Raw genomic sequence first — 123,763 nt, 5'->3', positions numbered from 1 at the left:
GTTTTTCTATTAATAGAAGTTTTCTATTTCTTAATGCTTTCAACTATGCTTTTCTGTTTTTTCCATATTTTCCTCCTATTTGATAGATTGATTGACTTTTTGTTGTACCACAATTTTTCCTCTAGTGGTTTGAAAGTTGTAAGACATTTTTCAGTACTTTTCACTGTTACTGTTAAATTTTTAATGTGTATACTTAGTTATGTATGTTTATATACATATGTTATCTCCATAATATGTATTTTAGTCCTTTAGAAATATTTTCCCCAAAACACACACACACACACACATTTTCAATACTCCTTATTTTATCCCTACCCTTGCCCCCATTGCTTCCACTGATAATATTTTGAAACTTTAGTGCCAAAATGTTATGAAAATAAATTTTTTACCAACTCCCTAGAGGACATTTCTGTATTGTTTTACTTTAACTGCTACAAAGCAATATTTCCTTCTTAATTTGGTGGTAAGGGTATGATAAGGCAGAACAGAGGTAGTTCTTAACTATGGGCATCTTACTCCCTAACTTCTTTCCCTTTTTAAAACTAAACATTCTTTACCTTGTGCTATAAATGTAATATAAGCTCAACACTTCACAATTAAAAAATTATGAAATATAAGTAAAAAAAATTAACACCTAAAGTCTGACCACATGGAGACATTTTAATTCATTGATCTCATCTTTTTCCTACTAAATCTCTTAAATTCATAACTCTGAATATACTAGATATACTTCTACATTCCATGTTTTTATTTAAAAATTACAACGTATTATTCTATTCCACACTTCATAGTTAATTTTTATTGGCTGCAAATATTCTTTCCAGTGATTCAAACATAATTAACCATTTCCCTATCATTGTTTTTTAGATTGCCTTTATTTACTCTTTCTGATATCATAAACAACAACCATGCCATTAATATCTTCATGTTGTAGGGGAAACGAAACTTCACTTCTACCCTGTTTGGGTGTCCAGCTGGGCATGACAGTTAAAATGACAGAAGACAGATTAATAGGAGGAAAGTAATGGGATTTTCACACAAACAAGGGAGCTCCATAGGAAAACGAAGACCCACAGGAGTGGCAAAATCTTAATGCTTATTTATATACTAGAGCAAATGAAGAGAGGCAATTGTGGGAAAGTAACTAAAATATATAAGGAGACCAAAGGAAGATGTTGTTTTAATAAGGTCTGTTTGTACGTTATTCTCTCTCCCTTGACTTCCCCCCATCTCCAGGAATTAGAACGCTTCTTTCCTCCAGGTATAGAAAGGGCAGTTTTCACAACAGATCTTCATCTCCTGCTTTTAGTAAAAAAAGGGAGGTCAGAATGCCCTTCCTGCACCTGGTGTTCTTCAACTGCCTGTAGCGCAAAATAATCCTAATGCTACAGTACCATGTTTTAGGATGGCATATTCTGCCACCCTTCAGTGCCTATGTAATTTTATTTCTTAGGATAGATTCCTAAGTGTCAAAGGACAAGTTATTTTTGAAAGACTTTGATACAATAAAAAGCAATATTTAAATTCAAAGAATGTGCTATTTAACAACTTCATTATTTGAGAAGGTCCATTATTTGACGTTGTGCCTTTTGCTGCCTTCTTATAATTAGAGGATGAAGGCACTTTCACTCCTCCCCATTGGGAACCAGGAGGGTTCAAAATTAGGTTTTACTGGTTTTCTAGAGAGCCCTGAGAACACATTTCCATTTCCTTTGGTAACTGGGATTTCTCTCACATGAATAATTTAGTGTGTATGTGACCAATAACAACACCTCATATTCGGTCATTACTTTCTACCTCTCTTCTCCCCAGATGCTGAAAAGGAATTAAAACGCTTGCAGTTTGTCCTGGACTGTGATGAAAGTCCTAATAAACAGTGCAATAGGTATTGGGCTTTGGGGATTTAGGAACGGAGTCATTCTTAAACCAAGGCCATCCCCTAATCTGCAGGACTGCCCAGGGTACCACCTCACTCTTTCAGCTTCGGTCAGGCGCCAGAGGCCCTGGGAGGGTAGAGGGCGGGACTTCACGCATCCTAGCAACGACCTGCTGTCCTCTGATCGGTTGGACCCTTCGTGGCCGCCATTTTCAAACCCCGGAAAATGCCGCGGCGGCACGCTCCTGACCGGAACTACTGCGGGGGTAGAAGCCGCCGCGCGCGGTCCCCTTCCCTGTGGGTCTCCTCGGCACGCGTCCACTGCCTCCCACCACCCACCTCCGCGCCATGGGGCCAGAGCCGGCGACCCAGAAACAGCCCCCGCCGCGGAGGCGAAGTCGCCGGGCCTCCGGTCTCAGCGCTGGCGGCGCCGCGGGGTCTTTGGCCGACACCCCCGACCCCAGGCCGGAAGGCAGGTGAGAGCAGCGGCGGCAGCGACTGGGAACCCGGGCGTCCGGTCCGTAGCTCCGGGTGGGGGGAAGCGGGGACGGGAGGGACGGGCTGCTCACTCCCTGTCTCCTCCCGCTCCTCCTCGACCCCAGTCCTTCCCCCGCCGGGGGCTCCTGCTCCATGGGCTGGGCGGGGACGGTGGAAGGGGTCAGCCCTGCCCACCCCGCGCCTCTGTGCTGGGATGTGGGCGGTCCCTGCATGCAAAACCAGAGCCCGAAACGGTCAGAAATGGGAGAACCAAAAAAGGCTAGTGAAGAGAGAAGGAAAACATGTCAAAAATAATGAAGAGAGGCAGTGTTAAATTGTACACTAATTCAGTAATACTGTGCACCTCTTGCGTAATGTGAGATATTAGAGATACTGGGAGTTCTGGTGTGCAGAACAGGTAACGTTCCTGCTCTGATGAAGCTTAAATTCTGGTTGGGGAGAAAGACAGTAATCAAATACCTGCTGTGAAAAAAGTTAAGGCATTGTAAGGGGGTTAGAGATAAGGAGGGGATGGTGTTGCTATTTTTAAAAGCTCACAAGGAACAGATTCTTTGATGAAGATGGCGTTGGAGCAGAGATCCGAAGAAATTAAAACTAAATCACGGGACTGGAGAGAGGCACAGCAAGTGCAAAGGCTTTGCGGTAGAATCATCTTTGGTGCATTTAAGGAACTGCAAAGAGGCCATGGTGATTGGAGTGGAATGAAACAGAGAGGATGGTAGATGAGATCATAGAAATGGCTGGACCGAGACCATCCAGAGGACTTTGAATTAGTGAGCTGGAAAGCAAAAGGAAACGATGTGATCTATATTTTAAAAGGGTCACTCTGATTGCTATGTGGCAAGGATAGAACAGGGACACCAATTATGTTATTTTAGTTGAGACATCATATGAGATGTGGAAAATACTCATTTTGGGGATATATTTTGAAAGTAGAGCTAACAAGATTTGTAGATGGATTAAATGTAGTATTAAGAGAAAAGGAAGAAAGAAGGTTTTGTCTGAGGGTTTTGGCCTGAGCGCTACTAGAAGAGTCAGTTTCCATGGTGTCAGAAATGAAAGACTACAGAAAAGGTTTGCTTTGGGATATAAGACTTCTGTTAAGAGCTCATCACAATAGTTATTTTTCTTTTCTCTTTTTTTAACCATTTATTGAAGTATAACACTCAAATGAAAGAGTGTATGGATCATAACTGTTTAGCTCAGTGAAATTTCATAAAGTGAACGCACCACATATAAATTTGGGAGTTATCAGCAAATACATTTGAAATCATGGTACTGGGAAGTCATCTAGCTAGTGAATATCAATAAAGAGTTTGAGGAATAAACCTGGAGGCACTCCCAACATTTAAAAGCTCAGGGTAATGAGAGTGTTCTGGAGAATCAAGTGAGAGCAGTATCCAGGAGGCTAAATGAGGAAAGGATTTCAAGAAAGAGGACATGATAACTGTGTCAAATGTTACTTATAAGGAAGGACTGGAAAGTTTAAATTTGATAAGGAATGAAGAGATCATTAAGTCTGGTAAGGGGAAGAGCATATTCATCTTAACTAGTTTCCATAGAGTATTAAAAATATTGTATTTACAGTGTTTGCAGTGAGTTGACAAGGGAATAAGGTATGATTTATCTGGGAAATACATGAATGCCATACACTAGTAACATGGAGATGGAAAATACTGTCCTTAACTCTACAAGAACTTGTCATCTTACAGGGAAGAAAGGTAAGTTAATAATTATAATAATGTATGATAAAAGTTACTATATAAGTATACACAGGATGCCATAAATGCACATAAAAAGGATACTTAATCCTGATGGAGAACAGGAAATTATTCCCTTTATGTTACCAGGCAGCTGTGTCTGGGGAGGCCTTTCCCTGTGCACTAGGTGAAACCTCACCCAGACTAGGGAAGTCTCCTGAGGATGAGTGTAGGTAAGGAAGGAGTTCATAAAGCAAGAGGATTAGTGGATGTTAGCAGCTGTGCAGACAGTAGAGCACAGGAAAGAGCAGAGGAAGAAAAGGGAAGTTCACTGAACTGCTAAAAACTCCCTTGGCAATTCCTAAAGCCAGGTTCACCTGGCATCTAGTGGCTACTTGATCTGCAGAGTGTGGGAACTAAGTAAGCCCCTACCACGCCAGAATTTGAGGTGCACTGGATGGAGTGAGATTTTGTTCTGAGAACTTCCCAAATCAAAGAAAGATTTTTCAGGCAGGCTACAAAGAGCATGATCATGCAGCCACAGTTCTGTCAGTCACCCAGGTGACAGAAACTTGCAAGCCCATATCAGAGATTTCAGTAGCCCTTTCCTACTTGTTTGCAGCAGAATAGAGAGAAGACTTGGGTTTAAGACTAGAAAATTGAATGAAAAAGCAAAGTGACAAATACATTTACCTCCAGAGGAGGTCAGCAAGTTCTTGTCTTTAAAATGAAAAGAGTTCAGAGAAGGGCAACAGGCTTCTGCACTAAGAAAGTTTGTTAAGACAGTGCACACTCAGGCGGCTGTGCAGGTGATCTCAGAGAGGAGGTGCACTTAAGTTTTAGGGTTTGGGTCTTTAAGGATTTCAAGAATAGGGCCAGGGGAGCATAGGCTGATGTGTGGTGTCATGATGTTTGTCTCCAGTGAGAGACATTACATCACCGTCCATCATCAGCCCTCTGAATATTCTGTAAACTTAACACAAGGAATTTTTTAATTCTGTTCTTTTCCAAGATAATGGTTACCCTCAAGCAGTGAAAACACATCACTGAGAACTGCTTATCTTGCCTTAGGATGGGGTCTTTTGTTGGCGAATCATGATATAATATGTTAGGAATCTTACCTCCTAACTCTCTGGTTTTTAGAATAGAATCTTAGCCTTAAGATGGAGTCCCTCCTGTTCTTACTATACTAACCATTATATCTTGGCATTTCTCATCATAGGCAAGAAAAATTAATCATGTTACATGTCCCATGTTGCTGTCCTACCTCACTTTTGTAATCCCAGTTTAGAGAATAGGTTGGAATGGGTGATTTCATGTAGAGGAGGAGAATCATGCTAAAAGGCCCTAAAGCAAATGAGAGTTATGAATTCTAGGTATGCTAATAATTCGCTGTAACTAGATGCTAGTAGTGTAGGGGAGAGGACTGAAATAGGGATGTAGAGGAGGTAGGTAGTGATGAAGTACTGTGCTAAAGAGGTAAGATCCACATCATGGAGGGGTTTGGGTTTTATTTTCAGGTGATGGAGAAATACTAAAAGACAAGCCAATGACATGATCATTTTTGCATTCTTAAAGTCGCTCTGTTTTACATAAGAAAAATAGGTAACATTTTGGCATCCTAGCACTATTTACATTTTATGAAAAAAAACGACTCCTGAAAAAAGTGCTCATATATGTAAACTTTCAAATTTGTGAACCCTTGCACCCACCTGTGCATACCAAATTAAAAATCTCAAGTATAGGTGATAAGTTTGTGGCAAGTCAATCTGCAGTAGCCTAGATGAAAAATGATGCGTGTTTAATCTGATAGCTTGTAGTGACATTGGAGAACAAGAAAGTTTGTGGATTACACTTTCAAGAGGTTTCACTGCAACAGGAAAGCAAGAAATAATACAGGGAGACCACACAGGTTTGTGGGCAGACTTTGCATAAGGGACAAAGTTGATATGCTGGGAGAAATAAGTAAGTAGAGGAGAGGTTGAGGAGATAGGAAAGGGCAAGTGATTAAACAAGCAACTGAGAAGGCAGAGAAGGACCAAGATTCTCTCCAAATTAAGGGTAGAGAATTTAACCTGGGTAAGAGCTATGGATGGTATAGTTTTAGTAAGTTTGGGGAGTCAGGTAAGTTGTGAGCAGTAATTGGAGGGTTTTCCCACCAGGTTTCTACTTTTTGTGTGAGGTTGGAAATTATGTCCATCGGAAAAAGGGTGTTGACATAAGCAGCATGAGAGTAATGACTTGAATTACCAAGTCTTCTGTCTTTTTATCTTGGTCAGTGTGCCTGAGGGTTTATCAATCATGTTGGTCTTTACAAAGAACCAGCTTTGGACTTTATTGATTTTTTTTCCTACTGGTTTTTCTATTCTCTATTTCATTTATTTCTATTTTAACCTTTGTACTGTCTGTTATGCTTGGTTGAGGTTTAGCTTGCCCCATTTTTCCCAGTGTCCTAAGGTGGAAGGTTATTTACTTATTTGAAATTTTTTTCTTTCATAATGTAGACATTTATAGCTATTAATTTCCCCATAAGCACTGCTTTAGCTGCATTCTAGAAATGTTTATATTTTATATCTTCACTATCGTTCATCTTAAATTATTTTCTATTTCCCTTTTATTTCTTTTTTGACCCATTGATTGTTTAGGTGTGTTGTTTAATGTCCACATATTTGTGAGTTTCCCAATTTTTTTCCTCATGTTGATTTACAATTTCATTGCATTGTAGTTGGAGAAAATAGTTTGTATTATTTATATTCCTTTAAATATATTAAGGTTAATGCTCTAGAGTGTGGTCTATCAAGGAGAATGTTCCATGCATTTGAAAAGAGCATATATTCTGTTGGATGTCATACTCTATAGTGTCTATTAGATCTAGTTGGTTTATAAGATTGTTAAAGTCTTGTTTGTATTACCTTGTTGGTCTTCTGTCTAGTTATTCTACCATTAGTGAAAGCAGATATTGAAGCTATTACTGTCGAAATGTTTATTTTTACCTTCCTTTATGTCAGTTTTTGCCTCATGTATTTTATTATTAGGTACATACGTATTTGTAATTATTAAACTTTACTGATGAATCAATCCTTTTATCATTATCAGATGTCCCCCTTTATGTTTGATAAGTTTTTTATTGTTGTTTTAAACTCTGTTTTGTCTGATGTTAATGTAGCCAATCTAGTTTCTTGTGGTTTGCTGTTTATGTGATACCTTTCTCTGTCCTTTTTTCAAGCTGTTCATATCTCTGAAAGTAATCTCTATAGACAATATATAGTTAGATCATCTTTCTCCCTCCCCTCCCCTCCCCTCCCCTCCTCTCCCCTCCTCTCCCCTCCTCTCGCCTCCCCTCCCTCCCCTCCCTCCCCTCCCCTCCCCTCTTCTCTCGGTCTTTCTTTCTGTCTTTTTTTTGGGTTGCTTACCCTATTTACATTTTATGTTATTATTGATGTAGTTTGATTCATGCGTGCTATTTTACTTTTGTTTTATGTCTTTTGTTTATCTATTTCTCCTATATTGCTTTTTTTTGCCTGAAGTGAATGTTTTCTTATTTATAAAATTTTATTTTGTTTGCTGACCTTTTCATATAAATTGATTTTATTGGTGCTCTTTTTTGTGTGGATTCAGATTACATCTGGGCTGACTTGCTTTTAGCATAAATACTGCCTTTCATACTTCTCTTAAGACAGGCTTACTGGCAACAGATTTTCTCAATTTTTGTTTATCTAGAAATGAATTTATTACACCTTCATATTTGAAAGATAGTTTTCCTGCATATAGGGTTATTGGTTGATAGTTTTTCTCTTTGAACACTTTGGGTTATCCCACTGCTTTCTGGTTTCCATTGTTTCTTGATGAGTCAGCTATTGATCTTCTTGGAATTCCATTTTAAGCAGCAAGCATTAAAGGTTTTTCTCCTGTTATTGACCATTTTTACTGTTTAAGTCTGTGCATCTCTTTTTTATGGTACTTGGAGTTCGTTGAGCTTTCTGTATGTGTAGGTTATTGTTTTTCTATAAATTTGAGAAGTTTCCAGCCATTATTTCTTCACATTATTTTTTCTGTTCCTCTCCTCTTCTTCTAGTAAGTACTTGTGTTACATACATGTTGCAGGGAAATCTGGTAAATAAAACACATTTTTAATTATGTACTTAAAACCAAGCAATTTCTCTTAAGGTAATTGCGCCAGCAAATATGGGTGTAGGTACATGAAAGTAATCATATTTTTTACTAAGGTATAATTGATATATACTCTTATGAAGGTTTCACATGAAAACATTGTGCTTACTATATTCACCCATATTAACAAGTCCCCCCAACACCCCATTGCAGTCACTGTCCATCAGCCTAGTAAGATGCCACAGAGTCACTACTTGTCTTCTCTGTGCTGCACTGATTTCCCCATGACCCCACACACCCCATGTATGCCCATGTATCCTCAATCCTCTTTCCCCTCCCTCCCCACCCAACCTCCCCTTTGGTAACCACTGGTCCCTTTTTTGGAGTCTGTGAGTCTGCTGCTGTTTTGTTCCTTCAGTTTTGCTTCATTGTTACACTCCACAAATGAGGGAAATCATTTGGTACTTGTCTTTCTCTGCCTGGCTTATTTCACTGAGCATACTACCCTCTAGCTCCATCCATGTTGTTGCAAATGGTAGGATTTGTTTCTTTCTTATGGCCGAATAGTAGTCCATTGTGTATATGTACCACATCTTTATCCATTCATCTACTAATGGACACTTAGGTTGCTTCCATGTCTTAGGTATTGCAAATAGTGCTTCAGTAAACATATAGGTGCATATGTCTTTTTGAATCTGAGATCTTCTTTCCTTTGGGTAAATTCCTAGGATTGGAATTCCTAGATCCAATGGTGTATCTATTTTTAGTTTTTTGAGGAACCTCCATATTGCTTTCCGCAATGGTTAAACTAATTTACATTCCTACCAATTGTGTAGGACGGTTCCCCTTTCTCCACATCCTCACCGGCATTTCTTGTTCCTTGTCTTTTTGATGTTGGCCATCCCAACTGGTGTGAGGTGATATCTCATTGTGGTTTTAATTTGAATTTCCATGATGATTAGTGATGTGGAGCATCTTTTCATGTGCCTGTTGGCCATCTGAATTTCTTCTTTGGAGAAGTGTCTTTTCAGATCCTCTGCCCATTTTTTCATCAGGTTGTTTGCTTTTTGGGTGTTGAAGCATGTGAGCTCTTTACATATTTTGGATGTCAATCCCTTATTGGATATGTCATTTATGAATATATTTTCCTTTACTGTAGGATGCCTTTTTGTTCTGCTGATGGTGTCTTTTGCTGTACAGAAGCTTTTTAGTTTGATGTACTCTCATTTGTTCATTTTTGCTTCTGTTTCCTTTGCCCAAAGAAATGTGTTCAGGAAAAAGTTGCTCATGTTTGTATGCAAGAGATTTTTGCCTATGTTTTCTTCTAAGAGTTTTATGGTTTCATGACTTATGTTCACGTCTTTGATACATTTTGAGTTTACTTTTGTGTATGGAGTTAGACAGTAATCCAGTTTCATTCCCTTACATGTAGCTGTCCAGTTTTGCCAACAGCAGTTGTTGGAGAGTTTGTCATTTCCCCATTGTATATTCATGCCTCCTCTATCATATATTAATTGACCATATATGCTTGGGTTTATATGTGTGCTCTCTAATTCTGTTCCATTGATCTATGGATCTGTTGTAGTGCCAATACCGAATTGTCTGGATTACCATGGCTTTGTCGTAGAGCTTGAAGTTTGGGAGCATAAAGCCCCCAGATTTATTCTTTCTTCTCAGGATTGTTTTGGCTATTCAGGGTCTTTTGTGGTTACATGTGAATTTTGGAACAGTTTATTCTAGTTCGTTGAAGAATGCTGTCAGTATTTTGATAGGGATTGCATTGAATCTGTAGATTGCTTTAGGCTGGATGGCCATTTTGACAATATTAATTCTTCCTATTCAGGAGCATGGGATGCATTTCCATTTATTAATGTCTTCTTTAATTTCTCTCATGAGTGGCTTGTAGTTTTCACGGTATAGATCTTTCACCTCCTTGGTTAGGTGTATTCCTAGGTGTTTTATTCCTTTTGATGCAATTGTGAATGGAATTGTTTTCCTGATTTTTCTTTCTGCTAGTTCATTGTTAGTTATATAGGAATGCCACCAATTTCAGTGTATTAATTTTGTATCCTGCAACATTGCTGAGTTCAGTTATTCCAGTAGTTTGTTGGTGCATTCTTTAGTGTTTCTTATGTTCAATACCATGCCGTCTGCAAACAGTGACAGTTTAACTTCTTCCTTACCAACCTGGATGGCTTTTATTTCTTTGTATTGTCTGATTGCTGTGACTAGGACATCCAGAACTATGTTGAATAAAAGTATGTAGAGTGTCTTGTTCCCGATCTTAGAGGAAAAGCTTTCAGCTTCTTGCTGTTAAGTATGATATTGGATGTGGGTTTGTCATATATGGCCTTTATTATGTTGAGGTACTTGCCCTTTATACTCAGTTTGTTGAGAGTTTTTTATCGTGACTGAATACTGATTTGGTCAAATGCTTTTTCAGCATCTATGGAGATGATCGTATGATTTTTGCCCTTCTGTTTGTTGATTTGGTCTGATGTTGATGGGATTTTCTCATATTTACCATCCTTGCATCCCCAAAATATATACCACTTGATCATGATGGATGATCTTTTTGATGTATTTTTAAATTTAGTTTCTAATATTTTGTTGAGGATATTTGCATCTTTGTTCATCAGGGACATTGGTCTGTAATTTTCTTTTTTTATCGTGTCTTTGCCTGGTTTTGGCATTAGAGTGTTGCTGGCCTCATAGAATGAGTTAGCAAGTATTCCCTACCTTCTACTTTTTGGAAAACTTTAAGGAAGATGGGTGTTAGGTCTTCTCTAAATGATAAAATTCAGTGGTCCATCTGGACCAGGGCTTTTGTTTTTAGGTGGTTTTTTGATTAGCAGCTCAATTTCACTGCTGGTAATTGGTCTCTTCAGATTTTCTGTTTCTTCCTGGGTCCGTCTTGGAAGGTTGTATTTTTCTAGAAAGTTGTCCATTTCTTCTAGGTCATCCAATTTGTTAGCATATAATTTTTCATAGTATTCTCTAATAATTCTTTATATTTCTGTGGTGTCTGTAGTGATTTTTCCTTTCTCATTTCTGATTCTGTTTATGTGTATAGACTTTCTTTATTTTCTTGATAAGTCTGGCTAGGGGTTTATCTATTTTGTTTATTTTCTCAAAGAAGCAGCTCCTGGTTTCATTAATTCTTTCTCTTGTTTTATTCTTCTCAATTTTATGTATTTCTGCTCTGATCTTTATTATGTCCCTCCTTCTACTCACTTTGGGCCTCATATGTTCTTCTTTTCCTAGTTTCATTAATTGTGAGTTTAGACTGATCATATGGGATTCTTCTTGTTTCCTGAAAGCCCTGTATTGCAATATACTTCCCTCTTCGCATGGCCTTTGCTGCAACCCATAGATTTTGCAGTGTTGAGTTATTGTTGTTATTTGCCTCCGTATATTGCTAGACCTCTGTTTTTATTTTGTCATTGATCCATTAACTATTTAGGAGCATGTTGTTAAGCCTCTGTGTTTGTGGGCTTTTTTGTTTTCTTTGCATAATTTATTTCTAGTTTTATATCTTGTTAAGGTGGTTGGTACAATTTCAATCTTTCTGAATTCACTGAGGCTCTTCTTGTGGCCTAATATATGATCTGTTCTTGAAAATGTTCCCTATGCACTTAAGAAGAATGTGTATCTGCTGCATTTGGGTGGAGTGTTCTGTAGATGTCTGTTAGCTCCATCTGCTCCAATGTTGTTCAGTGCCTCTTTCTCCTTACTTATTTCCTGTCTGGTTGATTTGTCCATTGGGAGGAGTAGTGTGTTGAAGTCTCCTAAAATGAATGAATTGCATTCTATTTCCCCCTTTAATTCTGTTAGTATTTGTTTCACATATGTAGGTGCTCCTGTGTTGGGTGCATAGGTATTTATAATGTTTATATCCTCCTGTTGGACTGACCCCTTTATCATTATGTAATGTCCTTCTTTGTTATTTTCTTTGTTTTGAAGTCTATTTTGTCTGATACAAGTACTGGAACCACTGCTTTTTTCTCCCTATTATTTGCATGAAATATCTTTTTCCATCCCTTTATTTTTAGTCTGTGTATGTCTTTGGGTTTGAAGTGAGTCTCTTGTAGGCAGCATATAGATAGGTCTTGCTTTTTTATCCATTCTATAACTTTGTGTCATTTGATTGGTACATTCATGCCATTTACATTTAGAGCGATTATCGATAGATACTTGTATTGCCATTGCAGGCTTTGGATTCATGGTTACCAAAGTTTCAAGGGCAGCTTCTATACTATCTAACATTCTAACATAACTCGTTAGGCTATTTCAAACACAATCTAAAGCGGTTTTCTTTCCTCTCTTCTTTTTCTTCTTCTGCTACTCTTTATATATTAGGTGTCATATTCTGTAGTCTTTGTATATCCCTTGACTGACTTTGGGAATAGTTGATTTAATTTTGCATTTCCTTAGTTATTTATTGGTCTAGTTCCTTTACTGTGGTTTTATTTTCTCTGGTGACAGCTATTTTGCCCTGGGAGGACTTCCTTCTAGAGCAGTCCCTTTAAAATATACTGTAGAAACGGTTTTTGGGAGGTAAATTTCCTCAACTGTTGCTTATCTGGAAATTGTTTAATCCCTACTTCAAATTTCAATGATAGTCTTGCTGGATAAAGTATTCTTGGTTCGAGGCCCTTCTGTTTCATTGCATTAAATATATCATGCCACTCCCTTCTGGCCTATAAGGTTTCTGTTGAGAAGTCTGATGATAGCCTGATGGGTTTTCCTTTGTATGTTATCATTTTTCTCTGTCTGGCTGCTTTTAATATTCTGTCCTTGTCTTTGATCTTTGCCATTTTAATTATTATATGTCTTGGTGTTGTCTTCCTTGGATCCTTTGGTCACAAGATCTGTGCATTTCCATTTCCTGAGAGACTATTTCGTTCCCCAGATTGGCGAAGTTTTTGTCAATTATTTCCTCCAAGAGACTTTCTTCCCCTTTTTTTTCTCTTCTTCTGGTACCTCTGTAATATGAATATTGTTTCATTTGTAGTTTCATTTTTAGAGATCCTTTTTTTCTTTCTGTGCCTCAGCTTCTTTGTATTCCTGTTCTCTAATTTCTATTTCATTTACCATCTCCTTCACCTCATCTAATCTGCTTTTAAATCCCTCCATTGTATGTTTCATTTCAGATACTGCATTTTTCAAAGTTTCTATCTCTTTCTTGAAATCCTCACTGAGAACTTGAATATTTTTCTCCAGTTCCATTAGCATGTTTATGATTTTTATTTTGAAATCTTTATCAAGAAGATTGGTGATTTCAGTTGCACTTAGCTCTCTTTCTAGTGTTTGAGGGATTTTGGTTTGTACAAGATTCTTTTGCAATTTCATATTTCTAGTGATTCCTGTGGAATAATAACTTTGTGTAGGTCGCGGTGCCCTCTTTTGCCCAGAAGCTCTACTCTCTGGACCTGCCCAGCACCTGGAGCGGTGGCAGGTGCACAGGTGAGCGTCGCTGGTGCCTACTGGGAAGAAAGAGCTCTTTTCTGCTCACCAGCTGCAGTGCCTGCCTTCATTCCCAGGGCCACTTGGCTGAGCACGCATGACTGAGCCTCTGCGTTACGCCCTTGTAGCTGCTGTAGGCGGGACTGCCCTCTGGCTGGCCTGGCGCTGTGGTGGTGGCAGCAGTTTTGCAAACTGGTACCAGCCGGGAGGAAGGAGCATCATGCTGCATGTCACATTAGGGGGACTCAGCGCTTCGCCTACCAGGGGGAGAGAGCACCTGAAGCTCCTGAGAGTTCCCAGTCTGCTGGGCTGAGTGTGCCAGGACAATTTAGTCCACCTGTCCTTTCTCCTGAGCAGTAAGCTCTGGGTAATCCTTGCCCCTTTAGCTGTCCACTCACTACTGGGGTGTCTTTCAAAGTGCCCACCTTTCTTTTGTCCCAGAGAATCTAGTTGTGGGTACCTGTTCTTCACAAGCGGCTGGAATCTCAGTCTCTCCATGTATTTTGCCTGTCTTTGCTTTCCAACCCCACTAATCTTCAGAACACTATGTAATGTGGGTTCGTGTTGCCAGAGCAGCTCTCCAGGGGTGGTTGTTTAGCAGTCCTGGCCTTCTACTCCCTGCCCACTCTGTTTCTCTTCCTTTTGCCGGTGAGTTTGCAAATGAGGAGGGCTTGGGTACCACTGAATTGCAGCTTTCCTACCTACCCTTTACTGTAAGGTCTTCTCTTTTCCCCAGTTGTAGGCTGTCTGTTGCAGTCTTCTTTCTAGTCGCTCTTTCAGGATTATTTATATTTGCTGTATTTTCATGTTATTTGTGGTTTTGGGAGAAGGTTTCTGCCTCACTTCTTACGCTGCCATCTGCCGTGATAGATTTTTAGTTCAAAAAAGCATGAGATCTTTAAAAGTCTTTTCAGACAATTGTGGATATTTCTCTTTTGTAATACGCTAGGACTGACAAGTGGTAGTTTCTTAATAGTTGGCTGCAGTTTGGAATCTGAAACTGTATTAATGAAGTTTTCTTTTTCTGTTACAGTAAAATCCATTGGTCTTTTAAATTTTAAATTAATCTTTTTTACCAATGCATATTTTTGTGACATTATGCATTGATCATTTGGAAAATATTGGTGCACTGCATTATGCAGGTCTTCCAAAGGTAAATACATACTGTTGCATGCCAGCAAAAAATCACAATTATTAATATCACCACCAATCTCATGTGAAAAACTTTTTAGTGTTGAGAAGATATCACGCTTACAGAGATGGGTACAATTTTCAAAAATTCTGATTTTCATTTGAAAGCTCAAATTTTATCACTGGCAGCAATGCTCCATTGTACCATTATAGAGTAAATGTCTGCAAAATACAAGTCCAAATAATGATGACAGTTTATCTGTTGACCACCCTCTCACGTAAAAATATTTTACTATGGAAATGAACACCTAATATAGCTCACAATTCAATCACACAACTGCTTTTCCTCAAGATGACCTGATTACACTAACTTATTCAGAAAGGATTTCCCCCTTCCTGGCAATTTGTATCTTTAAATTGATACATATGATCCATTTACATTTAATGTTCAATTCTTGTTCCTTTGAAGTTAATGTGTTTTGTCTTCGGCTGCTTTTAAGAGTAGGGAAGAGAAGTTATGACCAACTGTAAAATAGAGTTTTTGGCTTTAGATAATACATTATTAAAGAGAAAAGAAAAAGTTCATGGTATGTTGGCAGATTGGACAGTACAAGCATGTGGCATATAATACAATAAGATTCATAAGCTGCAAATGAGGTGGGGATGAGGAAGGAGTATTGAAAGAGTAAAGAGAGTAAGATTTGAAATAGTTATTTCAGAGGGTAGGGGAGGAAATGACAAGGGAAATATAATAACTTTCTGGGCAGAACTCAAGACCCATCTGAAATTTGTAGTCAGGAGTTTAAAGTGAACCTTGTCAGCTTTTGTTGGGGGTGTATATACGTACATGTGCATGCATAACTACTTTTTACAGAGCCGGCCCTTTAATCAACCTGGCCCAAGTGGTTGGAGCTCATTGCTAACTACACCCATTGCTAATTGTCAATCCTCCCATCCTAGCAAGAAATTGGCTAGACTAGAGAAGGAGCTAGGGAATAGAAATGGCTAGGATGTGCAGAACTTAAAAGAAATGACTTAGTTTTAAATCTGTACCAAGTTAAATAAAGAGTTGTTAAGCTGATTCGCCTCTGCTGAATTTTCATACTTGGAACTACTTCATGCTGAGGTAAAGAAAAAAATTTTTGGACATAATGTGTGTGTGCTGACTGCTATAGAATTATAGCAAGGGAAAGATAATTAGGGGGAGAAAAGAGCAGAAACAACCAGAATCCAATGAGGTGTAAGTTTTCTATGTTAGGCTTTTTATGTCAGGCTTCTGAACTGCATTCCCCTCTTAACTTCCTCCTCTGTCTGTTCTGGGTAGTAGGAAGGAGTGTGTCCACTGACAGCCCTGAGCCGTACCACGTGGTTCAGAGCTCAGGAGAAGGCCTGCTTTTCTGGCCTAGTTTTCCTGACAGTTTGTTCTGGCCCCAGGTTTGAGTCAACTCTTTTCTCTGGGAATGTACATTCTTTTAGAGTGAGACCCACAGCCAAATAAAACATCAGTGTTTAAATAGTTTAGGCTTTACAATCACATTTCCTGGGTTCAAACTCTGGCTTTCAAGGACTTAATCTCTTTACGTCTCACTTCATAGTATCTGTCTCATAAGGTTGTGAAAATTATGTGAGATAATTGATGTAAAGCACTAGAATAGTACCTAAGCATGCAAATAAATACTAGATATCATTTTCATTTTCTACAGGAAAACACTTGAGGTATCACCTATGTACCCTTTATCAAAGAATATTTAGCAATTAGCTCTACAATCAACTTTTTTGTAGAGTTGGTATATATAATAAATAACACAATATGCTAGAGCGAAATGAACTGGATATGAATCCTGATTCTCTACTTTGAGGCCTTGACCAGGTTAATTAATGCATGTCCCCAAGCTTCTTCATTTATAAAGTAGAAATAGTAATAGTTCCTGCTTTATAGAGTTGCTATGAGGATTGTAAGTTAATGCATATAACTCATATCAGCACCTAAAATGCTTAGAATAGTACATGGTACATAATAAACATTCAATAAATTTTTTGCAGCTGTTACTGGTTATTCATTTAAAATATAAAAAACACTGGTTTGTTGATTTCAGTACTGAAAGAGAGGGCCTTACAAAATAGTACAACTTCTTTTATATATGAGGCATTTGAAGCTTAGTGAAATTCAGTGAGACGCTGGAAAAATTTTGTCCTGTGTTTTCTAACTCTTAATTTAATGTTCTGTTTGCCATGCTTCCTCCACTGAATGTCTGTAAAGAGATGCATCAGTAAAATTAGTGGAACAATTACTATCACTCAACCACATTTAAGGAGCTCTTCACAAGTATTAAAATACTGCATATAAATAGCATTTAAATAATTCTGTTCCTGCCCTTTGGGATCTTAGGAGAATCCATTGACTATTAGGCATCACCTGTACGGCAGGAATCTAAAAACTGACCTTTATAAGGATTTTATATTTTCCTTTTTAATCGATTAGAAGTAATGCTATATATTGGTAGAAAAATAATATGTCTGTGTCCAATCACCAGTAGTGATTGGACTTACTCTTTCAATTTTGTTTTTCCAGTAAAATTGGTGAATTTGTAGAGTGGATATCCAGGGTTATGGCAGTCTTAAGCCAGGATAGCTGCTGTAGAAACTCAGATCGAGGATTCTCTTCCCTTTTGGGGAGTTTAACTTTTGGGATGGGCTATTTTTCACAGTATACTTCAACCTAAATCAGTGCATATAGGCACAAATAGTCGAGTCAGTTCTTGATAACCCAGGATTGTCATTATTATTACTATTTATACTAATACTTGCTAAAAGTAAAAGGATGCCCACATTAGTTCCTGCTGCTGTTTGTTCCCACATCAAATGACTGTACTTTTGATCAGTTTTATTAACATATAACTTGAATATCATAGCACCCATTATAAGTGTGCAATTCAATGATTATTAGTAAATGTTTTGAGATGTGCTTCCATCACCACAGTCCACTATTAAAAGATTTTATCACCCCCAATACTCCCTCACTAGTTGTCATTCCTTATTCTCACTCCCATGCCTAGGCAGTCACTGATCTACTTTTTGTCTTTATAATTTTCTGTTTCTTGATATCTCATATAAATGGAATCATACAGCATATAGTCTTTTGCATCTGTTTTTGCAGTTCATCCATATTATGGCATGTGGGAATATTTCATTCCTTTTTATTGCTAAATAGTATTCTGTTATATGAAATGAATATATCACATTTTGTTACTCTTTTAACCAGTTGTTAGAGATTTAAATTGTTTCCAGTTTTGGCTACTATGGATAATGTTGCTATGAACATTTACATTCAAGTCTTTGTATGAATGGTATGTTTTCATTTCTCTCCAGTAGTTTCCTAGGAGTGGAATTGCTAGGTCTTAAGTTCAACTTTTTAAGGAGTGGCCAAAGTGTTTTCAAAGTCTAGTAGACTTTTAATGATGTATGCTTTTAGATAATTTTCTCTTGCCTCACAGTTAACTTTCTGTATCCCCTCTCCTGAATTTGATGCTATGGCAAGGCATCCTGATGAATGTATTAAGTTTGCATAATACAAAGGCAGTGATAGTGTGGGTATGAGTATAAAGGACATTGTGATGTCTGGAATGTGTGTGTGTGGTTTCTAGATAGTCAGCTGTGTTCTAGACTAGAGATGTTCCAAGATGTATCTATTATTTGGGAACTTCAGATACAGAAAGCCCCCAGTGTGGCAGGGGATATAGTCTACATGATTATCCACTCCTTTAGAGTTTTTATGAGGCAGGAGAAGAGACTTAGTAGCAAAGATGAGGGGCAATCAAAACAGATGCTTTCAGATATTTGACCCAAAGAAATGAGTTGTGTCTGCAATAATTGTCATTATTTTTTGCCTGAATTGCAAAGAAATCAAGAACCTGAGCAACCCAAATATCAACAAATGTTAACTATGTTATTTTATACCGTTTTCTCTATACTTATGGTGCCCTTGGCTTTTACAGATTAAAATTTTTATTTCAGCTATTTGTGAGTTTTGCATAGAAGTTTGTAATTGGGCTGAGGCATTTATTTGGGTTGCACTGCTGATGTGTGGAGACAATTTACTTAGCCCAGCAACTATGTTTCTGTACTACTGTATTCTTTTCTTGTTTTCACATAGGAAGTAATTCTTAACAAACCTGGAGGCATCTGACACAATTTTCAATTATATTTTGTCATATTTTGAGTGTCCCTATGCTTCAAGTCGTCTTTCTTGCCACTATCAGTGACCTACTCTGCTATATTCCTCTAGTCCTTCTATTTTGCTTGCTTTTTAAAAACATTACTTTGCTAGGTCATTTTGGTTCTCATTATAAACCCCTAACTAACCTACCTAGTAATAAGCCAGTGTCTTTGTATTTTTGTGGATTGTTTTCCTTTTTCATTGGAAGACTTATCTCACATTGTCTGCTATATTTTATGAAAATGTTCATTGACCTACCTTTCTGCCATTTATATTCCAGTTCAGGTCTTAATTATCTGCCATGATAGAGAAGGGCAGAGACACAAATATAATCTCTGAAAATATAATTTGGTTTAAAAATGAATCAAATTCTCTTTTTGAACATCAGCTTTACCATTGTAATTATGCTCTGTTTAGACTAAAACTAGTTTAGTGTAAAAATAATTTACATTATTCAAAAACACACGAAATGATACAAAAGGAAGTATGTTAGAGGCCAAGAAAAGTCACGGTGGGGATAATAAGAAACACAATTTAACACACCAAGCTGGTTACTTCATTTATTTTATGCCTTAAATGTTAAAATTATTTATTAGATATATGAAAAAAGGGAATTGGACAAAAGTTCTTGAATTCTTAAACCTCTCTTTAAATGGACTATACTGGGTATCTTCTAGAAAGCTACTTAAAATCTTAATGTTTTGGGAAATCAGTTTTTTTCCCACAAGGATTTAAAATAGCTATTATATTTTGAGTCAGACCTCTGAAAAATGACTGTATGTCTTTCCAAGATTTTTGAAAATTGGCACTGTCTTGCATGGTTTCTGTTCACAGTTTGTTTTTTGGGTTCGTTTTTTTCATGGGTGTTCAAAATAAATAGAAACTTGTTATTGAAATGGGAAAAAGTAGCATTACTGTAAAGCTGATTACAGCTAGTGCTGGAAAGAATCTTGCCTTCTGATTGGAAATATTTTTCCAGTTTGTTGACCTGCTTAAAATTCCTAAGAACTATTTTTCTTTCCAACTTTCAGACATAAACCCATTCTGAGGTCAGTATGGTCGATTCTAGAGAATAAAGAAATGAATAAGTTTGGTTTTGTGTGTTCTCCTTAACATTTGTCTTATACCTGAAAGGAAGTATCTACTGAATATTTTAAGCACCACCATGATTACCATCTTGAAATGAATATTTGTACTAGATTAAAAATAATCTTCTGAGAAATCATTATTGCTGCTTCTCAACCCATTCCCCCACTGATGGCTCTTTCTAACCATGTAGGATATGATAGCACTTCACTTACCTTGAGCAGTGTTTTTTAATAATGCTCTGAGAACTCATGTGATATGAAGGTCCTGTTGTCCCTATAATCTTTTATTATTTGTTTATGATACATATGTTTATTGTTTAGTTGTGTGAATTATAATTTATTTCAGATGCCTTCTTTGTTTAACTTATACCTTACTCCATGTTTTCTCAAAAATCATACTCTTTTCTTCATTTTTGCTTGATTTTCCTGCAGTGGCTAAAAAGTCAGTTCCTGAAGTTACTTTGCTCCACTGAGAGGCCCTCAAAAAAAATCTGAACTCCAAGAGTAATGAAAAGCTTACTGTATTTTAATCTTTCTCAAATAACTCTTTAGGAAATGTTTACTTTAAATATATTAAAGTCTTTCTGCCTCTATTTCTAATTACTATTAGTAGCATTATATTTCACTATGCCAAAAGCCTTGGTAGTAACTGAACAAGCAGAGAGGAAAAAAGAAAATCTCCTACCAATTTTGTTGTTGACCCCTCTTTCTAATCTACTTTTCTCTGACCTTGCTTGCTGTTGCCTCAGCCCCTTATCATCTATTGTAAGAAATATTGGATCTGTCTCCTAATAGGCCTTTCTCATCAGTCGTGCCTTCTTCCAATCTGTCCTTATTGTTGCTTAGAAATCAATAGCTGATAACTACCATACATATTCAGAATCAAGCCCCAGACTCTTTAAGGGTTCTACGTAAGGTCTTTGCTCATGATTTAGCCCTTCCTTATTTCTTTGGATGCTCAAATCAGAGGAACTACTTGCAGTTTCCTGAATATATTTCATTAATTAAAAAAATTTTTTTTTATACTGAGAAAAAAAACTTTAAAAAGAATTTTATCAAATATATATCACTGTGGTTCAACAGTTCCACCCACCTCCACCCACACCCCTCCCCCTTGGTAACTAGTAGTTACTTCTCAGTATCTGTGAGTCTAATGCTGTTTTGTGTTTTTTCTGTTCTGCTTTGTTTTTATATTCCACAAATAAGTGAAATCATATATTTGTCTTTTTCCACTTGGCTCATTTCACTGAGCATAATACTCTCTAGATCCATCTATGTTGTTACAAATGGCAAGATTTCTTTTCTTTTTATCGCTGAATAATAATCCACTGTGTATATGTACTACATCTTTATCCATGTATCTACTGATGGACACTTAGGTTACTTCCATACCTTAGCTATTACAAACAGTGCAGTAGTAAACATAGTGTATATCTTTTTGAGTCAGAGATTTTTTCTTCAGGTAAATTCCCAAGAGTAGAATTACTGGGTCAACTGGTATTTCTATTTTGAGTTTTTTGAGGAACCTCCATACTGCTTTACACAACAGGTGCACCAATTTGCAGTCCCACCAAATGTGTATTTGCATTTCTCTGCACCCTCACCAGCATTTGTTATTTCTTGTCTTTTGGATAGTGACCATCCTAACTGGTGTGAGGTGATATCTCATTGTGGTTTTAATTTGCATTTCCCTGATGATTAGCAACTTGGAGCATCTTTTCACATACCTGTTGGTCATTTGTATTTCTTCTTCAGAGAAGTGTCTGTTCAGGTCCTCTGCCCATTTTTTGACTGGGTTATTTGTTTCCTGGGTTTGAGGTGTATGAGTTCTTTATATATTTTGGATGTTAAACCCTTATCAGATGAGTCATTTACAAATATATTCTTCCATACTGTAGGATACCTTTTTGTTCTGCTGATGGTGTCCTTTACTGTATGGAAGCTTTTTAATTTGATGTAGTCCCACTTGTTCATTTTTTATTTTGTTTCCCTTGCCTGAGGAGGTGTGTTCAGGAAAAAATTGCTCATGTTTATATTCAAGAGGATTCTGCCTATGTTTCTTTTAAGAGTTTTATGGCTTCATGACTTACATTCAGGTCTTTGATCCATTTCAAGTTTACTTTTGTGTACCGAGTTAGACAGTAATCCAGTTTCATTCTCTTACATGTAGCTGTCCAGTTTTGCCAACACCAGTTGTTGAAGAGGCTGTCTTTTCCCCATTGTATGTCCATGGCTCCTTTATCATATATTAATTGACCATATATGCTTTTGTTTATATCTGGGCTCTCTATTCTGCTCCATTGATCTGTGGGTCTGTTCTTGTTCCAGTACCAAATTGTTCTGATAACTGCAGCTTTGTAGTAGGACTTGAAGTTAGAAAGCATAATCCCCCCAGCTTTTTTCTTCTTTGTTAGGATTGCTTTGGCTATTCAGGGTCTTTTTTGGTTCTATATGAATTTTAGAACTCTTTGTTCTGGTTTATTGAATAATTCTGTTGGTATTTTGATAGGGATTGTACTGAATCTGTAAATTGCTTTGAGGGCGGTATGGCCATTTTGACTATTAATTTGACTATTAATCCTATCTATGAGCACAGGACAGGTTCCCATTTTTGGTGTTTTCTTTAATTTCTTTCATGAGTGTCTTGTTGTTTTCAGAATATAGGTCTTTCACCTCTTTGGTTAGGTTTATTCCTAGGTATTTTATTCTTTTTGATGCACTTATAAATGGAGCTGTTTTACTCATTTTCTGCTAGTTTACTGTTGTATATAGGAATACAGTAGATTTCTGTGTATTAATTTTGTATCCTGCAACTTTGCTGAATTCAATTATTAGTTTTAGTAGTTTTTTGGTGGATTCTTTAGGGTTTTCTGTGCACCATACCATGCCATCTGCAAACAGTTACAGTTTAACTTCTTCCTTCCCAATCTGGATGTCTTTTATTTCTTTGTGTTGTCTGATTGCCATGGCTAGGACCTCCGGTACTATGTTGAATAAAAGTGGTGAGAGTGGGCATTCTTGTCTTTTTCCCAATCTTAGAGGAAAAGCTTTCAGCTTTTTGCTATTAAGTACAATGTTGGCTGTCGGTTTGTCGTATTTGCCCTTTATTATGTTGAGGTACTTGCCTGTATACCCATTTTGTAAGAGTTTTTATTGTGAATGGATGTTGAATTTTGTCAAATGCTTTTTCAGCATCTATTGAGATGATTATTTGATTTTTATCCTTCTTTTTGTTAATGTGGTGTGTGATACTGATGGATATACTAATATTGTACCATCCTTGCATTCCTGGAATAAATCCCACTTGGTCATGATGGATGATCTTTTTTATGTATTTTCAAATTCAGTTTGCTAATATTTTGTTCAGTATATTAGCATCTGTTTTCATCAGGGATGTTGGTCTGTAATTTTCTTTTTTTATGGTTTCTTTGTCTGCCTTTGGTATTAGAGTGATGGTGTCCTCATAGGAAGAGTTAAGTATTCCCTTTACTTCTACTTTTGGAATGCTTTAAGAAGGATGGATACTAGGTCTTCTTTAAATGTTTTTTTTTTTTTTGTACATTTTTTGTAGGCATAACAGCCATCTGTGGTGTTTGTGTAACTTATGGAGAACACAGCCCGTGTGGATTAAGGATGAGAGGCAGAATATACCAATGGACAATATGCCTGGCAATCCAGAAAGCTAAACAATAACAATTGACCCAAAAGGATTAGGACTTGATTGATAATTGCCAGCTTCCTTAACTTTTGTTCTTGCTTCCAATTTAGAACCCACCAGAGCAAGCCAAATAACACACATGATGCCTGCTACTAGTTAGCCTGCCTACAGCTTCCGCACCCAGCAGGCTCTAATCGGGGCACACTTGAAGCCTTCTCTTTTTTCCACTATAAAGCTTTTCCCCCTCTCAGCCTGCCTTTGAGTCTGCCTAAACGAAGTGATGGTGGCTGACTCCCTTGCTATATATAGTAAGCTCAGAATAAATAGTCTTTGCCTTTCTTTTTTGTTGGTCTTAATTTCCACAATGGCAGAAAAAACCTATTATTTTATTTGTATCTGAAGTGATTAACAATAAGTATAGTTTCAAAACTGTTTTTAATTCCTGTGCTGGCTATGTTTTATGATTTTCTCCATGTTTTGTAAACATAGAGGCTTATATTTTATAAAGGTGAAGACAGGTTTTGTCATAAGGATTCTCTTACTTTATTTCTTTAATTAAAAGATGACACAAGAAAAATCTGTCACTGAATAGTAGAAACAAAATTGTAGTCAAATTTTAATCTTGAGGTCTTTGTCTTAGATATAGTTATTCAAAGCTTTTCACTTGGTGTATTAAAGCATACTTTTAAAAGAAATCAGTGTATGGTAGAGATTTAAACAAATGATAATTAAATGCATTTTAGGTTTTATTTCTTATGGTAAGAATATCCTTTCATTCTTTTAAAATATTAGTTATGAATGTTGAATTTTATCAAATTATTTCTTGCATTATTTACTGTTTTTATTTAACCCATTGGTGATATATATATATATATCAAAGGAAAGTGCAGAATTGCATTAAAAGCAGGATATTCTTGCTATGAACGTTTTATTGACAATTTGTGTATGTAATTGGTAGAAGTAAAGATACATTGTACAGTTCTCTGAATATGTTTTTTCTATGTTTTTTCTATATGTAGATTTCATATAATTGAACCATGTATATGATCCAAAATAAACTGTTTGGTTTAGTGAATTATTATTTTTGTTTAAATAATCTTAACTTTATAAAGGGTCTCTCCCTTTTGTAAAGGTTCTGAAAGCGACCAGAACCTATACCTTCATTTTTGTATACCCTCCCTCTTGTTTCTACAATTGAATGACTATTTTGTAAAGATTCTGAAAGTGACCAGAACCTATAACTTGATGTTTGTATACCCTCCCTCTTGTTTCTACAATTGAATGAGTATGAGGCTACTTTAACTCTAAAACTATGGAAAGAATAGTTTTTTATCTATCTAGTGTTTTATTTTACTGTTTACTCTCTATTTATTGTTTGAATAGTCTATTAACAGATATTCCCTTCAGAGAGGTAGCTCCTTCACATTTTTAACACCTGGCCCCCATTGGGACTTCACTTTGGTGAGTAGATAATGGGTTTTTATTTCAAGTCATTAGAGAGAATTCACTCATGGGCTGTCTTTCAGCCTGGCATACAGCTCAGTTTTCTGTAGTTCTCGGAATATGTTGAGGTACAGAGTTTCTTTTGCCATCTCTAGCAGCCTAATTTAATTTTTTCTGCAAACAAGCTGAACTTTTTCTTTCAGTTAAATATGAAACAGATTTTGAAAAGTTCCAGATCTATTCATCTTCAGCTCAATGCAATCCTTTCTCTTATTCCTACCAGTGTTAAAATTAGGAGACTATAACATGAAATATGAAGCTTTTTTTTTGTACATACTCTAATGGCTTTTTTCTTGTTTGAAAATGTAAAACTCATTGCAGATAATAAATATATTGAATGGATTTTCTCTTATTAATCATCTTAGTATAGAAGGAGTGAATTATTTTTAGAATGAGACTGTACAGAGGCATCAACTTTGTGCAAAGGAACACTGGAGAATTGATTCTTTTTATAATTAAAAACTCATTACCTATTCTTACTACTCATATAAATAATGTACAAATAAAGCATGAGTCTTCTGCTTTTCTTATTTGGGGAACATAGCAAAAAATGACTGTTTCTAGTTTGCCAAACTATACTTGTCTACATGTATTGATGTGCTAATGGATTCATCAATGCATATTTAATTTGTATCCTGTTCTTTTGTGTTTAATTTATATATCTGTCAGGGAGTTCTGTACAATATTTCTTTACTCTTATACCAATTATATACACTAGTTGGTTAGTAAAACATTCACAGCAAGAATATCCTGCCTTCAATTCTGCATTTTCCTTTGAAACTTTCATCTTGGTCCCTTTCCTTTACTGGTTTACGAACCTAAACTTAAAATCTTTAGTGGAGAATTGTCTCCAAACATATCAGCAAACATATTTTGATCAAGTACCCCTGATATATTTATTTGTAATTTTTATGTATGTAGCACCATTATTAGCTAATATCTCAAAGCACAGTACTCATTTACAGTAAGGTTAATGATAGTGGCCATAAATATTTATTTCAAATAGCCATGATAAATTAACAGTTTGAGGCTGACTTTTTATTGGATCTGATTAGATTGCTATTGTCTTTAACCTTATATTATGAGTGGTGATGAACTCATCTGTATATTAAACACTATACAGCTTCTTTTTAGGATTAAGAAATGCATAAAAATAGAAGTTCTAACATTTTCCTCCTACATTTCAGGGAAGTTATCTCGGAAAAACACTTTTGTAGAGGTCTCCCATGACAAAGGATGGTTCATGTATTAAAACCTTGGAATGCAGTTAAGAAGTACTTAAAGGAAGATGTGTAACTTTTAAATACATAGTTTAAGAAAGAAAAAGCAAAAATTAAGTATATAACTCAAGAGATTAAAAAACCAACAATGGAGTAAACCAAAGAAAACAGAAAAAGCAAGAGTAGAAAATTATAAAATCAACACCAATCATGATAAAATTCTTGACAAACCAAGAATGGAAAAGAACTTCCTTAGCCTGAGACCTGCCACAAACAGCATACATAATGGTAAAATGATGACTGCTGTCAGCATATCATTTAGAATTGTACTAGTGCTCCTAGCCAACACAGTAAGACAGGAAAACAAGTGGTAGCAAATTAAAAGAGATAGTATGATTCCATTACTTAGAGACAATATGATTGTCTACATAGAATATCCAAAGAATAGCAGTAGCAGCTATTAGAACTAACAGGAATTCAAGCAAGGTTACTGGCTATAAAAGCTATAAAAAGAAAAAAATAGAATGTATATAGCCTAGCAGTAAACAGTTAAATTTTATTTAAAACAGTAATTTTAAAGATGCTTTTATTGAAATAAAAACAGTTTTAAAAACTAGGAATAAACCTAATAAAAGATCTGTGAGACTTTTATGGGAAAAATTGGAAAGCATTAGTAAAGAACAAAGGACACCTAATTAAATGATTATACCATAGTCATTCAAGAAAAGACTTAATAGCATAAAAATGTCAATTCTCCCCAAATTAATTAATAAATCCAGTGCAGTTCTGATAAATCACGTTAGAATATAATAGATCTCATTTTACACTTCATGTTGAAAAGTAGAAAGCCCTGAACAGTGAAAGTAGGATACCAGTCAGGAAACATATGATGTACTGTATTTGCTATTAAGACAACACCAAGGGTACAATAATTACACAGCATAATGTGGGTGCAGGTATAGACAAATAACTGATGGAACAAAGTAGAGAACCCAGACACTGATCTACATATATATGAGAACTTACTGTGTCATAAGCACTATGAAGGAATGGTGCTGTCAGTAAGTGGTATTGGGATGGGGGCAATTGGCTGTGTTACCCCATAGCACATACATACAAAAGTAAATTCTAGATGGATTGAATATATAAATATGAAAAGCAAAACCTTAAAAAATTTGAAAGAAAACATAGGATGTTTTAAAATCTGTTAAATTTCTTCATACATATGTCCATGCACATGTATGATTTTATGTAAATGTATAAATATTATCATATATGTGCTTTTTCCCTCAGTGCACTCTTCTTTTTGTCTCGAGGTGTCCTCCTTTCCTCTTGTCTCCTCTAAGTCTTTCCATCCCCCCAACCTCTACTTTAATCCATGTCAGCAACATTATATGTACCCTTCTCTGTTTTGCTTAGAGAATTATTTACATAGCCTCACAAATAAGAGATGCGGGGTTTTTGCTTAGTTTGCTTTCAAAATTAGGATCAAATTATTCATACTTTTCTGCATCTTCTGAACATGACCTTAAGATCAGTAAAGATTTCCTCATTTTTTTAGTTTTTTCCAATCAGCTTGTATTGTTTTTTCCCATCTTATCATTTTCTTAATGTCTTTTAGTTAAATTCGAAATTGTATGTTATAATTTTGCTTTGCAGCCTTGAGCATTTCCTTCTGAGGTGCTTTCCCTGTGTATTTCATGTGTATTTCAAGCAAAACTGAAGGAGCAAAATAGCAGCAGACTATCACAGACTCCAAAAAAGGGACTAGCAGTTACCGAAGGGGAGGGGAGGGATGGAGGGAGGGAGGGAGAAGGGGATTTTGGGGTATCATGATGGGATATTATTCTGCCTTTATTCTCTTTTTTCTTAGGGTGATTTTGTATTGGATTTGACTTGGAGAATTTTCTGCTCATTCTAATGTGAATTTAGTTTTCCTGGACTTTTACAAAGGAACTTGGTTCAGATAGCTTCTCTAACTTCATAGATCTCTCTCTCTTCTTTTCATGGTGGCTTGTTTCTGAGATGCCATCTTCATGTATTTTCCCCACTTCCATCTCGGCTTTATCTTCCCTTTTTCCTCCATTGTTCTGATCCTGTTCAATTTTGATTGCACTCCCACCAGTTTCTCCTCAGGGTGAGCCAGGACTTGGAAGGGAGCCCTGGCTCATCAGTTTTGAGAGTTCATTAAGAACTAGGCTGTACCACAAGTAATCTGAAGAGTTATTTTGAGATGTGAGAGAAAGAAGTGTTACTTAAGGACTCTTCTTCAATATTGGTTAAAGACCAGAAGTTAAAGCTATATATGCAGTTTTTGCTTCTACTAGCACCAGTATTGCTGAATGAAGGGATAAATGGTTCCTGGAAGGTATGCCAGGGATGTGTGTATTCATCTTCCAGCTGATAAATCCTGCTTCAAACAACAAATCTTACTTTGGGCCATGAGAAAAGTTGTATGGTAAAGATAACTGTCCCCATGGGAAAAATAAATATGTTCCTTTAAAAAAAAAACTTGTTTCCCATTATGTGTAAAACATATTTTACTTTTTTTCTAACAATCCTTGACTTAAGTAAGAGTTGTGTTCTTACAAACTTTACATAAGTAAATTATTTAATAGGGTGGAATCACTTCACAAACACATGATTTGGTCAGGGGGCTCTTCAGACAGTATGTATGCTAAAGATAATTTATGAGCATCCCAAATAATTTTCTTATGAATACAGGCAAAGGCTATTTTTTTAAAAGTAATTTTACTAGTTGTATGCAGTCTAATGGGTAACATGCATTCCCTTCTATGTAAAAATGAAACCATTTTTTTCTTATAGAAAAGAAAATGAAGAGAGAAAGCTGATGATGTTGTAAGCCTTAGCAGCCTTGATCTGAAGGTAAGCCTTATACTACTCTGTCAAAGAAAAGCAATTTTATTTCTGTGCTGTAAGAATATGAATGCTGATTTCTTTTGCATTTTTAAAGTGCAAAACTGAGTAATATTGGCTCTCATAGATAAATTGTTTTTTCTGCTCTAGTACTTTGTTAAAAATTAAGAGAAAACCTCCCATGAATGATTTTAGGTCATATCTAGTAATCACAAACTCAAATGCCTAAGAAGACCAGACATGTAGCTGCAAAGAAGGGAGGTATGGATATGAAATACTATGGAATACTATTCAGCCATAAGAAGAAAACAAATCCTACCATTTGCAGCATCATGGATGGAGCTAGAGGGTACTATGCTTAGTGAAATAAGTCACAGAGAAAGACAAATACCAAATGATTTTCCTCATTTCTGGAAAATTTTCTGCTCATTCTAATGTGAATTTAGTTTTCCTGAACTTCTACAAAGGAGCTTGGTTCAGATAGCTTCTCTAACTTCATAGATCTCTCTCTCTTCTTTTCATGGTGGCTTGTTTCTGAGATGCTATCTTCATGTGTATTTCAAGCAAAACTGAAGGAGCAAAATAGCAGCAGACTATCACAGACTCCAAAAAAGGGACTAGCAGTTACCGAAGGGGAGGGGAGGGATGGAGGGAGGGAGGGAGAAGGGGATTTTGGGGTATCATGATTGGTGCACATGGTGTGTATGGGGTTACGGGGAAGACAGTGTAGCTCAGAGAAAACAAATTGGGACTCTGTGGCATCTTATCACACTGTTGGACAGTGACTGCAACGGGGTATGTGGGGACTCGATGATAAGAGTGACTGTAATAACCACATTGTTTTTCTTGTGAAACCTTCATAAGTGTGTATCAATGATACCTTCATAAATAAATAAATTAAATAAATAAATAAAAAGCAGGTATGGTGAAAGTAGAGTGCCATGTCCTCCCTAGAAGAGGTAGCTGCTGCTGTGCTCCAGCTATTGCTGTGTGTGGCACTGTCAAAATAAAGGTTATTTTTATGTGAAATCTCCTGATTTTTAACTGTTGAACCATGCAAGCCAGACAACTTGCCTGCAAGTCAGTTATAGCCCGTGGGTTGACAGTTTGTGACCTACGATAAACTAAAACTCAGTGCACACTTAAAAATGATTATGTATCCTTTTGTGTAAAATTGTAGTTAAGTCCAAACACCTGGTATCTTTGAAATTGCTTATTCAATTTTTGTGATTTGGCAAATTTTATAGAGCCATCTTGGTTTTAAGGAATCTTTTTTAAACATTGTTATGAAGAAGTTACGTAGTTTTAAATAAGTTTTTTGAAATGTTTGACATGTTTAAGGATGACAGCTGCTACTGCTTTGAAGCTAAGTTATTTTCTAAAAATTAAATTTTTATAGGTGTGTCATCAACATTTTAGCAAATACAGGAGGCCGGATTGTATGCATGCATGTGTGTGTGGTTACAACATCTTTATAGAAGAATTATGTATTTCAAGTGTTGGGTTTTTTTCAAAACAGTTTTAGTTGCATTTTTAAAATTTGTATTTAAAGGAAGAAAATAGTGTGAAAGGACGACCTGGGTATTAAGATATGCTTCAAATCAAATACAAAAATAAGACAGTATTTGCAGTTTACCACAATAAAATCCATGGTCAAATGTACTTAAAGATCATCCTCCTTTTCTTCACCCCAGCTCCAGCAATTATCAGTGTACCATCAGATCCATCTCACATCATCTATCCACTCACCTACCCTACCCTAGATTAGTTTTAAGCAAATCCTAGACATTCTGTCATTTCATCTGTATCATCCAATTCAGTATTCACACATTTGGTTTTGTTCTTGTTCATCTTGTAAGTTTGATTGGAATTCATATAGGATCTATACACAGTGGCTGATTATATCTCTTAAGTATCTTTTAATCTATAGGTTTTCTCTCTAGCTCTTTGTCTTCTTGCAGTTTTTTTGTTGTTAAAGAAATCATGTCTTTTTTCCTATAGAGCTTTCAACAGCCTGGATATTCATGAATGTATCCCCCTGGTATCATTTTCTATGTTCCTCTATCCCTATATTTCAACTGATTGGTGGCTAGGTGTGGAGATTCTTTATATTGACTGTGTGCTTCACACGGGGTGGTATATGTCTTTTTGTGCTATTTTCAAAATTAGTTATCATTTCCTAGATGCATTTTTTCATTGGAGGTGGCAAAGCGGTGGTACTGTACTTTGTCAGCCCTTCTGTTTACTAACTGAAACATTTCAGTAAAAAGAAAATTCCTCTCATAACCATTTGGTTACTACGAAGTACTAACTTATACTAAAGGCAGAACAAGTGCTTGATTCATTCCTTTACCAGTTTTTAAAATCATGAATTTTATTTATTAACATTCTCTAATGAATTTCAGTAGGGCACAGGAAGTCAACATGTGACATACCTTAAATTTATACCATGTGAATTATGCCTAGTAAAGCAGGGGGGAAAAGGACATAGGAGCCACCCTGAAGTAGCACCCAGTGGCCAAAGATGTGATGATTTGATCATAGTAAGAATAATAATTGAAGTGGATCATGATACAACAAGTGTGTTGATACCCATGAGTTTATAAAATACTACGAATGAAAAAACCATATCTACTTTCTGGGGCTTGAAACCCATTGCAAGACACAGTGTGACCAAAGAAGATGACAGCAAACGTTCTTTTGGGGTGAAAAGGTTTATTACCCAGCTTCTGGGCCGAGCTTTCTATATAGTGCAATAATAGCTTATTCCATAAAGGTAGCCTAGCAACAGGCCAGTTACATCATCAGGTGGTTTAAGTTCCATGAGAATCCTGGCCATAAGAACCCCAACTGGCCCACACAGCGAACTTGCCAGGGGCTGAAAGCCTTTGACAAGACAAGTGGTGAAGTCCACAGTGTTCATTGACTACTAAGGAGAAAGAAAGGCTTCCCTTATGGGAGGGGTGCTTCAGCGGATTGCCCCTAGGAGGGGGCAGACAGTGGATTATCTGAGGGAAGCACAGGAGGAGGTGGCACAAGAACGCCAGATGTGGAGAACTAAGGTGAAGGTAAGAGCTTCTGAAGACTGAGCTAGCATTGCTGTGAGGCGCGGTAGAAAAGCTAAAGGTTGCAGCAGAGGAGGCACTCGGGGCAGGGGAGAGAAAGGTGCCATCAGCCCCGGAAACAGTGGAGCTGGGGAAGGATGAAGGGGTGGTGCCAGAGGCACTGACCCCTCCCGTATTGAAAGCACGCCTAGTAGTTGTAAGGAAAATCCCCAGCAGTTGAAAGTTCCTCTAGGAGAGGAGCAGTCCCCTCATGGAGCACTCTGTGCTCCACCCCTATAGTCAGGCGGAGCTGTTGGATTTGGGCTCCCGGTTTAGGCAGAAGCCCTGAGAGTCAATATCAGCTTGGCTCCTGCGTCTGTGGGACTTAGGGGTGGATGAAATTGTTCTGTTGGGATCAGAGATGGGAAAGCTAGCAGCGATTATGAAATGCACATCAGACCCCAGAGAATCACTCCCTCCTCGATTGGCTTATAGCTGCACTTCGTGCTGTGTGGCCCAATCAGGGTGATCTACCATCCTCTCCTGTTAGATGGCAGATGTATGCTGTGCTCCAACAGGTGTTATGAGAGCTAAGCATAAGAAATGCCATGTATAGTCCAGAGAATTATGGCCCATATGAAGAGATTTTCACTACTGGGTTGAGAAATACTGTGCTTCAAACACCTCCCACATCTGTCTTTGGGTCTCTAGTGGCCATTCTTTCCTCTCACTATGGCCAGCCATTAGCAAGGTAACGTGTACAGTAGCCGACTGAGGAGAGGTTGAAGCAATGAAAAAACGGAGAGAAATAAGGTCTTCTACTCACAAGAAGAACTTAAAGGATCTCATGAAGGTTACGAGGACCCAGATGTGGGTTGATTTAATACCGGCAGGAGCAGATGAAAGGAAATTAGATGGAAAGTCAAATTAGATCTTACTAGACCTATGGCAACATCTGAAAACAGAGCAGCAGTTCCAGCTATTAAGACCAAAGAGGCAGAGGTCAAAGCCAGAGCTACAAGTCTGAACTGTGTGTTTGCAAGACTTCCTGCTGGAGAGTGAGACAACCTCACTCAAGCCCACACAGGAAGACGATTGGGGAACATGGTTTGACTGAGGGGAAGGTCGACATATCTACCCTGAGGGACCAGGGGGAACAGGAGGCCACATGTTGAAATAGCTATCCATTGGTCCCCAGTGAAGTGAACAGACAATGTGTCCTGGCTCTGGCGGACACAGGGGCTGAATGTGCACTGATTCATGATAACCTTGAGCAGTTTTCCCGGGACCCCAGTATCATAGCCGGATATAGGGATAAGGCTGAGTGAAACAAGCCCAAATCCCTTTGGGAATAGGGTGTCTACCCCCAAAAGAGTATACTAGGTATATATCTCCTATCCCTGAGTATATTTTGGGGATTGATATCCTGCATTGTGTATGGTTGCAGACCACTGCAGGTGAGTTCAGACTGCTAGTATGTGTGGGGAAGGCAGTTCTGAGGGGACATGGTAGGCACCTTTCCATAGCTCTGCCTGTGCCTTGGCGGGTGACTAATACCAAACAATATAAACTGCCTGGAGGACATAAAAAGATTGGAGACACTATCCAGGAGCTGGAAAAGGTGGGTATTATAAAGCCCACCCATAGTCCTTTCAATTCCCCAGTGTGGCCAGTAAAAAAGCCAGATGGCTCCTGGCATGTGATTGTGGATTACAGAGAATTGAATAAAGTCATACCCCCTATGCATGCTGCTGTCCCCTCTATTGCAGGCCTGATGGATACCCTCAGCCATGAACTAGGAACATACCATTATGTGGTAGATCTTGCTAATGCCTTCTTTTCCATTGACATTGAGCAGGAAAGTCAGGAACAGTTTGCCTTCATGTAGGAAGGATGGCAATGGACTTTCACCATGCTTCCACAGGGATACCTCCAGAGCCCCACCATCTGTCACGGACTTGCAGCCCAAGACGTGACTACATGGGAGAAAGCGCCAGTGGTGCGGCTGTATCATTATATTGATGATGTCATGTTCACATCCAATTCTCTTTCAGATCTAGAAGGTGTAGCAGGTAAACTGCTGCAACATCTACAAGAGAAAGGATGGGCTGTGAACAGTACCAAGGTTCAGGGACCTGGTTTGTCTGTCAAATTCTTGGGCGTCATCTAGTTGGGTGAGACCCAAGTTATACCAGAAGCAGTTATAGATGAAGTACAGGGTTTTCCTACCCGCACAACTGTAGCATTGCTGCAGAAGTTTCTGGATCTTCTAGGCTACTGGAGAGTTTGTCCCGCACTTGGCACAAATTCTGAAGCCCTTATACCAGTTGGTATGAAAGGGCATCAGGTGGGACTAGGATGAGACTTGTGCATCTGCCTTTACTACAGCCAAATGGGCAGTCAAGGCTGTTCAGGCCTTGAGTGTGATAGACCCATCAAGGCTCTGTGAGCTGGGTGCACATGTGACTGAAGACGGTTAAAGCTGGGGTCTCTGGCAGCAGCTTTAAGGAACTCGCCAACCTATTGGATTCTGGTCACAACTCTGGAATGGGGAAGAGGTATGATACACTTTGATACAAAAAGAACTGGCTGCCATATATCATGCCTTGCTGGATGCAGAACCCATCACTGGAATGGCCCCAATAAAGTTAATTACCAACTATCCCATCTTGGCGTGGGTGTGAGACTAGACCCAAAAGCCAAGGAGTGGTTTGGCACAAACGCCCACACTGGCCAAATGGGGTGCTTACCTACAGCAATGTAGTGCCCTCTCTAATAGCCCCTTGAGTGAAGATTTCCCAATGGTTATTGAGGCCGGTTACATATACTAGTGAAAAGCAGGAAGAACTTCCTTTTGAATCCTTAGTAGCCAAAAGTCCTTATCGGGAGGGAAGGGCCCCTATACTCCAAGATGCATGGTACACAGACAGCTCCAGCCATGGGCAGCCCCCAAAATAGAGGGCCATAACTTTCCATCCTAAGACTGAGACAATATGGATGGAAGATGGTGAAGGGAAGAGCAGCCAGTAGGCAGAGCTGTGGGCTGCGTGGCTTGTGATCACCCAGGAGCCCTCCCTTATAGTTGTCTGCACTGACAGCTGGGATGCCTATCAGGGCTTGACCCTGTGGCTACCAACCTGGTATCATGCCACCTGTCTGGCTGTTCACCGACCCCTTTGGGGACAAGAATTGTGGCAAGACCTATGGGCCTGTGGTCAAACTAAAATAATTACAGTTTACCATGTGACAGGTCATTTGCCACTCGTGTCCCCAGGAAATGATGAAGCAGATAAATTGGCCCAGATACATTGGTTAGAAGGAAAGCCTGCCTCTGATGTAGCCCAGTGGTTACATCAATGTTTGTTGCATGCGGGGTAAAAGACAATGTGGCCTGTAGCCCGTCGGTGGGGCTTGTCTTTGACCTTTGAAGAAGTTAGTAGAGCCCGGCAGGAGTGTGCCGTATGCTCCAAAAGGACTTACACCAAGTTCCACAGCAACATTGGAAAATAACTAAGAGGGGTATACCCCTCGTCAGGTGGCAGATAGACTATATTGGGCCTCTGCCTGTGTCAGAAGGATATCAGTATGCCATGACTTGTGTGGACACGGCTACTGGACTTCTGGTTGCTTTTCCTACCCATTGTGCACACCAGCAGACAACCAAAAGAGGCCTGGAGTGACTCTCTGCCGCCTATGGCTGACCACAGGTAACTGAGCATAATCAGGACACCCATTTTACTGGACATACACTGCAAGAATGGGTGCCACAGCTGGGAATCAAATGCAAGTTTCATGTGCCATACAATGCTACCACAGGAGGCATGATAGAGAGGCACAGTGGCTTGTCAAAATCTGGACTAAAGTCAGATACCAATGGTCTGTGGGGATGGTCAGTCTGCTCATGTACCGTGCCATGGTGTTTGAACGAGAGACCCCTGAAAGGGAGACCTGAGTCCTGTAGACATGTTAACACATATGGCTGCCTCCCCTATACACCTGGAAGTACAAACCAAGGAAGAATCACAAAAGCTGAGGTTTGGCCACCAGAAAAATATCTTGCTGCCAGCACCAACTGCACTGAACCCTGGAGACTCCATTGAGTAGACCTGGCCTTGGACCTTTCGACACATGGACCAATGATGGCTGGCTCTCCTGGCATCTTGGGGACAAGGCCTGGAAGTTGGCCTCCTGTCTATTCCTGGAATAACCGCAGAGTGGCCCCAAAGGTTACAGTAGTATATCCTGAAAGGCCAGAAGGTAGGAGATTCTTACTGGGCAGTTTGTTTTATCATTATGGCCAGTGCGTGAACCTCCAGTAGCACTATATATAGACCCTTCAGTAACCCCCACAGGGAGAGGAGGAAAAGTATGGTACACTAGACCTGGATGGGATCCCCCTCCTGCTACAGTCCTATCACAGAATCACTCTCTTGCATGCATCCTACCTGATGGACAAGATTTGCCTATGTTGTTTTCATTAAAGCATGTGTCTTATCGCCCCTAAGGTCTTTGTGGATTGGGAACTTCCTCTTGCTTGATGATTATTATAATTTTTGTTATTAGGAACCTCCTCTGGCTTGAGGATTATTATAATTTTTGTAATCTGTGTCAAAATCTTGTTGTCTCTTAATTTTTGTTAACCTCTAAGTTGTTTTTATCCTCTGTTACTGTTGTGGAATCTGGTTACAGTGCCCCAGCTTTCTCGCACAGGGACCATTGCGGAAGATTGAGAGCATGTGGTTTGTAAGGCGAGAATCCTTGAGGGGGTGGTGTCTTGCCAATGGGTTTCTGCCCCGGGCAAGTTTGTTATGGATTCAGTGTGACCAAAGAAAATGACAGCAAAATGTTCTTTGGGGTGAAAGGGTTATGCCCGACTTTATTTCCAGGTGGCTGGTCAATCACTAGAATCTCATTTACTCAGAGCAAGTCTGTATGCAGCAAGCCAGTCTCTGCCTCTGGGCCTCTTTGTCCACACAGACGACCTCTAGGCCCCTCTGTCCTCAAAGCCATCCCTCTCAGCCATCCTCTGGGCCTCTCTGCACAGTTGTCCCACACAGCCATCCTGTGGGCCTCTGTCCTCAGTGCCACCACTCCAATCTCTGCTCTGTTCTCCTGCAGCCTTGCAGCCCTGCCACCGTGTTGCACGCAGACCACTGGGCGGAGCTCTTTATATAGAGTCAACAGCCATGTATTGCCCACAGGTGTGCAGTGAGCTAGTCAACCAGGGCCAGGTGAGAATCCTGGCCACAGGAACTCTCATTTTATCCACAGATGGAGTGTGGGGAAGTTGGGGTTCCTATGGCCAGGATCCTCACTGAACTTAAACCATCTGATGATGTAACTGGCCTGTTGTAAGGCTACCGCTTCCACACCTTTAGGCAATGAGCTTTTATTACACTATAGAGAGAGAGAGCTCCACCCAGTGCTCTGGGCGGAGACAGAAATGCTAGTGGTCGACCTCTGTGATAAACACTTTCCCCCCAAAGCATGTTACTACTGTCATTTCTTTGGTCACATTGAATCCATAGTGAACTTGCCAGGGTCTGAAACCCATTGGCAAGACAGACCCTCACCTCATATCTTAGAGGTTTGATAGACCTTCTTTTCTTCCAGGATAACAAGTTGCTCCAGGCTCACTTACACGTTTTTTTTCTGCTCCACACCTGAAACCAGTCATTTCTAAAAGCCCTGGTTTCCTTAGGAAATGGTAGAGGCTAAAATGGGCATTTTTATGTACACTCCTTGGATTGATCATTGTTTCTCATCCTGTTTTATGAGCAGAGCTAGGAAACATATGTAATTTTTTAAGATATAATAAATCATGAATTTATACTCTTTCAAATTCAAGGCTAAGGGTTTTTCACATAATCTTGTCAGTCTTATTATCTAGATCTCTTTCAACTGCACCAAAAATCTGGGTTCCTGGAGATACTGACTTAATTATTCACTTGATTTCCCCATGGGTCAAAGACAGCAGTCTACATTATTAGGAACCTCCTCTGGCTTGAGGATTATTATACTTTTTGTTATCTGTATCAAAATCTTGTTGTCTCTTAATTTTTGTTATTATCTTTAAGTTGTTGTTACTCTCTGTTGCTGTTTTGGAATCTGGTGACAGTGCTCCAGGTTTCTCGCACAGGGACCACTGTGGAAGATTGAGAGCATGTAGACTGTAAGGCGAGAATCGTGGAGTGGTGGAGTGTGGGGGAGTTCGGGTTCCTATGGCTAGGATCCTCACTGAACTTAAACCACCTGATTATGTAATTGGCCTGCTGCTTGTCTGCCACTTCCAGGCCTTCAGGCAATGAGCTATTATTGCACCATATAGAGAGCTCAGCCCAGTAATCTGGGCGGAGGCAGAAATGCTAGTGGTTGACCCACCTCCACGATAACAAGCCAGGTAATAAACACTTTCATCCTAAAGAATCATTCTACTGTCATTTCTTTGGTCTCACTGCATCCATAGCGAACTCGCTGGGGTCTGAAACCATTGGCCAGACAGATCTTAGAGGTTTGATAGACCTTCTTTACTTCCAAGATAACAATATACTCCAGGACCGCTTGCACTTTTTTTTTCTGCTCCACACCTGAAACCAGTCATTTCTAAAAGCCCTGGTTTCCTTAGGAAATGGTAGAGGCTAAAATCTGGGCATTTTTTATGCACACTCCTTGGATTGATCATTGTTTCTCATCCTGTTTTATGAGCAGAGCTAGGAAATACATGTAATTTTTTAAGATATAATAAATCATGAATTTATACTCTTTCAAATTCAAGGCTAAGGGTTTTCACATAAGTTTGTCACTCTTATTATCTAGATCTCTTTCAGCTACACCAAAAATCTGGGTTCCTGGAGATACTGACTAAATTATATACTTGATTTCCCCATGGGTCAAAGACAGCAGTCTACATTTCTATAAATTACTACTGCATTACTATAAATGTTACACTTACTGAAAACATTTTATGTGTTACTTGTCATTTTCTTTTGCTTTTTTACATATAGGTTATAGTAAGGATGTACAAATTACCATGTTTTCAAATTACTGAACGATTTCTTTTCTGTGTGTAATTATGACAACTCACTTAATTGCTTTTATGCTATAGAGACATTATTCTACTCCACATTTTCTGTTTGTTATAGTTTTCAATGGGGCACGTGACTTTTTTCTGTTACTTTTTAAGTGCAGTAAGTGTTTCTGTAATTTTAGGTAAGAGGAGTGAGTCAAATAGCCTGTTTTTCAGCTTTGTAACTCTGGAGTTCTCTCTTCTATTGTTTTCACAAAGTGATGTTTTAAAATACAACCCTCAGGCTGTCTGAGAGCTTTCCTTTTTTGACCCACCTCTCTTTTATCTGAACTTTTCCTTGTCTTTGTTTCTGTTATTCTGTTCTGCTCAATTTGGATCCTTTTCCTTAAAGTTTTTCTCAGAGCAATGTTAGTTTTGAGAGTTTATAGGGCCCAGACTGCTTCAGCACCAGAAGACCTTACTGCGTGGTGGTGTTCTTACTCTCAGCCTGAGAACTCAATCCTTGGAGTCCTTCCCAGGCTAGTCTCCTGTTTTCATGCCACTGAAGGGCCCTATGCTCAGGGCCACCAGAGAAGTCCAGTTGTCTTCTGTCTGCATCTTTGGGCACAAATGCTGACACCATGTAGGTCTCAGATCTGTCTGGTTTGTTGCTATTTGTTTAAAGATTTTGGGGGAAACACTGTCTCTTCATTTTGTTGTAGCTTGGCTTTTCTGTTTTGCTATGCTTTTTTAAAATTTTCTTTGAAGAGTACAGACCTGTTAAAGATTTAATTTACGTAATAATGAGTGAGCCAGCAGAATGATGAAGCTGGTCAAAGTGCTGTGGAAACACAGGAGTATTCTAGTCACTGAAGAGTGATGAAATAAGGTTGCTAAATTAGGTGCCAAGCAGAATAATGGCTTTATCTGCATATCTATCTGCAAAATGTATTTGCTGTGCTATCAGTTTTCTACAGAGTTAACATCTTGCATATGTAACCCTTACAGTTGTAAAAAAAACCCTAATAAATAACAGACAGTGAATGAAATAGAAGGTACATGGCCCTAGAAAATGAGGTAATCCTTTGAAAAGCATTCAGCCGTCCTTTTTGTCTGATTTCAGTTCTGGATATTTCTAATTCTTTCCTTTATCGCCCTTCTGACGTATGCTCTTTCACAGCTAATTTTGAAACACACAGTTTTTTTGTGAACATGTTTTTCTATTCTTTTTCTTTGTAGGTATGTTATTTTTTTCCCTATACCTTTCTTCTTATGAAAACTTTGTAGATTTCACTGTTCTTCTTTTCTATTGGTCATTGTTTTGTAAAATTAATTTGAGAAAGGACTGATTTGCTATATAAATCTTAAGGTAGTTATTATATTATAAACTAAGACTCATCAAATTGCCAAAGAGCGGGTTCTATTGTCCTTGAGAACTTCGGGACAGTAGTCATACATTAGCATATGCTATTGTTAACTTCTTAATTGGAGTATTATAGTCAGGAAGGAAATTCTTATAAAATTATGGTTGTATTCAACACAAGCCAAACTGCCAAGAGAATAATGCTATGATATATAATCTGCATTTCTTCCAAAATGAAGGAATGATGTACAGCGATTTTCAACAATGAACTTGAAATAATTATTTGATATCATCTTTGTATACTCACAACTTCACTAGGCTCTGGTGTAAATTCTTCTTTTATTCTTCTTTTTCTTAATTTCATGAATATTTATGGAGTACCCACAATTTTCCAGGTACTATATTTGACCTTAGAGATAAGACTATATAGAAACAGGAAACAATGACCCTCTAACAAATTCATACCTGCATAGCTTATAATACACTGTGCTGAAGTACCAATTGGTATTACAAGGACGAATGAGAGTGGCAGAAGACTTTTTGGAGGTCTTGATTTGGAGTTGGGTTTTTATGAAAGCAAACATGAACTGGAGAAAACCAACCCACCTACAAATACCAGGAGTTAAAATCAGTTACATGTGAGGAATGATAAACATATTATTGGAAAGAGTCAAAGAAATATATGAGGAAGAACTAAGGAATGAAGTTGTCAAAGGGTTAATTGGCCACTTACTTGAAAGCTATAAATGAGAGATTGAAGAATTTATTGGTCTCCTGTGAAAATCAACAGAAATTACATTCTGTATTCTTGAATTCACTTTCTGTAGTCCTGCTTTATTTACCTCCATATTTCAGTCACCTAACATGACATACACATAGTAGGTAGTCAGTAAATATTTGATGAATAAACAAATGAAGAAATATAGGTCAAATGAATGAAATGAGATTTTGGTCTTAGGGAAGCATGTAACAGTAATTGTCATGTAATGGATCATTAGTTCATGGAATGGATCATTGTTTTAAAGCTGTGATTGCTTGTCAAATTTGTCTCTAAGATTTTAGCACTCTTTTATCATGTTGCCTTGCCTAAAATTTATGCCTAAAATTATTCATTTTAGAAATGATCACAGTATATACTTTCCAAAGGTATGTCTCAGCTCTTCTGTTACCAACCATAACCTTGTATTTTTCTTGTGATGGGATGGGTCAGAAGTCACTGTTTAACTTTATTAATGTGAAATAATACTGGGATGAGTAATACTGAGTCATATTTGTATGACTTAACTTTTTTAACTCTTATAAGCATTGATCAAAAAGCAAACTAGAATTCTTTAAAAGAAATGTTTTTTTAATATTTTATTCATTTTATTATCATTAATCTACAATTACATGAAGAACATTATGCTTACTAGACTCCCCCCTTCACCAAGTCCCCCCCCCACATCTCATTACAGTCACTGTACATCGGCATAGTAAGATGCTGTAGAATCACTACTTGTCTTCTCTGTGTTGCACATCCCTCCCCATGCCCACCCCCCACATTGTACATCCTAATCATAAGGACCCCTTTCTTTTTCCCCACCCTTATCCCTCCCTTCCCACCCATCCTCCCCAGTCCCTTTCCCTTTTGTAACTGTTAGTCCATTCTTGGGTTCTGTGATTCTGCTGCTGTTTTGTTCCTTCAGTTTTTCTTTGTTCTTATAGCCCTTCAGTTTTTCTTTGTTCTTATAGTCCACATATGAGTGAAATCATTTGGTACTTGTCTTTCTCCGCCTAGCTTATTTCACTGAGCATAATATCCTCTAGCTCCATCCATGTTGTTGCAAATGGTAGGATTTGTTTTCTTCTTATGGCTGAATAATATTCCATTGTGTATATGTGCCACATCTTTATCCATTCATCTACTGAGGGACACTTAGGTTGCTTCCATTTCTTGGCTATTGTAAATAGTGTTGTGATAAACATAGGGGTGCATCTGTCTTTTTCAAACTGGGCTGCTCATTCTTACGGTAAATTCCTAGAAGTGGAATTCCTGGGTGAAATGGTACTTCTATTTTGAGCTTTTTGAGGAACCTCCATACTACTTTCTACAATGATTGAACTAATTTACATTCCCACCAGCAGTGTAGGAGGGTTCCCCTTTCTCCACAACTTCTCCAACATTTGTTGTTGTTTATCTTTTGGATGGCAGCCATCCTTACTGGTGTGAGGTGATATCTCATTGTGGTTTTAATTTGCATTTCTCTGATGACTAGTGATGTGGAGCATCTTTTCATGTGCCTGTTGGCCATCTGCATTTCTTCTTTGGAGTACTGTCTGTTCAGCTCCTCTGCCCATTTTTTAATTGGATTATTTGCTTTTTGTTTGTTGAGGGTGTGTGAGCACTTTATGTATTTTGGATGTCAACCCTTTATCGGATTTGTCATTTATGAGTATATTCTCCCATACTGTAGGGTATGTTTTTGTTCTATTGATGGTGTCCTTTGCTGTACAGAAGCTTTTCAGCTTTGTATAGTCCCACTTGTTCATTCTTGCTTTTGTTTCCCTTGCCCAGGAAGATATGTTCATGAAGAAGTCGCTCATGTCTATGTGTAAGAGATTTTTGCCTATGTCTTTTTCTAAGAGTTTTATCATTTCATGACTTACATTCAGGTCTTTGATCCATTTCGAGTTTATGTTTGTGTATGGGGTTAGACAGTGATCCAGTTTCATTCTCTTACATGTTCCTGTCCAGTTTTACCAGCACCGTCTGTTGAAGAGACTGTCATTTCCCCATTGTATGTCCATGGCTCCTTTATCATATATTAATTTACCATATATGTTTGGGTTAAAGTCTGGAGTCTCTATTCTGTTCCACTGGTCTGTGGCTCTGTTTTTGTGCCAGTACCAAACTGTCTTGATTAATGTGGCTTTGTAGTAGAGCTTGAAGTTGGGGAACGAGATCCCCTCCCCCCCCCACTTTATTCTTCCTTCTCAGGATTGCTTTGGCTATTCAGGGTTCTTTGGTGTTATATGAATTTTTGAACTTTTTGTTCCAGTTCATTGAAGAATGCTGTTGGTAATTTGATAGGGATTGCATCAAATCTGTATATTGCGGGACAAAGGAAATGTTTCTAAATATTTGAATAGTTGGTATTTTTTCTGCATGTCTAGATTTGGGGACCTCATTTTCTTATAAGGTAAATAGCGCATTGAAGGGTTATATGTTGAGTATTGGTATACTCTGCAATTTTAGATTAAACATAGTAACAAATTGTATATTTAATTCCTAATAAAATTAACGATTTTAAGAGCACTTGTGTTTGTTTACAATTACAATAGTCTTTTGAGTGTTCCTGATTTATCATATCACTTTTGAAAAATTAGCTTTTAGAGCCATGGTAGGTAATTGGTTATTTTCCTGAGGTTCAGATTTATATAGTTTGAAGCTACCTGGCATGCTAAAGCTAGTAACTTATGAGTAAGGCTAGTTTAGTGCCTTCTGTCTTGCATTTTGGTGAAATTTATGATCTCTACTGGTTGCCCTGTAAAATAATAAAACTTTGTTTCTCTGTGACAAAGTTCTAAAAAATAAAGCCAGTTGCTGGCACAGGTGATGAAAGGGGAAACAGAAGCTAGATCTAAGAAGTGGTTCTTCTTACCCAAAATATACAAATTAATTATAAAACAGTTATTCCTGATAATGCTCTGAGAAGCCATAAATAGTATCCAGAACTGTTTATCCTTAAACATAATCATTCCTAGACTGCTATATGTATTTAACTACTTGTGTCTGCTTTTTAATTGTAAAAGTAACACACAATATATTGTCCCTGTGCTAAATTAAAACAATTTTTTTAAGTTCCCTTTTACTACCTCCATCCTCCAATAATAAGTAAGCAGTTATTATTTGGTGTATTCCAGGTGTTTTTATGTTTATTTATATGGTTTCACACACTGTGTACAATGTTGACTTATACATGATCATACTGTACATAGCTTGCTTTTTTTTCTCTTTATCTCTTAACAATACATAGAGATCTACCACATACATTGGAATATTATTCAACCTTAAAAAGGAATGAGATTCTGATACAAGCAACAACATAGATGAACCTTGAAAACATTTCACTAAGTGCAGTAAGCCGGACACGAAGGGAAAAACCTATGATTCCTCTTATATGACGTACTTAGAATAGTCAAATCCATAGCAACAGAAAGTAGAATAGTGGTTACCAGGGACTGAGGGGTGGGGAAGATGAGGAGTAGTGGGTACAAAGTTTCAGTTTTGAGATGTCGTCAAAAATTCTGGAGAAGAGTAGTGGATATAGTTGTACAACAATGTGCATATACTTGGTACCTCTGAACCCTACAGTACTGTACCCTTTAAAATTGTCAATTATATGTTACATGTGTTTCCTCAATTTTTAAATGAAATAAATGGGGGGAAAGTACTTTGAGTTCTTCATGTAGTATGGATATTAACCTGTGGTCTATTATGCATGTTGCAGAGTTTTTTCCCAGTCTTTTGACTTTGTCTCTCTGGGATTGTTTATCTAATATTCGTATAGTCAGACCTTTTTGTTAAATTGTTCATCCTGGTAGGCATTCTTTGGACTGTCTTAATCTAAAGAGCCGTATTTATTTCAACCTTATGAAATCTTCTCATTTGGTAGATTATTTTCACCCTCTTACTATCTAATCTTTATTTCTAAAACTTGTATTAGCAAGATTTTGGAGCATGTGGAATTATTTTATATGTTAACTCTTTTATTCCTTCCACCTCTTTAGTCTTTTATGCTATTCTCTGGGAGAATTCCTCAACTTCATCTTCTACCTTGGTAATTTCTCATTAATATCTATTCTACTATTTAGCCTAACTATTGACATTTTCATTTTGACAATTACATTTTAATGTATTATCTCAATAGTTCCTTTCTGGTGATACTATATTTCTTTTAACATCTCCTTCTATTTGTTCTGTTAACTACTGTAAAATAAGCCATAAAACAAATGAAATTATGCTAGCACCATTAAAGATTGTTTAGAGGTTACAAACTCACTTCTGGACTTCTTTAGTTAGTTGTGTGACTTCGTGTAGATTATATAACCATTCTAAGCTTTTGTTTTCTGTATTTACTCTGTGTCTTTTGATTGGTGCGTTCAGTCCATTTATATTTAGGTTGATTATTGAAAGATATGTACTTATTGCCATTGCAAGCTTTAGATTCGTGGTTACCAAAGGTTCAAGGGCAGCTTCTTTACTATGTAACCGTCTAACTTAACTCTCTTATTATGCTATTATGAACACAGTCTGGTGATTCTTTATTTCTCTCCCTTCTTATTCCTCCTCATCCATTTATATGTTAGGTGTCTTATTCTGTGTTTCCTTTGACTGCTTTTGTGAATAGTTGATTTTATTTTTTGCCTTTAGTATTTGGTTGGTCTGCTTTCTTTGTTGTGATTTTATTTTCTCCGGTGACATCTATTTAGCCTTAGGAGTGCTTCCATCTAGAGCAGTCCCTTTAAAATATCCTGTAGAGGTGGTTTGTGGGAGGCAAATTCCCTCCACTTTTGCTTGTCTGGGAATTGTTTAATCCCTCCTTCATATTTAAATGATAATCGTGCTGGATACAGTATTCTTGGTTCAAGGCCCTTCTGTTTCATTGCATTAAGTATATCATGCCATTCTCTTCTGGCCTGTAAGGTTTCTGTTGAGAAGTCTGTTGATAGCCTGATGGGTTTTCCTTTGGAGGTGACCTTTTTTCTCGCTCTGGCTGCCTTTAATACTCTGTCCTTGTCTTTGATCTTTGCCATTTTAATTATTATATATCTTGGTGTTGTCTTCCTTAAATCCCTTGTGTTGGGAGATCTGTGGGCTTCCATGGTCTGAGAGACTATTTCCTCCCCTAGTTTGGGGAAGTTTTCAGCAATTAAAGACACTTTCTATCCCTTCTTCTCTTCTTCTTCTGGTACTCCTATAATGTGAATATTGTTCCATTTGGGTTGGTCACACAGTTCTCTTAATATTCTTTCATTCCTGGAGATCCTTTTATCTCTCTCTGCCTCAGCTTCTCTGTATTCCTGTTTCTCTGATTTCTATTCCATTAACAGTTTCTTGCACCTCATGCAGTCTGCTCTTAGGTCTTTCCAGAGATTGTTTTATTTTTGTATTCTCCCTCCTGACTTCATCCCTTAGCTCTTACATACTTCTCTGCAGGTCCATCAGCATGGTTATGACCTTTATTTTGAATTCTTTTTCAGGAAGGTTGGTTGAATCTATCTCCCCACGCCCTCTTTCGGCGGTTGTCTGGGTAATTCGGGACTAGACCAAATTTTTCTGCCTTTTCATGGCGATAGAGGTAGTTGTAGGCAGGTAGCGAAAGTGTCAGCTGGGAGAACAAAGTCCCTTCCTGGTTGCTGGTCACCTTGCCCTTCTCCGCTGCCTGTGTCGGTTACCTGGTAGGGACTCATGGATTATCTTTTCCAGTAAGACTTAAACCGCAAGAAATGGTCTCCAATGTCTGCAGAGTAGATTCTGATTAGATGTGAAGAATTTCATAATAGCACAACTTTTGCAATGTCTGCAGAGGAGACCCAATTGGAGAGAATGTAGCCCAAACAGTGTCCCTCTCCTTGGGCTGGCCCCGTAAGTGCCCCAGCTTATGTGTGAAAACTGATAGCTCTCCCAGAGACACCTGCAGCATGCCTGAGAACCAGGCTGTCCCAGTAAAATCCCCTGGCCAAAGTCCTCTGCCTCATTTTGCGAGTAGAATTTTGGTTCTTGAATCTAGACTCTTGCGGCCTTATGCAAGTCCCAGATATAGCACAGTCATAACTTACAAACTAAAAGTGTTCCCTAAGGAGAGCCCCGAGGATGGAGCAAGACTGTATCTGTATCCCAAAACCTGTGGGGAAATGTTCGTCTGTTCCCAAACAGAGGTTTCTACTAACGGCACAAAACAGGCAAAGAGGTTTTGCAACAAGCAAGCCTTCAGTTTCAAAGCTGTGGGGCATCCAGGACTCCAAAGAGCTAACCCATTCTTTAACCCAGAACGCAGGACAGTGCACAGGCAAAGGAAGGGCATGTGGCATCTGACCCCATCCACAACCTCACCTTTCACCAGCAGCCTGCTGTAAGGGAGGGCCCTAGTGGGAAGAGAGGACAGCTCCCTCCTGTGGAGCTAAAGCTTTATTGTGATCGGAGCTCTTTTACAGCAAAAACAAAGCCATAGCGATGGCTTCTGGAGAATGAACAGCCAAGTATTTCTTTCAATGTGTACTTCATTCATCCATCCATTTACAATTATTTGTTGAAAGTCTGCTCTGTGCCTGATAGTGTGCTGTTTCCAAGAGACTGAGAAACTCCTGCCCTCGGGCAGCTAGGTGAGCAAGCCACACCTACAGGTGCACTGCAGACGCCTCAGAACTCAAACCTCTCTGGTACTGGTGGTGTCATCCAAGTGAGAAAAAGGGGCAAGGCCGGTAGGTAGCCTAGCAACAGGCCAGGTACATCATCAGGTGGTTAACATTCCGTGAGAATCCTGGCCATAAGAACCCCAACTGACCCACACAGCGAACTTGCCAGGGGCTGAAAGCCTTTGGCAAGACAAGTGGCGAAGTCCACAGTATTCATTGATTACTAAGGAGAAAGAAAGGCGGCCCTTATGGGTGGGGTGCTTCAGCGGGCTTCCCCTAGGAGAGGGCAGACAGTGGATTGTCTAAGGGAAGCACAGGAGGAGGTGGCACGAGAACGCCAGATGTGGAGAATTAAGGTGAAGGTAAGAGCTGCTGAAGACTGAGCTAGCATTGCTGTGAGGCGCGGTAGAAAAGCTAAAGGTTGTGGCAGTGGAGGCACTCGGGGCAGGGGAGAGAAAGGTGCCATCAGCCCTGGAAACAGAGGAGCTGGGGAAGGATGAAGGGGTGGTGCCAGAGGCCCTGACCCCTCCCGTACTGAAAGCACTGTGGCTGTAAAGAAAATAAAGACCCAGCAACTGAAAGTTCCCCTAGGAGAGGAGTAGTCCCCTCCCCAGGTCTCTGTGGACCACCCCTATAGTCAGGCTGAGCTGGTGGATTTGGCAGTTTGAGCTGCCCAGTTTAGTCAGAAGCCCTCAGAGTCAATATCAGCTTGGCTCCTGCATCTCTGGTACTTAGTTACAGCCATTAAGACCAAAGAGGCCACAAGCCACAAGTCCGACCTGTGTGTTTGTAAGACTTCCTTCTGGAGAGCGGACCAGTGCCACTCGAACCCACACAGGAAGACAATTGGGGAACACGGTTTGACTGAGGGGAAGGTCAAGGTATCTCCCCTGAGAGACCAGGGAGAAACAGTAGGCCACATGTTTAAATAGCTATCCATTGGTCCCCAGTGAACATACAATGTATCCTGGCTCTGGTGGACACAGGGGCTGAATGTTCACTGATTCATGGTGGAATTGTCTGGTTGGGTAAGACCAAAGCTATACCAGAAGCAGTTATAGGTAAAGTCCAGGCCTTTCCTACCCCTACAATTACAGCATTCCTTCAGGAGTTTCTGGGTCTGCTAGGCTACTGGAGAGAGTTTATCTCACACTTGGCACAAATTCTGAAGCCCTTATACCGGTTGATATGAAAAGGCGTCAGGTGGGAGTGGGATGAAACTTGTGCATCTGCCTTCACTACAGCCAAACAGGCAGTGAAGGCCGTTCAGGCCTTGAGTGTGATAGACCAATTAAGGCCCTGTGAGCTGCATGTACATGTGACTGAAGACGGTTATAGCTGCGGTCTCTGGCGGCGGCTTGAATGAACTTGCCACCGTATTGGATTCTGGTCACAACTTTGGAAATGGGCAGAGGTATGATACACTTTGATAGAAAAACAACTGAATGCCATGTATCACTCCTTGCTGGCTACAGAACCCATCACTGGAATGGCCCCGATAAGGGAAATACCCACCAATCCCATCTTGGGGTCGGTACAAGAATGGATGCAAAAGCCAAAGAGTGGTGTGGTACAAATGCCCACAATGGCCAAGTGGGGTTCTTATCCTCAGCAGCATAGTGCCCTCTCCAGTAGCCCCTTGAGTGAAGAACTCCAACGCTTATTGGGCCGGTGACATATACTAGTGAAAAGCAGGAAGAATTTGCTTTTGAACCATTAGTAGCAGAAAGACCCTATTGGGAGGGAAGAGCCCCTATACCCGAAGATGCATGGTACACAGACGGCCCCAGCCATGGGCAGTCCACAAAATGGAGGGCCATAGCTTTCCATCCTAAGACTGAGACAATATGGATGGAAGATGGTGGGGGGAAGTGCAGCCAATGGGCAGAGTAGCAGGCTGTGTGGCTTGTGATCAGCCAGGAGCCCTCCCCTATAGTTGTCTGCACTAACAGCAGGTCTCTCTATCGGGGCTTGACCCTGTGGCTACCAGCCTGGTACAATGCCAAGTGGCTGGTTGGTCACCGACCCCTTTGGGGACAGGAATTGTGGCAAGACTTATGAGCCTGTGGTCAGAGTAAAATGATTACAGTATACCATGTGACAGGTCATTTGTCACTGGCTCCCCAGGAAATGATGAAGCAGATAAATTGGCCCAGATACATTGGTTAGAAGGAAAGCCTGCCTCTGATGTAGCCCAGTGGTTACATCAATGTTTGTTGCATGCGGGGTAAAAGACAATGTGGCCTGTAGCCCGTCGGTGGGGCTTGTCTTTGACCTTTGAAGAAGTTAGTAGAGCCTGGCAGGAGTGTGCCGTATTCTCCAAAGGGACTTACACCAAGTTCCACATCAATATTGGACAATAACCAAGGGGCCTATACCCCTCATCAGGTGGCAGAGAGACTCTGTTGGGCCTCTGCCTGTGTCAGAAGGATATCAGTATGCCATGACTTGTGTGGACACGGCCACTGGACTTCTGGTTGCATTTCCTACCCGTTGTGCACACCAGCAGACAACCAAAAGAGGCCTGGAGCAACTCTGCCGCCTATGGCTGACCACAGGTAACTGAGCGTAATCAGGACACCCATTTTACTGGACATACACTGCAAGAATGGGTGCCACAGCTGGGAATCAAATGCAAGTTCCATGTGCCATACAATGCTACCACAGCAGGCATGATAGAGAGGCACAGTGGCTTGTCAAAATCCAGACTAAAGTCAGTTACTAATAGTCTGTGGGGTCAGTCAGTCTGTTTATGGACCATGCTATGGTGTTTGAATGAGAGACACCAAAAGGGAGCCCTGAGCCCCATAGACATGCTAACACATATGGCTGCCTCCCCTCTACAACTGCAAGGACAAACCAAGGAAGAATCACTGAAGCTGAGGTTCCACCACAAGAATAAAATCTTGCTGCCAGCACCAACTGCACTGAACCCTGGAGACTCCATTGAGTGAACATGGCCTTGGACCTTTCGACACCTGGACCAACGATGGCTGGCTCTCCTGGCCCCTTGGAAACAAGGCCTAGAAGCTGGCCTCCTGTCTATTCCTGGAATAACCTCAAGAGTGGCCCCCAACGGTTACAGTAGTATATCCTGAATGGCCAGAAGGCAGGAGAATCCTACCGGGCAGTTTTGTTTTATTGTTATGGCCAGTGCATGCACCTCCAGTAGCACTATGTAACCCCCATAGGGAAAGGAGTAAAAGTATGGTATACTAGACCTGAATGGGACCCCCTTCCTGCTACATTCCTGTCTTAGGACTACTCTCTTGCATGCATCCTACCTGATGGACAAGATTTACCTATGTTGTTGTCATTTAAACATGTGTCTTATCACCCCTAAGGTCTTTGTGGATTGGGAACTTCCTCTGGCTTGAGGATTATTATAATTTTTGTTATTAGGAACCTCCTCTGGCTTGAGGATTATTATACTTTTTGTTATCTGTATCAAAATCTTGTTGTCTCTTAATTTTTGTTATTATCTTTAAGTTGTTGTTACTCTCTGTTGCTGTTTTGGAATCTGGTGACAGTGCTCCAGGTTTCTCGCACAGGGACCACTGTGGAAGATTGAGAGCATGTAGATTGTAAGGCAAGAATCGTGGAGTGGTGGAGTGTGGGGGAGTTCGGGTTCCTATGGCTAGGATCCTCACTGAACTTAAACCACCTGATTATGTAATTGGCCTGCTGCTTGTCTGCCACTTCCAGGCCTTCAGGCAATGAGCTATTATTGCACCATATAGAGAGCTCAGCCCAGTAATCTGGGCGGAGGCAGAAATGCTAGTGGTTGACCCACCTCCACGATAACAAGCCAGATAATAAACACTTTCATCCTAAAGAATCATTCTACTGTCATTTCTTTGGTCTCACTGCATCCATAGCGAACTCGCTGGGGTCTGAAACCATTGGCCAGACAGATCTTAGAGGTTTGATAGACCTTCTTTACTTCCAAGATAACAATATACTCCAGGACTGCTTGCACTTTTTTTTTCTGCTCCACACCTGAAACCAGTCATTTCTAAAAGCCCTGGTTTCCTTAGGAAATGGTAGAGGCTAAAATCTGGGCATTTTTTATGCACACTCCTTGGATTGATCATTGTTTCTCATCCTGTTTTATGAGCAGAGCTAGGAAATACATGTAATTTTTTAAGATATAATAAATCATGAATTTATACTCTTTCAAATTCAAGGCTAAGGGTTTTCACATAAGTTTGTCACTCTTATTATCTAGATCTCTTTCAGCTACACCAAAAATCTGGGTTCCTGGAGATACTGACTAAATTATATACTTGATTTCTCCATGGGTCAAAGACAGCAGTCTACATTTCTATAAATTACTACTGCATTACTATAAATGTTACACTTACTGAAAACATTTTATGTGTTACTTGTCATTTTCTTTTGCTTTTTTACATATAGGTTATAGTAAGGATGTACAAATTACCATGTTTTCAAATTACTGAACGATTTCTTTTCTGTGTGTAATTATGACAACTCACTTAATTGCTTTTATGCTATAGAGACATTATTCTACTCCACATTTTCTATTTCTTATCATAGTTTTCAATGGGATGCATGATTTTCTCTGTTACTTTTTAAGTGCAGTAAGTTTTCCTGTAATTTTAGGTAAGAGGAGTGGGTCAAATAGCCTGTTTTTCATCTTTGTGACTGGAGTTCTCTCTTCTATTGTTTTCACAAAGTGATTTTAAAAAATACAACCCTCAGGCTATCTGAGGGCTTTCCTTTTTTTGACCCACCTCTCTTTTATCTGAACTTTTTCTTGTCTTTGTTTCTCTTATTCTGTTCTGCTCAATTTGGATCCTACTCCTTAAAGTTTTTCTCAGAGCAATGTTAGTTTTGAGAGCTTATAGGGCTCAGACTGCTTCAACACCAATAGACTTTGTTCTTACTCTCAGCCTGAGAATTCAATCCTTGGAGTCCTTCCCAGGCTAGTCTCCTGTTTTCATGCCACTGAAGGGCCCTATGCTCAGGGCCACCAGAGAAGTCCAGTTGTCTTCTGTCTGCATCTTTGGGCACAAATGCTGACACCATGTAGGTCTCAGAGTTGTCTGACAAACTAAAGGTTTTGGGGGAAGCACTGTCTCTTCATTTTGTTGTAGCTTGGCTTTTCTGTTTTGCTATGTGTTTTTTTTTTTTCTTTGAAGAGTGAAGACCTGTTAAATATTTAATTTTCGTAGTACTGAGTGAGCCAGCAGAATGATGAAGCTGGTCAGAGTGCTATGGAAACACTGAAGTATTCTAGTCACTGAAGAGTGATGGAATAAGATTGCTAAATTAGGTGCCAAGCAGAATAATGACCTCTGCATCTCTACCTGCAAAGTATTTGCAGTGCTATCAGTTTTCTACAGTAAACATCTTACAGATGTAACCGTTATGGTTGTAAAAAAAAACCTAATCAATAACAGTGAATCAAATAAAAGGTACATGGCCCTAGGAAATGAGGTAATCCATTGAAAAGCATTCCAGCATCCTTTTTGTCTGATTTCAGATTCTGGATATTTCTAATTCTTTCCTTAACTTTATCACCTTTCTCACATATGCTCTTTCATAGCTAATTTTAGAACACAGGTTTTTTTGTGAACATGTTTTTCTATTATGCTTTATTTTTCTTTGTAGGTATGTTATTTTTTTCCCTATACCTTTCTTCTTATGAAAACCTTGTAGATTTCACTGAATCTTCTTTTCTATTGCTCATTATTTTGTAAAATTAGTTTTAGAAAGGAGAACTGACTTGATATATAAATCTTAGGACAGGTGTTATATTGTATTATATTATAAACTAATATCAAAAGACTCAAATTGCTAAAATCAGAAATGCAAATGGACATATTAATACCAATTTACAGAAATAAAAAGTATTATAAGAGAGTACTATGAACAGTTTTATACTAGCAGGTTAGATAATAGCTGAAGTGAACAAATTCCTAGAAATGCACAACCTGCCAAAACTGAATCATGGAGAAAATCTGAATGTACCTAGAACTAGTAAAGGGATTGGATACATAATCAAAACCATTCGCAAAACAACAAAAAGACCTTAAGCAGATGGTTTCACTGGTGAAGTCTACCAAATACTTAAAGAAGAATTAACACCACTCCTCAGATTCTCCCAAAAACTTGAAGAGGAAGAGCATTTCTTAACTCATTCTATGAGGCCAACATTACCCAGACACCAAAGCCAGACAAAGATACTACAAGAAAAGAAAACTATAAGCCAATATCTCTTCTGAACATATATACAAAAGTTTTCAACAAAATACTGGTAAAATAGTTACAGCAACATATTAAGCAGGAGCATATACAGTGACCAAGTAAGGTTTATTCCTGGCATGCAAAGATGGCTCAACAAATGAAATCCAGTTAATGTAATAACACCATATTAACAATTAAGGAAGGAAGGGGGAAAATGGTTATCTCAATTGATGCAGAAAAAGCAATAAACAAAAATCAAAATATCCTTTCATGATTAAAAAAATCTAACAAACTTGGAACAGAGAGAAAATTCCTCATGGATGGATAAACAAGAGGTGGTATATACATACATTGGAATATTATTCAGCCTTAAAAAGAAATAAGATTCTGATACAAGTAACAACATGGATGATCCTTGAAAACATTACACTAAGTGCAGTAAGCCGGACACAAAAGGAAAAACATGATTCATCTTATATGAAGTTCTTAGGATAGTCAAATCCATAGAGACAGAAAGTAGAATGGTGGTTACAAGGGAGTGAGGGGTGGGGAAGACGGGGAGTAATGGGCACAGAGTTTCAGTTTTGAGAAGATGTCAAAAATTCTGGAGAACAGTAGTGGATATACTTGGATGACAATGTGCACATACTTAATACCTCTGATCCCTACAGTACTGTACCCTTTAAAATGGTCACTTATATGTTACATGTGTTTCCTCACAATTTTATTTTTATTTTTATTTTTATTTTGGTATCATTAATCTACAATTACATGAAGAACATTACGTTCTCTAGGCTCCTCACTTCACCAAGTTGCCCCGACATACCCCTTCACAGTCACTGTCCATTCGCGTAGCAAGATGCTGTAAACTCACTACTTGTCTTCTCTGTGTTGTAGAGCCCCCCATGTACCCATGCCACATTACATGCTAATTGTAAGGCCCCCTTTTTCTCCACCCTTATCCCTCCCTTCCCACCCATCCTCCCCAGTCCCTTTCCCTTTTGTAACTGTTAGTCCATTCGTGGGTTCTGTGATTCTGCTGCTATTTTGTTCCTTCAGTTTTTCTTTGATCTTATACTCCACAAATGAGTGAAATCATTTGGTACTTGTCTTTCTCCACCTGGCTTATTTCACTGAGCATAATACCCGCTAGCTCCATCCATGTTGTTGCAAATGGTAGGATTCGTTTTCTTCTTATGGCTAAATAATATTCCATTGTGTATATGTACCACATCTTCTTTATCCATTCATCTACTGATGGACACTTAAGGTTGCTTCCATTTCTTGGCTGTTGTAAATAGTGCTGCGATAAACATAGGGGTGCATCTTTTTCAAACTAGGCTGCTGCACTTTTAGGGTAAATTCCTAGAAGTGGAATTCCTGGGTCAAATGGTATTTCTATTTTGAGCTTTTTGAGGAACCTCCGTACTGCTTTCCACAATGGTTGAACTAACTTACATTCCCACCAGCAGTGTAGGAGGGTTCCCCTTTTTCCACAACCTCGCCAACATGTGTTGTTGTTTATCTTTTGAATGATGGCGATCCTTACTGGTGTGAGCTGATATCTTATTGTGGTTTCAGTTTGCATTTCTCTGATGACTAGCGATGTGGAGCATCTTTTCATAACTGTTGGCCATCTGAATTTCTTCTTTGGAGAAGTGTCTGTTCAGCTCCTCTGCCCATTTTTTAATTGGATTACTTGCTTTTTGTTTGTTGAGGTGCATGAGCTTTTTATATATTTTGGATGTCAACCCTTTATCGGATCTGTCATTTATGAATATATTCTCCCATACTGTAGGATACCTTTTGTTCTGTTGATGATGTCCCTTGCTGTACAGAAGCTTTTCAGCTTGATATAGTCCCACTTGTTCATTTTTACTTTTGTTTCCCTTGCCCAGGGAGATATGTTCATGAAGAAGTCACTCATGTCTATGTGTAAGAGATTTTTCCTATGTCTTTTTCTGAGAGTATTATGGTTTCATGACTTACATTCAGATCTTTGTTCCATTTCGAATTTACTTTTGTGTATGGGTTAGACAGTGATCCAGTTTCATTCTCTTACATGTTTTGCCTGTCCAGTTTTGCCAGCACCATCTGTTGAAGAGACTGTCATTTCCCCATTGTATGTCCATGGCTCCTTTATCATATATTAATTGGCCATATATGTTTCGGTTAATGTTTGGTGTCTATATTCTGTTCCACTGGTCTGTGGCTCTGTTCTTGAGCCAGTACCAAATTGTCTTGATTACTGTGGCTTTGTAGTAGAGCTTGAAGGTGGGGAGTGAGATCTGCCCCACTTTATTCTTCTTTTTCAGGATTGCTTTGGCTATTCGGGGTCTTTTGTGGTTCCATATGAATTTTTGAACTGTTTGTTCCAGTTCGTTAAAGAATGCTGTTGGTAATTTGATAGGGATTGCATCCAATCTGTATATTGCTTTGGGCAGGATGGCCATTTTGACGATACCAATTCTTCCTAGCCAAGAGCATGGGATGAGTTTCCGTTTGCTCGTGTCCTCTTTAATTTCTCTTAAGAGTGTCTTAATAGTTTTCAGGGTATAGGTCTTTCACTTCCTTGGTTAGGTTTATTCCTAGGTATTTTATTCTTTTTGTTGCAATTGTGAATGGAATTGTTTTACTGATTTCTCTTATTATTACTTCATTGTTAGTGTACAGGAGAGCCACAGATTTCTGTGTGTTAATTTTGTATCCTGCAACTTTGCTGTATTCCGATATCAGTTCTAGTAGTTTTGGACTGGAGTCTTTAGGGTTTTTTATGTACAGTATAATGTAATCTGCAAATACTTTAACTTCTTCTTTACCAATCTGGATTCCTTGTATTTCTTTATTTTGTCTGATTGCCGTGGCTAGGACCTCCAGTACTATGTTAAATAACTGTGGGGAGAGTGGGCATCCCTGTCTTGTTCCCGATCTCAGAGGAAAAGCTTTCAGCTTCTTGCTGTTCAGTATGATGTTGGCTGTGAGCTTATCATATATGGCCTTTTTTAGGTTGAGGAACTTGCCCTGTAGACCCATTATGCTGAGAGTTTTTATCATGAATGGATGTTGAATTTTGTCGAATGCTTTTTCAGCATCTATGGAGATGATCTTGTGGTTTTTGTCTTTCTTTTTGTCTATGTGGTGGATGAGGTTGATGAATTTTCGAATGTTGTACCATCCTTGCATCCCTGGGATGAATCCCTCTTGGTCATGGTGTATGATCCTTTTGATGTATTTTTTAATTCGGTTTCCTAATATTTTGTTGAGTATTTTTCATCTATGTTCATCAGGGATATTGGTCTGTAATTTTCTCTTTTGGTGGGGTCTTTGCCTGATTTTGGTATTAGAGTGATGCTGGCTTCATAGAATGAGTTTGGGAGTATTCCCTCCTCTTTTATTTTTTGGAAAACTTTAAGGAGAATGGGTATTATGTCTTCTCTGTATGTCTGATAAAATTCTGAAGTAAATCCATCTGACCAGGGGATTTTGTTCCTGGGTAATTTTTTGATTACTGCTTCAACTTTGTTGCTGGTAATTTGTTTGTTTAGGTTTTGTGTTTCTTCCTTGGTCAGTCTTAGAAGGTTGTATTTTTCTAAGAATTCCATTTCTTTTAGGTTTTTCAGCTTGTTAGCAGATAGGTTTTCTTAGTATTCCCTACTAATTCTTTGTATTTCTATGGGGTCCGTAGTGATTTTTCCTTTCTCATTTCTGATTCTGTTGATGTGTGTTGATTCTCTTTTTCTCTTAATAAGTCTGGCTAGAGGCTTATCTGTTTTGTTTATTTTCTCAAAGAACCAGCTCTTGGTTTCATTGGTTTTTTTCTGTTGTTTTATTCTTCTCAATTTTATTTCTTCTCTGATCTTTATTATGTCCCTCCTTCTGCTGATTTTAGGCCTCATTTGTTCTTCTTTTTCCAATTTTGATAATTGTGGCGTTTGACTATTCATTTCGGATTGTTCTTCCTTCCTTAAATATTCCTGGGTTACTATATACTTTCCTCTTTAGACTGCTTTCACTGCGTCCCACAGAAGTTGGGGCTTTGTGTTGTTGTTGTCATTTGTTTCCTTATATTGCTTTAATCTCTTTTAATTTCGTTGTTGATCCATTGATTATTTAGGAGCATATTGTTAAGCCTCCATGTGTTTGTGAGCGTTTTTGCTTTCTTTGCACTATTTAGTTCTAGTTTTATACCTTTGTGGTCTGAAAAGTTGGTTGGTAGGATTTCAGTCTTTTTAAATTTACTGAGGCTCTTTTTGTGGCCTAGTATGTTGTCTATTCTGGAGAATGTTCCATGTGTACTTGAGAAGAATGTGTATCCTGTTGCATTTGGATGTAGAATTCTATAGATGTCTGTTAGGTCTATCTGTTCTAGTGTGTTGTTCAGTGCCTCTGTGTCCTTACTTATTTTCTGTCTGGTGGATCTATCCTTTGGAGTGAGTGGTGTGTTGAAGTCTCCTGAAATGAACGCATTGCATTCTATTTCCTCCTTTAATTCTGTTAGTACTTGTTTCACATATGCTAGTGCTCCTGTGTTAGGTTCATATATATTTATAATGGTTATTTCCTTTTGTTGGACTGAGCCCTTTATCATTATGTAATGTCCTTCTTTATCTCTCGTTACTTTCTTTGTTTTGAAGTCTATTTTGTCTGATACTAGTATTGCAACACCTGCTTTTTTCTGCCTGTTCGCATGAAATATCTTTTTCCATCCCTTGACTTAAACTGTGCATGTCTTTGGGTTTGAGGTGAGTCTCTTGTAAGCAGCATATAGATGTGTCTTGCTTTTTTATCCAGTGTATTACTCTGTGTCTTTTGATTGGTGCATTCAGTCCATTTACATTTAGGGTGATTATTGAAAGATATGTACTTATTGCCATTGCAGACTTTAAGTTTGTGGTTACTAAAGGTTCAAGGTTAGCTTCTTTACTATCTTACTGTCTAACTTAACTTGCTTATTGAGTTATTATATATACTGTCTGATGATTCTTTATCTCTCTCCCTTCTTATTCCTCCTCCTCCATTCTTCATATGTTGGGTGTTTTGTTCTGTGCTCTTTTTAGGAGTGTTCCCATCTAGAGCAGTCCCTCTAAGATACCCTGTAGAGGTGGTTTGTGGGAGGCAAATTCCCTCCACTTTTGCTTGTCTGGGAATTGTTTAATCCCTCCTTCATATTTAAAGGATAATCGTGCTGCATACAGTATCCTTGGTTCAAGGCCCTTCTGTTTCATTGCATTAAATATATCATGCCATTTTCTTCTGGCCTGTAAGGTTTCTGTTGAGAAGTCTGATGATAGCCTGATGGGTTTTCCTTTGTAGGTGACCCTTTTTTTCTCTCTGGCTCCTTTATTACTCTGTCCTTGTCTTTGATCTTTGTCATTTTAATTATTATGTGTCTTGGTCTTGCCCTTCTTGGGTCCCTTGTCATGGGAGTTCTGTGTGCTTCTGTGGTCTGAGAGGCCATTTCCTCCCCTAGTTTGGGGAAGTTTTCAGCAATTATTTCTTCAAAGACACTTTCTGTCCCTTTTTCTCTCTTTTATTCTGGTACTCCTATGATGCAAATATTGTTCTGTTTTGATTGTTCACACAGTTCTCTTAATATTCTTTCATTCCTTGAGATCCTTTTATCTGTCTCTGCGTCAGCTTGTCTACGTTCCTGTTCTCTGATTTCTAGTCCATTAATGGTCTCTTGCATCTCGTCCACTCTGCTTTGAAGTGCTTCCAGAGATTGTTTTATTTCTGTATTCTCCCTCCTTAGCTCTTTCATATTTCTCTGCAAGTCCATCAGCATGGTTATGACTTTTATTTTTCAGGAAGATTGGTTAAATATATCTCCCCAGATTCCTTCTCTGGAGAGGATGTGGAAGATGTCTGGGTTAGCCTGGTCTGGATCAAATTTTTTTGCCTTTTCATGTTGATAGATGCAGTGGTATGCTTTTGACTAGTCTGTCAGGGGGGAGGGCCAAGACCCTTTCCACTTGCTCCTGTTCTTTCTTTACTGGGACAACGGCGACCCCTAGCGGCTTGTGTTGGGCAGTTGCGCATAGACTGGGTCTCTGTTTCTTGCCTGGCTGCTATGGAGGGAGCTCCCTTTCTGTGGGCGTGGCCAGCCTCAGGGCGCTGCTCTGCTATGGCAGGGCCGCTCCGGAGGGGGAATGGGTGGGGGACTGTTTATCGCCGTGAGGGGTCTCAGAGCTGCTGCCCAGGGGGTTAGGGCGCCTGGAGTTCCCTGGGATTCCCAGCTTCTGGGCTAAGTATCCCAGGATGCTTCCGTCCAGCAGTGGGTTCCCTGTCCCTTTAAGACTTTCAAAAAGCACTCGCTTTTCTTTGTCCCAGGGGTGTCGGCAGCGGGGACCTGCTCACAGGTCTTACTGTCCTGTTTCCCTAGTGTCCAGCACTCCATGCACTGTGTGTCTGCACTCTGGGTGCGGATGGCTAGGGCTGGGTGTTTAGCTGTCCTGGGCTCCCTCTCCCTCACAGCTCTGACTCCTCTCCTCCCGCCGGGAGCTGGGGTGAGGGGCGCTTGGGTCCCACCGGGCCAGGGCTTGTATCTTACCCCCTTCATGAGGCGCTGGGTTCTCGCGGGTGTGGATGTGGTCTGGCTGTTGTCCTGTATCTTGTGGTCTCTCTTTTAGGGATAGTTGTATTTGTTTTGTTTTCAAAAATATATATTTTTGGGGGAGGAAATTCCCACTGTCCTACTCATGCCGCAGTCTTGGCTCTGCCTCTATCTTGTCTATTTTTTTTTACGAAAAAAAAGAATAATTACCGTGTCCTCCAAAGCTTTTCTCTTTTGTTCACTTCTAAGCCATTTACTCGTCATGGTGACAGCAGATCCCCAGCTTCTGCCCAAAAGTCATCACGCAGATCAACAGTCCCAACACCTGCCAAAAGGAGAAGTAGCGTCCTGTGGTCAGAGACGTTAGGCGTCAACATTAGAGAGTCTTTAACTGCGAAAGAAATCAAACGTCAGGAGGTAAGCTGCCATTCAGTAGCGAGAGCATATATATTGGCTTATACTAAAAAAAAAGTACCTGTTTTTTAAATAGGTGTTTTGCCAGAAGATTAGCAAACTAATGCCTAAGGCAAAATCAACTTGCAGTTTTGTATTTGACAGTAATTCTTAATACACGCTAAGCAACACTTTGTGATTGGTGGGGGTCATCGGATTGAACTCTTTGATGGGGTAAAGTTATAATACATAGGGCACTATATAAAACATTGAGACTCCATTCTGAATTTTAGTTTTCAGATTGAGACACTTTAAAAAGGACTGTTTGAAACATCAGTTAAATAATGGTGAATATCAATTGTACATAATTTTCCTTTCTCAGAGGAAGGGATGGTGACTTATGATGTTTGCTTCATTTTTTTTAGGCAATATATGAAATGTCCCGAGGTGAACAGGATTTAATTGAAGATCTCAAACTTGCAAGAAAGGTCAGTGTATAACTTTTTATCATACACTCTGGTTTTTAGAAATTATATTTAACAAATTCTAACATAGTTTTCTTTTTAGAAGCAGAATATAATCTACTAGTGAATACTTTTTTTTACATGAGCTTTATTAGACACATCTTCAAATATGAATGTCAGTGAGAGAGTCTTTTAGGGGGATTAGCAAACATATACTTTAATTTCTTCTATGTTTTACAGTAGAATCCACAGTAGCTTTTGTACAGTTACTCAAACTTGCATTCAAGTACAGATCTCTCATAATGTCTTCTTTGCTTGATCTCTCTGTGTGACGCATTTCTCCCCCTCTGGTAGGCCTACCACGACCCCATGTTAAAGTTGTCTATCATGTCAGAAGAGGAACTCACACATATATTTGGTGACTTGGATGCTTATATACCTTTGCATGAAGGTGAGATATGCTACTTAATTTTCTTTAGAATCTTGAACAGCAGGAATACAAGGAAGTTTAAATCTAAACTTCTAATTTAGTGCTGCATTATTTCTAAAATAAACCAATTCTTGGTATTTCTGCTTTTTTATGCTTCAGATTTTTTGGCAAGAATAGGAGAAGCAACCAAGCCTGATGGGACAGTGGAGCAGATCGGTCACATTCTTGTGAACTGGGTATGTAGTATTTTAATCCAGATAGTTTTTCACAAGTACATGCCACACTTGTCATTGTAATGAATATCAGAAGCACTTGATCCAGGAACTAGATTATAAAAACAGATAATGCATTAAACTTGAACAAACTTTTGTAGCTGTGAGAACTTACAGTCTCTGTTTAAAAACCTACTTGATGAATGATACAGTTTTCTTTTAAAAATATGTTCCTCCTTGCACAGAGTTTTCACATTATATGCAGTTAATTTTCTGTTTCATTCTTTCAGTTAATTTTTGAGTGCCTGCCGGATGCTTGGCACTGTTGTGGGAGGGATCACTGGGAATTGAGAGATAAAAGGCAGTCTCTCCATGAATAATATAGTGAGGGATAGTCAAGTAAAGAAACAATCTGAAGGTTGGTGATGAAGGTGATACAGCAAGGCTACGGTGTCCTGGGACTAGAGAAGACTAGCATCTAACTAGTTGGCTAAAGTAAAAGTCATGAGTGTTTGGTTGAATTTAGCTACATTAGGGAAATTAGAAAAGGGTGTTTGGTGTTGGCCCAGAATACACTACTCCCCCCTAATATCACCTGCAGGACAATGCTCACAGCTTGTCAGAGCTTTCCAGAACAGGTGTGAGCTCTATGTTTCATGTTCAAAAGCTTACTAGTGGACTGACCATAGCAGGAACTTACCGTACTTTGTTTTCTGGTGTCACTCTTCAGTTGCCAGGCTTGAATGCCTACAAAGGCTACTGTAGTAACCAGCTGGCAGCCAAAGCTCTTCTTGACCAAAAGAAACAGGACCCAGGAGTCCAGGACTTTCTCCAGCGATGTCTTGAGTCTCCCTTCAGCCGAAAACTAGATCTGTGGAGCTTCCTCGATAATCCCCGAAGTCGCCTATTCAAATACCCTTTACTGTTGAAAGAAATTCTTAGACATACTCCAGAAGACCACCCTGATGTTCAGCTTTTGCAGGAAGCTGTAAGTAGTCCAACTAATGATTCTTGTGTTTTCCAAATTTGTACATTAGCTTGTCTTAGAAAGTTACGCAATGCTACTCCCAATTATGCATAGTGACTCAACATCCGGAGGTGTTTGGTGGATGTTTTAAGCACGCCATATGCTCGTGCACCACATACTGAGTAATAAAGAGGCAGTACACAATCTGTATTTATATTCTAATCAAAAGACTGGATTCTGGTCTTACCACTTCCACTACCTAGCTGGAGAACTTTGGGCAAATTACCTAATTAGGCTGAAACTGTTTCTTTATCTGTAAATGAAGGGACTGACTGAATTAACTAATTTCAAGAGTCCCTTCAAGCTTTAAAATTCTATCATTTTGATGTGGTGTTTTAGCCCTGTAGGGACACTGACTACATTACTCTGAAAAGACTACATCAGTTTTTTGATAATTTTTAGATATTGATAATACAAGGAGTTCTCTCCGAAATCAACTTGAAGAAAGGAGAGTCAGAATGTCAGTATTACATCGACAAACTGGAGTATCTGAATGAAAGGCAGAAGGATCCTCGAATTGAAGCAAGCAAAGTATTGCTTTGCCACGGGGAGCTGAAGAATAAAAATGGACGTGTAAGTGTATCTTAGAACTAATAGGAAATGAGTCATTGCTTCCCTTTCCTACCCAGTTTGTTTCCAAATAGATTATGAAGCAGGTTGTAAAATGGACTCATCAAATAGTGAAAGAAGGTTACTGGTTTTTGTTCTTTGTTACCAGCTTTCATAACGTACACATTTGGTTTCTGTCTTTGCAGAATAACTTAAATGTCTCTGGAGAATCAATAATATTTTATTTTTTAGTTTTGGAGCATAAATCAATTAGGCTAACAGTTTTTCTGAATAAATTATTAGTTCCATGTTTCATAAAAAAATAACATATCCATCAGAAGATTTTTCTGAAGAGTTGATAGTGATGGAAGTAGGTTTGGCATTACTAACCAGATTTCTGCAGCAGACTAACTGGAAGCAAACTTACTTTTGGAATTTTAATTGAAAAATTACCTGCCAGAGCTGAGTATAAGCATGAGTGGTGTTTTTTGTTTCATTATTTGCTTTTCAGAAGTACGATTAATAAGGTGAGGTTCTTTTGGGAAAAAGATGAAATCTGACGTCTCTGATTTATATTGTGAGTCCCAGCTGCTCTTTAAAGACTGAAATTTGTGTGGGACAAAGTAGAACCATTAACATTTTTCCAGCTTGCATTCTTTAACTCCTTACTTTGTTAGAAAACTTTGGTATGCAATCCTGGTCTTTCCAGGCATGTTTCTACTGATAGGTCTTTGTGGGGTGCAGTGATTACTCACCTGCTACCTCATCTAATGTTATATGCCAATAAGAAGTTTTTATAGTCTGAGATTAGACAGGCTCTCCAAGCAGAACATGCATCGCCTTCGAATCCTCCTCTTTCTGAGGTCATGTATAAGGGGAATCTCAAATAAATGTGATGAAATCAATCATGTCTAAATTCCAATCACTTAAAATCACAGGGTTCCACATGTAGGAAGTATTTGTTTCTCATTTCTGCAGAAATTTTACGTTTTCCTATTTCAAGACATCTTGGTTTTGACTCGTCCTGTTACACGAAATGAGCGTCACTCTTATGAAGTTTACCGACGACCAATCCCCGTCCAAGAGCTGGTCTTGGAAGACCTGCAGGATGGAGATGTGAGAGTGGGTGGGTCCTTTCGAGGGGCTTTTGGCAACTCACATAAAGGTAAAAATACAAATTGTAAAATTGTTTCAATTAACAAACTCAGAACCTATGTGAATTTAGTTTTAATCTTTAAAAATTCTTTCTCAGATTAATATATAAGATACATTTAAATATTCACACAGTTCAACCCCACACCCCAAAATCTGATTTAAAAAATGAGAACCTGAATGGAAATTTTCTGAAGATGTACAGATGGCCAACAGACACATGAAAAGATGTTCCGCATCACTAATCATCAGGGATGTACAAATCAAAACCACAATGAGATATCACTTTACACTAGTCAGAATGGCTAGTATTAAAAAACAAACAAATAACAAGTATGGGCAAGATTGTGGTGCACTGCTGGTGAGAATGTAAATTGGTGCAGCCTCTGTGGAAACAGCGTGGAGGCTCCTCAAACAGTTACAGAGAGGAGTACCATATTATCCAGTAACTGCACCTCTGAATACTTACCTGAAGAAAACAGAAACACTAATTCAAACAGATATGTGTACCTCTGTGTTAACTGCAGCACTATTTACAATAGCCAAGATATGGGTCCATCAATAGATGAATGAATGAGGAAGATGTGGATACATGTGCAATAACTCAGCCATAGAAAAGAATTAAATCTTGCCATTTGTGACAGCATGGATGGACCCAGAGGATATTGTACTAAGTGAAAAAAGAGAAAAACAAATACCATATGATTTCACTTCCATCATACAGCGTCTGAAAAACAGACAAAACAGAAATAGACTCATTAAGACAAAGAATAGGTGGTTGCCATGGTGGGGTGGGGTATTAGGCAAAATAGGTGAAGGGGATAAAGCGGTGCAAACTTCCAGTTACAAAATAGTCAAAAACTGAAAGTACAGCATAGGGAAAATAAAAAAGAATTCTGTCTCCACACAAAAAATTACAAATGAAAGGATTCCATTGTCCTATAGCTGCTGCTGTTATCAAGTTGTGCGCTGACACCAGTAGGTGCATCTAATAAATAATGTCCCAAGGCTTTATTTAATCCATCCACCTAACAAGTGTACATGTACAGAAATTCCAGCACCCACACCAAGATTATATGACCACTTTATCTACACAAACTGTTTTTAAGTCTGATTTCCATTCTTTTTTCCAATTTTTCTTTTCCTAGCTAAAAATATCTTTAGAGTTGGCTTTCAAGACCCCTCTCCAGGCCAGTCTCACACTCTGCAAGCCAATGATGTGTTCCACAAACAGCAGTGGATCAACTGTATTCGAGCCGCCATAGCCCCTTTCCAGCAGGCCACCAGTCCAGCCGAGCTGCAGGGTTTGCCCCAGCTCCATGAGGAGTGCGTCGAGAACAACCCCTCTGCTGGGAATGTCGAAACCCAGAAAAGGGCATCTACAGCACCCAGTGTGACTCAGGTCGAAGTTGATGGGGATGCTTCAGCGTGTGTCTCCCCTGCGTTCACCACAGACAACATGAAGAGTGTCAGCACACCGAGCACAGCCTGGCTTCGCAAAGCCAAGGGACAAATCTTCATTGGGTGTTGAATGGAAAGAGATGTCAGTATAAAGGAAGTTCTGTGTATTACTGGTGCAGAGCCTGTTTATTTATAAATGTATACAGTTTGGTTTTTGTAATGTGAGCATGGGTGCGTTGCAGGGTTACTTAATACTAGTCTTCACATTTTTTGTTATTGCTTTTTTTTAATGGCAGCTAAAGATACATATACAGATTACTGTTAAAACTGCAGCCTTCTTTTTTAAGATATATTCTCATAATTTGGAACATGCAAGCCTGGTATTTTTAATCAAATGAAATATTTATGGAATGGGTTACTTCTTCATTCTAAATTCGTTAGGACTTTCCAATACCTACCTATTGTGATATTTACAATATCTACCAAACCTTAAAATTTTTCAAGTACTGGAATTTTACCAGTGTTTCTTTGATAAACTGCGTGTGCGGAATTTGAAATTTTAACATTGTCTCCTAAAATCTACACAGAATACAGGTGTGTAATACATTATAATTTATACTGTATAAGGAACATAAGTTCGTTTTGAAACAAAGCATCAAACTTTATACAGATTTTCCGTTTTATGAACTGGAATATTTTATATTAGTTTTTTTCACTACACCTTCCTCATTTTCATTCACTTAACCTCCAATTATTTAATTTTTTTTTCTTATAATGTAGTTTTTAGTATTCGCTTCATTTATTTATTTTTTACTTTGACACCTTTACAGATTGGTAGCCTTTATTTTTTCACCTTGATAAAAATGTGTACATATGTGCATATATAGATATATATATATGTTTTTTAAATCATATTACCTTTATCAACGGAAACCAAGCCATACTGTTTTTGAGCCAGTTAAGAAAACTGCAATTTTTCCAGTGTAGTATTGCAAGGTGGTGAACACACATGAACTGACTCAGTGTATTCTGGACTACTGACAGAAAACCACCTTAAGGGTTTTCTTGAGAGCTTTAGTGCTGTCTGAAAAGCAAGAGGGCAGGCAGTTGGCTGCTAATACATAAAAAAGAGGGAAAAAGAGAGTAGTTTGGTCTTAAGGTAAAAATATCTGGTTGTGCTAGAACATGCAAGAAGATAGTAAAAGCTAAACTTGCGGGTGTAGAGTAAGTTATAGAAGGCTTGGGGAAAGTGAATTTTATTTGTTGGTTTATAATACCTGCAAATAATGAGTTAGAAAAGAAGCAGGTGTGTTGAAATTCTGACCATACTATATCAATTTTTGTGGATTTATTCATGAGGTAAAAATAATGAATCTTTTACTCTAAAATATTTCTGTTCAAATGAGATCATACTCTTTAAGTGGAGGACTAAATGCTCTGTGTCACAGCAGACTTATAATGTTGATCATTCAAGGAAATGTTGACTATTCTGTGAACTGTATTTGGCCAGCGCAAGTGAAAATGGAGAAAGATTGTAAATAGATCAATCCGAATGACTTCTTTTTATTTTATTTATTTATTTATTTATTTATTTATTCGTTTGTTTATATTTTTGTTATCATTAATCTACAATTACATGAAGAACACTATGTTTACCAGGCTACCGCTCTCAGCATGTCCCCCCGCCCACTACAGTCACTGTCCATCAGCGTAGCAAGTTGCTGTATAAACAGCACCTGTCTTCTCTGTGTTGTACAGCCCTCCCTGTACCCCCCACAACACTATACATGCTAATCGTAATGCCCCCTTTCTTTTTCCCCACCCTTATCCCTCCCTTCCCACCCATCATCCGCAGTCCCTTTCCCTTTGGCACTGTTAGTCCATTCTTGGGTTCTGTGTTTCTGTTGCTGTTTTGTTCCTTCAGTTTTTGCTTTGTTCTTATACTCCACATATGAGTGAAATCATTTGGTACTTGTCTTTCTCTGCCGGGCTTATTTCACTGAGCATAATACCCTCTAGCTCCATCCATGTTGTTGCAAATGGTAGGATCTGTTTTCTTCTTATGGCTGAGTAATATTCCATTGTGTATATGTGCCACCTCTTCTTTATCCGTTCATCTACTGATGGACACTTAGGTTGCTTCCATTCCTTGGCTATTGTAAATAGTGTTGTGATAAACATAGTGGTGCATATGTCTTTTTGAAACTGGGAAACTGCATTCTTAGGGTAAATTCCTAGGAGTGCAATTCCTGGGCCAAATGGTATTTCCATTTTTAGTTTTTTGAGGAACCTCCAGACTGCTTTCCATAATAGTTGACTAGTTTACATTCCTACCAGCAGTGTAGGAGGTTTCCCCGTTTCTCCATATTCTTGCCAGTATTTGCTGTTCCTATTCTTTGCTATGTTGGCCATCCTAACTGGTTGAGGTGATATCTCATTGTGGTTTTAATTTGCATTTCCCTGATAATTAGCAATGTGGAGCATCTTTTCATGTGCCTGTTAGCCATCTGAATTTCTTCTTTGGAGAATTGTCTGTTCATATCCTCAGCCCATTTTTTAATAGGGTTATTTGTTTTTTGGGTGTTGAGGTGTATGAGTCCTTCATATATTTTGGATGTTAACCCCTTGTCATATATGTCATTTATAAATATATTCTTCCATACTGTAGGATGCCATTTTGTTCTGCTGTTAGTGTCCTTTGCTGTACAGAAGCTTTTTTAGCATGATGTAGTCCCATTTTTTTCATTTTTTTATTTTGTTTCCCTTGCCCAAAGAGATGCGTTCAGGAAAAAGTTGCCCATGTTTGTAGTCTATAGATTTTTGCCTATGTATTTTTCTATGAGTTTTATCATTTCATGACTTACATTCAGGTCTTTAATCCATTTTGAGTTTACTTTTGTGTATGAGGTTAAACAATAATCTAGTTTTATTCTCTTGCATATAGCTGTCCAGTTTTGCCAACACCAGCTGTTGAAGAGCTTGTCATTTCCCCATTGTATATCCATGGCTCCTTTATCATATATTAATTGACCATATATGCTTGGGTTTTTATCTAGGCTCTCTAGTCTGTTCCATTGGTTTATGGGTCTGTTCTTGTGCCAGTACCAAAGTGTCTTGATTACTGTGGCTTTGTAGTAGAACTTGAAGTTAGGGAGCGTATTTCCCCCAGCTTTATTCTTCCTTCTCAGGATTGCTTTGGCTACTCGGGATCTTTTGTGGTTCCATATGAATTTTAGAATTATTTGCTCTAGTTTGTTGAAGAATGCTGTTAGTATTTTGATAGCAAGTGCATTGAATCTGTAGATTGCTTTAGGCAGCATGGCCATTTTGACAATATTAATTCTTCCTCTCCATGAGCATGGGATGTGTTTCCATTTATTGGTATCTTCTTTAATTTCTCTCATGAGTGTCTTGTAGTTTTCAGGGTATAGGTCTTTCACTTCCTTGGTTAAGTTTATTCCTACGTGTTTTATTCTTTTTGATACAATTTTGAATGGTATTGTCTTCCTGATTTCTCTTTCTGCTAGTTCATCATTATAGGAATGCAAGAGATTTCTGTGTATTCATTTTGTATCCCACAACTTTGCTGAATTCGGATATTAGATCTAGTAGTTTTGGAGTGGATTCTTTAGGGTTTTTTATGTACAATATCATGTCATCTGCAAACAGGGACAGTTTAACTTCTTCCTTGCCTGTCTGGATGCCTTTTATTTCTTTGTGTTGTCTAATTGCTGTGGTTAGGACCTCCAGTACTATGTTCAGTAAAAGTGGGGAGAGTGGGGGAAGGTTTTTTACTAAGTGAAATAATTTTTCATTAATTTGAGTTGTGCTAAGTTGTATGTTTTATGGACTATGTCTAATTTATATTGGCATATAGTTTCTTTTTTTATAATATCTTATGTTTGTGGGATGTATAGTGATCCTACAGGATGCGTCTTTTTCATTCCTGACATTATTTGTACCTTTTTAAAAAGGAGTTAACCATGTATTAGTCTTAAACAAACCCATTGTCTTCATTGACAATTCCTCTATTATATATGTTTCCTTTTCATTAAAATATGTTATCTTTATTATTTCCTTGTTTCTGTGGGCTGAATTTTCTGTTCTTTGTCTAACTTCTTGAAGTTGACACTCAGTGCATCGATTTTTCAGTCTCTTTTTTCTATTGTATGCCTTTAGTGTTACACATTGAATATATAGTTTTTTGGTCATTGGGTTAATATTGTTTCTATAATTTCCTTTGTGATTTCTTCTTTGGCCCACAGGTACTTATAAATTTACTTATTAATTTTCGAAGATTTTCTAGTCAATCAGCTTAATTCCATTGGAACTAAAGAACATACTCTGGTATGATTTTGATTTTTTTGAAATATACTGAGACTTGCTTTATGACTCTGAATATGTCAATTTTGGAAAATGTTCTTTGTGTTTTTGAAGATCATATATATTCTGTAGTCAGTAGGTGTAATGTTCTATATGCATATCCATCAAAAAAGGTTTGTTTAGTGTTTAGATTATTAGTATCCTTATTGATTTTTTTGACTGTTTTAACTATGAGAGAAGTGTGTTAAAATCTTTCATTACAATCTATCAAACTGTGGTTTTGAACATTTCTTTTTGTATTTTTTGCTGTGTATGTTTTGAAGCTATATTATAAGATAGAAGCAAATGTAGAATTGTATCTTCTGGGTGTATGGGCATTTTTATTATTATGCAATATTCTTTAGCTGTAATGTTTCTTGTTCTAAAGTCATATTTATCTGATAGCAGTATAACTACCATGGCTTTCTTTTGATTTGTGTTTTCATGGTATATCTTGTTTTGTAGTCTTGCTTTTGACCTTTCTGTATTATACCTAAATGCATTTATTTAAGTAGTGTAGTTTTTAAAAAATCCATCCTGGAATTATTTATCTTTCAATTGACATATTTAGTTCATTTACATTGAGGATAATAACTGATGTATTTGGGCCTAAAACTGTTGTCTTACCATTTGCTTTTTATTTGTTCCTTCTATTCTATATTCTTTTTAAAATCTCTTTTGTCTTTGGATTATTTTCTGTATCCCAGATTAAGCTTTATTTCTCTTGTATTGGTTATCCTAGAGATTGTAGTATGCATCCTTGTCTTATTAAAGTCTAATGTAAATTAATACATTTTCCTCATACCAAATAATTTGGAAGTCTTAGACCAGTGCTACTCAAAGTGTAGTTTTTGGTTCAGTCTGTGGTCTGTGATGGTTAATTTTATTTGTCAACCTTGTTAGGCCATAGTACCTAGATATTTTGTCCAACACTAGTCTAGATATCACTATAAAGGTATTTTTTAAATGATATTAAGAGCAGACTTCTGTAGGCTACTTATTTAAATTCAGTAGACCTTGATTAGAGCATGTTATCTTCCACAAAGTGGGCGGCCTTCATCCAATCAGTTGAAGGCCTTGAGGAAGAGGGGTTTCTGCCTCCAGACTGCTTTCAGACTCCTGATGTAGCATGAACTCTTCCCTGGGTCTCGAGCCAGCTGCCCAGCCTGCTGTGCGGATTTTCGACCTGCCAGCTTCCACAATCGCGTGAGCTGATCCCTTGAAGTAAATCTCTCTCTCTTTATATCCATCCTGTTGATTCTGTTTCTCTGGAGAATCCTGACTAATACAAGGCCCTACACCAGAACCTGGGGAGTTCGCAAGGATTTCCTTCCTTGGCAGGTCCCAAACTCTCATTTTTGTCCGCCTTGCCTTATAAGTTTGTTGAAAGTTTTGCTCCATTTCTGTGGCTCTCAGAAGGGAGATCTCCCTGGGGAAAAGGTGGTTGACAATGGTAGGCCCATTTCTCTGAGTTCCCTTCTTTTCTTGGGCTGTAATTATTCACTGCCCTGTTTGTTCTCTGTTGCTCTCAGACAGATTCAGAACTATTTTCTCAGCTTTTCTAGTTGTTTCAGTGGGAGAGTTGGTCTGGTTTATGTAGTCCACTGTTACCAGAAGTGATTCCCCTGGCGTAAGTGGCTGTCTGTCCTTCTTGTTCAAAATGTACACAGGAAGTCTCCGACTTCTTTTGGATCAAGTCTTCTGTTTTGCTTTTATTTCATTAGAGGAGCTTTTGAAATATCCAAGGTAAGAAAACAGAAAGTGGTTGGATAAACAAATCTAGAACTCAGGAAGAGAGATCTCTGTGGAGAAAAATTTTGATATCAGCAGCATGTAGATAACATTAAAAATGATTAAATGAATGAAGTCACCTAGGAGAGAGTCTAGATGGGGAAACGAATAGGAATTGAGAATGAACTTTTAGGAACTCCAACATCTAGAAGTTAGAGAAGGAGGTATAGGTGAAACTGGGAAAAGGTTGTCAGCGGGATGGGAGAGAAGCCATGAGAGTATAATTGCATAGGAGCAGAGAGCAAAGGGGATGTAAAGAAGCAGAGAATGACTAAATATGATTTATCTGATGCAAAGTCTGACAAGACAAAGCCTAAAAAAAATCTCTGATTTTTTTAAAAAATTAATTAATTAATTAATTAATTATTTTTTTTGAGAGGGCATATCTTATATTTATTGATCAAATGGTTAACAACAATAAAATTCTGTATAGGGGACTCAATGTGCAATCATTAATCAACCCCAAGCCTAATTCTCAACAGTCTCCAATCTTCTAAAGTATAATGAACAAGTTCTTACATGGTGAACAAATTCTTACATAGTGAATAAGTTCTTACATGGTGAACAGTACAAGGGCAGTCATCACAGAAACTTTCGGTTTTGATCACGCATTATGAATCATGAACTGATTTTTGAGCATCACAAATATACTAGAGACACTTCACAGATGACCATCCTCGTGAAGGAGTTTATTTATTTATTTATTATAGCCTCAGGAAGAGCGACTGGGGGCTGTGGGCGGCCTTCCCGACAGCCATTGCCTCGGTGGCTTTTGATGTCTAATATGATAATAAGCTCGGTGCTATCTCAGCCTAAAAGACTTATTTGAAACCTGTGCTCCTTCCTTTTGGAAAATAACTTGGGCAATACCTGTCAAGAGCAAAGAAGGATCGTAATGTCCCTACTTCTCCCTAATACTTACCAGCTCTTCAGGGAGCAAACATGTAGTTCCCGTTCTAAACCTGGGCACAGCCGCACCCCCCGAGGCGTGCTTTCATCGCTCACCCCCACAGAACGCCCTCCCATACTGCGTATCTCACCAGAACTCAGAGGCAGAGGAAACGCTGATTTCTCATCCTAGAGATGTGTGCTTCTTCACAGCAAGCTTTTTACTTTGAGTTCTCAGTGTAGCTTTCTGTAGTCTTTGGTTCAGAGGAAATTTCAGACTTTAGGAGAACCTGTTACTTTTATTTGCCAATATTTCCGAAAATACTGGTGTCAGGGATTGGAAAAAGTGGCAGTAATATACAGCATATACTTAACTACAATCTCCTTATTTTCCTAGAAAATATTAAAGCTTGGGTGCTTCCCCGTAGAAATGCTTGGCAATGTGTTTGTGTATCTGTGGTGAATTTGACCACTAGACACACTGATGGTACCTACACTGTAATGAAAAGGCCATTGCCTAGCAAGGAAAACAGGGACCCCAGTGCCCACTACCCTTGGCGGATTAGCGTGAGGTGAAATACCCCCACTCTGAGCTATTGACTTGGAACCAGGTGCAAAATGAATTTAGTTATTTTTTTAGTTTATCTGATTCACACCTGGTGAGGTAAGCAGAGTCAGCTTGAAATGATGGCGAACTGGTTCACTCAAGAGAGGACACTTCAGAGAGAAGTCCTGCTGCTGCTTCAGGGAAAGGCTGTTTGGACACAGTTTAAGCCCCTTTAAATGTGGTCTTTAACCAGTGAAATCCTGGCTAAGCTGTCTAACCCTACTTACTTGCTAGATCTTGGTGGTTATTAAAGAGGGTGTATTCATGTATGGTAATATCTCTGTGGGTAAAATTAAATAATTTGTTGAGTGATTGGTAAAATGACACAGCCTGAAATGTTTTAGTTCTGTGTAATTGAGTCACTTCATCTTTCTGATTTTGATCCCTAAATGTAATGTGAGAATAACAGAATACTTGTCCTACCTACATCACAAGGTTATGAAGATCAAACAGGACAATGTATGGAAGGCTCTAGCTAAAGATAGGACTTTGTTTACTGTAATGTAATTTTCTTTGCCGAAGTCATGTCTGTAGCTTTATCTCCTGTCAGTCACTGAGTATTGGAAAGGCTCTCTGTAGTCTCACAACACTGGCCCAATTTAATCACTATCCGGCACTCATAACCACCCAGGACCACCACAAACCCTTGAAACTTAAAAAAGACTTGTTTAAGCACTAAGGAAAATAGCCAAGAACTTAAGCTGAAAAGGCCATAGATACTATCCTGTGGTTGGTCATTTTAATAGCAGAAGGAAAGGTGTGTATTCATTGGCTGATGACGGTTATAATAGGCAACTGTGGCAGCACCAAAGCCATGAAGCATAAGGAGAGAGAGAGCCGGGAAAAGCTGGTGTATTAGGGTTCATGAAAGAAACAAAACCAATAGGATATATATATATATACACATTCATGTGTAAATTTATTTGTGTATATATATATATGTGTGTGTGTGTGTGTGTATGTATATAGATTATATGTATCTATATATATGTATATATATAGAGAGACACAGATATATATATATATATATTTATTTATTTATTATAAGAATTGCCTTACAAGATTATGGAGCCAAGAGGTCCCATGACCTGTTTGCAAGCTGGAGAACCAATAAATGTGGAAGTGTAATTCAGTCCAGTTCAAATTTCCCACCTGGCATCCACAGCAGACATTGTTGAGCAGTCACTGCTCTCATTTTACTTAGTCAAGGTGACTGAGTGGCAAGGGAAAGAGTGATCCCAGGGGTGAAGTACTTGCTGTGTGGGAATGTGGAGAGTGTCACCCACAGCCTAGTGGAACAGCATGTGAAAGGGATAAATAGAATTCATTAAATTATCTGATTCTCACCTGGTGAGATAAGCAGAGCTGGTGGGTCAGGTCCAGAAATGTAAGGATCTGGTCCACGTAGAGGTCAAGACAGTGCTCTAGGTTGTTGCTACAAATCCATTAGAATAGGCACAAAAAATGAAATCTACTTGCCACCAGAATTTTATTCAGCCTCTTCAAATGACAATCAGGAAACTGTGGGACAAGAATATGAAATAAGGTGTTGAAGTTCACACAAATAGTCAACCAGGAGTAAACCCCAAGTTTCTCTTTACTCAGTTGGAAACTCAAGACCCATCTCTGTTTGGGGCTGTTTTACTGAAAATTGATTCCTGGAGTGGTTGGGCAAAGTAGAGAAAGGAAAAATTTTAGATATTAAGGTTTAAGCCAGTGGATCTTGAGCGAGGGTTTTGTTAATGTACTAGCTTGCTTGGGCTGCTGTAACAAAGTACAAAGACTGGGTGGCTTAATCACAGAAACTTACTGTCTCACACTTTTGGAGGTTAGAAGTCTGAGGTGTTTAGTTTCTTCTGAGGGCAGTAAGACAGAATCTGTTCCATGCCTCTCCCCTGGCTTCTGGCAGCTAGCTGGCAATTTTTTGTTTGTTTCTTGGAGTGTAAACATGTCACCCTCGCCTCTGCCTTCACATTCTCTGGGCATTCTTCCTGTGTGCATGTGTGTGTCTTTCTATCCAAATTGGTCCTTTTTTGTGTGAACAAAGTTATAGTGGACTAGGGCTCACTCTAATGACTTCATTTTACTTGGTCATCCGCAAGAACCATATTTCCAAATATAGTCAGTCACATTCTGAAGTACTAGGGGCCGGGACTTCAACATACGAATCTGGGAGATACAATTTAACCCATAATGGTGAGGTTCAGTTTTTCCCAAGTGTCAGGTCTCTGGCTATGGGAGTCTGATTCCAGTCTAACAGCTTTCTTAATGAAGTATGTCTAACATTAGGGTTGATTCTTCAAGAAGTTGTCAATAACAGAACATGCAGATGAATTCAGAAATCATTGTTAATTCTGTTTATTGTACAATGAAGATGTTCAAGGTGCATACAACTGTGCTTAAGAAGGAGAGGGAATGGCCAGGGGGAGGTAAAACCATGCAGCAGAGAATGATTCCTCAGAGACACTTTGGAGCGAGGTTATGCTATGCTGCTGCTAGTTAGAGAAATGGGTAAGGACGACCACAGCTGGACAGCTGGCAGATACCCTTGGACGAGGCTCGTCTATACATAAAGATTAAGGAGATGCCAGGAAACCACCATGTTCTGTGGGACTGGACAGAGCCAGAGGCATGTGAGAAGGGTAAAACTGTTGCCTGAGAGCCTTGCTCCCCAAGAAAATTACTCTTAAAGGGAAATCTAAAATACAGTGATTCACATTTAGGTATGAATGACAAGAGTTTAAAGGGGGCTCTGTCTTGAATGATTTGTGATTGTCAAGGCCTTAAATTAGAGGAGTAAAGCTCTAAGGCTAGAAATATAGAAAAGCCCAGTTCTAAATGGCACCTCTTTTATTAGCTGATCAGCCCCAAATTAAAATGCCAGTGTTCGTATATCGTCTACAATTGTCAGTGATCTAAGAATTTGATGACTACATTAGCAAATTTTTAAATTCCGGGAAGATGCAAAGTAGGAGGTTATGAACATATGAGCGTAAACTTGTTTGCCATGCTTGCCTCACCTACATTTGTGCTGGCAATCTCATCTGATTATCCAGAGTTTGTCAGAACAGGACGTGTTATTCAGTCCATATCATAGCCCCCTCTCTTTTCATCTGGCTTGGATGTATAAAGCCCAATTCTGTTTGTTTCCTGGCAATCAGAAAGGAGCTTCTCTTTCTGCCATGGATTTCCTGATGGTGCCAAATAGTGCAGAATCACTGAGAGAAGGGCTTCCCCTATTTCTTTTCAGAAGGGTATTCACCATCCTTCCCTGTCCCTTGTCTCTGCTCAATCTCCCTTGGTCTTTTGTCTAACTCAGTCGAAGGGAAAGGGTGTAGACGTCTTGGTACAGGTTAAGTGTAGGTATAAATGTAGATATCGATATCAGTGCAGGCACAGGTGCAGGCAGGATGTAGGTGCAGGTGTAGGATGGAAGAAGCCTTGGCAGAATCTGGCAGGTGAGGATGGCCCGGACTAAATGTCTCACGGATCCTGACTTAACTCGCTGCCATCTCTCAGCAGCTCCGGAGCATGGTTTGGTCGGCCACTGAAGGTGTCTGTCAGACAGCCAACTCCATCACCCCTCAGAGAGCTCATGATACCCTTAAGAAGGCAGGCAGGATTCCTCCCAGGAAGTTAACACAAAATAAGAAAATCCCTGATCTTGCTTTCTCTCCTGCTCAGACAATTGACCTAACAACTTTATAGGACATGTTAGCATGTAGTGGATACAGGCAATAGGACCCCCAGATAATAATTCAGTGAGAAATACATTCCAGAGAAGTTGATGTGATCAGAGAGCTCTTTGATAAATACAACGTCTCCAAACACTCATTATGTTATATTATTATTGCAAAAGCTAATTTATTCTGATTAAAAAATATTCTCCATGAAAAGAATGGCTGGGGGAACTTAAAGTTCTGGGGAGAACAACCCCAGAGTTACATTTAAATAGCTCCTCTAGAGTAAATGCCTTTCTGAATTAATTGTCAGCTCACTGAGTTTCTTTGCCCTGGATCCTGCAGGTGCTGTTATGTACTTTGAGGCCTCACTCTTGCAGAGAATGGCAGGGTAGAGATTCAAGACCAGGTTCTCAGCAGACACCCCCAAGGCATGATATTCCTGTCTGGTTGGGTGAATTCTTTCAGGAGTGTGATGAACTGATCGATAGCTTGCTTGACTATCTGACTGCTTGCCTGCCCACACTCTTTCCTTGAGCTTATAATTATGTTTATTTGATTTGCATAAAAAACTCAAAACACCTCAGAAACAAAAAAACAAACCCCCAAAGCTACAATTTCAAACAGTACCAAAAAAAAGAAAATCCTAAAAAGTCAAGTTTCCTTCCACCCTTGACACAGTTTCCTAGTTCTGTTCCCTATAGGCAACTAGCATTGGCAGTTTCTCGTGTGTCTTTCCAAAGATTTACTAAGTAAATGTTAATATATGTATGCTTCTCTCTGTTTCTCTCCCTCTCTCAGTCACTTACATAATCATACTATACATGTGGTGTTATGCCTTGCTTTTTTCACTAACAATTTCTCTTGGTCATTGTTCTGTCATCTATCCATCTCTCTCTCTCTCTACCTATCATCAATCTTCTATCTATCTCCAGCCAAAGTATTTATAATGGCTGCATAGTATTCCATTTCATGAATGTACCATCATTTATCTAGTCAGTTTCCTGTTGATGTTTGGGTTGTTTTATCTGTGGCTGAAGTGATTGCTAAGGTGGAGGTGGGGAGCATGTGCAGAGACTGGGCTTTGTTTTGAGGGTAGGTACCTCCTAGATTGTTGGGACAATTGAGGGGCATTTGTGGAGGCTGGGTGGGAAAAGGAAAAGAGTTCCATGAGAGAACAGATGCCCAGTGAGTGACTGGGTGAAGTCTTGCTCTGTGGGATGTGATTCATTTTTTCCTCCGCCTTCCCGGGAAGTCCTCAGTAAAATCGGCTTCACTGGCAAAAGCTTTTGACCTTCATTCACTCATTCATCACATACACGGCATTCCTTCTGTGTGCTAGTCACTGACCAAGGTGCCGTCTCCCCAGCACAGCAATGCACAAGACACAGTCCCTGCTATCGTGGTGTCTGCATGATACATGTTTTGTCTTCCCTTCAGTAAAGTAAAATTAAAAGCAAATAAATATATAACTTTTCCAAAGACAAAAACAGGCAGGCCTGAAGAGTGACAGCGGGTGTTGGAATTATCTTCCTTGGCAGTGGTGCTGAGCGTTCCCGTCGGCAAGGTGAGTTCACGGTGGGCTCTGAGGCTGCTGGGCAGTATCACCACATCTGGTGTCCTGGGATACCTGTTGGCCTTCCCTCCCCTCCCCTCCACATGCTCGCACAGGCCTGCTGCCAGCTGGGCATCGCCAGCAGATGCTGCCTCTGTAGCCAGGAATAGAGCACCATCTCATTTCAAGGTACAGTGTATGATGGAATTTGTGTCGGAGGCAGAGAGGAAAAGGGGAGCCCTGCAGTAAAAGGATGGTAGCCTAGGGAAAAATGGGGATATTGTACCCTCAGATTAATTCAACATCATTGCATTACCAAATGGCTTCTCATCATTCACTGTTTAGCAGGGGGCAGGGAAAATTATTCATTATTCAATATGAACTGAAATGAAAATGCCACACTTTTTAAAACATGCAAGGTTACCTACTATGGTAACTGCTTGTGGAGTTTTAATGTGTCTGCAGCACAGCTAATGAACTTGCTCTGAGCTTCGTTGGAGTTCCTGTTTGAGATGATTGTCTTGGTAACTGAATGCACCACAGAGAGTGAGAACATCAGAAATGCTATCTGAGGCTACTGTTATCAGTCTGAGCCTTTTTTCAGGGCTTTCTCAGCCACCATTATGAAGGCTGTTCTGTGTCCCTGTCTAGTCCTTTTCAGATGCGTAGGGTGGTCAGGGTTTTCTAGAAGTTCCATGGCCCATAATGTTATATGTGCTGTGGTTTAGAATCCAGACTCTGAAGTCAGAACAGTCTGGGTTCACATTTGCTAGAAGCCATCACTGTGTGACTTCAGGCATTTAACATCACTGTTTTCTCATCAACATGTTAGAATAATTTTAGTACCTACCTCAGAGAGGTGCCGTATAAATCACAGCAGACGTGTTTGTAAAGCCCCTGGTCCACGTAGGCGCTCAGTAAACAGAGCTGTTCTCTTCTCATTCTCCTCCTCCTCCTTTGTCACCATCATCATGACTGGCATCATTTTGTTCCCCTTTCTGCCTGTGTGTGTAATTGGTGTGTTGGGATCTGAGGTATTGTGTCCAAACCAGGCAAACACTAAAGGGAGAAGTTGGCACAATGGGTACTATCTTCTAAGGCCCCAAGGAAACAAGCAAATGGGTGACTGAGCTCTGGTTGGTCCAGGCTTCGTGGCAGCCATGTGATTTGGGCCAATCCTTTCGTCTCTCTGGGCTCCACCCTCCTGTTTGGTAGGACAGAGAGATCAAAATTAATGATCCCAGGAGCTGTCTGCTCCAAGGGGAGTGGCATCTAACAGACCACACCTAGCTAAGCTAGGGTGTGTTTGGCAGCAAATAGCAAAGTAAACAACGGACAGTGGCTTAAACAAATGACACAGGCTTAAAAAAATTCTGAATAAATTTTTAGCAAACCAAATCCAACAATGTGTAAAAACGATTATATAGTACAACCAAGCTGGAGTAATTTACTCTTTGCATCCTCTGAATACAGCTCATTCAATAACCCACTTAACATGTATATAGTTTCTTCTTTGACAACATTGGATCTTTCTTGAGAATGCTGGTGGTATCATATATTTTTGTACCTCTCAGAGTTTCTAGTTTAGTATTTTGCAAAATAAGCATCCATTAATTTAACAAAAAAAATTAGAATGAGGGGATCTCACTCCCCAACTTCAAGCTCTACTATAAAGCCATAGTAATCAAGACAATTTGGTACTGGCACAAGAGCAGAGCCACAGACCAATGGAACAGACTAGAGAATCCAGACATTAACCCAGACATATATGGTCAATTAATATTTGATAAAGGAGCCATGGACATACAATGGCGAAATGACAGTCTCTTCAACAGGTGGTGCTGGCAAAACTGGACAGCTACATGTAGGAGAATGAAACTGGACCATTGTCTAACCCCATATACAAAAGTAAACTCAAAATGGATCAAAGACCTGAATGTAAGCCATGAAACCATTAAACTCCTGGAAGAAAACATAGGCGAAAACCTCTTAGACATAAACATGAGTGACCTCTTCTTGAACATATCTCCCCGGGCAAGGAAAACAACAGCAAAAATGAGTAAGTGGGACTATATTAAGCTGAAAAGCTTCTGTACAGCAAAAGACACCATCAATAGAACAAGAAGGATCCCTACAGTATGGGAGAATATATTTGAAAATGACACATCCGATAAAGGCTTGACGTCCAGAATATATAAGGAGCTCTCACGCCTCAACAAACAAAAAACAAATAACCCAATTAAAAAATGGGCAGAGGAACTGAACAGACAGTTCTCCAAAAAAGAAATACAGATGGCCAACAGACACATGAAAAGATGCTCCACATCGCTAATTATCAGAGAAATGCAAATTAAAACTACAATGAGGTATCACCTCACACCAGTAAGGATGGCTGCCATCCAAAAGACAAACAACAACAAATGTTGGCGAGGCTGTGGAGAAAGGGGAACCCTCCTACACTGCTGGTGGGAATGTAAGTTAGTTCAACCATTGTGGAAAGCAGTATGGAGGTACATCAAAATGCTCAAAACAGACTTACCATTTGACCCAGGAATTCCACTCCTAGGAATTTACCCTAAGAATGCAGCAATCAAGTTTGAGAAAGACAGATGCACCCCTATGTTTATTGCAGCACTATTTACAATAGCCAAGAATTGGAAGCAACCTAAATGTCCATCAATAGATGAATGGATAAAGAAGATGTGGTACATATACACAATGGAATACTACTCAGCTATAAGAAAAGGGCAAATCCAATCATTTGCAGCAACATGGATGGAGCTGGAGGGTATTATGCTCAGTGAAACAAGCCAAGCGGAGAAAGAGAAATACCAAATGATTTCACTTATCTGTGGAATATAAGAACAAAGGAAAAACTGAAGGAACAAAACAGCAGCAGAATCACAGAACTCAAGAATGGACTAACAGGTACCAAAGGTAAAGGGACTGGGGAGGATGGGTGGGTAGGGAGGGATAAGGGGGGGAGAAGTAGGGGGGTATTAAGATTAACATGCATGGGGGGGTAGGAGAAAAGGGAGGGTTGTACAACACAGAGAAGGCAAGTAGTGATTCTACAACATTTTGCTATGCTGATGGACAGTGACTGTAAAGGGGTTTATAGGGGAGACCTGGTATAGGGGAGAGCCTAGTAAACATAATATTCGTCATGTAAGTGTAGATTAGTGATAGCAAAAAAAAAAAAAAAGGGCAGTTCCTGTGTGGTAACCTCCAACGAGTTCTACACAAGGGTATAAAGGGCATATAAAAGTGTAGGCAAAGGGTCTGTTTGTGTTTATACAGAGGATCAAAGCCTAATTGGGCTACCCCGAAAATGAACTAAGATACGATATGAAAAAGAACTTCCAACATCTGCACCCTCTGGAAGACTCATGCCAGAAGATGATCATCAAAAAACCCCAACAAAGATCCACGCACTGCTACAGCTGTAGATGCACTCATCCCACCAGTTCCTGGACCTGCCATGGGAATGAGGAAGGAGATATCTAAGCTGGCCTTTGCATACAGTAAAACAACAAAATTGGACTGGATCTATACTGTTGGAACTCAACCAAGAATTTGGAGAAGTGCAAATTGTAGCGCTCCAAAGTCTTACAACTACATACTATTTATTGTTAAAAGAACATATGGCATGTGAACAGTCCCCAGGAATGGGTTGTTTTAATTTGTCTGATTTCTCTCAGACTGTTCAAGTTCATTTGGACAATATCCACCATATCATAGATAAGTTTTCACAAATGCCTAAGGTGCCTAACTGGTTTTCTTGGTTTCACTGCAGATGGCTGGTAATTACAGATATGCTTTGGTTATGTAACTATACTCCTATTATGTTAATGTGTGTGTGCAATTTAAGTAGTAGCTTAAAACCTATACATGCTGAAGTTACTCTACAAGAAGATATGTCAAAGAAATAATCAATCTTCCCATGTTTTCTGCCGCCTGCTACTTCTATAGCTTTTCTTCTTCCTTCCTAATTACAACCCTTAAATAGAATTCGTGCCTCATATCAAATTTACCGAGTATCATAATTCTTCCAAGTGGTAAAGATACCTCAAGACAAATGCTGGGCATAGAAGCCACAGGGCATAAATATGCAAAGAAGTAAAAAGCTAACTTTTTCAAACAATAAGGCTTCTCTCTCACTTACCAACTTCACATTTCCCTGTATGGCCCCGGAAGATGACTGGTTAGCCAGAGACGGGTAAGATTCCTCAAGGGAGGAACAACCTAAGACAGGCACAGTCGCAGGGGGGCCATCAGGTGAGAAATTGGGGATCAACAGAGGTGAGGCTTAGAACCTCACCCCCCCGTTCTGAGAGAAATCTTCTGCATACGTGGATGTTTTATTGCCCTGGTCTAGCTTGGATTAACACATAGTCTACAGGCACACACCTGATCATCTACATGTGCTCTCTTACAACACTAAACTATGTTTTCTACCTTTATCTTGTATCTACCTACCACTTCAGCATTTTATTAAAAATAATAATAATAAAGAGAGAAATGTGGTATCCACATATAAATCAAGTATAAAAACCAAATGAGTATTCATATTTGAACTGACTGTTTATAGTTCATAATGCATGAGCAAAACCGAAAGTTTCTGTGATGACTGCCCTTGTACTGTTCACTATGTAACTTATTCATTATGTAAGAATTTGTTCTACATGTAAAAACTTGTTTGTTATGCCTCAGAAGATTGGAGACTGACAAAAATTAGGCTTGGGGTGGAATAATGATTGTGCATTGAGCATTGACTCCCCTATACAGAATTTTATTGTCGTTAACAACCATTTGATCAATAAATATGAGAGATGCCCTCACAAAAAAAAAAAAAAAAAAAAAAAAAGGACAGACTTCCAATGGTAAAATAAATTAGTAACCGGGATGTAATGTATAGCATAAGGAATATAGTCAAGATATTGTAACAGCCTGGTAGGGTGATAGCTGGAACCTAGAATTATGTATATAAATGTTCTACCACTGTGTTGTACACTTGAAACTCATGTAATGTAATACTGTGTGTCAACTACCCTTCAATAAAAAATAATTATTAAAAAAAAAAAAAAAAAAAAAAAAATTAGAATGAATGCAAAATCCTGGTAATCATCATGGTGCCCAGCATGTTACTGCCAGGTATGTCTCGGGTCTATCAACAATTTGTAAATTGGTAGATTGTTGAGACTTCTTTTTTTAGTCTAATGGTTTGCATATGTAATTCCTCGTGAGCTCTTAACATATCACAAGAATATTATAAAACAGCAATTGACCTTGTGAACAAAAGATAAGTCACAAACATTATTTATTACTTTGCCAGTCTTAATAAAGACTTAGTGTGCTAATAGTTTCTCATGGAGACAGCTGCTATCAGTTAAGTAAAAACATCATTAAGTTGCAATCACAAGTATCAATAGAAGCAGAAGCAACTCATTTTCTGATTGCTGCCTGCCATTAACTGGTTTAGGGGTATCCATTCCAACAGCTTTCTGTTGTATTGTGTTATTTTATGACTGTTCAACGCATCCACATCTACACACATTTATTGAATATTATAGCTGGGAAGCACTTTAAGAGCATCTCACCCAACATTTTTCAAACTGTGGTCCAAAGATCTCTTAGGGGTTTCTGGAAACCTCTTAAAGGACTTTCTGGGTGTTGTAACACAGGGCTGGTGTACAGTTCTTTGGGTGAAGTGGGACACTTTGACATGGCTATCTTGATACGAGATTCATCTTGGCTCAATCCGTTTGATGCAGACCTTGTGTCATGGCATGGCTGCACAAAATGATCCTGTAAAATCATAACATCACTGTTCCTCATCATCAATAATGTGTGCAATAGCTATTCTTGATCCTTACTCTACCCTAATCCCTACTCCTGTTCTGGGGATTTTCATTTTCTATTTTATTCACTTATCAATTGTCTGAATTCTTATGCATATTTATTACTTATATTCAGAAAAAATATTAAAGATATTTCTTAGAAGTCTGATTAAACTGGGCTAGGTTCTTAGGAGCATTGCGCTTATCTCCCCAAACCAGCAATATATAGAAATATTATGAAGTGAAAGTGTATATTACCAAAAGTTCTGAGAGAACTGTTAGAAATATAATTGGCAATTTCCTGTGCAGGCTGGAGCTGAGAATAAATGGCTAAATATCTCTACATAAAGGGTCTTTAACTCTGATAGCTGAATCAAAGAATTTGAGACGTGGACCAGTCAAGGTGTGAGTAAATTCTTAGAGAACTCCTGAGCCTCACTCTGTCTCGGAGCACATCCACCCTTCACCACACCTTCAGCTTCACCCCATCCCTACTGCTCCATCCCAGAATGGTGTTGGCAACGTGAATGTATCGTATGGGCTTATTGGTTTTTCACATTACTTTGTGTATTAGTTTCCTGTGACTGTTGTAACCAATTACTACATACTTGGAGGCTTAAAACAACAGAAAGGTATTCTTTCACAGTTCTGGTTGCCATAAATCCCACATCAAGGTGTCAGCAGGGCTGTGATTCCTCTGAAGGCTTAGGGGGGAATTTCCCCTTGTCCCTCCCAGCTTCTGGGGGCTCCAGTGTTCCCTGGCATGTGACCACTGAACACCAGTCTCTGCCCCTGTGTTCATATGGCCTTTTCCTGTGTGTTTCTTCTCTTCTGTATCTTATAAGGACACCTCTCATTGGAGGTGGGGTCCACCTAGACAATACAGAATCATCTCCTCATCTCAAAGTCCTTAACTATCTGCAGAATCCCCCTTTTTAAATAAGGTAGCATTCAATCTTTTACCCTGTAAGGTAATATTCACAAGCTCTGGGGATTAGGCTGTAGATATGCCTTTTTGAGGCTCCCATTCAACCTACTGCATCGATAATTAAAAAACAAAATGGGTAGTTGTTTTAAAAGCTTAAAAGTTGAAATTTCAGTTTATTGTATTTTCTTCTGAGTCAAAATATTCCTTGGTCAAACATCTGCCAATATGAGAACATGACTCATCTGACTCCGGAGCCCATCTCTCTATCAGCTGGAGCCGCTTACCTATTTTGGACCTTTCTCCAGCAGCTTAGACTAGAATAAAACTTATACAACTACATATAAGATTGGTAACTCCTACTTCTTGCCTAATAACTTCATTTTTTTCTATGAGGAAATGAAGGCCCAGAGGTTGGAAAGAACACCGTTTTTGAGTGCTAAAGGCTGCAAACTTTGTTCCATTGTCACCAATCACCAGTTCTGGGACTGCAGTTACATCACCTAATTTCATTGCTCTTTAATCTCTTCATTGATAAAGAGATGCTAATAATGGTTATGCCTCTCATTGGAATTGTTATGAGTAACAAAATGCTTTAAAAGTAGGTATAGAGGGAGGGGCGGAAGATGGCGGCGTGAGTAGAGCAGTGGAAATCTCCTCCCAAAACAACATATATCTATGAAAATATAACAAAGACAACCCTTCCTAGAATAAAGACCAGAGGACACAGGACAATATCCAGACCACATCCGCACCTGAGAGAACCCAGCGCCTCGCGAAGGGGTAGCTGCCCGAGCCAGGCCACGCCCACGGCAACAGCGGAGATTAACTCCATAGCAGCCGGGCAGGAAGCAGAAACCCTGTCTGCACGCAGCTGCGCAGCACAAGCCACTAGAGGTCGCTGTTCTCCCAGGAGAGGAGGGCCACAAACCAACAAGAAAGGAAGTCCTTCCAGCCGTCACTCGTCCCAGTTCTGCAGACTATTCCTATCACCATGAAAAGGCAAAGCTACAGGCAGACAAAGATCACAGAGACAACACCAGAGAAGGAGACAGACCTAACCAGTCTTCCTGACAAAGAATTCAAAATAAGAATCATAAACATGCTGACAGAGATGCAGAGAAATACGCAAGAGAAATGGGATGAAGTCCGGAAGGAGATCACAGATGCCAGAAAGGAGATCGCAGAAATGAAACAAACTCTGGAAGGATTTATAAGCAGAATGGATAGAATGCAAGAGGCCATTGATGGAATTGAAATCAGAGAACAGGAACGCATAGAAGCTGACATAGAGAGAGACAAAAGGATCTCCAGGAATGAAACAATGTTAAGAGAACTGTGTGACCAATCCAAAAGGAACAATATCCGTATTATAGGGGTCCCAGAAGAAGAAGAGAGAGGAAAAGAGATGGAAAGTATCTTAGAAGAAATAATTGCTGAAAACTTCCCCACACTGGGGGAGGAAGTAATCGAACAGACCACGGAAATACACAGAACCCCCAACAGAAAGGATCCAAGAAGGACAACACCAAGACACATAATAATTAAAATGGCAAAGATCAAGGACAAGGAAAGAGTGTTAAAGGCAGCTAGAGAGAAAAAGGTCACCTATAAAGGGAAACCCATCAGGCTAACGTCAGATTTCTCAACAGAAACTTTACATGCCAGAAGAGAATGGCATGATATATTTAATACAATGAAACAGAAGGGCCTTGAACCAAGGATACTGTATCCAGCACGACTATCATTCAGATATGACGGTGGGATTAAACAATTCCCAGACAAACAAAAGCTGAGGGAATTTGCTTTCCACAAACCACCACTACAGAACATCTTACAGGGACTGCTCTAGATGGGAGCACTCCTAGACAGAGCACAGCACAAAACACCCAACATATGAAGAATCGAGGAGGAGGAACAAGAAGGGAGAGAAGAAAAGAATCTCCAGACAGTGTATATAACAGCTCAATAAGCGAGCTAAGTTAGGCAGTAAGATACTAAAGAGGCTAACCTTGAACCTTTGGTAACCACGACTTTAAAGCCTGCAATGGCAATAAGTACATATCTTTCAATAGTCACCCTAAATGTTAATGGGTTGAATGCACCAATCAAAAGACACAGAGTAACAGAATGGATAAAAAATCAAGACCCATCTATATGCTGCTTACAAGAAACTCACCTCAAACCCAAAGACATGTACAGACTAAAAGTCAAGGGATGGAAAAACATATTTCAAGCAAACAACAGTGAGAAGAAAGCAGGGGTTGCAGTACTAATATCAGACAAAATAGACTTCAAAACAAAGAAAGTAACAAGAGATAAAGAAGGACACTACATAATGATAAAGGGCTCAGTCAAACAAGAGGATATAACCATTCTAAATATATATGCACCCAACACAGGAGCACCAGCATATGTGAAACAAATACTAACAGAACTCAAGGGGGATATAGACTGCAATGCATTCATTCTAGGAGACTTCAACACACCACTCACCCCAAAGGATAGATCCACTGGGCAGAAAATAAGTAAGGACACGGAAGCACTGAACAACACAGTAGAGCAGATGGACCTAATAGACATCTATAGAACTCTACATCCAAAAGCAGCGGGATATACATTCTTCTCAAGTGCACATGGAACATTCTCCAGAATAGACCACATACTAGGCCACAAAAAGAGCCTCAGAAAATTCCAAAAGATTGAAATCCTACCAACCAACTTTTCAGACCACAAAGGCATAAAACTAGAAATAAACTGTACAAAGAAAGCAAAGAGGCTCACAAACACATGGAGGCTTAACAACACGCTCCTAAATAATCAATGGATCAATGACCAAATCAAAATGGAGATCCAGCAATATATGGAAACAAATGACAACAACAACACTAAGCCCCAACTTCTGTGGGACGCAGCAAAAGCAGTCTTAAGAGGAAAGTATATAGCAATCCAAGCATATTTAAAAAAGGAAGAGCAATCCCAAATGAATGGTCTAATGTCACAATTATCGAAATTGGAAAAAGAAGAACAGATGAGGCCTAAGGTCAGCAGAAGGAGGGACATAATAAAGATCAGAGAAGAAATAAATAAAATTGAGAAGAATAAAACAATAGCAAAAATCAACGAAACCAAGAGCTGGTTCTTTGAGAAAATAAACAAAATAGATAAGCCACTAGCCAGACTTATTAAGAAGAAAAGAGAGTCAACACAAATCAACAGTATCAGAAACGAGAAAGGAAAAATCACGACGGACCCCACAGAAATGCAAAGAATTATTGGAGACTACTATGAAAACCTATATGCTAACAAGCTGGGAAACCTAGGAGAAATGGACAACTTCCTAGAAAAATATAACCTTCCAAGATTGACCCAGGAAGAAACAGAAAATCTAAACAGACCAATTACCAGCAACGAAATTGAAGCAGTAATAAAAAAACTACCAAAGAACAAAACCCCTGGGCCAGATGGATTTACCTCGGAATTTTATCAGACATACAGGGAAGACATAATACCCATTCTCCTTAGAGTTTTCCAAAAAATAGAGGAGGAGGGGATACTCCCAAACTCATTCTATGAAGCTAACATCACCCTAATACCAAAACCAGGCAAAGACCCCACCAAAAAAGAAAACTACAGACCAATATCCCTGATGAACGTAGATGCAAAAATACTCAACAAAATATTAGCAAACCGAATTCAAAAATACATCAAAAGGATCATACACTATGACCAAGTGGGATTCATCCCAGGGATGCAAGGATGGTACAACATTCGAAAGTCCATCAACATCATCCACCACATCAACAAAAAGAAAGACAAAAACCACATGATCATCTCCATAGATGCTGAAAAAGCATTTGACAAAGTTCAACATCCATTCATGTTAAAAAGTCTCAGCAAAATGGGAATAGAGGGCAAGTACCTCAACATAATAAAGGCCATCTATGATAAACCCACAGCCAACATTATATTGAACAGCGAGAAGCTGAAAGCATTTCCTCTGAGATCAGGAACTAGACAGGGATGCCCACTCTCTCCACTGTTATTTAACATAGTACTGGAGGTCCTAGCCACGGCAATCAGACAAAATAAAGAAATACAAGGAATCCAGATTGGTAAAGAAGAAGTTAAACTGTCACTATTTGCAGATGACATGATACTGTACATAAAAAACCCTAAAGACTCCACCCCAAAACTACTAGAACTGATATCGGAATACAGCAAAGTTGCAGGATACAAAATGAACACACAGAAATCTGTGGCTTTCCTGTATACTAACAATGAACCAACAGAAAGAGAAATCAGGAAAACAACTCCATTCACAATTGCATCAAAAAAAATAAAATATCTAGGAATAAACCTAACCAAAGAAGTGAAACACTTATACTCTGAAAACTACAAGTCACTCTTAAGAGAAATTAAAGGGGACACTAACAGATGGAAACTCATCCCATGCTCGTGGCTAGGAAGAATTAATATCGTCAAAATGGCCATCCTGCCCAAAGCAATATACAGATTTGATGCAATCCCTATGAAACTACCAGCAACATTCTTCAATGAACTGGAACAAATAATTCAAAAATTCATATGGAAACACCAAAGACCCCGAATAGCCAAAGCAATCCTGAGAAAGAAGAATAAAGTAGGGGGGATCTCACTCCCCAACTTCAAGCTCTACTATAAAGCCATAGTAATCAAGACAATTTGGTACTGGCACAAGAACAGAGCCACAGACCAATGGAACAGACTAGAGGATCCAGACATTAACCCAGACATATATGGTCAATTAATATTTGATAAAGGAGCCATGGACATACAATGGCGAAATGACAGTCTCTTCAACAGATGGTGCTGGCAAAACTGGACAGCTACATGTAGGAGAATGAAACTGGACCACTGTCTAACCCCATATACAAAAGTAAACTCCAAATGGATCAAAGACCTGAATGTAAGTCATGAAACCATTAAACTCTTGGAAGAAAACATAGGCAAAAACCTCTTGGACAAAAACGTGAGCAACTTCTTCTTGAACATATCTCCCCGGGCAAGGAAAACAACAGCAAAAATGAACAAGTGGGACTATATTAAGCTGAAAAGCTTCTGTGCAGCAAAAGACACCGTCAATAGAACAAAAAGGAACCCTACAGTATGGGAGAATATCTTTGAAAATGACACATCCGATAAAGGCTTGACGTCCAGAATATATAAAGAGCTCACACGCCTCAACAAACAAAAAACAAATAACCCAATTAAAAAATGGGCAGAGGAACTGAACACACAGTTCTCCAAAAAAGGAATACAGATGGCCAACAGACACATGAAAAGATGCTCCACATCGCTAATTATCAGAGAAATGCAAATTAAAACTACAATGAGGTATCACCTCACACCAGTAAGGATGGCTGCCATCCAAAAGACAAACAACAACAAATGTTGGCGAGGCTGTGGAGAAAGGGGAACCCTCCTACACTGCTGGTGGGAATGTAAGTTAGTTCAACCATTGTGGAAAGCAGTATGGAGGTACATCAAAATGCTCAAAACAGACTTACCATTTGACCCAGGAATTGCACTCCTAGGAATTTACCCTAAGAACGCAGCAATCAAGTTTGAGAAAGACAGATGCACCCCTATGTTTATTGCAGCACTATTTACAATAGCCAAGAATTGGAAGCAACCTAAATGTCCATCAATAGATGAATGGATAAAGAAGATGTGGTACATATACACAATGGAATACTACTCAGCCATAAGAAAAGGGTAAATCCAATCATTTGCAGCAACATGGATGGAGCTGGAGGGTATTATGCTCAGTGAAACAAGCCAAGCGGAGAAAGAGAAATACCAAATGATTTCACTTATCTGTGGAATATAAGAACAAAGGAAAAACTGAAGGAACAAAACAGCAGCAGAATCACAGAACTCAAGAATGGACTAACAGGTACCAAAGGGAAAGGGACTGGGGAGGATGGGTGGGTAGGGAGGGATAAGGGGGGGAGAAGTAGGGGGGTATTAAGATTAACATGCAAGGGGGGGTAGGAGAAAAGGGAGGGCTGTACAACACAGAGAAGGCAAGTAGTGATTCTACAACATTTTGCTATGCTGATGGACAATGACTGTAAAGGGGTTTATAGGGGAGACCTGGTATAGGGGAGAGCCTAGTAAGCATAATATTCGTCATGTAGGTGTAGATTAGTGATACCAAAAACAAAGAAAAAAAAAAAGGGCAGTTCCTGTGTGGTAACCTCCAACGAGTTCTACACAAGGGTATAAAGGGCATATAAAAGTGTAGGCAAAGGGTCTGTTTGTGTTTATACAGAGGATCAAAGCCTAATTGGGCTACCCCAGAAAATGAACTAAGATACGATATGAAAAAGAACTTCCAACATCAGCACTCTCTGGAAGACTCATGCCAGAAGATGATCATCAAAAAACCCCAACAAAGATCCACGCACTGCTACAGCTGTAGATGCACTCATCCCACCCCTTCCTGGACTTGCCATGGGAATGAGGAAGGAGATATCTAAGCTGGCCTGTGCATACAGTAAAACAACAAATTTGACTGGATCTATACTGTTGGAACTCAACCAAGAATTTGGAGAAGTGCAAATTGTAGCGCTCCAAAGTCTTACAACTACAGACTATTTACTGTTAAAAGAACATATGGCATGTGAACAGTCCCCAGGAATGGGTTGTTTTAATTTGTCTGATTTCTCTCAGACTGTTCAAGTTCAGTTGGACAATATCCACCATGTCATAGATAAGTTTTCACAAATGCCTAAGGTGCCTAACTGGATTTCTTGGTTTCACTGGAGATGGCTGGTAATTACAGATATGCTTTGGTTATGTAACTATACTCCTATTATGTTAATGTGTGTGCGCAATTTAAGTAGTAGCTTAAAACCTATTCATGCTGAAGTTACTCTACAAGAAGATATGCCAAAGAAATAATCAATCTTCCCATGTTTTCTTCCGCCTGCTACTTCTACAGCTTTTCTTCTTCCTTCCTAATTACAACCCTTAAATAGAATTCGTGCCTCGTATCAAATTTACCGAGTATCATAATTCTTCCAAGTGGTAAAGATACCTCAAGACAAATGCTGGGCATAGAAGCCACAGGGCATAAATATGCAAAGAAGTAAAAAGCTAACCTTTTCAAACAATAAGGCTTCCCTCTCACTTACCAACTTCACATTTCCCTGTATGGCCCCGGAAGATGACTGGTTAGCCAGAGACGGGTAAGATTCCTCAAGGGAGGAACAACCTAAGACAGGCACAGTCGCAGGGGGGCCATCAGGTGAGAAATTGGGGATCAACAGAGGTGAGGCTTAGAACCTCACCCCCCCGTTCTGAGAGAAATCTTCTGCATACGTGGATGTTTTATTGCCCTGGTCTAGCTTGGATTAACACATAGTCTACAGGCACACACCTGATCATCTACATTTGCTCTCTTACAACACTAAACTATGTTTTCTACCTTTATCTTGTATCTACCTACCACTTCAGCATTTTATTAAAAATAATAATAATAAAGAGAGAAATGTAGTATCCACACATAAATCAAGTATAAAAACCAAATGAGTATTCATATTTGAACTGACTGTTTAGAGTTCATAATGCATGAGCAAAACTGAAAGTTTCTGTGATGACTGCCCTTGTACTGTTCACTATGTAACTTATTCATTATGTAAGAATTTGTTCTCCATGTAAGAACTTGTTTGTTATGCCTCAGAAGATTGGAGACTGACGAAAATTAGGCTTGGGGTGGATTAATGATTGTGCATTGAGCATTGACTCCCCTATACAGAATTTTATTGTCGTTAACAATCATTTGATCAATAAATATGAGAGATGCCCTCACAAAAAAAAAAAAAAAAAAAAAAAGGACAGACTTCCAATGGTAAAATAAATAAGTAACCGGGATGTAATGTATAGCATAAGGAATATAATCAAGATAATGTAACAGCTTGGTAGGGTGATAGCCGGAACCTCGAATTATGTATATAAATGTTCTACCACTGTGTTGTACACTTGAAACTAATGTAATGTAATACTGTGCGTCAACTACCCTTCAATAAAAAAATAATTATTAAAAAAAAAAAAAAAGTAGGTATAACATTCTATTTATGATATTATGAGGATTTCTCAACATATATTTGAAATCACCCCGGAAATGTGTTTATGCTTTGACATTAAAAGTGAACAGGGAAGACAGGTAATTATGAACTCTTGAGCTAGAAGAGACTTACTCTTCCATTATAACCTGCAGCTGTCTGGGGAGCTATTGAGAACACAAACACAAATTATAATAATTTAAAGGTTCAGAAAGGGAAGTAAGGAAGAAGCTATGAATATTAGGGCCCATTTAGAGCGGAGGTGGCAGATTCACAAGCCTAAAGAGGCCAGGTAGGTAATAGAAACAAATAAAGCAGGTTAAGCATGAGAAAAATGGAGACAGACATGTAATGGAAAATGGTAATGGAGATAATGGTTGGGGAACAATAAGTAGTGAGGACTGTAGAGAACTGGGAACTGGGGAGCAGTACTTGGTTCCATCTCAGGGAAACTGTTCATCTTTAGTTGTCTGCTGGTTGTTGCCACTGAGCAAGCTAGATCTTCCAAGGAGGAAATCTGGATTTTTACATGAGCTATTCGTGTATCAATAGGTGGGTAAGCCAGCCTATGTTGTAATAATAAACAGCTCTCAAATCCCAGTGGTTTAACAATGGTTCATTTCTGTCTCATGTGACCTCTGGGAGTCTGACAACTCTTAAGTGCAACTTCCCGCTGTGCATCAACCCAGCATCCACGCTCTGGCATCTCAACACCAGGCCTCCGTGTTCCCAGTGGCCAAGTGTTACGGGCTGAATTGCATCCCCCAAATATATATATATGTTGGAGGCTTAAACCCTAGTAGCAGAAAATGTGACCTTATTTAGAGATTCAGTATTTATGAGCTAATCATGTTTAAATGAGGTCATCAAGTGGACCCTAAAGAATTACCAGAAGCAAGGAGAGAGCCCTGGATGGGTCCTTCCCTAGTGCCAGAGGGTGAATGACCCAGCCAACACTTTGGTCTCAAGGTGAGACAATGATTTCTGTTGTTGGAGTCATTCAGTTTGGGGTACTTTGTTACAGCAGCTCTAGGAAATGAATACCCCGAGAAACTTAAGAGTAGGGAACATGCATAGGGGCTTTTCCCTGCCTCAGCCTCAAAGACACATGTCATTTCTGCTCACAGTCCATTGGCCAGATGCCGTCATATGGCCCCACTGACTGCTATGGGGCTGGAAAATATGTCCAGGAGAGGTTAAGTGGATGTTGGTAAGCACTAGTAATACCTATTTTCTACTCCTGATTTTAGAGCGTTAGCATCTAATATAGTTTGAAAAAAAGAAAACAAGACTGAACAAGCCTACATCGAATGAGCCAAACAAACCCTCCTTTGCTCTGGGGTCTCACCAGTGGGTTCTGGACTGGGACCTGTAGGCAGTGCTGGACTGTTTATGGGTCAAGATTTTTGCTTCTGAAGGAATGTGGGTTTTGGTTATGGGCAGACATCAGCACAACTGGAACATGGCATCTTTGGTATCAAATGGAGGTCTGAGCTTAGAAAAAGGATTCCAGAACATGAGACAGTGTAGATGGAGGTCTTGGAAAGCGGAGGATGCAGAGACCACCACCCACTGATGGTTTTTGGCTGGAGCCAATTTTTTTTCTGTCCTATGTCCTGTGTCCTCTTTTGCTTCCTTCCTTAACAGGTACTCCATTCTCTCCAAGAACCAGACCAGTCCTACCTAGTTCATCTGAATTACAGGTGAAGTTGGTTTATGCAGATAACCTGGGGAAGCTACCTACTATTCATAGCATTATTTCTGGAAACATACAATCTAAATTTCAAATCACTGGCTTAGAAAATAAGTTTTACAAAACACCTCATGAGTGAATTTGGGAATGTGGGTGTATGAGCATGTACATATTTACAACCTTGATTTATGCTCAACCTAGCAACAACATTTTAAAATTATTGGTGTGCAATATACTTTATTCATGTGCATATAATTTAAAAATAATATATCTGGATGCTTTCAACTGAATTTCTCTCAAAATATATATCATATTAACTTGGCTCATGGATCGTGCTCAAAATTATTCTTGAAGAACATGCTTGGTTGGTTTCACTGAGCCAATTTTTTTTTTGAGTATTCTAAAAAGCAAGAGAAACAAATGAGACAAATTGTATTGTTCATGTACTGCGGCACAAGCTAGAGAAATATAATTGGGCTTCAAGCCAAATTCTGAAGGCAATTGGAGCTGCTTATGTCAATTGGGCATAATTATTCCTCAGCTCCTATTGACAGAAAGAAAAATTGGTAGTGATCTGCTTCCTGATGCTGGGGATTCAGAGAGAATATATGGGCTCCAGATTATGGCAGATGGGTGCGTGCAGAAGCTAGTGATTTGTCATGTGTCAGGAGCAGGGAATCCTCCAGTTTAGAGGAGTCCTTGTCAATCAGTTGCCTTGGGCCATCTGTTCTACGGCTGGAGGCAGCACCATGCTCTCAGCAAATGTTTGTGGAATGAATAATGAATGTTTTTCAGAGACTTTCCCTTTTCTCTCCACCTGGCCGCTGTATGGTTCTTTTCTCCTTTTCTCCTTTTCTCTCCACCTGACCGCTGTATGGTCCATTCTCTGATGACCATAGGAACGTACAGAGTCTGAACCAAACAGGCTAAGGCTCCACCCTTAGATTCATTTATTCAACAATTATTTATTGGACCTACTGGGTGTTGGGACTGTGCTAAGTCCCAGATGTCTAGCTAATAATAGTCCAATCTGGGAAAATGTAGTTTGTCTTGAAAATAAGAGAGATGTCTGAGTAGGACAAAGGTCTTCAGTACAGCAGAAATGGTTCCGTGAGAGGTCGGAGCCTCGGCATGCTGATTTTCTTTTTAGGCTTCAGGGATGTAATCTGTCCATGCAAAAGATGGTTATGCCTGATGCCATTCCTTCCTCCTGGACCTTGCTGCCTTGGAATCCTTATACCATCAGTTTCCTACCCTCTGTTATATTTTCAGTCTACTGTTTACTGGCACACACCCCCCTCAGCAAATAAGTGTGTTTAAATCTTTTACCTGAACAGAACCAAGTCCTTAATTTGCTTTTCAGTTCCTCTTTAGTTTCCACTTTCCTTGTTTCCTTCATGCAGAAACAAGCAAATAGGAAGGGTTAGTTTACTCGGTACCACCCTTTCCTCATGCCCCCTTGTCAGAGCTGTCAGCATGGCTTCTGCTTCTTGCACTGTGCTTAGAACTGTTCTGATGGGGGTCATGCATCACGATTGCACGCTTAATCCTTTTAAAATCGACATCGTTAATTGTTTTGGTGGCATTTGACCCTGCTGACCAGGCCTTTACTAAAACCCTCTCCTCCGTGGCTTCTGTGACCTCTTGCTTTCTCAGTTACCTTCCTGGTTCTTTTTCTCAGGTACCTGCACAAGCAACTCTTATTCCACCCACTCTTTACATGTCCTTTTCTGAGTTCTGGATTTTGGACACCTCTTCTTTGCACTCTATTTACTTTCCTTGGGTGATTTCATCTACTTGCATGTCCTTAGCCAGCCCCTATGCTGACAATTTCCCAATCTGTTTTTCCAGCCTAGGCTTTTTTTCTGGGTCAGACCACATACCTACTATTGTTAAATTTCTCCACTCATATGTCCCCCAGGGACTTCAAATAAACAGTGGAAAAGTGAACTCTTCATCTTTCCCCTCCATGCTTTTTCCCTCTACCTCAAGGCATGTTATAATTATTCCCTCAGTTGCCTATCATACTGCAATTAACCAGCCACTAGGTCTCATCAATCCTGCCAACTTGAGACACTTCCCCCTTTCTGCATCCCTACTCCCACTAGCTTGTGAAGGCCTCATAACCTTCTGCTTGGATCGCTGCTGCAGCTTTCACCCCTCTGACTGGCCTGCCACCCAGGTTGCCCACTGTCACAGACCGCGTAGTAACCCACTCCCCCACCAACCCGACCAAAATATATGCATTGAAGCCCTAACCTCCAGTGTGACTATATTTTGAGATAGGACTTCCAGAAAGTAATTAAGGTTAAATGAGGTCATAAGGGTGGGGCCCTAATCTAATGTGACTGGTATCCTCATAAGAAGAGGGAGTCAGCAGGAATGAATACACCACAGAGAAAATACCAAGTGAGGATGCAGCAAGAAGGTGGCTGTCTGTAAGGCAGGGAGAAAGGCCTCGGGAGAAGCCCAACCCGCTGACACCCTGGTCTTGAACTTCCAGCTACCAGAACTGTGAGAAAATGAATTTCTGTTGTTTAAACCATCTGGTCTCTGGTATTCTAGTATACCCACTGTTGGGTAAATGGAAGTTTTGAACTAGAAGGTCCTACCTGGTCTTGATAGTGGTATGCATATAAGGGCCTATTTATACTCAGTCTGAAGTTTACCATCACTGGTCCATCTCAGGGCAGGTCAGGAGCATGAGGTGGAGAGAAAATGGCCACTTTCTCCTCCTCTTCTCTCTTGGTGCCCGATTGGTCAGGCGGTCACCAGTCACAAGAGATGTGCCCATGGTATTACTCCCAGAAGAAGGGGTGGGGTGATGGGGAGCACCTGCCACTGTCACAGGGAGGGCTGGAGCTTGATTTGTAGCAAGGCCAGAGAGGGAGGACTAGAGAGCACCACAGCAGAGGGGACTGAGCTGTGAGAAATAAAAACCCTTTACTCTAATCTCTCATCCTCCGTCTTCCTTTAGTCCTATCAGATCCATAAGGAACTTGCCCTTGGCATGGAACCCACTTCCTCTTGGAGCCACACCCACTTAAATAGATTCTTTCAAAAACAAATATGATCACATTGCTGTCCTGCTTAATCTTCTTTTTTGTGTAAAGTCCCCTCTGCATTTCCTGCCCCTCCCCTGCACTCAGTACTCTGGCCTTGCTAAATAACAGAATGGGCCAAGCTCTTTCTGTATCTTTGCAAATGTTTATTACCTGGCTGGGTTGTCCTCCCTTGTCTAGACCATCCCCCTTCCTTATAACTTCCATTTGCCTTCTGTGACCTGGCTCTCGCCTCTCTGGCCTGCGGGGTGCTGTCCTAGAGCTTCCATAGACCTCAGTTCCTCCATTCTCCAGACTGTGAACTCTTAAAGGTCAGGACAGAGTTCTTACTCATCTTATTTTCAGCACTCTGCATGATGCTTGGAGGATAGCAGGCATTCAAAAGTGATTTTAAATAAATGGGCAAACAGTAAAACTATTCTCAGGGGTACAAAAGAAAATTGGACAAATTTTCACAAATCACCATGTTAAATTATGTTAATCACATGTATATCACAGTGATAAAAGCCAGTCAGGGAGTAACTTATTTTTGGTCCTGACATATATTGGATCTTCACATGTTGGTGGCCCAAAGACTAAAAAAAACACAGTATTGTCATTGTTGCAATAACAATAGCAGTTTTCACTTACTGAGCCATACTCTATGCCTGAAGTATGTCATGGGTTATTAAAGAGTCTGAGCCCAATTCTTTTGTGTCCATGTTGTGGGGTTACCCACATCACCACTAATTCTCTGATGCCACCAATGGCGAGGAGGAGCAGACACCACCCCCACCCTGTCCACTGCATGGATATGTAGTATGAGTGAGCAACAAACTCTTGTAGTCTTAGCGCTACTGAATATTTTGCTACAGCATGTTAAATTCCATCTTGACTCTTAAAAATCCTTGTCATCCCCTCCACAGGGCAGCCCTGGGGTCCATTGCAGCAGTTCCATCCCCTGTATAAAGAGAATGTACAAAGCAGAAGGGAGACCTAGTACTTCTCAACAATCGAACCATCTCTGCCAACACAGAGTAAGTCTGCTGGATTCCAACTGCTCAACCAGGTCTTGCTGGGTTACTAAGTGTCTAGTATAATCTCTTTAAAGACCTTAAATTTCTAAGTTGGAGAGACAAGAAGGATGAAACTATAATCAACAAAAATATGTACAAATACAAGCTGTAATTATGTGAATGCATTGTGGAGGTGGTTAGCCACCAAATGATATTAATTATAATACATTAATGACATTAATCAGGGATGAAAGGTAGAGACCTTGAACTGTCACTTTAAAGTTGGAGGAGTTTACTACAGGGTTTTTCAATCTTAGCATTACTAACATTTTAGGCCAAATAATTGTTTGTTTTGCAATTCTTTGCTGTTCTGCACATTGTAGGCTGTTTAGGGTATTACAGTATTCCAGCCTCTATTTGCTAGCTGCCAGTAGCATCACACCCGACTCCAGTGGAAAACCAGTGATGTCTACATCATTGCTACAAGTTCCCTGGGGCCAACACCACCCCACCAGCTGAGGACCACTGGCTTACTGAATGCAGCTGTGGATGATCTAATCTTATATTTCTACCAGGAGGTAGACCAGTGTAGTATGGAGAAAACAGCAGTTGCTTAGGCAGAGGCTTGAGGAACAGGAAGGTGATGCCCACAAATGTTTCCTCTCCATGAAAGACATATTCCCTGGAGACCTTGGCCAGGGATCCCTTGTTGTGGGTTAAGCAGAGAGGCTTTGCTTTCTGTTTTAATGTTTAATATCCTTGGAAAGGATTGCACAGGAGGCTCTGGCCAAGTATTTATAAAGCAACAAAGGGAGAATCTAAGAATAAATTAGAGCTAAGAGAAAAAAGTAGCAAAACACTGCACTGAAAGAGCAGCAGGGCCCAGGAGGCAGAGCTGATAGCAGGAAGGACAGGGGCACTAGAAGAGTGTTGTCACAGACTAGCCTAGGATGAGAGCCTGGGTGTTTTCATGGGGAGGAAGGAGGGTGAGAGAGGATTTTGGAAGAGAGAGGATTTTGGAATGTAAGAGGAGAGTGCGCAAAGCTGAATCAGAAGCAAACTTGGGGAAACTCGGAGGGCACTGGGTGCTGGGGTGAGAGGAGAAAGGAAAGCCAAAGGAGAGAAAATCCTCAGGACCCTGGCATGTGTACAGGGGTCTGTTGGCCTGACTGTGTTCCTTCTATGGCCTCATCTCACTGCACTCCCCCGATGCTTGGGGCCTAGCCACTGGGGCCTTTATCTAGTTGTTAAAATGCTCTGAGTTTCATCCTGCTTTCCCACACGCTGATCTACTTCCCTTATACCCCTCTCCCTTACCCTGCCTGAGTTTTTATCTATACCCCTTTTCCTACTTAATGATTACCCATGCTTCACAGCTCAGCTCTATCTGTTACTTCCTCTGAGATGATTCATAGCATCCTGCTTTTCATAGAACATTTCTTATTCATAACTGGACATTGATTTGTGGGATTACTTTATTGCTGACTGTCTCCCTCCCAACTTAAGGCCCTAATGATAGCAGAAAATCTCTCAGTTTTGTTCACCATGGTCTCCACAGAACCTAACTTCAGGCCTGGAATATAGTATGTGCTCCATAAATTATATTTTGAATGAATTCATAAGGGCCAGGATTTTTCTACCTCAGAATTGTGCCTGGTTGTGTGGCAGCAGGATCCAGAGTGGTATAGAAAAAATAGTGGGGGATAAAGAAAGCAATCATAACAAAAGTTACAAACTTATCACACCAATAGTTTTATCTTTATTATTAAAAAGATTTGTTCTCATTAAAATTCTAGGTTACTAAAAAATGGCATTGCTGGCTTATATGGTCAAAGTTCCCCTAGAAAGGTGCTAATAATTAGGTCAGGGGACTGTTTTGGCCAGACACCAAGTTTCTGTTTCATTTTGAGTTGAACCCTACTGGCCAATGGAGCCCTGGGTATGTGGGCTCAATGAATCTGATCAGCTATGCTCCCTGCAATTGGGAGTTTGTGAAACCCATTCTCATGGCTGCCACAGCTGATAATTTATCAGAAGTTGGTTTGTAAAGCATGCCTTCTCTACACAGCAGATGGAATTGTTTTCAAGATTCTAAGGAAACATTTGGCAGGACAGATTCCAGTCACAATTTCGAGAATGTTGGCTATCTTCTGTCTTCAAAATGGATGAAGTCATAGAAGAAATGATATTTGTGGAATGGGGTGACTTTCTTCTGTATCTGATATACGCAAGTTTTATAAATCCAAAAAGGCACAATGAAGTCTGATGATGGATGCAAATTATTTGAATTGGAATAATACTAGAAAATCAAGGTTGTAAGGATTACGTTTATCTCCTAACTTTGCCTGCTGGTTCTCTTTCATGACTGAAACCTGTTTCCTTGTTAGACTAAAAGAACTTCCTGACATAGATTGTCTCTTTTGGACTTCACTCCACCCTCTTTCTACTTTGTTATGTTAAAAGCTAAAAAAGCAATTTGAAGTATTATGGTGGCTGAGTCATTTCTCTTTTCTTGCTCCTTTGGTTACAACTAATCAGATATCCATAACTGAAAAAGAAGCACGTCTGCACAGCATACCAGGACATCTGAGTGATCCATCCATCTATCTGCATCTGAAAGTGGGTGGATTGGCTGTGTAGCAGGTTGGAGTGAGGAGGTGGCAGTGGAGATGGCTGTGGAAGAGGCAGTGACAACAGAGAAGGTGTCAGCTGGTCCATCAGCAGCCAGCGTGACCTTTTTGGTAAAGGGAGTGGAGGGTGAAGGTAGAGAGCGGGGGTCTGCCTGGCCATGCCTGCTGCAGCTGGAGGGGCCGGGTACTCTCTAAGAAGATACCGCAGTGACTGGGGGAGGAAGAGGAAAGGGAGCTCAGCAGACAGAGACTGAAGGAATTCTCCTTCTGCTATCAGCCCTGGGAAGCAAGAGGACCACCCAGGGACCTCTAGACACTCCCTACTCCCAAATTTGAGGATACCCCTATTCTGCTGTAGGCATACCAGGAGCCCCAAAGCTCGGAATGCTAAGTAAATATACCCTGTCCTCACCTTTTTTTTTTTTTTTTTTTAAATCGGGCATGCTTCCAAACTTGACAGCAATGTTGGCTCCAATAAGATAAACCAAAAATTTGTGCCCTAGTGCCACCTTGTGGCAAAAAGAATGGCTTCTAAGTACCAATCTGTTGAACTGTTAGACTCAAAGTAAACAAAGCCTTGCTTAAAACAAGAAATATTCACTATTTCAAATGCTGGGGCAGAGGATTTCTGAAACATTGTAAAAAGTCATGATAATATGGTATCAGGAAAAGAAAATGACAATTTCCCAGCAACTAAATCCAAATACATGAGATAATGTGATCTAACTGATACACAACTTAGAATAGCTGTTATGAAGAAATTCAATAAGCTACAAGAAAAGGCAGGGAGATGATACAGTGATCTCAGGAATAAAATGAACAAACAGAAGGAATGACTATTTTACCAAAGAGAATGAAATTCTAAAAAAGACCCAAACAGAAATTTAAAACAGAACCAAACAGAGCTGAGGAACTCAATAATTGAGATGAAGAATTCATTAGAATGCATTGGAAATAGAGCAGATCATATGGAAGAGAAAATTTGCAAGCTTGAGGATAAATATATAGAAATAAGTCACGTGGAAGAGGAGAGAGGACTAAGATTTTTGAAAAGTGAAAAAAACCCATGAGAACTGACTCTTATTAGAAAAGCTAACATAAGAATAATGGGTACACCACAAGAAGAAGAGAGGAAAACGGGAACAGAGAGTGTATTTAAAGAAATAATAACTGAGTGTTTCCCACACCTGGAGAAGAAATGATATATACAAGTCCACAAAGTTAATGCAACGTCCTATTATCTCAATACAAGAAGACCTTCTCAAAGACACATTGTATTAAAACTGTCAAAAGTCAACAATAAAGACTCTAACAGCAGACAAAGGGAAAAAAAGATGGTAACTTACAAAGGAACCCCCATGAGGCTATCAGCAGATTCCTTAGCAGAATTTCTATGGGCCAGGAGGAAATGGGATGACATATTCAAAATATTGAAAGAGAAAAACTGCTAGCTGAGAATACTGCTAGCAGGCAAAGTTACCCTGCGGACGTGAAGGAGAAATGCAGTTTTCCCGAACAAAAGCTGAGAGAGTTCACTGCCACTAGATGTGCCTTACAAGAAATGTTGAAAGGAGCACTTGAAGCTGAAACAAAGAAATGGAAAGTACACAAAATTCTGATTAAGGTGATGAAAAGCCAGTCAGATTTAGAATACTGTAATACTTATAAAATATATATATACTATTTTAAATATATTTTTAATATGTATTTTAAAATATACATATTTATAAAAAATATCCTATTAACTATATTATAAAGGTTAAAGAGAGCATTAAAAATAACTATATATTTTTAAATGACTAAATAACACTACTACAGTGTGCTAACAAAATCACAGCATAAGAAGAGATGATTTGTGATGTCAAAAATATAAAAGGGGAAGAGTAAAAGAATAGAACCTTTATAGGTAAATGAAGATAAACTGCCACCAGCAGAAAAAGGACTAATTTCTCTATGAGATGTTTTATGTAAACCTCATGGTAACTACAAAGCAAAAATCTAGAACAGAGACACGAAAGAGTAAAAAAGAAGCCAAGGAGACTGAGCAAATCACCGTGGAAAACCACCAACTTACAAAGGTAGACAAAAATGTAAGGAAAAAGAAACAATGGAGAGACAAAATAACCAGAAGATAGAAGATAAAATGGCAAAAATATAAGCTCACATACCAATAACCACCATAAATGTGAATAGATTGAACTCATCAATCAAAAGGTACAGAGTGGCTGGATGGATAAAAGAAACAAGACCCTGACTATCCGCTGCCTACAGGAGGTTCATTTCAGCTCTAAGGACACACATAGGTTCAAAGTGAAATGATGGAAGATGATATTCCAAGCAAATGGAAATTAAAAGAAAGTGGGCATAGTTATATTTATATCAGTCAAAATATACTTCAAGCAAAAGAGGGTAACAAGAGACAAGATCATTATGTAGTGATAAAGAGATCAGTACATCAAGAAGGTAAAATAATCAAAAGTAGAGTCCTAATACTTGAGCACCAAAATATATTGAGTAATTAATAACAGATCTTAAGGGAGAAATAGACAATAATAAAATAATTGTAAGGACTTCAGTTCCACACTGTCAGTACTGGATAGGTTTCAGACAGAAAATCAACAAGGAAACATTGGGATTGAGCCACAATTTAAACAAATGGACTTAATAGACATATACAGAACATTCCAAAAGTGTCAGAATCCACATTGTTCTCAAGTGCACATGGTACATTCTTCAGGATAGATCATATGATAGGCCATAAATCAGATCTTAGCAAATTAAGAAAACTGAAATCATACCACATTTTCTCTGATCACAATGGTAAGAAACTAGTAATCAACAAGAAGAAGTAAGAAGATATTCAAATATGTGGAAACTAAACTATACACTTGTAACCAACCATTAGGTCTAATAAAAAAAATCAAAAGGGAAATAAAAAATTATCTGAAAACAAATGAAAATGAAAACACAACATGCCAAATATTGTGGGACGCAGTAAAAGCAATTCTGAGAGGAAAGTTTATAGTAATAAATGCATATATTAAGAAATGAGAACAATCTCAAACAACCTAACTTTGTGTCTCAAGGAGCTCGAAAAAGAAGGACAAATTAAGGCCAAAGTTAGCAGAAGGAAGGAAATAATAAGGATGAGAGCAGAAATAAATGGGAATAGAAACAGAAAAATAATAGAGAGGATCAATGAAACTAAGAGCTGTTTCTTTGAAAAGATAAAATTGATAAACACTTATCCAGACTATGAAAAAATGGGAAGACAAATAAATAAAATTAGAAGTGAAAGAGACATTTCAATGGATACTACAGAAATACATAGAATCATAAAAGACTACTATGAAGAATTATATGCCAACAAATTACATAACCTAGAAGAAATGGACACATTTCCAAAAACACACAACCTCCCAAGACTGAATAAGGTAGAAATAGAAAATCTGAACAGACCAATAATGAGTAAGGAGAGAGATTGAATCAGTAATCGGAAAAACTTCCAACACAGAAAATTCCAGGACCAGATGGCTTCACAGGAGAATGCTACCAAATACTTAAAGAAGATCTAATACCAATCTTCTCTGAACTCTTCCGAAATATCAAGGAGGAAGGAGCATTTCCAAACTCATTCTATGAGGCCAGCATTGCTTTGATACCAAAACTACAGAAGGATACTGTAAGAAAAGAAAACTGTAGACCAATATCATCGGTGAATGATGAATATAGATACAAAAACTCTCAACCAAATATTCACAGGCTGAATTCAAGGACACATTAACAGGATTATATGCCACGACCAAGTGGGATTTATCCCCTGGATACAAGGATGGTTCAATGTATGCAAATCAATAAATGTAATACATCACAGCAATAAAACAAAACATAAAAATCGCATGATCACCTCAGTAGATGCAGAAAAGCATTTGAGAATACATCTTTTCATGATTAACAGCTTAGGTATAAAAGGAACATATTAAAGGCCATAAATGATAAACCCACAGCTAACATTATACTTAATGGAGATAAATTGAAAGCATTTTCCTGAGATCAGGAACAAGGCAAGGATGCCCATTCTCACCACTTGTATTAAACATAGTACTGGAAGTCCTAGCAGGAGCAACTAGGCAAGACAAAGAAATAAAAGGCATCCAAACTGGAAAGGAGGAAGTAAAATTGTCATTATTTGCTGATGATATGATCCTATATATAGACAATCCAAAAGAACCAGTCAAAAATCTGTTGGAATTAAGCAATGATTTCAGCAAGTGGCAGGATACAAAATCAGCTTCATTCCTTTACATTAATGACAGAAAATTTGAAAAAGAAGTAAAACCATCTCATTCATAGTAGCATCAAAAACAATACCTAGGAATAAATTTAATCAATGATGTGAAACATCTGTACAATGAAAACTACAAAAGTTTGCTGAAAGAAATTGAAAAAGACACAAATGGGAAGACATCCATTAATGGATCAGAAGACCTGATATTGTTAAAATGTCCATGCTACCCAAAGCCATCTACAGATTCAATATAATCCCCATCAAAATACCAAATGCATTCTTCACATAATAGAAAGAATAATCCTCAAATTTGTGTGGAAGCACAAAAAGTCCTGAATAGCCAAAGCAATATTGAGAAAAAGGAACAAAGCCAGATATATCACACTTTCAGATTTCAAACTAGAGTTGACCCTTGAATAACATGAGTATTATGGGTGCTGACCCTTGTGCAGTCAAAAATCCACCTATGATTTTTTACTCCTGCAAAACTAAACTATTAATTGTCTACCACTGACCAGAAGCCTTAACAGTAACATAAGTAGTTTGTTAATACATATTTTGTATTTTATGTGTATTTCATACTGTATTCTTACAATGAAGTAACCTAGAGGAAAGAAAATGTTTCTTCAATGTGTCTCAAATCTCCAAAATTTTTCCCAATATATTTATTGAAAAAGATCTGTGTGTAGGTGCACTCATGCAGTTCAAACCAGTGTTGTTCAAGGGTGAACTGTTTACTACAAAGCCATAGTAACAAAAACATTATGGTACTGGCACAAAAATAAACACATTGACCAGTGGAACAGAATAGAGAGACCAGAATTAAAGCCTGGAATATAAAGTCAATTAATAAGCATCAAAGATGCCAAGAATACCCAGTGGGGAAAGGATAGTCTCTTCAACAAATGGCTCTAGGCAAACTGGGGAAACACATGCGGAACAATGAAACTGGACCCCTATCTCACAACACTCACAAAAATTAACTCAAAATGGATCAAAGACTTAAACATAAGACTTGATATCATTAAACTCCTAGAAGAAAATATAGGAGAGGAACTCATTGATACTGGTCTTGGCAATAAGTTTTTGACATGATGCCAAAAGCATAAGCAACAAAAGAAAAAAATCAACAAATGGGGCTACATCAAACTCAAAAGCTTCTGCACAGAAAAAAAATTTAATGAAATGAAAAGACAATCTACACAATGGGAAAAAATTTTTGCCAACCATGTATGGTAAGGAGTTAGTATCTAAAATAAAGAACTCAGTTAACTCAATAATAAGAAAATAGACAATCTGTTTAAAAAATGGGCAGAAGAACTAATAGACATTTCTCCAAAGAGAACATCAAATGGCCAACAGACACCTGAAAAGATGCTCAACATCCCTAATCATCTGGGAAATGTAAATCAAAATCCTAAGATAAGACCTCACACCTGTTAGAATGACTATCATCAAGAGGACAAGAGACAACAGGTGCTGGTGAGGCTCTAGTGAGAGGGGAACCCTTATACATTATTGTTGGGAATGTTAATTGGTCCAACAACTGTGGAAAATAGCACAGAGTTTCCTCAAAAATTAAAAATAGATCTACTATACAATCCAGCAATTCCACCTCTAAGTATATACCTAAAGGAAACGAAAATAGGATTTTGAAGAGATATATGCACTCCCATGTTTATAGCAACATTATTCACAATAGCCAAAATAGGGAAACAACCCCAATACCCATCAAAAGATGAATGCATAAAAAGGATGGGTACATATGTACAATGGAATATTATTTAATCATAAGAGAGGAAGATACCCTCCTATTTGCAACAATGTGGGTGGACCTTGATTACATTATGGTGAGATAAGTCAGAGAAACACAGTAAGTGCTGTATGATATGGCTTATATGTGGAACCTAAATAAGTTAAACGTAATAAATAGAGTAAAATGGTGGTTACCAGGGGATGGTGGGGAGGATAACAGTGATAGTGACTTAGGGGTACAAACTTGTAATGAATAGTAAATAAGCCATAGAGATCTAATGCCCAGTATAATGAACATAGACAATAATATTGTACTATGAATGTGCAATGTGATAAATATCACTACGTCAGCAATCATATTACAAGGCTAAATGTATCAAAGTAACACACTGTATACATTAAACTTATACAATGTTACATGTCAAATATATTCAATAAAAACTATTTGTTAAAACTCCTGTAATAAATTAAATTTTAGATAAAAAGAGAAATCAGTATGCTATGTATAATGAGAAGGAAAGAAGTTAGGGCATTCATTAGTTAAAATAGCTAATAACTAAATGGGGCATAATAGCTTTAAAGGGTATTTAGAAGAAGAGTGAGGAAATATGATTTATGCAATTACATCACCAGATTGTCTATCCTGAAGAAAGCACAAATTGCACAAATTCAATAAACTTGTATTAGAAACATATATACAAAAGAAAGCTATAAAAGCTACATGTCCCAGATTCATAGATGTAAATTTTGTTCTGCCAATTAGGTGTACTCAGGCTGAGATCTGGAAGAAAGGATACGCATGCCATTTTCAGCAGCTGTTGTTGGCGAGCTGGGTCATGACATGCGAGAGTAGGAAGGGTCTGGGTGAGGGGCCCGGGGTCCTGTCTGGTCATCGGATTTGTGGGTATGGAGGGTAGCTGAAGCTATGGCCGAAGCTGCAGCTTCCTAACCTGTGGCTTGTCGTGCTGGAGTGACCTTGAAATCTGTAGTAGAATGGCAGCTCTGACACTCCTCCAGTCTTGCCAATGTCTTTGTAAGTCCCTAACACCCAATATTAAGCTCTCTGCTTCAACTATCTGGAGTAGTTTCTGTTTTCTGCACTCAGTCCTGATTGTGTAGTAACTAAACTCACCACAAAGGAAGACTGTTGTTCATTAACGCATTTATTCATTTGTTTGTTTATTCATTCATTCAACAGTTGCTCATGGAGTTATGGAGTATTGGCCTGGCGTCAAGGCACTGAGGCCTCCCTGGTGGACGAGACACAGATTCTGCCCTTTAAGAATTATAGTAAGAGCCAGTGTCTGCAGTGGGGTGGGGAGGCAGTACAGAGAATTGTTAATGATTAAAAAGCCAGTGTGGAATGCCTAATAATATAAAAAAATGGAAACTAACACTCATTGATCATTCATTATATGTCAAATATTGCACTGGGATTTTATATGTCTTATATTCATTCTTCACAACAATCTAGTGAAAGTGGTTATTACCCTCATTTTGCAGAATCAAACTAAAACTTGAAAGGTTAAGTATCTTGTCCGAAGATCTGAATCAGCACCTGCCTGTCCCCAAAGTCCACCATCTTGGAAAACATTAATAACCTTGGGCTGTGCTGTGCAGTCACCAGGCCCCCAGAAGAAATGCACAAAGGGCTCGGCCTCCGCGCCCCGTCAGCGTCTCAGTGTCTCAGCAGCCCACCAGCGTTCATTCGTCCATTCTGCTTTCCCTTCCATTTTGATTTCTATTATTTTCCCTTCCTTTCGGGTTCTCTTGGCCTGCCCAGCAGATAAGTTTTCTCTTTCCTTCTGCTGTTGATTTCCTCTGACTACACTTCTCTTCCCCTCAGTTTGGGCCTCTTCCATTTCTTTCTCCCTATGTCTTTCTTTCCTTCACCTACCTTGAATCATATATTCTCTGTCTCGTCCCTCCCTTTGGGTGCCCGCAGGCTCCCTGCGCCTCTGTGCCCCTCATCCTCGGCCTGCCTGTTTATCTCCGGGGGAGTCCGTGGTGCGGAGCCCTGAAGCCTCTGTGTTCAGGGCGGGGGGCAGATGATTTCATCTTTTCTTTTGGTTCTGCCTTTCGATGGGAGAATTAAAGAACTCTTACCTCTTAGTCGTCAGTGAAAATGCCCCTTTGTTAATAATGTAAGAGTTTTGACTTTCCGCCCTTGTCATCTTCAGACTCGGTTTCTGCCCCGGGTTGCTCTTGCTTTCATAAAACTCATCCTGGTGACGCCACTTTTCCTTCTTTCTCCGCCTGGCTCTGTAGGGAAGTAATGGTTTTGCCGATGTGTCAGCTGTAATGGGGAGGGCTTGGAATGTAGAAATCACTGACAGATTTCTAAAAAAATTAGTATTGACCTTGGTACAAATTGAACAAGGAATTAAAAGTTCTAAATGGATCTTGTACCCTGTTAATCTTGTCTTGTGCTGTGATCACGTGGTAATTGTGGGTCTCTCTGCTGGGGCGCCCCTTCTCTGCTGACGGGCACCATGCCCTGGTTGGGTGTCTTCAGTGAGAAGGAAAAGTGGTTTCAAGGGTAAAAGGGCAGTGTTTAAAAAGATCATCTTAAGAAAAAGGAAGAACTCCTGTTATACTTTTTTTTTTAAGGGCAACTTTAGCTTTTGAAATGACCTACATCTTCTTTTTTTCTTTCTTCCTTGCTTGTCAGATTCTATCCCAATATTCTGTTTGTCTCCCAGGATTCTAGTGGAATGGTTGCCTTCCAAAATTCCCAAATCTCCTTCCAGAAATTTCAGCAGTAAGATGCAGATTACTATTTATATTTTGTCGTAGGCATCTTAACCTTTTTAAAGAAGGTAATAATCACAAATGAATCATATAACTCAAGATCTCATTTTTTCTCCATTTAGTAAAAACATAAATGGGTGGAGTTAGGTGGTTTCTTCCAAGTAAATTACCTTTTCTTGGCCCTTAGGCTAGAAGGGCCCTGTCCCATCCCTGTGTGGAAGGGCTGAAAAAGTTAATGATATCCAAGACTGAGTTGGTGAGGAAGTCAGAATGTTCAAGGGAAAGTAAATCCCATTGTACTTTGTGACGGTGAGCCTGGCATTCAGATTTGGAAACCCTACTTTTTAAAAATTACCTGTAAATTGGAAGTGATAGAGGAGGACAATTGGGATGATGGGGTGACTGAAACCCACATTATATAAGGACTGAGGAAGTACCTAGGTAGGTAAAGAGAAGGGTCTAGAATGGGAAACAGGAGAGGCAGGTAAAAAATACTGCTATATTATCATAGAATGGAACTCACCTTTTAATGTAGAACATAGGACATTGAGGTGTGAAGTAATGAGAAGAATCCTTTATTGAATATTTAGTACTTATGCTTAGTGCCTTATATTCACTTTCTGTTTTAATCATCCTAACAACCTCAGAGGAGGTATAACTATCCCCATTTAGCAGGTGAGAAAACTGAGGCTCAAAGAAGGTAAGAATCTAACCCAAGTTCAGGCCGTTAATAAAGGTCAGAGCAGAATTCATACTCAGGTCCCTCTGGCACTAAAGGCAATGCCTCTAAACACAGCACACCCATGTTTCAGAAAGAAGAAATGGTGATCAAACAAATGCTTGGATGGGGAGAAAAACAAACATCCTTTGTTTTGTGAATGGCTGTGTTTTTGTACCTTCCCACTTGATACTGTGAGAAATACATTGCCTCTTATTTCTGTACATTAGCAAAGTGAATGCATCCCACTCATCTCAATTTACAGAGCAAATGCCGTGGCACAGGTTCAATGTAAATTTTCTCCCTTGTGTTCCAATCTATTGCTGATGTGACAAGGACAGAATTGTTAGAGCAGCTTCTAATTAAATAGTTGAGAGCTTCATTAGGAAGATGTGGCTGGATGTGGGACTCACCAGGAAAGTGTTGACATTAATTGGTCCCTTGGCTGGCAGCCTTGGCACACAGAGGGACTGGACACTAAGGGGAGGCAGAGTCAGCATCAGGAATGGAATTCCCATAGACACCACTGGTGAGGAATGGAATTCCCATAGGCACCACTGGTGAGGAATGGAATTCCCATAGACACCACTGGAGAGGAATGGAATTCCCATAGGCTCCACTGGTGAGGAATGGAATTCCCATAGACGCCATTGGTCAGGAATGGAATTCCCATAGGCACCACTGGTGAGGAATGGAATTCCCATAGACACCACTGGAGAGGAATGGAATTCCCATAGGCTCCACTGGTGAGGAATGAAATTCCCATAGGCACCATTGGTGAGGAATGGAATTCCCATGGGTGCTAGGATCAAGCTTATCACTTTGGCTTTCTCTCCTTCAGTGACTTCTAGAGGTCAGTGGCCTTCTAGACACAAGGCACTCCTATTGTGGCTGACTTGCAAGCACAATACATGTGGGCTCATGCGTGTGTGAGCTCAGACGGTGGATGAACAACAGAGTTGAGGGTGTCTCTTTTGTAGAAGCAGGACTAACCTTTTTAATTAATCTTTCTCCTTTTGGGTGTTGGATTCTTCCTGCATTGTGGGGCTTCCTGACTCAGGGACTCAGGATTGACAATTCCTTGCCCATGCCATGCAGGCCACCCTCAGACTATAAAATACTAACACAAACAACATTTCCTCAAAATGGATTCATAAATCTGTTAAATATCAGGATTCTGGGTCTATCACCGATTTGTCTTTATACTTTGCTCCCTGAGATCCTACATAATCTCAAATAAAAAAATTAATATTTTGATTTCACAAGGGGTATTTACTATTCATAGGCACCATAGATGATGAAACTGAGGCTTAGAGAATATGAAGGACTTGTGCCACCTTACAATTGGTAAGAGGCAGAGCAATGACCTGTTTTCATTCTTTTGGCCCTAAATTGACTATTCTGCTATATGACTTCTTATATCCCACTTTTCACCGTGGCAGACTGTACCCACTTTCAGGATTCCCTTCTCAGTCAACAAATTGTTTTGCTCAAGTTCCCATATATACTTTGTATGTTTGCTGTCAGACCCTATAAAAACACAAGGTAATTAGAAAACAATTGGACAGTGGTTAACCTTATCTCCAGATATCACACCATCTGACTTCTGGCAGAGAGACACCAAAAAGCTTGTGTTTGTTCCACCTTCCCCATGACCCCGAATAAATGGAGGAAGGCACTGTGGTTGCCATTTCAACCACCAACCTTTCACAAAGGGTCTGGAATGGATTAGACTTCGGGGTTCATGTGTGTCCTATGACATAAGGCGTACATACTAAGCATTTGTAAGATTACAAAAATACTGTGATGGCCTTTACAAATCACTTGTGACTACTTGTTCATCTATAACCTGGTTACTGAATAATGCATTTTTGAAGGTGTCCAGTTCTTTTTTAATCACACTGCACATCTAACACTCATAGCTGCCTCCCAGCCCCAGGGGAATTCCACCAGATGAGAGGAAGCATGTTGAGTTTTCATTTATTATTATTATTTTTTTGTGGCACTTGAAGCAATACTTTAAAGGTTTGGAAATATAAGCATAATAAAAAAGGTTTTTTTTAAAATTGTATGAAGCTTTCTTCTATTGATTTAATCAGTTATATTTCTGAGAATGGTGTCATTTTCCCAAAATCTAGTCTGGGTTATTGGAATTCTGGAATGCCATGAATTCTGGCTTCCTAATGGGCTCCCGGCAGCCTAACTCCATTTCCTTGAGTACTCTTAGGGTGTGACCATCTTGCTTTAGTCACCGGCCCTGTCATGGTTCTTCCTGCAATTCTCCTCTAGGTTGAGCTGGGACTCTTCCTCCCAGTTGGTTAGCTCAGGTGTGACCTCATTCCTGGAGGCCTGTCCCAGGGTATGCTTCCTCTATTTTGGACTTGGCTGTCTGAATAAATGCCCACAAGTGGGTTAGATTGATTTCTCTCTTCTGATCTTCAAGTGGATCTCCCTTGAGAAGGAACAGGATTCAGCGAGTTCGCTGATATTTTAACATCTTGCCAGTCAGGCACCAGAGGCTTCTCAACTGTAGCCTTCTTGTTTTATTCTTGAGGAATAGTACCTTCATGTCTCAGATGAAAATGACCATAAATTTTCTAAATGGAATGTTTAGTCTTCCTGCCTCCTTCCAATTCAGGGGGACAGTGGCTTTGACTTTCAGGAGTGCCGTCACGAGTGGGCAAGGACATCGTTCCCTGGCCTCCCTGAGACCTACTGTCCAGCATCGTGAGCTGCAGAAATGGCTCTGAGCCTCTGCTTTCAGAGATGCTGAAGGGCTGTTATAAATGGGAATTTCTAGCTCAGAGAAAGGAAAGGAAAATACTGTTTTAAAAAGAGAGATAACATGTGGATAAAGAGAAGGTTCCTATGGCCAGGATTCTCACCTGGCCCTGGTTGGCTAGCTCACTGCACACGTGTGGGTGATACATTGCGATTGACTCTATAAAGAGCTCCGCCCAGTGCTCCGGGTGACATGGTGGCAGGGCCTCATGGCTGCGCAAGAGCTGAGGCTGGAGTAGGGGCAGCGTGGAGGACAGAGACAGAGACGGCTGCCGGGTAGAGGCCCAGAGGCAGAGACCAGCTTGCTGCATGCAGACTGGATCTGAGTGGGCAGGATTCTAGTGATTCACCTTCCACCGTGGGAATAAGTTGGATACAACCCTTTCACCCCAATAACATTCCATTGTCATTTTTTGGTCTCATTGAATCTATAGTGAACTTGCCCAAGGCTGAAACCCATTGACAAGACAATTGGTGACACTGGCAGGATTCATTGTTGACCAACGAAAAGAACAGGCTGCCTTCATGGGAGGGGTGCTTCAGTGGGCTGCCCCTGTGGATGGGGAGACACTCGGGTGTCCCCCAGTGGATGTATGGTCTGAGGTGGCTTGCCTCCTAGAGTACCGGGCCCCATCCCAGGACTGGGAAGGGGTGGGGGTGACACCCAGGCAAGTAGGGATGGCCCTTGGTATAATAAGTAGGTTCTTTGAGAAACAGCATTCCGGTGAGGTAGTGGGAAAGGTGGGGAGTTTTTTCCTTACAATATTGAGAAAGGCTGTAAGGGAGAAAGATGCCCTCCTGCAGGAAGCACGAGAAGCAGGAGAACATGAGCTGCGACATTGCCGTTGAGGAAGTAAAAAATTTGCTGGTGACTGAAATGGCATCACTATGAGGTGCTGTGGAAATGGTAAGGGATGCCATGGTAGCCCAAGAGAAAGCAGCATGAGAAGGAGCAGCAGCTGGGGAAGCAGTGGCCTGAGAGAGTGCAGGCCGCCCGGTGCCGTGAAGCAGGTAGTGGAGCCGTCAGAAATGGAGGAGCAGAGGTTTGATGAATAGGTGGGGGTGGAGGCCCTGCCGGTGCCAGGGGTATCAGCCCCTTGGTTGAAACCCCATATGGTTGAAAGATGGTGGAAAGCCCAAAAGAAAATAAAGACAACTGCAGATTCCTCCAGGAGGGGTGCAGCCCCCTCCCCAGGTCGTGGAGCACTCTATGGTCTGCTCCTATCCTCAGACTCAAGCAATGAAAACGAGAAAGGAAATACGGTCTGCTACTTGAAGGAAGAGTTTCAAAGGCCCCATGAAGGTCACGAGGACCCAGATGTGGGCTGATTTGATAAAGGTAGGAGCAGATGGAGAGAAATTGTATGGAAAGTTAAATATACTCTTACTGAAGCTGTGGCAACAGTTGAAACCGGAGCAGTGGTTCCAGCGGCTGAGGAAGCAGCAGAAGCCAGAGACAAAGCGACAAGACCGGCCTGTGTGTCTGCAAGACTTTTTGCTGGAAAGACTGGAGACACTGGAGAAGGTGGGTATTGTAAGGCCCACATGGTCCTTTTGGTTAACTCATTTGAGTAGAACTGGTTTGCATACAGCCAGGATGACCACTTGGTGGCATTGGATCTCCTCAGGCTTGGGGGTTATTATAGTTTGTCATAATTTTTGTTATTTCTATGTTATTATGGAATTTGGTTACAATGTTGCAGCTTCCTTACACAGGGACCATTGCAGAAGATTGAGGGCATATAGATTGAGAGGTGAGAATCCTAGAGGGGTGGAGTGTGGATAAAATGAGAGTTCCTGTGGCCAGGATTCTCACCTGGCCCTAGTGGGCTAGTTCGCTACACATGTGTGGGCAATACATTGCTGTTGCTATTGACTCTATGTAAAGAGCTCCACCCAGTGCTCTGGTAAAGGGACTGGCTTGCTGCATGCAGACTCATCTGAGTGAACAGGATTTTAGTGACTGACCTGCCACTGTGGGAATAAAGTTGGGTATAAACCCTTTCACCCCAAGAAAGTTCCAATTTCATTTTTCAGTCTCATTGAATCCATAGTAAACTTGCCCAGGGCTGAAATCCACTGGCAAGAAAACATGCTTTATAATTTAAATAACAATTAAATGTTACTTGGGATTTATTTATCTCTTTTTTGCCTCAAATAATAGCTGTTTTTAAAAGGTTCTTTTTATTCATTTATTCAGGTAGGTATTTAACATGTTCCTTCTATTTCTTTAATAATAATAATCATAACAAAAATTCACAAAGCCCTTACTTTGTTTGAGGACCGTGTTAAGTATCTTGCAAGGAGTATTTGAGCCTCTCAAAAATTCTATGAAGTGTTATTATCAGTCCCATTTAATAAATAAGGAAAGAGAATTCTAAGAGGTTAATGAAAATTAAGGGTAAATAGCTAATAATAAGTGTTATGGGGGATATTAAAGAGACAATTGCTGCCTCAGAAGTCTAGAATGTTAGAATGAGAGGGATCCCTCTTACAAACACCTCCTTTTATAGAAAAGCTCTGAGAGATTCCATCCTTCCCCCAAGGACATGCAGTAATTAGAGGCAGGGCCTGGACAGAATCAGTAACTCCCAGCTCTCATCCCAGTGTACTTCCCACTCTACGCTGCCTTCCTCCAGCAATTTGGAATATTGTGGAGACACTGCCCCTTATGCCCAACGCCCAGAGCATTGTTACAGTAAAAGCGGGCATGCGCATAATGTAGAAAAGGGGTGCAGTTGGAAATTTCCACAGGTGCTGAGAGAAGGAGGCAGTCTTTAGGGGCTGCTGGTGTTCCAGGAAGGCCTGGTAGAGAAGGTAGCACTGTAGCTCAACCCAAAGCACTGGAAGATGTGACTATTCAGGGAGAGAAGAGAAAAGGTATTCTAAGGACTAGTCTGAACAAAAACTTTGCATTTCAGGGAGGGATAAGGTGACACCTGCCTATTGGCAGGGGAGTCACATAAGGGAGGGAAGGGAGACAAAGGAGGCAGTTTATTCTAAGCTTTCCATGTCATGTGTAGTCGGGGGGAGCAGATGGAGGCAGAGGGAGTGGGTTTTGGAAATAATCTAGATGTGAAATGATGATGTCCTGGGTTCCAGTGGTGACCCTGGAGGGGGAGAAAGGGCATTTTCCTGTGATGATAGGATTTAGGGCATTTCAGGGGGAAACACACATTTGTGCAAACAGGCAGGTTTCAGGGGGAGGAGGTTGAGGTGGGCGGGAGGAGCTGTCCTGGGGAAGGGGAATGATGTGGCTCAGCTCTGGCGGCAGAGCCAGGTGCAAGGCCCCAGGGCTGAACACAGTGGAGTTGCACCCTATTGATTTTTCTGAGCAGACCATTTTCACCTCATTGATTTTCTTGGTTGATTGGCCTATGTTTTCTCCTTGGTTAGAGGTCCCTTTGTTCCCTTTAGATTCATTTTTGGCCTCTTGCTACTTCCTCTTGTTAGTGTGTGCTGCTCGTCATGACTGCCAGCTAGTGATCAAATGTGACATTTCCACCTTTGATAGTTTTAATGTTTGGAGAAAAGTTGAAGTTGCAACCAAGAAACTGAATTTACAGAGGAGTTGAGCTTAGCTCAGCCATCCTGAGAGAGGTGTCACCAGGGGTAGCACAAAGAGGCAGGGATCACAGGAAGGTGACACCATCCATGTGTTAAATGCTCAGGGTGGACCCTTTAGGAAAGGTGGATAAGTGACCAGAGGTGCCTGCTCACTGCATTCTCACTCCCACCATTACAGCTGAGCCAAGTTTCTTGAAAACAGTGGTGAAAAGACCTCGGACAAAGCCATTTCATTATCTTGGCTCAGGTTTCATCCTCTATCAAGTGAGAAGTTGTTATTGACACATGAATCCCCCATCTGGCTCCTCCTGCCATTAAAATCCCATCAGCCCTCCCAAAGGCGGAGATTCCGGAGGTCTGTTGTGGAGCCTAGGAGTTGGTATGTTTAACAAACTCTTCACGTAATTCTAACAAATTCGTCTGAGGTCTGCTGTCCAGTGATCTCTGACCCGCCTGCCCTGAAGGATCCTCGTGGTTTTACTTGTTTGCCTTTTTCTCTGGGTTCAGGGGAACTTTAGGGTGCACTGTCTCCCCTTTTCAACTTAGGGGTTTTGGGATGGCACAGGGTCTTCCTGTGAGAGAGTCTGTAAAAGGGCAGCCCTATATTTTGAATCCCTTTAATTCTTCTGGACCTTCCCAGGGAGAAGATGGGAAACCACAGCAGATTTAATTTCTTCTTACCTACAGATTTTATATCTCTTGCCAGGTTCCCAATTTAAATAAGTAGTCTCTAAATAGCACAAGTATTTTAGCCTTATGGAGAGCTTCTCTGGAGAATTTCTTTCCTAAGGATAATAATAATGGATGGTAATGGTGATAACTATCTTTATTGAGAGCTTACTATGGTCTGCACAGCCTGTGCTCAGTACTTTCTTACATCATCTCCATTTAATTTTCACAAAAACCATTTGCGATAGATACGATTGCTATCTCCACTTAACAGATGAGCAAATGAAGTTTAGAGAGGGTAAGTAATATATCCATTACCACATAGCTAGTGAGCAATGGAGCAAGGACTGAGCATAGCTGTTGAGCCCCTTAAGGCCTGAGGGCTGAGTCATCACCACACTGTGTCACCTGAAGCATGTGATCTGATAGAGGCAAGAGCGGGGCGTGGCCAGCAGGGGGCCTGGATTTGGATCCCAGACATTAGTCTATATTTCACTGCGTTTCTCTGTATCTACATCTCAAGTCAAAGCAAAGCTTAGGTATTTCCTGCTGGATGGGAGGGAATGGGACAACCCCAAGGACTTTTCCTGCTGCTTTAACTGCAGGTGAATCGGAAAGCTTTTGCCTCACAGGCATGTGCAGCACAGGCTTTGAGACCAGGGGAAAAGCCCACTGAGCTCTCCTCCCAGCTTAGAGTCCTCAACTTCCTAGTTAAACTCTGGTTGGGATCCCTCTTTCACAAAGTTAATTTACTTCTGCTATGGTTAGGGTATATACTTTGTGTGACTTCCACTCCTTTAAATTTGGTAAGGTTTGGTTCGTGGTCCAGAACACAGCCTGTCTTAGTGCCCTGTCACCTCAACTCTCTAAAGATTTCAAGAAAACTTTCAGATGTGCTGTTTGGCTCCTTGCCAATACTTTTTTGTCAGTGTAGAGTGGTGCTCTTTTTGGATTTCTCTGTCTTAACCAGAAATTGGCAGTCTCCCCATGCAGCTGCAAGCCTCCCTGCTTCTGAACGCATTGTGTCTCACTTGGGCAAAGGGAGGGACGTTGCTCTCCCTTCCCCTCTATTTGGCAGACCCCTACTTGTCTCGGTGAGCTCATGTTCTCCTCTTCTCAGAAGACAGGGTGGGTTTACACAAAGATTAAACTATTAAATAACCTTGTGGATTTATGGACAAAAATTGGGATTTACTATCAGAAAACAGAATTTGAGTCTCACCTTTACCCTCAGCAAATCCTTTGTCATACTGAAGCCTCAGGTGCCTTATTTTAAAGTAGGAAGGCCAATATCTGCCTAACCCCCTCTGCTAGGTGAGATAAGGTGTGTGGTAATACCTGAGATGCTTTCAAAGCTCAGTTCCAGCCTGTCAACCCAGCAACAGGCCTGCCCTGAAGAAGACCCGACTCTTCCCAAGAACTCAAGAGCATAGTTGCCAGGGGGGAGCTGGCTTGGTCTTGTGCGGTCTTGTGTGGTCTTGTGGTCTCTGACAGTGGAATCTCTAGGGGGACAAACCCTGTCCTCAGCCAGCAGCCATGAAGTAAAAGGCTGGCCTGGCCCTGGAAGCCCCATATATCCTTATTTTGTTTACAAAGCTTACTGCCAAGCAGTAAGGAAAATAAACTGATTTCCATCTTTACCGATGTGTTAAAATTGCTGCAACCCCTCATAATACCAAATAGATTGACTGTATAAATTGGAACATAGTTTGTACTTCAGGCAGGTCACAAATCTACTTGGGGAGAGCATATCATTCACGGTACACTGATTATAAAAATTAGTTAATTCAAGACAAACATTCCATTCTCTGATTCCTGGCACAAATCCTTCCAAATTCTCCATGCATTACTGCCATGGAGCCAGAAGATAGATCTCCGTCAGGTCACTTGATTCTCCGCAGACCTGATTTAGATGGTACTTATGCTAGTGCATCCACCAAGAAGAGACAGATCTCATTTGTTAAATCTGTCAGGTGAGAACTTAAATGATGAGATTTAGTAATATTGCACTAATCTGTTGCTTTTATTTACTGTGCCCTGTCTTACTGATGTAAATCTGCTCATGGAGAACGCCTCCTAATTTGTTCATTGTGACTCTCCTCATGAGGAACAGGGGTGGCTCATGATCAGGGACATCTCATGAGAACAAGCAGTTTTGAGTGCTTCTGTGCAGTGGACGATGTCAGTGCTCCACCCAGATCCTGAATAAGGTTGTAATGGTGTTAGTAGTGGTGGTGTGTGTGTATATGTTGGGAGGGGGGCATGCAGCACACTGAGCCAGACACTGTGAAAGTGTTTTATATGTATATTTCATTTCATCTTCACAACCCCATAAGGTAGGTACCGTTATTATCTCTGTTTGTAGATGGGGAAGCTGAGGAAACTGGCCCAAAGAACTTGACAAGGATCGTGGTGCGAGGAAGGTGTAGTGCCAGGTCTGGCTCCAGAGCTTCTGCTTGGGACCCTTCCGCTACACTGTTTCTGTGCATTTCAGTGGCTAGGGAGACGATGACCATGGGAGATGGCAGATGGCTAGTGGGTGGCCAGCCTCGTGGTATGTGATCTTCCCCATCTCCTTTGCCAATGCTTCTGAGTCCTGCCTGACCTGCAGAGTTACCATCTACCCCTCTGTAAAAACTTGTGAGTCTTCTCTTGCTACTTATCTGAGGATCCTGTTCAAGTTACAGTTTAGATCCTCCAGGATATAATTACTATTATTTTATACACTAACACAGGTCTTCTTTTATTTCATACAGGGTCATTATAGCTAAAGCTTCTGCTGCCTGTCAGGACATGCCACTATCTCCTAATAAAGAGGGAAGTTGAGAGATAACTGAAAGCCACCAGCCCAAGTTTGCCAGCTGAGTCCCATGTTTAGGACCCAGAAACATCTCTTTGGTGAGCTGGAGAAGTGACTTCCTGAACAGGTAAGCAGAGATTGTGCTAGGTGTAAAAAAGGGGGAAATGAACTTGAAAATGACAAGAAAAGAGGATGACCAGGCACAAAAATGAGATCCAGATACTAAATTTCCCAGCACTGCTTACAGTGGGGGGTGATCATGTGCACTACTTCTGGTCAATAAGATGTAAGGGTAAGTCAGCTTGGGATATCTGAAAATGTCTTTGCTTTCTGGATAAAAGGTACCTATCACCTTCTCTCTTTGAACCTGTCCCTGATGCACAGGGGTACGGCTGTCCTCCTGTGACCATGAGGCAGCAAGCATGGGAGGAAAAGCTAACAGGCTGCTGCTGGTGGGGCTGAATGCAGAAGGAATCTCCGTCTTGAAATACTGCTAGTAACAGCCTATCTGTAACTTTCTTGTATGAGAAAAATAAAACCCTATTTGTTTATAATAAAAGTACTGTGATACTTCTTATGTCAAAAATTTAAGAAATTAGCAAAAATAACTGAAGGGAAATCAGAAGCTAAAAGTTCTGATTAAAAAGGCTGTACTGAACCAGTTGGAGAACCTAATGAATCTCATCAGTTGAATAGCTAGATTTCATGTTGAACTTGCTCTTGTTTCTGTAACTAAAAATTGGAAGTCCCCAACAGGTTTCTCCTTTGCAGGGACCAATAAACAACTTGGCAAGATGAGCTCTGAGTAAGTATTCCCTCTGGATTTTGGGCAGTGGGCAGTCAGAGCTCTCTGCTTTGTGGAGAGGCAAAAAAAGCCTACCTGGCTTTGAAAAGCACTCCCTTGTGCCTGGCACCCTCACTGCACATGCCAGCCTGGATTAGAATTTGCTCTTAGGTGTCCTGCCCTGGCCATACTTCTATGCAAGGTTCTTGAAGGAAATATCTGTATGGGGAATGGAGTGATGAAAAGCAGGTGTTATCGTTGGTCAAGGCCAGGCAGCTGTGCCGGGCCATGCAGACAGCCCCTTCTTGCCTTGTGGAGAAGGCCTAAGGAGCTTAAATGAGAGGAGGCTAAGGCCTTTGCTTTCCACCCATGATTCCAACCCCCAAATCCTGACATAAACAACCTGATTAGACCAAAAACTGCTTTTGCCTTAATTCTCTGTACCTTCATATTCAGTCTGTTTCCTGCTTAGGGATTTTTCTTTCTTTATCCCTGAGAAATTTTAGTGCTGCTTCTACATTATCTTGCTTCTTCTCATACCTGGATCATCTGTAGGAAGAAGAGAGGATTTTCCATACTAACAGCATGATTTTAGGAGGCATAGCAAGACTTCTGATCCCAGCTATCAAAACTTCCCTCCCCTCTTGACTGGCCTCTGAAATTCCACCCTCATTACTCATTTCCTTGGCTTGACTTTGTTATGAAGGCACTGCCGGCCAGAAAGAAGAGAAAGCAGCACTGAGGGATAAAAAGACAAGCCCAGAGCGCTGGGGAGAGCTTTCGCCAGGGCAATTTTGCTGAGAGTTGGACCTCCTTCTGCTCTGGCTGTTTAGTGACCATGTTTACTTGAGAGCATAATGACTCCCTCCCTCCCTCCCTTCTTCTTTCCCTTCCTTCCTTTCTTTTTCCTTTTCTTTTTACAGTTCTGTGTCTTTAAACACAGTGGAAACACCATAGTGAGGATAC

General features: G+C 39.6%; 1 protein-coding gene across 3 annotated transcripts; it reads left to right on the top strand.

Moving 5' to 3' along the window:
- Positions 1 to 2,122: 2,122 nt before the first annotated feature.
- On the top strand, positions 2,123 to 68,101 carry LOC118915912 (neuroepithelial cell-transforming gene 1 protein-like). Of its 3 annotated transcripts, XM_057498241.1 has the most exons (11): positions 2,123 to 2,352; positions 25,138 to 25,204; positions 29,293 to 29,352; positions 61,167 to 61,334; positions 61,736 to 61,798; positions 62,129 to 62,225; positions 62,364 to 62,440; positions 63,147 to 63,404; positions 63,846 to 64,016; positions 64,971 to 65,157; positions 66,293 to 68,101. In XM_057498241.1, exons 5-11 carry the CDS (start codon positions 61,748 to 61,750, stop codon positions 66,673 to 66,675), a joined length of 1,224 nt encoding a protein of 407 aa, XP_057354224.1. In that variant the 5' UTR covers positions 2,123 to 2,352; positions 25,138 to 25,204; positions 29,293 to 29,352; positions 61,167 to 61,334; positions 61,736 to 61,747; the 3' UTR covers positions 66,676 to 68,101. The 3 variants fall into 3 exon arrangements, with proteins under 3 accessions (XP_057354224.1, XP_057354223.1, XP_057354225.1); XM_057498240.1 differs by lacking the exon at positions 25,138 to 25,204; XM_057498242.1 differs by lacking the exons at positions 25,138 to 25,204; positions 63,846 to 64,016.
- The last annotated feature ends 55,662 nt before the right edge of the window (positions 68,102 to 123,763 follow it).

The sequence above is a fragment of the Manis pentadactyla genome, chromosome 3 (genome assembly GCF_030020395.1).
Source record: "Manis pentadactyla isolate mManPen7 chromosome 3, mManPen7.hap1, whole genome shotgun sequence".
In the NCBI taxonomy this organism is placed as follows: domain Eukaryota; kingdom Metazoa; phylum Chordata; class Mammalia; order Pholidota; family Manidae; genus Manis; species Manis pentadactyla.
Note: the sequence above shows the minus strand (reverse complement) of the source record. Positions and strands in the feature narration are given on the sequence as shown.

Bases quoted from the DNA above. Each gene is read 5' to 3' on its own strand.
- LOC118915912 (XM_057498240.1), top strand. From the start codon at position 61,748: ATGTCCCGAGGTGAACAGGATTTAATTGAAGATCTCAAACTTGCAAGA. The intron at 62,226-62,363 runs GTGAGATATGCT...TTTATGCTTCAG, and splicing joins TTATATACCTTTGCATGAAG to ATTTTTTGGCAAGAATAGGA. The intron at 63,405-63,845 runs GTAAGTAGTCCA...GATAATTTTTAG, and splicing joins TTCAGCTTTTGCAGGAAGCT to ATATTGATAATACAAGGAGT.